Below are 142,719 nucleotides of genomic sequence, written 5' to 3' on the forward strand. Positions count from 1 at the left end.
TCGTCCTCATCTGGATTTTCATCTTTCATACTTGCTGCCACAGAAGGAACAGTATTATCAATCATGACAAACACACCACTGAAAGGGGGATAATGGAGTGAGCACTAGTCGCAAGAGGATCAAGCAGACAGAACAGGGTAGGTCTAAATATCAGAGCATCGCTAATCACAGCATCCCCGTTTTCTTGTTTTAAGCTCCTTTTAATGACACGAAAATGTCTGTTTCTTAACACACTTCATATAACAATGTATCAATAATTCTCAGCCAGCAATAAGGCTCAGTGTCTCCTGAGAGTTTTTTCCTTTTTTCTATTATTTGCATTTGCTTAACATTTGAGTTTGCTGCTGCTCTGCAGGTGACCCGGACTTTGCAGGGTCAGGCAATTATGAACTGAAATGCCATTTTGTTGCAGTGACTTTGCCGCCTGACGGAGATGGAGTGAAGACCAGTTGCTTTTTGGCACGTTATTATTAATGTTCATTGATGAAACGACCTGTGCCGCTGGGTAACATTACAAGCTCGATGTTAAATAACTTCCCGTTTAGAATGATTACATCACTACACTGGGCAAAACCGGAGCGGCTGTCTGTGTCTGCAGTGGTGAAAATCAGAAAGGAGTGAATATTCCATAAACACCCATTTCTAGTGATATATAAAGATGAATTAAAAAAGGGAAAAGAGAAGAAAACAAAACAGTCTTACTATATCATCATTTCTGTTGACTAAGGTTATTCATTTGCAGGATCAGCCTGCCAAATTCAGTCAATGTTTAGTGTTGTTTGATTAAATCCAGCAGGCACCAGCAACCTGAATAATGTTCACATCCAGGTAACCCACGCTCACATCGACAGTTAGATCTGCTTAACCAAATTAACTTTATGCGTGAGTCCGCAGCTTGTTTGGTCAATGCAGGCCTCAGTACAAAGAGCAGAAGAAGCAGATAATGTGTAATCCACTTACCCCAGCCAAGCCTACACACCATTTATGGAAGTCCACGTCATGAGGTTATTTAGGAGCCCTAATTCATCTAATACAGCATGTATTAGATGAAGGCGGAATTTAATTTTTCTGAAAGCCCTAGGTACACGTGCTATCACAAAAATCAATCAGATGATTAAATAATGTATGATTTCATGAAATTAAGTGACAGTGAAGTGCAGTGCCAAGACACTGTTCCAAACTGGACGAAGCCCCGAGATTGCAGCAAAATCTGTTATTTTTGATGGATAATTACATTACCCTGATGTATAGAAACTACATAATGTTACACTACAGAACGACCTCTTTAAAGAATTTTCGGTTCAATCATTGCGCCTAAATTTCACATTGTGGCGATCACTTTATTCAGTGAACCGTGTTTATTTGAGCAGGGAAACGCAACGCAGAGCAGAGAAATACATGTCATACTTTTATTAAGAAATTATAATAAAACGTACAACCTAAAAGCCTAAATTACAGTTCTATGCAATACTCACAGGCTTTAATGTAACCAAACCCATTAAATAGAATCCACACTGCCAATCAGAAAACACAGTAAATAATAGAAAACGTGATCCCCAAAATAAATGTTGTGTAAAAACATATAACAAAAATATTGTTCGTGCCATTTTAACTTTATTCAATCCCCCTGTATGTAGCAAATGAAGTTGTTCAGAGTAAAATGAAACGTCTAGACTGTGAGCTTAAATTTCCTGTATGTTTAATTTGAGATGATTTACATTACTAGTGATCATTTTGATTGTTGTGATCCATAGTAAAATATGCCTTAAGGACAATATGTATGTTACACTTCGGTATCAGACAGGATATAAAAGAGCAGCATATATTTGTAGAATATTTGATAAATAAATGTTACCCATGCATAGACTACAGAATGGCATCTCATTCAGGCACCTCACCATAGCCCGGGTACAGTAAGTAGAGAACACAACTCATCCAGAAAGTGTAGCAAACACAATACAAGACACGATAACCACGGAGGATTATCATGTCCTGGATTATCAATGGTGAAATTTGTTCACAACCATGCATATGATGAATATTTGGGCATATTTGTATTTAGTGTGTAAAATAAAAACAAAAAAACCAAACCCTCCACATTACATCTGGACTAAAGAAAGAACAGCAACCAGGATTTACTATTGCTATAAGTCTCTGAAAAAAGTCACCACATTTGGTGCCATACTATGAGATTCCTATAATACCACCAGTGAGAAAGGCAGAAATGTGTTTTGATAGCTTGCATGTTGGGATCACAAACTTAAAGTGTGTGTGTGTGTGTGTGTGTGTGTGTGTGTGTGTGTGTGTGTGTGTGTGTGTGTGAGAGAGAGAGAGAGAGAGGGGGAGGGAAAACAAGTGACCGTAACCACAATACTAAGGGCACACTGCCTCTTTTACAAAGTGTGAAAGGAGAAGGGAGGTAAGATTAGGTTACAGTTGTTTTCCTGTTAATGAGAGTCTGAAGTCACAGGAGACATCCCAGAATCCTTAGCAGTGTTCAAGGTGTCGGAGGCTGCTGGGGAAGAGACTGTCTCATAGATGAATCTGTAGAGGCTGACGTCAGGTCGTGTCGTGTGACAATTCTTGCACACCTCGTTGAAGTACTGGTTTAAAAGGTCGTACAGCTGCCCTGTGAGGGTAAAAAAAGGGTGGTGGAGAGAGGGGAAGAGAGGTGGAGGAGAGACAAAAGGGACGCGGTCAAGAAACATGTAAGGAAGACGGGATTTAAGAGAATAGGACCAAAAGCACAAACGAATCGTGAACGAGAGAAACAGACACTCAAGCAGGTAAGAAAAAAAAAATGAAGGTGTACTCGGGCTCATTTATAAAGCAAGCGCACATACGCACTCGCATACTGCAACCCCCCCCCCTGTAGCTCCACTTTAGGAAATGGATGGCTAGAGGGGAATTTCTCTGAAAGGCTTCAATAAATGTCAACAGAAGAAAAATGAAGAGAGGGAGAGGGAAGAGGCCGGGGCCAGTTTAGGCAGTAATCCACTCTGCGGCTCAGGCTGAATGGATGGGCTGAGGAGCGGGGATATGGCCCATATGGTAGAGTACCTTAACATACCCATGGAGTGTGTGCTGTTATTTATACACACAGTACTGTAATGACACCAAGAAGGAAAACCTCCCTTGAGGTACAAAAGCAAAAAGTTCCTGTTTCTAATAATTCTACTGAGTGACCACAGCTTAGCCACAAACGTCTTTTGTGTGAATCTTACCAACGGTGACCCGACTCTCGGTGAGGAAAGCGTGCATTTCATGAACATCTTTCATCAGCTGAGCATCTCCAAATGTGAAATACGCCACATCTCGCCCAGCCTCTGCTGCTGCCATGAATTGAATCAGCGCTGAAAAAGAGAGAAGGCGAATTTCAAGACGAAAATTCAGGCGACAACATTCCAGAATAAAACTATAAAGGTGTAATTGAGCGCTGAAAAGCATGACAGACTAAATAATTGGTCAATAAGCCAGATAACGTACAGCCTGTGGCATAAAAGAACATGAGTGGCAATTTGTATTAGTGGAGTAAATAATCCAGTGTTGGTAGAATAGCCTCGTAAACAGCATTCAGTCTCTGAGCTCCTGCAAATTAGGTTTCATGATTTTTAAATATTTAACAGAATGGTTATACAGTTCAGATTAATGACATCATTTGCAAAAGCTCTGTAATCTTTACTTCAAAATACCCGACTAGTGTTATGTAAATACCACATCTCAAGTCAGCTCCTGGACTTTCATGTAAAATACAGTTATTAGCTTCCAAAAATACCAACTATGCTAACACTGGAGCTAATGGGCGGGGCCCCCCGGAAGCTAATATCATCCTCGGGGACTATGTGAAGTCCAGGGGATCTATTCATAGCATGCTGCAGAGGAAATTAGCAGCTTCAGTTTTAAATCCAACAGTCCAGAAGCACAGCCTTAAAGCACTGATGTGCACAGCAAAAACAGGGTACATGCGCCATGAATTTAGGCATACAGAAAACTCTGCACATCCAACACACAATTGGCCAAAAAACAACAGTAAGGGTCTCCCTGCTTATGAAGACTGATGTTGTGTAAGCAAACTGAGACCAGCATCAGCTGGATTTATGGTCGTCTTTCTCTGTAATCAATCGCCCATTTAATGGAAAACATAAATGTGTCAGATGATCTATAAAAGACTGAAAAGGGACAGGAGAGTGACACCCTGGGAGAGCTTCTAATTGACTAGAGAGGCTTGAGAGAAACAGCATCTTGGAAATTGTCGTACACCATTAGCTACATAAATGCTGAAAGTCCTTCAGCAGGGGCTCTACTGACTGGGAGATGCCGTGATCAAGTTTGAGCTACTGATATTCACTGCAGTCTTGGGAATCCAGCCTTAAATTTTTAACGTAAGAAATGTGACACAGATGCTAGCCTAGTTTATAGATTTTGTTGCCATAAATCATCCAATTATACCTTTGAGCCGTGTGTCTCCGCCAAAAGCTCCGCAGCCCCAGTTGCCTGTGGCCACTGCAGAGAGGTGCTTCCTGTTGGCATTATTTCGATGGAATCCGCAGTATGCCTGGAACGAAAACAAAAGAGGGAGAAGGATGTAAGAGTGGGGAAGACAAACAAACAGTACAGTCTTTTCTATGATCTCTCAGAGTCTATTAAAATTAATTAAAATCACATTAATGTATAATGTGGGGGCAAGTGTTAACCCTCAGGCTGAACCATAAGCAAATATAAAAATATGCAATAAAGCATTTACTCGACTGAGAAGAGAAAAAAGTCCGTTAAAAAAGTGCATAATATATATTTTTCTTAGTCATGTGAAGAAAAAAAACTGCAGTAAATTGGGAGTAATACTATTGAGAGATATGTAGTATTTAGCAGTTAAGCGGTTTTACATATCACTTAGATTTTAGCAGCTGTACCAGACAAAATGTCAAAGCTCATGGTAGTGAACATTTTATCAAAAACAATATAACATCGGCCGTGTTCGGCACCATCGCACTGACACCTTTAAAAAGGTACTACAAATTAGAGCAGCACTTTATAGGTTTCTTGCCACCTTTCACAAACATGTTTGGAAAAAGAACCGCTGAACTAAATCTTCCCTCACCTTGTTGAGTTCTCTGGTCATCTTCTCGGGCAGAAACTGTTCCAGGAAGTGCCTGTATTTAAGAGCATCAATGGCCACAATCTCTGTACATCTTCTCTGCCAGTCATCCCTGGGAATGAAAGAAAGATTTTACATTTAAAATATCAGCACAAGTACCAACAAACACAAAAATAATCCTATGGAGGGGAGAGAAAAAATTACCTGGGTGTCTCGTCTTTGTGGATACCCACCCATTTGTAACTCTCAGCATAGCCAGAGTATTTACTGTATTGTTCAGCTCCTGCAGTATAAGACAAGGGAAATACAATATTACTCATTGCTCAGCAGTCAAAGCACACAGCAGGTTCTAAAATCAAATTTAGCGCTTTCTATGCTCCACATGAGCATACAGAGTATCAGCTTATATTGAATTGTCACGAATAAAGCCCACTGATTTAATAAGTAATCTGCTATGGGGTTTTAAATGAAAAGCTTTGAGCTACAACTGGGAGAAAATGTAAGAACAGAACAAGCAAAAATTAATTACTGACACACCCGTGTTTTTAAGAGATTGAGTCCTTTGTAACACCTAGGGTTATGTCCTAAGGGTTAGAATAATACACCTATGCTTCTTTCTGAAAAGGCTGCCCCTTAAAGGCTCCATACATTAGGAATGATGTGGTTATATTACACTTTGTTGAAGAGTAGAAGTTAAACATGTGAACTAAAGTTGTATGAGCAGAGTATGAGAAAGTGTTTCTTAAGTTAATGGGCAGAAGCCACTAGAACAAAAACCAGCAATTATGGATAATTTTGCAAATATTTAATAAAAAATTTTTAATGTACATTTTTTTCTGCATTACATATAAAACTTTTTTGGTTTCCACAGAAATTGCGTTTTCTAGTAAGGCACTGGCTGTGCAAACAAAAGGAGCAGTTGCTTTAAAGGATACTGTGCCACTGCAGGTCCAGCACTGCAATTAAAGTGCTTTCCACAACACCAGCGACTCCTAACGTCAAAGAACAGGCTGCCCATATCACTGTGTCCACCAAAATTCTTCCTCCTCTCTATTCACCTTGAGCCACTTCAGTCTGGCAACCGCCCATAATGGCATCCCGCTATGCTGACGTCCATCAGGAGATTGCATCGCAGACCTTGTCTTCCGGTGTAAAACGCCAGTGGGCATTCAAACTTAGACTTGAGTTTTGTTTTACAAGTACTCTGACATTAAAGTTCCAGATGCACTTGAAGACTTGTGCTAGGGCATCGCTAAAGATGAAGAAATATGATCAACTCGACAAAAGAGAAAAGAGTCTAGCAAGAGAAATGGGACTTTAAGAGGAAACACAGCATTCGTGCAAGGAATACTGAAGATTTTAATGAATCTATGGCATAACTGGCCCATTCCATTAGTGCAGCAATGACCTTAGTTGGGCTATAAATTCTTTTCTGTCCAAATGTAATAAAGTTAAGTGGAGAGGAGGAGGATGGAAGAGGGAGGGAAGCACTATGAGGGGAGGGAAAGAGGGGGACAGCGACTAACCACCTGAAGGTCACTGGGGAGAGATAGGAATTTCAAGGAAGACAACATGGCGCCACATAAAAACAGACAACGATTGGCTTGCTGACAGAGTTCGTTTTTTTTTTTTCCATTGTGTGTGTTTCTTTGGTAAAGTGGTCCAGCAGCATGAACGTCATCCTATTTGTTTTTTCTACTTTTCAACCGACCAAAATAACAAGCATATAAAGTATGCCGAGGGACATCCGACAATGCAAATGTATTTTAATTTTTTTCAGATTTGTGTCACCTTACAAAAAAACAGAATCAATCAATAGCAGGCATTTTTGAGCGATTTAAGTCAAAAAGATATATTCTCATGCCAAAAAGATGAATTTATCAAACAGCATAATGTCTCAAAATGATCATTTTATGAAATAAAAGCATCAAAACAGTAAAACAAAGTAAGTGTTTATATTTTTTCCACACGTCTGCATATCTTAATCTGCACATACTTCTTTCTGTTGACACTGTCGAGATGTGAGGCATGGAAAAGAAAAAAAGAAAAGGTAGGATGACCAGAATTGCAAGAGGGAGGCAAATGAGAGGAAAGAATAACCGAAACACTGAGTTGGAGGTTGAAAAATAGAGCAATTCTGCTTGGGAGAAATGAAGGATAACCAAGCAGTCCCATCTGAATCAATGCAATGGATTTACCTTCGGACTGGAAGGAAGTATGAGGGCAAAAATAAATGGAGCCCAATAAACACAAAGAGCTCAATGAACAGGAGAAAATAACTCAGTGATGGACGAAACACCGGTTTGAACCAAAATGTAATACTAGAAAGGCATGGGAGATACATAGATGTGTCTAGTTTCTATTGGAGAAAGAGGAAAGCCAACACAATACCAAGGAATAATTGCCAAATAATAGCCTATATACCCCATGGCATGAAGATAAATTAAATGTAGAGTATTTATAGTCTGGTTACACCATATATCAGTGTCTAGTGGTTCTATATGTTTTGTAATAGTGTTTACTTTCTACTTGAAATAATCCAGTACATGTACATTACATAAGGGGACAGCTTGCATTGATACTCAAGTATTATTACACAATCAATAAATCTATCTATCCATCTATCCATCCATTTTATGACAATATTTCTATGTTGCAGGATCAGTACTCTAGATTTTCCTCTCCCTAACCACCTCCTCAAGCTCTGAAAGGCGGTATAGAAGGGGGACACCAACAGCCAACCAACAGATGTAAGTTCTCAAGCACGTCCTGACTCCGCCACATCCTCTCCTGGTAGGCGATACCTGTAGAAGGTGCCTGTAAGTATCTTAGTCAGATGTCTAAACCACCTCGACCATGTCCTTTGATATGTAAAGGTACTATAGCAGCTCAATACTGAGCCCCTCCTAAATGACTCCTCATCCTATCTTTATAGGAGAGCCCTTTCGGAAGAAGCTCACTTCCCCCACTTATGTCCACAAAATTACTCTTTCAGTCACTAGCTAAAGCTACTGACTTATTAGAGTAGGGATGTAGATCAACCAGTAAATTGATAGCTTTGCCGTCTCTTCACCACCACCACAGATCACACTGTACCGAACGCTGCACAGCTCCTCTACTCGAGACAGCAAGTGGAGTGAGCACTGAGTGAGCCCTCCACCCATTTCCAGCCAACAACTACTATCTCAAAATTGACTTGCCAATTTCATTCCCACCATATCACATTCAGTTGCAAACCAGTCCAGTATGACCAGGAGGCCATTAGTCATTGAATTTAAAAAAAAAACACCTCATTCACAAAAAGCAAAGAGGTGATTCTGAGGCCCTCAAGCTAGAGACAAGCCGCTATTTGGCTATGCCTCAAAATTCTACCCATGAAAGTTATGAAGACAACCAGTGACAAAGGGCAGACCTGGCAGAGCCCAAACCCCACCACAAACAAGCCCAACTAAGTGGCAGCAATGCATAGCATGCTTTCACTTAGCTATAGCCCAAAACAAGAGGCCAAATACACAATACTCCTGAAAAACATCCCACAGGACATCCCAGGGAAAACCGTTAGTCAAACTCCCTTGAGATGATCAAGACCTTTTCCAGTGTTTGACAACCAGGTTGAAACCACACTGTTCCTTCTGAATCAGAGGTTCTAACTAATAAATGGACTCTCCGGAGGATCATGCTCATCAGGCTCTCATTGTTGTTGCCCAGGTGAGCATGGAGATCCCCTGGAGGACAACAAAGTCCCCACATGGTGACTCTTACAGCGTCCTGCTCAGTGACTCCAAGAAAACTTTTCAGCACATACTGTAAGCACAAACAAAAGTCAGGACCCATTCCCCAGGCAGAAAGAGCAGGGAGACAACCTTCTTATCCATCTGAAAACAACCCCAAAACATGAAATCACTTTTTCTTTAACTAAAAAAAAAAAAAAAAATAGATTGCAGTGATCAAGTTCCCAGTAAAAATGTCATACAAATCAAAGCCTCAAGACTTAAAAATACATATGTTTGTGTGAGAAAAAGAAAGAAACTACACACCTGTGATGATGAGGCATTCATTGTATTCAAGAGCTTCAGTAAAGAGGCGAGAGATAATGAGTTCAGGGTTGATAAGGAACCTGATTTCTTCTTGGACCAGTCCATGTCCTGTGACTCCACCACCTACAAACCTGTTGGCAAAGTCCACCTAGTGAAATAAAAAAAAAAAAAAAAAAAGAAAAAGAAAAGAAAAAAAGAAGGACATTTGTTTGGCCTCAAACTTGAAATTAACATTTATTTAAAAAAAATACAGATTTCTATTTGGTTTGTTGCATGACATGACATGTACGGTATGACATACTGCCCTTTGACCTATCAGTATAAATGAGAGAATTTGTGAAATTCTGTCACTGTCACTCCTGTTATTTAAACAAATACTTCAATTAGTGTCTCATTATCTATCCTTTTGTCCACTGTGGCCATTTATATCAGATAAATCTATAAAGATCATTGCAATGATCCTTCCTGCATGGAAATAATCCAATCAGGAAATTGTAACAGAACACAACCCATGAAGTCTAAAGATGTACTTCAAATCTACAGTGCATGAATGTGTGCAGATTTCCCACATGTCTGAGTTTTGCATTTTCTAAGAGGCCTCACTATTCATTGTCTATTCAGTGTTTATTCAACAAAGAGAAAAAGGAACCGGCCAATAAAAGGTCATTGCTGTTCAGCAGTCTGCCAACTTTATCTGCGTTTTATCCAGTTGCATCTTTTATAACTTACTAAAAGTAAAGGACTTGTCCATCTGAAATTTTTAAGACTGAACAACATATTTGAGTTATGTCAAAAACTACAACCAAACCAATTTGACACCAACTCCTAGTGTCACAATCTAAAGTCACAAACCCTGAGAATCAATATACAGTCAGGTAAAGAAAAGAAAAGTGCTACAGCTCTGATTCTACAGGCCTCAGCTACCATGTTAAAAATGAAAGTTCATGACAATACAATTAGAAAAAGACAATAGTATGGAAGGGTTGCCAAGGGAAACCCTCTTCTCTCTCTCTGCAAAGAACATGGCAGCACAGTGTAGGTTTGCCAAGTTGGATCTGAACAAACACCAAGACTTCTTGAACAATGTCCTTTGGAGATGTTTGATGAAACCAACACAGCTTCTCAGCAGAAACACCTCAAACCATGTCAAGCACGGTGGTGGAGTGGTGATGAGTCAGGCTTCTTTTGCAGTCACATGACCATGTTTTTCAGTCTTAAAAAACTTCAACCCAATCCAGCTAAAAAAAATACATATATAATGATATGAAATGACCAAAATAACAGTCTGGACTAGGGATGGGTTCTGACATAAACGGTAGTAACCAGACCGAAAAGCAGCGCACATTTCGGTGCTTTATTTCGGTGCTTTTTTTTTCCTGAGCTGTGATACACTTTAGATTCTAGCCAATCATTTTACGTTTCCGAGGATAGTAGGCGGGCCCAGGTACGTACGTTCTGTTAGAGCAGAGCTACAGATTAAAAATGTCCAAGGCGAAGCAGTCAAAAGTCTGGCTGTACTTCACAGCAAAATATGCAAACTCAGCAGCAACAAGTGCTTTAAGCTGATACTGTGATACTGTCAAAGGAGGTAACACCTGAAATCCGATGAAACACCTGGTGACGCATAGCGTTTTTTTTTAAAGCCCAGAAATGCGCCGTATTTGATAGCTTGCTGCGAGACCTCACACCGAGCACATCTACTGCGGGTGGGTTACCTGTTATGCAACATCCCCCAAAAACACGAAGAGGAGAGTCCTGGCCCCTAGCCCTGCCAGTGTAGCAGAAATGATGACGGATGACGGTGGCAGCAGCAGCCGTTCTTCTCTGCGTGAGTAGCTAATTTACATTGAGTAGGCTAACCACGTTATTACATTAATGCATGTAAGGTGAACTAGCAAACATCATCATAGCTACATGCGGCTGTCCTCTTGTTTGATGGCAGATACTCCCTTCACCCTGGCTAAAAAGGCTAAAATGCCCAAAGAAAAAGTGGAAAACAGTTAAACATGAGAGGTTTAGGACAAAGTTTGTGTTCTCCATTCTTTAAGCACCGGTTTGAGCACCGTTTGAGCACCGGCACCGTTTCAAAAGTACCGATTTGGCACCGGTATCGGATAAAACCTAAACGATACCCATCCCTAGTCTGGACTGATATTAATGACATTTTCCACATTTCAAAATCCTCTCTGTTACCCACAAAGTTCAAGATCTACACTGAATAGAGTCCAAGAAATAAAATTTTAAAAAACAGCCCAGGGATTTGTTGAAATAAGATAAATCCATACCAATAACTGATATGTTTGTGCTTATTTCTAGGACTCATGCTTCTTTGGGGAAGTATTTTCAGTGTGGTGCTTGAGCTTCATGCCTTGAAAGACCAGATCTTGTTTTTGTGGCACGCATAAGAGAACATCCCATTCAAATCACAATGCGGATATTTAAACAGCTTGTCAGGGGTGAAGGTTCTGCTCAGTGGCCCACAGCTACGTCAATCTGTGTGACAGTGGGTTTGTGTATGTTTTCTAACCAGCCACTCAACTCCTCACCTTCACTGGTTTACCCCTAACCTCACCCCCCACCCTTCAATCTCACCTCCCGACAGGATGACAGCTCGCTCTGCCCTATCAAAACTCAACACACAACCAATATCCAGCCTGCTGAGGTAGCCATCAATCCGCCTACAGGACTCCAAGCTCACTGGGTCACCCCAGTGAGATGGATCCCCGACGTCATCTTTGTCTCTGTGTGCCTCCTTCTCCCTCATCCCCCACTCCAGGGTCCTCTCCTCCACCCTTGCCACTCGGAGCTACTCATGTGTATACATCAGCTGTCAACTAGAGTAAAATAAATGCGGCAGCTACACAGAAACAACAAGGGGGGTAAGAAGATGGGGTGAGTCACTGCAGACAGAGATTCAATAACTTGCATTGATATGCACAAAAATCATACAACTGGTTTAAAGCTGAAGGTCATATTTTTACTTTTTAAGCAAGAAAAATAGACTGATTGACAGAATCATACTCATTAGGTGTAACCACAGTAAAAAACTGCAGAATACTATTTGTATTTAAAATTAAAATTCTCACATTAAAAGAGAAAAGATGCTGTTAAGAAGTGCTTTGGATATTTTTAACAAGACATGGATGACATGAAAGTATTTAATTACTGAAGTCAGAGGTAAAACTGTGTGCTTAGTGTGTGGTAAAACATTCCTACCTGGAGCATTCCATATCCATGTTCCTCAATTGTCCCTTCACAAGTGATATGCAGGCGTGTCAGCTGAGTCTGAGAGCTGGACAAAAAAAAGGGGAGAAAAAAAAACCAACGATTACAAACACTTCAACATTCATGTGGACTTCTCATCCACATTGGGGCCCTTTACTCTTTCAAATCCACCCTTTAAAAACACTGTCCTACTACTACTTTCATTGTAGGAATTTATATAATGGCAATTATCTGTGCACATGAGCACCAAAGAAGCTATGAGGAGTTGATGGTCACTATCCCACTCAGACAAAATCAACACACTTCAAAGTTATTCAGGAAAGATTTAGTGAAACTTTGATAGAATTTCAGGGTTTTACTTCCTGTTAAAATAACAATTACTCCCCTACAACAATTATATGCCTTCACAGAATGCAGAATATACTATTTGTTTTGGACAGAGTATGCCATGAATCGCAAGATAATTTATTTTAAATGCACTTCATTAGTTTATTATGTTCATAAGGAACCAGAGAAGTAATTATTACCTTTCCCAGTCTGGTGGATTGTTTAGTGTTTGTCTTGTAAATGTAACAAGACCCTTGGGTGCTTAAAAATAAAGCAGACAAAAGGTTATTCAACTGAAAGACACAGGGAAGCGCAACAACTTCTACAACATTATGTTAGTTATTTTCATTGCTTACTAGTCTGTGTAACTCTCCTGAAGTAACACAGCAGAGTTTTCAATTTCTCAATTTTTCTTGGTGAAGGACCTTCAAACAACCTGAAACCAAAAGAAAATGCATGTCTGAGTTAAAAAACACTTAATTTAAAACACTACATGAAAAGGTTTATACAACTTCTGAAAAAAAGAGTAAAATGTACAGTATCTCCCCTTCAAAGTAGTGTCTGTATGCCGTTCAGGCATATAAACAGTCAAACAAATTGAATGGTGACACTTGGCATTGTGCTATCCAGCCAACTATCCAGTAGACCAACGGGAGGGGATGTAGAAGTGCAAGTCATCACAGCAACACTTCCACAGCAATGCTGAAAGCATAACCTTTCCAGAATATCTACGATGGAACATGAAGCCAAATCTAATTCAGGTCTAATTTTAGATTTTTATGGGGCAAGTTCCAAAACTTTATAATAGCACCTGTATTTTTGACATTAAATAATGTGTTACATTTTAGAAGATGAGAGGCATTAATGTTTCACTCATTTATTATCTAAAGCTCACTGCACAACAGGAACATGAGTGAAGTCACGCTTTCAAACTGGCATGATGTCTCTCCCATCTACCCTCATCCTTCATACAACGGCACTGCCTGAGGCCCCGTTTCAGTTTTTCAGTTACTATTAAACTAGGGTGGAGGGATGGAGAGAGCATTGGATGGAAAGCTTAAATCACCCCCATTCTAGTACACTCCCTCCATTAAAAGCGACCTAAGCTGATGACTAACCATAGTTCAGCATCTCTCCCTCCCACCACTTTCTGCTCAGACCGGTAAAGAAATAAAAACAGAGGGAACAAATTAAATGAAAAGGTAATTTGCTAAAAGCCTTACTGTGAGTAAAGAAAAAAAGCAATTTATTTAAGATAATTTTTTCATGTCAGTTTTGGTTTTCTCTACACAGCACTTTACTCATCCTCTGTGAACCCCTTCAACCCATCAGTTCCTTTAGTCAGTGTTAATTTGGCATAATGTATCCTGGAGGACAACATGACTATGAGAAAGTGTAAGTGAAACAAGTAAATTACAGTGGGATTTACAGTATAGCCACAAATTATACCGCACTTGAGAAAGAAGGACTACTAATTATGAAGGATTTTGTTACAAAATATACTGCAGCAATTTTCATTTAAGGACAGTAATTAGTTGGTTCTTGTCGTCTATAACCGTACCTACTGCATAAAGTGCATATGGAGACAATATTTCTGACAGTTTTGCCATAACCTGTTCAGCTATTTCCTTGCAAACAAGGTAGACCATCTCACAATGACTTAAAAACAAAAACGGGTATTTATTTCTTACTAATGAGCCTTCATTGTTGACCAAACTGTTATTGGAATTCCCTATGTCATTTTCTTCTCAAACCCAGGAAAAGAAAAGCCATAAAATGACAAGTCTTCTGCTTTCTATCCTCTTCCTTGAATCTATCCATCACTTAACAGAGGACAAATCTCGACAGTTCTGCCAAAACAGCAATCAGCAGATTGCTTGCTGCTCTGTTTGCCCAAGACAGAGCGTTAGTGTAACCGATAAGCAAAGTGACGGACACTCCCTCAATTACTGCGAGAAGGGGAGGGCGTGTAACGATCCAGGACCCATTTTAGACTGCAGCGGTTGTCTCGTCTCGTTTCCTCAGAAACACAAAGACTTTTTTCCCCCTCTCTTGGCCTTTCCTGTATTTTGCTCTAGGCAGAAATACTGACAGTGAAGGCAGACCCAAGTGGTCTGAAACAGCCAACGCTGCAACTAAAATCAATACTTACATCATTACAGACACAGATATCGTGCCCTCAAACAGATGACACACAGATGACACTGAAAGTGCAATTATGGTTTAGATAAAATAAGGCAGCTGAAGGTTATATGGACCAAATCAAAGATAATTAGTAGGATGACAGGATTTGTAAAATAATTCTATCGAACCTTAAAGACAGAGCAGATGCATAATACTCTGAACTAGAGGAGGGAGTTATTTGCTGTATAATACTATAACAACAAGAAATATTTAGGAATTCATGCAGATAGCAGGAGACTATGTAAAGCTACAGAGTGGGATCACCAAGTGCTGGGGCGCAAAGTGGTTCCCAACACTCTGCTGACTCAGTAACTACAGTGCAAACCTCCGCTGGCACTGACATTAGTACAAAAACTGTGCGGCAGAAGCTTCATGGCATAAGTTTCCACTGTCAAGCAGCTGCTGTAGATGTGATGTGTAGGTGACCAGTACTTTGTCTATATAGTCTAAGATGCATAAATCAAGTTATATTGATATGAATGAGATGTTATTGCCTGAATTCAAATCATATTGTGCTTTTATAAGATGATAAAGGGAATAAATATATAGACAGTATAAAAGGTGGATTCAGCCCATGGTTGCTGAAGTCCTGTTTTGAAGATCTCTGGCTCTCTTCCACATTTTCTCTTCATTCACCCTCAACTGGTCGAACCAGATGGCTGTTTTTCTCCCCCCACTGTCGCCAAGTGCTTGCTCATAGGGAATGGTCTGACTGTTTGCAGTTTTCCCTGTATTATTATGGGGGTTTACCTGGCAATATAAAGCACCTTCAGGTGACTGTTGTGGTAATTTAGCCTTATATAAAAAAAACCAAATGGAATTCGACTGAAAGATGAAATTGAGTGTTTCTGCTATTGCCTTGCGTCTGACTGTGAAAACGCACACTCATTGGATAATGACTTGTGATTAACAGTCTATTAGCCAGTAAACATGTGTTTTCATAGCACAGATAAGCCTCCAGTTTTAAAACATAATATAATGAAGATTTACAAATTCAAATGAATTTTTATTCAATATGATCAAAAAATGAGTGACTGAGGCCATAAACTCAGATCAACAGTGTTTACAAAGGTCAGATCAGAAAGCCGCTCTTTCGTAGACTTCTACAGGACCAGAAGTCTTTTTTTTTTCAACTACAGCTATCGCCATCTGGTGGCTTTCAGATAGAATGGAGGCTTTAAGGCACTTCTACATTGTTTCACAGTCTACACATAAATGTTACCAATGGGTCATTTTAACCTGTTAGCAGCTAGTTGCTAGGCAATGTCATGGCATCATGGTATCAGATACAGATAAGAACCATCAGGGGTCAAAGATGTACCTGTGTGCCCATTTTGATTGTTCAACTCCTGAACATGAAAGAGTTGTTTGTGGGCAGATTTTGTGTGTTATGCTAAGATTATTCCATTTTAATAATATCCATTTTCCACCTTTGAATTTCTTTTTCTCCACAGCAAGTTCATTTATTTTCCAATTTATTTTGACAAACACCACCATGACGAGCGATGAACTAGTCACTCTGGTGAGTCAAACTGGAGCGGGAATCCATTAAACGCCTAAAATGAATACAAATGTTGATATTTGGCAGCAGTATATCAATAAAGCAAGAGGCAGCGTATACAATAAACTGAAAAATTTATTTGTTCCATCTGAAAATGACCAGCAATTAGAGCCCATGTAGATAGCAGAGAATGTCAAAATTCATAGCACTAAATGTTCATGTTCTGCAAAGAATATGGGAACTCATTATAAGGTATTACCGAACCAACGCCTTCAGTGTGTCAGGCAACAACCCTAAGGTATTGCAAATGTCACTAATGAGGAGAAGGGCCTCATGGAAATAGGGGAAAATTGAGTTGAGGTATTGTCTGGACAGTGTTCAGGATATACAGAGGCACTTACTGTCCAAACATGAAGTTGCAAAGCATGTAATAAAATCTAATTATAACTCTGTTACCAGCCATTCTCACCTATAAACAATATGTCAACTTTCTAGCCACTATCAAATGGGGGAAAAATACTTGGAAAAAATGCCTATCCGATTCAATTAGCTACCTGTTCATAGTCATCATGTCATAACTTTTCACACTCAGACAAGTTTTGCTTTTTGTAATAGTTTCTTATGTTCTGTTATACACAAAACTTTGCTTTGTGTCATAATTCATATGTCATCCACAGTTCTTGTCCTGTTTCACATAAATTCTTCTTTCTTGTTACCAATACTCAAAACAAAACATTGGGCAGGAAAACACAACAGTAAAAATCATTTTCAATTCAGATAAACTTCTAAATACACTTCCGGAAAAACAACAGCCACTATAAACAGAAGACGTGACTTAGATAAATGTAACCACATCTGTAATAGGATAAACCAGATCAATGGCGTAGTAGCTCATCCAGGTAGAGATCCATCACAATTCACAGGTTACTGCTCATAAAATGAGAAACAAAATTTGGTTGAAAGCCTATTAGGCGATCATTGAGTGCAATAGGAAGGAATAGAGAATCATGTGAATTATGGATGAGGGATGCTTCACTGTGACATAAAATCATCGGTCATTAAGCCGAATTCGTTTTAAAAAATAGTTTTTATTCTTTTAAGGTGGAAAATTACGTTCTCTCCATTTAGGTAGATCTTAAAAAGAAAGTAAGTAAGAAAGTAAGATATTTAGACTGGCAGTTTACTTTAACCTGCTATATCTTTACAATGTCAGCTGTCACCTACACTTCACACCTGTTATGTTCGGAGCAAAAGCACAACAGCACATCATTGTTATACGTTTAGGCTATAAAGTTGCATGACTTCCTTTTTTTTTTAGAACAAATAAAGTGACACTTCAAGTTATGAGAAGCCAGTGACACACAGACAAGCAGACAAGTGTTCACTTTAAAACAGTCTATTATAACAATTTGTTTCCATTAGCTAACCCATGCTTTCTTAACACACCACTGGTTTTGAGTAGGTTGTAAGAAAGAACTCCAATTTAACACTCCTACTGGGATCTCCCTCCCACGCATGGGGTATAACATGGAGAAAGATCCTCAGCCCACAGCCCCATCCTCAAATCGATAACATGATATTTGCAGTTACACCACAAACTGCAATATAACAACTAAAAACAAATGACAAACCGTGGCTCCATTCATACAGAAATCAGTTCATTGTTTTTCCAACCACTGCAGCCAAGGTAAATTTCGACACTGAATGTGCAAGAAACAATATGAACAGAAAGTAAGTAAAAACAAAACAATTCATCTATTAAGGGTTTTCAAGGCAGTAGTGCCCCCTGATGGATGTTAGTTTAATTTGAATGGTAGGATCATTAAAAACAGAGTCGCTCAAAACAATCACACTGAGGCAGATAGCTGAAATTTATAAGAAAAAACCTATTACTGATATGTATTATAGATACTGAGGGACGGATTTGATCCTCAGTTATAGGGTAGAACAGCAACAGGGTTCAATCACCTTAGACGTCCTCTGTCCTGCTCTAAATAAAGGCTTACAAAGCAACATTGTGGGCACTAAAGGGGAAAACCTTTTTTTGTATAAAATACTAATAACAGCAGGCTGCTGGTGATTTCTTTTGTTTTGTGTGCTTTCACCTGTAGAAGTTGATCTCAGGATAATTGCCATACTCGGACTTGCGGGAGTTGCGTCGAGGGAATGTGCAGAAGAAGGCGTTGGCCAAAAGACAGGCTATTTGCTCCTGAGAAAGGGTCAGAGACTGATTCATCCTTGACTTAAGTAAAGGAATTGGCTGTAAATAGAGAAAAAAACAGAAAAATCAAAAAATCCAATCAGTGATTTGATGATACAATGCCAATGCTACAGTGACAAAGCAAAAAGTAAGAGAAGGGATTACAGTAACAAAGACAGATGCAGAAAAAAACAGACAAAGTAATATGGGTTTAGTGGTGTAGGCTAAAGAGCTAATGAGGATAGATAATTAGTTTAGCAATCTAGCAAACACTGAGAGTTCCATTAGCTAAATGGGTGGTAGCAATTAAGGTCCCAGTTCTCTTGCTCTCCCCCAGGTTTGTTCAGTCAGGCACACAGGGCCCATCCATCTTCACTGATTAAGGCTAAAGAGCCTCCCAAGGCTGCCCAGTTAGCAGATCAATACCAGCTCTAATAACGCACATATAAATATTAGGCTTGACGCTTAATACTGCCAAACACAGCTGAGAGAGTCAGAAAGCTTCATTATTCAATATCTGCAAATAATGCCCTTTAAAATGGAATTTGTAACAGAAACTCCATCCTCTAGTTAAAGTGGATAATACTTAAACCTCTGCCCCTGGCTCTCAACGTAAACAGGAACTAGAGGGATTCCCCTATCCCGCAGTGGGAGCTGAATTCTCTTTATTAAATTATACTGAAGACTGAAATAGATAACGTGATTACAAAAATACCAATCCTGTAATTCTCAGATAGCTAAAATTGATGACAGAAGAGGGAAACAAGGACAAATGGACATGACATTTAAAAGAACTCTGACATGGATCTCCATGTAATGTGAACTGCAAAAAGGCCTTCTGGGGTTCAAAGCGGCTGATTTCAAACCCACACTACCAATGTGTCTTGCTTGGAACAGGAATACTTGTGGAAATCTAAAGCGATAGACTGCATTTTAAAATTCAGAAGTCCCAACTTAGTGCACCGAATTCACAAAAAGTAAGTGGAGTTTCCTAAGTGCAAAAGCATAGCACATGAAATGGATGGCAGAACATGGACCTCTCCTCTCCCAGTCCTCTTTTCTAATGAAGCAGTTCCTGATATGGACCAAAGAGTTGGATTCATTAGCTGCGAGTTGTAACTCATAAGTTGATGCACCATCTAACCCATCCTGCTAACTTACCACACTTTTATTCGTCTTCCTGCATACCTTAAACACTGCTACTTTCATTAGTAATGCCTGACCTTTACACATTTCCAAAGCCCTTAAAATAAATAATTTGGTATAAATACAGACAACAATCAAAACCTACCATTGTGCACAGCCGAGGAGCTTTAAGTGCAAGATCAACCATAGCAGGTAGTACGGTATCAAACAGTTGCTGTACCTCACAATGTTCAAGACACTGAAAAGACAAAAAAAAATACATGTAAGCTTAAGTATTGTTAAATGAGATATGTGTCGAGCTGACTGCCTACTTAGGCAGTCGGTTACTCGGAGCCAGCAGTCAGAGTGACTGATTATATGTAAGTTGACATATTGTTTTGTCACACCACAGATTTCTCTTAACAAATGGAGAAAAAAAACCTAACTTTTTGTTATTTATTTAAGAATCAAACCAGTGCTTGTTTTTGTGCTTTACATTTTCTGCTCATTGACTTGAGCATGATTTTGACTTGTTTTTGTCCAAACAAAAAACAAAATCTGTCTTTTTTATGTATAAGTACAAGCTAAGAAGCTACGTCTTCATTTGTTGCACTTTCAACAAATATACTGGAACAACTCATTCATGTAATAAATATGAGTTTTAACATCAATCCATCCATTTTCTTCCCCTTATCTAGTTCAGTGTCCAAGGGGCTGGAGCTTATCACACCTGCCCAAGTGTGAGACACAGGATACATCGTAGCCCGGTCGCCAGTCTGTCACAGAGCTAACAAGGACAGACAACCATACACATGCGAATTCATGCATAGGGCTAATTAAGGCTCAAATTAACCTAAACCCACATATGTCACACATTGTTGATGTGTGTTAAATTTTATAAATAAAATAAAATAAATTTTCCACGCATTGCTTTCCTCATTGAATATTAACAAAAGAAATGATGCACGGGTTTCATGCAATTAAAAAAGAGCCATAAATTATTCCTTGTTTTGTGCATTTGTTGTTCATTTTCCCTCAATTTTAAACGTGCCATTTTTTAAGGTTTAGTATTGTTTTCTTAAGCCCAGGACCCAGGATGTAACTGAAAATTTGAGGATGAGCCAACTGTTTGATTAACTTGACATGGTCTAAAAACAGCTTTACAGCAAGTCAAAGGTCATAAACGTACAACAGTAAGCAATATCTACGCAATTTTCTCTCATATCCAACAATAAAAACTCAAGTTTCAGTTTATTGTTGTTATAGGATGAACTCCCACTACTCAGATATCAATAATACTTAAACTTCAACAGTGAAAAAAAACCACAGAAACAGAAATGCTGCAGAGGCGTTCACTACACAGAACCCTTTTCCAAAGAAACTACCATCAATCTAGGAATGAGCTCGCCACAGCTGAGGCATCCATACTTCAGCTTGAAGCTTACCTCAGCATCCATCTGCAATTCCCCCTAAAATAAACACCCAGTTATTCCATCATACGCCCCAGATTTACAACGCAATCATTTATGAGTGTTTTGGCTTCGAATGTCACTGTCATCAATCACATGCCTTATTCTATCAAGGTAAGCAGGGGAGCTTGTGCTGATTAAATGGATCTTCTGGGAGCAAATGCAAATGACCAATTGTGGAGAGAGTGGCAGGGTGGCTTGATTTTCCACAGGAAGTCTTTGGTGGTTGATTTGGCCAGGGGCATTTATATGGCTGCAGAGCAGGTCTGACTAAATGCTGTCAGGAGTAATGAGCTGGCAGACATCATAAAGCGCTCCTGTGGGACTAATAGATGGTAGCTGGTGATGCGGCAGGATGAGGGCAGAAAGACAACCCCCCCCCCCCCCCCCCCCTTTTCCACAGCTAGAGCAGCTCACCACAAGGTTAGGGTGGACACACAAACTATACATTTCACATCCATAAATATGACAGACCAAGTTTCATCAGGGCAGTCAGGATTTAGTGCTTCATAGCATAGTGATCGATTAGACATTGATCTTCCATACATTCTAGTCTTTACAAGTCATTTTAATTTTCTGGCAGCTCAACCTTCACAACTCTTGATTTGACTATTTAATTTACAGTTCTTCTAAGGGTGTTTCCCCAATACATTTAGTGTCAAACCCTACATTTCAAGACATTGTTAACAGTGAGAGAGACGGAAGCAAACAAGCAAGCAACAGCGCACAAAAATGAGAGGAACAGCCTTGTTGTCTTGCTGCTATATATATGTTTGTGTACTGAAACATCAGCTGTACTGTACTCCCGGACTGGGTTTGTGCTTAGCCCTCAGACATTCGTCAGAAAATGACACAGTGACAGTTTCATTCGGCAGAGGAGAAACACTAAGACAATTTACAGACAAGCCCTAATTTGGAAACCTCTTCTTTTTTTTTCTTTTTTTTTACCTAATGGCTATTACATGCTGAGCGGACTGTCAGTCACAGGCCCAGGGGCCACGTATCCCTTCACTATTTTACCTCAGTGATACAAGATGTTGCACCACATTTAATTAGGTTGTATTGGCTTAGAAGTTCAGTGGTTAGCATTCGTAATGACCACAAAAAACAAATATGACACTGAAAACTGTTATATCAATCAGCTGGTTTGGCCACTGTTATAGAATGGCTGACCGTTTGTTTCTTCACGACATTAGAGTGTGCATAACAAATAAATCGCTTTGCATGAAACAGGTCTGCCGTAGAAAGACAGCTGTTAATCATTTCTGCTTAAGTGTTGTCATGAAGGTCTGAATGCTTGATACCAGTCACAGCCAGCAGGTGTGCTGTGCCTACGTCTTTCTATTCAAGAATATTTAGTGGGTGGATTCATCACTTGGCTAACTGTTGCTTATGTCAGCGGTCCCCAACAACCAGGCCACGTACCCGAGTCGTTTGGTATCGGGCTGGAACCAGTCCGTGAGTCATTTGGTACGAGAGTTGAGGCTCGGGTGTGAAATTTATGGTTTTCAAGGTTTTTATTATTCTTTAAACGTTTTTATCGTTAACTCTGTTTCCCTGGGTCTTTTCCCGTGTCTTATGAATAAATCCTCCTTGTTTTGGGTACCAGCACTGGTTTTATTTTGTTGTATTTATCCACGACACCTTAAAGGCCGGTCTGTGAAAATATTGTCAGAGATAAACCGGTCCGTGGCGCAAAAAGGGTTGGGGACCTCTGGCTTATGTAATCAAATTCTGGTTTCTACTGTGTCATTTAAACACTGGTTTGTCCTTCTCTAGTGAGCGCCGCTTGCCTTTATAAAATGTCTTTGGAACATAAAAATGACAAAAGTGGGGGAATTGCTGTGGTCACGACAGCGAGCAGGCAGTTGGAGTTGCTGATGAAATTGCTTCCGGGAAGACCAACTTACTGCCTGGCCTTACTTAGCATCCTTACAGACTTAATGGGGGCTTTTAATTAAATTGGATTAAGCTATAAAAAGGCTTAGACAGCTATTGATCTGCCAAGCTTTCTGACTTACTAAGAAAATATCTCAGAGAGAAGGAAAAAAACAATTCTGAATGGGCTAAATTTAGCTGAGTAATCCATGATGAGAGGGAACAAGCATTAGGTTTAAATAACAATTTGGCTGGACTGTGCCGGATATCACAAGCACTCACTTAATTCTGAACACTGCATTGTTATAACGATTCTGTTCCTAATTGATATACCCAGGAAGAATTTAGGAATAAAACAAATGCTTCTAAATGCTAAAAGTAGCTATAAAATTAGGCTTCAAATTGAATTTGCTTTGCCATCTATCTTTAGGCTCTTTTGGGTGCTGGTGTAGTTAAAATATAAAGTTTCAGCCTGTGCAGTAGACATAATAAGTAATAAAGATCATACTTTATCTACAATCTCTAAGGAGAGAAACTCTGTAAAAGGGCTGACACTTTAAAAAGTTATCTTGTAAAATTGAATGACAAGAAATCATTGTCCCATATCTAAAAATGTTATCCTCATAACACGAGTGCAATTATAGCCCCTAACTGTCTGGAAAGAGGATAAGAAGTGTTTAAAAGGATAAAGAGGAAGACAATAAAAAAGAAGACATTCCCCTGGTTCACCTGAAACAGCTGGTGCTGCTATGCTCTGTGCTCATCTGTCCTAAATGTGCTCCCGGGAGACTCACAGGTACCGTGAGGGGATGACACACACTAATGGGCTTACAGTCAAACAAAGACAAGCAGATTCCCTTTGCGATAACAACTTTACTTTACTATCAGCTTTAGATTCATTCTTCATTAGACTAACATTTAACCAGATAATCATGGTGACTTAAATTTTGCTGGGACTTACAAGTCAACAAGGCTCAATCAGATTCAAATAAATCTTTATGAGTTTTTTTTCATGGTAAAGATCTTATAAAAGGATTCTTATTTCTGCTATATTCAGCAAACATGTCTGTACAGGACAAGTTGTTGGAATTAAAACATTTTCAGTAGTCCATTAGGAAGTTGTGCTAATATTATGCCTTTTCTTTTGTACAAGACAGGCCCATAAACATCAGGTAACAGTCGTATACTGAACATCGTACCTCTGTACAAAGAAGGTTCAGGGCAGTGAAGTCCCATTTCTTTGCATGGGCTGTGTTATACCTAAGGATTGCATCCTGAAGAGAAGAATGAGAAGTTAGAAGTCAGACTGAAAATGTAACATTTGCGCAAAAAAGTACAAATCTGGTTTTATAAATGGTGTAAAATACAACTGATGCAAACTCTGCCACCATGTGGTTGCTTATGGAATACGATTTGTATCTTTGCCATTGCTTTCACAATATAATTGGAAACAAATATGCTCAGAAATTCTTCAATATTATGTAAAACACTTAAAAGCCTACTGTGGTCATTTGTTTGGCAACTCTGGCAACACAAATTTTTTCTGCTTTTTGAAACAGTTTACAGGAGTGTAAGTGTTTCAGGGTTTCAACTGCTTGGTTTCCATATTTTAGGTTTGACTAACCAGTGTCTCTGATCTCTTACCCTCACATCCAGACAACTTTTGAACCCCCTCTGCAAAGCAGTGCGGATCAGGTCCCATCGACTTTGGACGCCATTTCCATCCTACACAACATAAAAAATAAATAAATAAATACAAACTTTTCTTACATCAATGTTCTTGCAGTAACTAACTTTATTGTACTGAAATGGCATGTCTGGATGGAGGGATGCTATACAACTATTATACCTCGGTCTCCATAGGAAACAGATTCTTCTCAGAGCAGGGCATCTTCACTGACAAATCATCCCATGCATCCTTGAACTTGGTAGGGTATGGGACAGGGACTTCTCCCTCCCTGAGGAGATCTGTCTGTAACAGGGAAATAAAAATGCAAGAGGAAAACATGTTCTTTACAGGTTACTGTTGTTTTTAGAGAAATTATGATGAAATTAACCGTTTTCCCTTTGCTCATTAAAAGAATGCCTTTTGGTTTATTTTAAAAGCCCCTGAAAGTTAGAGCACGGCTTGGTAGATAGTGTAAAAAATTAAAGAATAAACTAAAATTTCTATAAAAGCTTATCTTGTATAAGGCATTTTAATTGCCTCACACTAAAGGTAAACGCATAGAAAATAATAATACAAGCATTACATATTTTCAAGTCATACATTTCTTTGATGCGTAATGAACTAAAAGACAACCAGTTTTCAGTGTACACATTAGATCTAATTAAAAAATTAATTACAAATACATTTTCATTCTTGGAATTTAGTGATTGGCAGCATCTAGTTTTTGTGGCAGTGTTTGGTGATGGTAAGAGCAAGTTGTAGCAGTAAAGCAGCACTGACTATGTCCCTGTGGGACGAGCAGTGGAGGATAGTCTGATAGGACTGCTACTGACAAGTGCCCCTCAGGGGATCATGGAGGACGGCTTCACTCGGCCCAGCACTGTCTCTCTCATTCTCATTCACCCTGTCTGCATCTCAAGAGCCATTCTTTACATCATCTTTGCCAATCCTCCCAGTCTTCTTTTCTCTTATATAAACACATTTCATCAAGCGATGATACACACTCACCAGACACTTTATTAGGTACACCTTGCTAGTACTGAGTTGGACCTCCTTTTGCCTTCTGAGTTGCTTTAATTACTGTAGCATTGATTCAACAAGGTGCTGGAAATATTCCTCAAACATTGTGGTCCATGTTGATATAATAGCATCACACAGTTGCTGCGGATTTGTCGGCTGTACAGCCACGATCCAAATCTCCTGTTCCACCACGTCCCAAAGGTGCTCTGTTGAACTGAGATCTGGTGACTGTGGAGGTCATTTGAGTACAATGAACTCATTGTGATGTTCAAGAAATCAGTTTGAGATTATCTGAGCTTTATGACACATTGATGCATGATGCATTATCCTGCTGGAAACAGAAAGATGATAGCCTGTGCACTGGGATCATTCAGAGATAGATAAACTCAGTCAGCAACAACACTCAGGTAGGCTGTCATGTTGAAACAATCCTCAGTTGGTACCAAAGTGTGCCTAGAAAATATCCCATAGACTATTACAACCACCACCAGCCTGGACAGTTAATGCAAGGAAGGATGGAGCCAGGTTTTTATGCAGTTTAATTCAACTTCTGAATCTACCATCAGAATGTCACAGTACAAATCAACACTCGTCAGACCAGGCAAAGTCTTTCCAATCTTCTATTGGATCATTTTAGTGAGCCCATGTTAACTGTAGCCTCAGTTTCTTGTTCTTAGCTGACAGGAGTTGCACTTAGTGTGGTCTGTTGCTGCCGTAACCCGTCTGCTTCATGGTTCAACATGTTGTGCATTCAGAGCTGCTCTTCTGCATACTTTGCCTGTAACAACCGGTTATGTGAGTTACTGTTGGCTTCCTATGAGACTGAAGATCTCTGGGCATTTAACTCTGACATGCCCTTATTAGCCAGAGAACCGCCATTCACTGAATATTTTCTCTTTTTCACATTATTCTCTGTAAAACCCAGAGATGCCTGTGTAGGAAAATCCCAATAGATAAGCATAAGTATTAAAAGACTGAAAGAGTGAGACAGTAACAAAGGAAGACATTCCCCTGGTTCACCTGAAACAGCTGGTGCTGCTATGCTCTGTGCACATCTGTCCTAAACCTGCTCTCGAGAGACTCCCAGGTATCGGTGAGGGGATGACACACACTAATAGGCTTACAGCCAAACAAAGAAATGCAGATTCCTTTTGCAATAACAACCTTAGTTTACTATCAGCTTCTGCATCATCCTTTATTAGAATAACATTTGAACAGATAATTATGGTGAGTTAAACAAAATCTGCCTCATAGGTTAACAAGGCTCGGTAGTCAGCAATGTGATTTAAATAAATTGCTTTATTTCTTTAGGAGTCTTTTTTTTCCAAAGTAATACTTTTGAATTACAAATATTCAAGCATGTTGGATGGAAAACATTTTTTTTAATTCCCCATAGCCTGAAATACACAGAGCAGCCATCAACATTCATGACACGTTCAAATTCACTTAAATAACCTTTCTTCCCATTCTGATGCTTAGTTTGAACTTCAGCAGGTCATCATGAACATATCTGTATTAGCAAATACAAAGATCCACAAAAGAAGAAGTGGCTGTTGACTCACCCTGACTGTGACAGTGTGATGAGGTGCTGATTTCAGGTGGGACAGAGGAGGGGCACACTGGGGTAGTCTGTTCAGCTCATCTATGGGCGTCCCCTGCCATTTTGTCTCAATGTTATGTGATGGCCATGAAACACTATACAGAAAAAAGGCAGAACAGGTAAGCAGACAGCAGATTAACTAAAGGACATTATGAATATAATGGCATTAGGGCACAAAAAAAAAAAAAAAAAAAAAAGTTGTAGTGAAAATCTTTCCAAGGACCTTTGCAAAATTGCATCTGGCTGGCTTTCAATTAAGTCCTGGCTCATATTAGATGACCCACTGTGGTCTGCTATTTCAGCATCCTCGGATCCGATTGCAGGAAGATGTTCTCTTTCTTTGGTTGAACTTCCTGGATCAGAGTCTTTGATAGTCTGCTGAGATTCCATTACCTGAGCCTTTGCAAAGGCAGAGCGCTCTGCACAAAAACCTCCATCACAATCCTGGTCTGCAGAGTTGTTGAACATGGTTTTACAGACTGGACTATCAGGACTGAGCATCTCCACATCAATGGGGGTACACACTGGGTTTTTGGAACTAAAACTAAGACAGGGATGGAGTTTTGTATTGGTAGTGTGTGCAGCAACACAGGTTGTCTTAGAGGGGTGAGGACCTGGTGAACTGGGCCTCTTAGATTTCTGCCCATTAGAACACTGTGTTGGAGCTGTGTTACTTTTGCTGCACGTGAGCACAGCTTCATCCGTGTCACCTGCAGACCTACAGTCCATCAAATTCTGGGAAGACACATCATCATGCGTGTTCTCTGTTTGTGCACTGTATCCTGTAGCGTCAGACGTTTGTGGTTCAAAACAGAGTTCATCACTTTCATCTGTGAGGTTAGTTTTTGGAGCATCATTCTTTACATCTTCTTGATTAACCTCAGCATTTAAACTGCTGCAAAAAAGAAAGAAAATAAAACATAAAATATACTTTTATCATAATCACACATTTTCCATCAATATCTTCTTTAATTAGCAGTACATTGGAAATTAATCATGCAAGACCAAGCAAACTGTTAACTTGGATACTTTACCTCATTTGAGAATCCATAACTTCATCCACGTTTAACACGTCATACAAGACTAATCAGAACCAGCTGTATTAGAGAGAAAGAAAGTAAATATGCTGGCACAGTAAGAAAAGGCAGTTTATATACACTCATCATTGGCATGTCAGGGTAATTTGAGGCTTTTAATGGTTTCTTTGAAGTTTTCCAGGGTGGCATGATTGTGCAGCAAGATAATTACTTCAAACAACTGTACATAAGTACAAGTTATGCGGCTGTGTGTTTTCCAGCGTCTGGAAATATACCCAAAGTTTTAGAGAGGAATTGGTAAGGATGTTGTTCAGTGATAACCCTGGAACTACAAAGGCTAAGCCTCCCGTGAAGTGTCGACTACTCGAACGCCAGCATCAACGTCCACATTGACAACGTCCACATTGACAACGTCCACATTGACAACGTCCACATTGACAACGTCCACATTGACAACGTCCACATTGACAACGTCCACATTGACAACGTCATGGACAGGAGGAGTATCTCCATATACTTCAACTTCATCTCAAATCAATAGCTAACCAAAAAATAATAAGGGTGTTTATATATTTGAGTTTGTATATATACTTTTGATCAGGTGTGGATTAGAAAAAAACCAAATTCACTTCATTTTTTGCACCCAATTCTTGTATTTTAAAGCGATTACAGATTTATGTTGTACAGTAGTTAAAAGAACTGTTCAAAGAAATCCTTACAAACCAGAAATAAACATGACATTCAGCCTTCGTAAGCAACAACATAGAAACAATAGAAATACACGGGTCTTGGTATGTATAACTGGACTTCTAATACAGTGAAATACAAACTTTGTTTATTCCTAGTGCCGTTTGGAAGCTACAGTAAGACCTAAATAGGTGTTTTGGTCCACTTATTACATTCTGAGACTTCAGCGAAGATGGTCGTAGGTAGATGTTCACAGTAAGTTACAGATTCAGTTCATTTTACCTGTATATATGTGCATTAATTACAGACAAAGACGGCACACCGCGAAAAAAACGCACAGCTGACAGCTCCAACAAAGCTACGACGAGCTGGCCAAGCATATTTTCTTCATTTGACACGTCACTTTCACGCTAAAACGACAGATTTTTCTTTATCTTACTACCCTGAGCGCACTGCAAAAACACAGCATCTTTAGCTAACTTAGCTTTGATTGGCTATAAATGCTGAAGGTTAGCCTCGATTACTGTAGCTCGGATTAACCTATATATATAACCTATATAAGCTAACAGTGCGGTCGTCATTCAAATAAAGAAGCGTAACTTACAAGCTTGTTCCTTGTTCGAGGCTTTTAAATATAAACTATTTTTCTCCACATTATTCACTTTCACTTCGAGATGCTTCTTCTTCTTCTTGTGGCTTTTAAGGGCGGATAGCACACCAACTTACAAGTGCATTGCCGCCACCTGCTGGACCGGTGTAAATACACGTAATGCTAAGATGGTAAATGAAAGAAATATGTCAATGTGACAATGTGAGGATTTAACTATAAGAAATAAATGTGTAAAATTACATTGCACAGGCCTTCCTGTATTATAAAACAATTAAACGTACAATTAAACAATATAAAATAATATTTGTTAATTTGCAGATTTTTTTCATCTTTATTTCTATAGTAGATATAGCAGGAAAAAAAATGTTGCATGAATGGCCACAGACGAAGTCTTTATCAGTTGGAAAAGCTGAAACATATACAAAAAATATAATAAAATATGTGCCAACTATGCTCAAATTTATGCCCTGCTTCACATTTTCCAAAGTCTAATGGGTCCAAATGGAGTCTTTACTGGGGTGATTCTTGACCCTGGATCCTAAGGGTTTTAAACCCTTACTTCAGATTAGTATTGAAGTAGTAGTAACTCTGTTTTGACCAAGAATAAAAAGTTGGCTGTTTATCCATTTGTCAGTTTGTGATTTCAAAGAACATGATTTGTGCTGTCATTGTGATATTTGAACCCAAACATGAGTAAAAAGTCAGAGAGCAATGCAGAAGCTGCAGACCTTTTCCTAACTGAAAAGAAGCATGCACAATGCTGTTTCTTCAAGCTAAAACTTAAAGTTTTGGAGCTGGAAGTTTGATGAAGTACATTTTTTCATCATTTTACCAGAGCAAATGTTATTAAGGCTGTCAAATGGTTCTCTGTCACACAAATTTTGTGTGCACAAGCTGGTTATAACTGCCACAGTGATGAGGAAATAAAAATTTGTGCAAAGGCTGAAGACCAGGAAAACTGAGACTCTATCAGCAGGGAGGCCTAGCACGAACATCCAGTCTACAACTCCACCTGAGAGGAGAGACAGAAAAAAAGGAAAATTCCCCATTGCTTGGACCATTACACTCAGAGCCAGCCTCTCTGATCAGATTATTCGGACGGCTGGTGCCAACAGCTCTCTTGCTCAACCAACAGACCACAGCAAAGTACTCTCAGGGTGATTCCAGCTTTTTGTTTGTTTGTTTTTTATAGCTCCAACAACCAGCCTGTGGGGGCTCATGGGAAATTATAAAATCAAAAATATAAAAAACCTTGAAAACCTACATACTGTATTTATGAATTTTACTGCTGCAAACAAAATATTATTTTATTAATAGAAAAAAATTATATATTTATTTAGGCATCTCACTTAAAATTTAAACACTCAGGTGTTGTGTGAAAATTATGAACCAAAATTGAATTCATAATGACATTTTACTGACTGACGTTCAAACATGTTTACACAGAATACTTGATGTTATCATGATTTTCATACAAACTATGTATGAAGATATGGATATCTGGCTATGTATCTATCTATCTATCGATCTATCTATCTATAGATCGATAGATAGATAGATAGATAGATAGATAGATAGATAGATAGATAGATAGATAGATAGATAGATAGATAGATAGATAGATACCTATGATTTATTGAAATGTCATTTCTGTTGCTTTTTTTCATTTAACAGTCAGTGAAACAAATTTGATTTAATATACATGAGGTACAAAATAATACTGAGAGTGAAAAAATACAAAATTAATAGCAGTCACTGTGACAGGGAAATGCTTAGTGTCAGATTTCTAAGGCATCAGCAGAGACAGTTATTGCTTATTTCCATGGGATGGTAACAGCAAGCAGGTCTGTAGGTTGTGCTGCAGGTAGGTACAGAGCTTCTCTACAGTGCTTCTTAAGAGAAAGGCTTGACAATCTTCATGGAGATATAATTCTGCAGAGAGAAAAAATGGTCTTTTTAAATGCTGAATTAAATTCAGTATCCAAATATCCAAAGTGTTTTAGACAAAATACTTTAAGGGTTCTGATGGACACAACAAACTTGACTTCATTATCAACAAAATGAGTGAACTTACGGGGAGGGAGTAGAAAAGGATCCCAAGGAACAAGAGTACAAGCAGGAGAAGAACTCCTAAAATGAAAATCCACTTGAATCTGCGCCACACTATGAACTTCATGGTCTTGCAAGGATTTGTAAACCAGAAGAACGAAGTGTCAGGGCGGCTGTTAGAGAATAGAGATACACAATTATTTTTAAATGAAGTATATTAATGTAAAACAGTTATTAATTTTTCTTTGGAGAGACATATTTTTACTTGGGTGGTTCCAGTCTGGGATTTATGTTGGGCTCTTCTCTGCCTTTCCCGGCTGGCATTTCCTCCATCTCCTTCTCGTCCACTATTTCCAGTGTCATCTCAACTTTTCCCTGCAAATTTTTTAAAAACAAGGCCTTAAACAGGATCCCACAAAAAAACACACATTTAAAAAATATGACAAATAAGTGTGCTGGAGACATGAACATACACCAAGTACAGGTTTTCCACCCTGCTCAATTGCACATGGCCACCAGCCTCGCACAGACTTCTGGGAGAAGAGTGAGGTGGGCTGTGATGCCATCATTCCTTGCAGCATCTTCAGGCTGCACTTTTCTGGGGTCTTTGCAGGAGGGATGAGATTCAGTAAGTCCAGCTCAATTGACCCTGCAACATAAAATATGTACAAGTCTTTCTGTGACAAAGCTGCAGAGCATATGTTATAGCATTTGGCTCTTTTTAAGGCATTTCCTTCAAAATTTGGAATACTGTTTCACCTAAGTAGTCATCCAGGGAGAATTTGTCATTATCCCATATCTGGATGATCAATTTAGGAGGAATCCTAAATTCAGTTTTGTCCAAATTCCAAAAATGCTCCTGTATAAAGATAAAAAATTATTTCATTTATTCAAATTATAACTGGTTACATTATTAGCAAGAAATAAATTGGGGTTTTGTTGCTCATCCATGACTTTGCACACCTTTCTAGAGACAACACACAGCTGCTCTGCAGGTAGGTAGTCAAAGCCAAAGATGAACCTCCAGTTGAAATTTCCATCTCCATCCAGAGATCTGTAGTGGACATCAGTCTTCTGCTTGTTGTCCTCCATTCCTGGCATCCATCTAAAGAACAAACAAAAGCAATATGTCGCCTTCTTGTTGATCACAGTACAAGTGCAGAGTACAAATAAAGGATTAAAGTGAGAGACGGGACATTTAATATACCCTTTAACGTAGATGTCGCTCATGTTTTCTCCAGTGATGCTTCGTTCATCCAGAGTGACATCACTTGTGTTCCAAATGACAGCTCGCAAGAAGTACCTGTTTCAAGTATGCAATTATATTTCACCCCTTGGTGCATTACGTTAAGATATATGATTATTTTGTAAAGAGTTTCTTACTTCTTAGCTTTGCGTGGAGTGATTTCACACGGAGGCCCGGGCAAACCGAGCCTCTTGGGGAAAATGTCTACCCACATCTGAATTCGTCCCTAGATTTTTGAGAAAAGGGTTAAACAAAGCACAGCACATAACTAAGTTGCTCAAATCACAATGCATTGAGTGCATGAGTGTTAACCTGTGATAGATTTGGTTGGTGGGAGCTGAATAGGGTCCTGGTCTCTACATGCTCTTGTACCAATCCCTGGTCTCTGAGGACATGCAGCGCCAGCCTTTCTCTGGCCGGGCCCAAGTGCTGGTGTTGTTGTACAGTGTTGCCCTCTGCAAAGAATGCAGTCAGTGTTAATATCACTGAGAAAGCCTCCAAAGTAGCAAGGCAAAAAACAAACAGGACACAATTAAAACAACAATAGAGACAGCACACTCAATATGTGCTATGATAACAGGACTTTCAAGAATGGCTATACCAAATTCCTGCAGGTGGTATTCTCTTCCTGCGAAAGACAATGAGCTTCCATCACCCTCAAAGCGTGGATTAGGGACGCCCCGCACTTTAGCCAGATTTTGGAGTATCTGAGAAGGCTTCAGCTGATCTCTCCACTGATTGATCCCAGATCTGCAAGACATTCGAATCGATGTTGATGTGTAACATCTCTTTTGATCAAAATGACTAGATACAAACAAAGCAGAGCTACAAAATTGTAGACTTAAGAAAATAAACAACTGAAGTGCACTTAAAGTACATACTTACACACAGTAAGTCTGTGGCAGGCCACAGCTAGGCCTGAAACGAGAGAGAAGCCTGTTTTCCAAATCGATGACTGTCTCACCCACTTTTTCATCTCTGCTCAGGAGGTCATAGTCATACACAGAAATCTTCAGATCCTTGTCTTGAGGCAGGAAGCAGGATAGCTCAAACATCCTGGAGAAAAGTATTTGAAATGCTTGAGTTTTCACTGTAAAATAATTAAATATCAAAAAAAAATTTTTTTAAAAACAACACATCTCAACAGCATCTCACCTTCCAAACACAGGATTGAGGGTGTTAGGTTTGTAGTTATCTCTATCATCCACTGTTTTCCTCCCCAGCATAATCTTAATGTACGGGTCGCACTGAACGGAGAATGGATAAATAAATAATGTTGAAAGTATTCATCTTTTTCACAATTGTGATAAGCTGTGCACAGGATTAAAGCAACATGACTTATCAGCTGCAGCTTCATGTATGAGACGCACCATGCCGTTTGTATCCTTAGGCTGCAGATCAGTACAGGACACCACATATATTCTGATCAGGCACTCCTGTGGTCCACTCTCAGGAAGCTCTCTGAACTGGCGAGGTGGCGCTGGCACGCCTGGGTCATCAGGCAGTGGGTAAATCTTGAATGAGCCCTGTACACCACCAAAGAGAAAAGCATTGTTAGTTAAATTAAAATTGCAGGTTTCTCCAATGGCATCACAAAGATATCAGGGTTGTTGAAGAAATGATTTAGGGAAGCTCAATTCACACATTTTTAGCAGATCAAAAGCATTTAAAAAAAAAAAAAATTCTGTTTAATTTTTACTTTTCTACAGCTTTAAAGGATAAACCCTTCCAATTCTATCTTAGCTACCGAGGCACCACTGAAGAAGAATCAGGCTGGGACTTATGGACTTACTTATTTCCTCACTAGTATAGTTATAGCCTCTTTAGGCTTCTTTGGCCAGGGATCACTTATTGTTTCAGGCAAACCTGTTAATCTTAGTGGAGCCACCATCGGTTCCACCTTAAATTATTGTTTTAGTTTAACTGCAATTCCTAAATTGTCCACTAGATGTTACAAAAGGAGTATTGAAAATGGCTGTGTACTAGGGCTGGGTATCGTCACTGATTTGTAGAATCAGTTTGATTCTGATTCACAAGGTCCCATACTGATTCGATCCACGATTTGATTAGTTTTGAATCGGGGAAATTTTGCCTCAGACAGTCAGAAATATTATAATTCTGACCACTTATCAGTACATATCTATATTTTTATACCTATAAAAAGAAAGCTGACACTTGTGAGTCTTTTTAAAGGTGTAAGCATCACAGCAGATGCCTTTGTGTCAAAGTAACTCAGGATAAAACACAGAAAAACATGAAGATTTTCCTAGCCTGGGATTTTATAGCAGATGACCTTAAAAATATTGTGCAGTCAAAAACGAAGTGAAGCAGAGCAAAGTTACAGAGGTTTGATTAGAGACACAGCTAAGCATTTTGCAATTTTGAATAATTTTAAAAAGTTTCAATTTGTTCAGTATTGAACAGCAGAAATGAGAGAGAGAGAGAGAGAGAGAGAGAGCTGTACATGAAGTGTGATTTTATCGTGGTGGAAGCAAAACAGCAAAAGTCAGAGGAAATTCCTGACGATGTTTATGTGAAGCGAAATGTGAAGCGTAGTTTGGATCGTCTTTGGCTGCTGGTTCAGTCAATATTGTTTGGAGAGAGATAAAACCTGCAGCTTCAGAATCTAGCACAAAGAGGACGTAAACACAAAGCGCCCGCCGACGCTTCAAAATCAGCGAGCTGTCGGCTTTAAGCCCCGACGGCGTGTCCACGAACGTGCAGTCGGGTGAGAAAGGCGACATTTCACTGATTCGGATGCGTTGGGTCCGCGTTTTGTGTTTACATCTTTGTGCAGAATCCGTGTACCTGCTCTCATTTACTGTTTTAGCTGTTTGGTGGTTGTAGAAATTCTGGCGTTTCGGGCAAAATAAATTTCTATTTAAAAATCAATTCAGGATTTTAATGAATCGATATCACGTTATCCAAGCCAGAATCGATTTTAATCGATAAAGCGATAATCAAAACCCACCCCTACTGTGTACTAATTTTACAAAATTTCACACTTCTTTACCTTGAACTCTCCCACCACTGAGGGATCATCTTCTTCATCTTCACTCTTTCCTCTCTGAAGTTTGAAAGTGCTGCAGAAATCAGTCAGCCTGTGGAACTCTTTAACCTCTTCTAATTCACAATTGTATACCTACAAAAACACAAAAAGCATTACAATTCACTGTTTGTTACAGCGAGTGGATTAAAAACTGGTCTATCACTTAGCTGTGGGGCTTCACAGAACACTCATGCTGGTTTTATTTAACAGAAAATGACTGCAAAATCTTAAGTGCTTTCAGATCACAAGCCTGTCTGTCACAGTAATTTAGATGCAGGTTGTAAACCCATCACAAATTAGATCAGATTAGATCTTTTCTTTTTTCCACCGAGTGTAAAACACATCACCTGCAATTTGTCATATCCCTTTTTCAGGTAAGGTCCACACTTTTCCTGCTCCCCAGTGGAGGCATAAAACTTACTCCACCAGTCTACTGCCTCCTCCTCCTACACAACGCAAAAACAAATATCAATACATTTGGCATTTTTAAAATAGATGATGATATCCATTGGTCGACAACGTGTGACAAGAGAATTCTGACCTTTTCTTCTTGAAGCTATAAAGATGGGAGCAAAGAATACTTTTCATTAAAAAAATATTATTTTTTAGATTTTTCTGTTGTTTTGTTTATGTGACATTTTATTTACCTCTGTTTTTATGATGGGTCTCCCCTCCACGTCTATGACAACATCTCCTTGGGCAGCAGCTATCATTGCCACTGCAAAGGTAATGCAAAATATATATATATATATATATATATATATATATACACTGAACAAAAATATAAACGCAACACTTTTGTTTTTGCTCCCATTCCCCATGGGATGGACGTAGAGACCTAAAATTCATTCCAGATACACAATATAACCATCCCTCCCAAACAGTGGTCACAAATCAGTCCAAATGTGTGGTAGTGGGCACATCTGCTATATTGAGATAATCCATCCCACCTCACAGGTGTGCCACATCAGGATGCTGATCTGACATCATGAGTAGTGCACAGGTGTACCTCAGACTGCCCACAACAAAAGGCCACCCTGGAATGTGCAGTTTTTTGCGCTATTGGGGGTCTGGGGACCCAGAACCGGTCAGTATCTGGTGTGACCACCATTTGCCTCATGCAGTGCAACACATCGTCGCATGGAGTCTATCAGATTGTCAATTGTGGCCTGTGGAATGTTGGTCCACTCCACTTCAATGGCTGTGCGAGGTTGTTGGATATTCGTGGGAACTGGTACACGCTGTCGTATACGCCGGTCAAGCACATCCCGAACATGCTCAATGGGTGACATGTCCGGTGAGTATGCTGGCCATGCAAGAACTGGGACATTCTCAGCTGCCATCTGCCCTGAACAATGTGAACCATGATTCATCCGTGAAGCGCACACCTCTCCAACGTGCCAGACGCCATCGAATGTGAGCATTTGCCCACACAAGTCTGTTACGGCGACGAGCTGGAGTCAGGTCAAGACCCCGATGAGGACGACGGGCATGCAGTTGAGCGTCCCTGAGACGGTTTCTGACAGTCTGTGCAGAAATTGTTTGGTTGTGCAAACCAATTGTTCCAGCAGCTGTCTGGGTGGCTGGTCTCAGACGATCTTGGAGGTGAACCTGCTGGATGTGGAGGTCCTGGGCTGGTGTGGTTACACGAGGTCTGCGGTTGTGAGGCCGGTTGGATGTGCTGCCATGTTCTCTGAAACGCCTGTGGAGACGGCTTATGGTTGAGAAATGAACATTCAATGCACGGGCGACAGATCTGGTTGACATTCCTGCTGTCAGCATGCCAATTGCACGCTCCCTCATTGCTTGTGGCATCTGTGGCATTTTGCTGTGAGTCAAAACTGCACATTCCAGGGTGGCCTTTTGTTGTGGGCAGTCTGAGGTACACCTGTGCACTACTCATGATGTCAGATCAGCATCCTGATGTGGCACACCTGTGAGGTGGGATGGATTATCTCAATATAGCAGATGTGCCCACTACCACACATTTGGACTGATTTGTGACCACTGTTTGGGAGGGATGGTTATATTGTGTATCTGGAATGAATTTTAGGTCTCTACGTCCATCCCATGGGGAATGGGAGCAAAAACAAAAGTGTTGCGTTTATATTTTTGTTCAGTGTATATATATATATATATATATAACAGACACTTATCTTATGAAGCTAAATATGCATGTGAGACTTCTGTGTCTGTGGATACCTCTAGCAGACATGCAGGTTTCATTGTTAAGACGATACGGGTCACAGCGGAACTCCTCCAGACAGTCAATTGTGCACTGTCCCACGACAGGCTTCCTACCAAAAGGTCTGTGGTCGATCACCTTGAGCACGATGGGAGGGGCGTACATCTCATCTTTGGGAAGAAGCTAAGTGAACAGTGAGAAGACAGGCCAAATAAGGAAATATCTAAAGTTTATATATCTGAAGGTGTGTTATTCCTTCAAGGAAGACTTGGGGTTATTACCACTTTGAGTAGCAGCACTGATCCAGGAAAGTTGGGGTTCTTTTTGAAGTTCTTAATCACAGCAGTTTGAACGGTCTCACCACCACATTCAACTATCAAACTTGGGGACGATACTGTGGCCAACTGATATGTCTTCATGTTCCTCAACCCCCAAGTCAAGACCTACAAGCAAAAACAAATATTCATATTGCAAAACCTAGCAGGGCAGATAAGGAGAGCATCACACAAGAGGGCTTGAACAATTTAAAGATATACCTCAATCGCAGTGAGCTGCACAACTGGCCTGATTCCCTGAGGAACCATGTAGAGATTCTCCCCCCGCCGAGGAGGCACCAATGGAAAATCTCCATCATTAACCTGGAAGACAAGAACAGAGGGACCTCATTTATAAAACTTCCTAATGTTAAATTACAATTGAATCACTTAATTTTGGTGCTTTCTGTACCTTGTCCTTCAATATGAGCTCAGCAGCTAGCAATGCCTCTCCAGCACTGCGACCTTTTTTGGTGACTGGGAACCACAGCAGTTTAGGACTGACAGCCCCACTGGGGTTCAGTTTAACCACAGGGGGGCATGTGCAGCGGCCCATGGCCTCATCTTTACCCTAATGAATATAGTACAGACTTAATAAACCCATATTATGTCGATTAGAGCCCAAAATGTGCTTTTCTAGGACACAGTTGTGTGTGTACGATTATGTAGTTTGATCAGAAGTTAAGCAGATTAAACACTGAACCTACCACTTGATCTTTGTCATACAGCTCCAAGACTACATCGGGAGGGTTGCAGGCGATGGTCTGTGGGTCTCCGTAGATTTCAATGTCATCAAAAATGAGAGTCTGATCCCATGTGGGATTCAGCGTGGTCTTTATGACTTCTGTGGTCTTGCTCACATGCAGAAATGACACATGAGCATAGGGATCTAGAGAATCCAGAATACTCTTATTACCATACTTTCCAAAATTGTACCTCAGGAGTTGATTTTATTTATTGCTCCTTAATGGATTTACACTTTGTGTGCCTATCACAAGATTTTGCTCTTACCCGAGAAGCTGTCTTTGTCCATGGCACAGAGATTTCTTGCCTGATAGACATAGACTCTCAGGTGGTAGATGTAAGATCCTGGGGGGGGGGGGAATTATTTTTAGTAAAACTGGATAACTCCAGTTTATCCAGGCAGTTATATGTATTTGGATTTGGGATATCAGTGTAGTGTCACACTAAGAGCAGTCAGTCGGGATGTAGTTCAAAGAAAACCTCTGCCTTTAATCAGCAACAAACAGGAATTTATTTTATCTGATTCAGCTACTTACGGTTAAAGTGGCAGGAAACAGTGGGTGTGTTGGCACCAAAAACTTTGGCTGCACCCGTTTTACCGGCCTTCTCATCAACATCGACCCCCTGTTAACAAAACAAAGGAGCTTAACAGGAGACTTTTCTAAATATTGGAGCAAACTTTAAGAAAATTTAAAGCAACACAGCACAACAACCCAAATAAAATCAATTTTACATCTGACAGAAATGGGTATAGAATAGAGATTTATATTAAGCAGTTTTACTCAGGGTGCTTAAACTAGACCTACTAAAGCTCCTTCCAGTCTGAAGATGGCAGAGGCCCCAATGCAGTCTGATGGGACCATCTTTCTCCTCCAACGTCGGCGGCGGAACGTGTCAGAGGAGCGCTCTTTCCTGTGGAACTTCCAGCCAATCAGGGAAGAGTATTCCCAACCTTCCCCCGATCCTCGTCTCTAAAGAAGGAACAAAAGCCAAAAAATCCCGCAATGAGATTATACCTGTGTGCTGAATCTAGTCTTTTCCTAATCTGTGTCTTCCTCACCTCAGCAATAGCAGTTTTCTCAGATATCTTCCTTCTTTTTCTCATGAGTCTCTTCCTGCGGTGGACATGGTACATCTTCTCTGCTGGAGCCCAGGACTTTGGTTTATCATCAGGGGGAATGGTGACCCCATATTCCCAACCTAGTGTCAAAAAATACATATATAGTTAGACTCTTCCTTATTTGCAAGATGACAGTAGTAGGAAGAGAGGATGTACATTGTTAGGCCCATAACTTGTTAAACAAAGACAAATTATGACATTTTGCCCATATATACCACAGAAGAGTTTAGAAAAACAGTCAATATGTAATTAAAGTGCAGGCTTTAAGAGATTAAATAAAGTAGTATTAACGTTTTAGGAATTATAGACATTTTCAAACAGTCCCCCGTATTTACAGGCTGAAAGTGATTGCACAAACTAACATCATTTTAAATATAAGGATTGCTTCTGATTGATTGTCTGAAATCTAGAATCCATAAACATCACCAAATGACGTTTCCTCTTTGAGATGCTTTGTCAGGCCTTTACTGCAGCTACCAGCAGCTGCTGCTTGTTTGTGGGTCTCTCTCTGCCTTCAGTTTTGTGTTTAATACCTGAAAGGAGTGCTCTGCTGGGATGAGATCAGGTGATTGACTTGGTCATTGAAGAATATCACATTTCTTTGCCTTGCGAAACTCTTGGTACATCATCAATAAACACCAGGGACCCAGTTCCACCAGGCGGCCATACATACCCATGTCATAACATGGCTCCACCATGGTTAAAAGAAAAGGTGAAACGCTTAGGACTTAGAGATTATTGCTTTTCTTAACCATGGAAAGAGTTCCAACACTTCATTTGTCTTCGGTGGTCTGTGCTGGCCGGTGCGTTTCTGTCCACTCCTATTGTTTTTGATGTCTCTTCTATAGGTTTATTTTATTTATATACTTATTTATTTATTTTCTGTTTACTGATGGGTTGTGTTTCAGTTTTAATGTTCATGTTACCTCTCTCATCGACAGCTCTGTTGCTATCGAAGCTCCAGTCATCCTCCCAGGTCCATCCAGGTGGACACTCAAAGTCCCCTGGGCTCTGAACCTTTTCACCATTCTACACAAAATAAAAAGTTTTTATTAAATGATACAGAAACTTAAAAAGCCCAATTGATTTTATTAATGCTTCATATTCTATACCAGTCGGTCTCTAATTCTGTAAAGTTTTTAACAGCTATGTGTTCGGATACTCATGGGAACTACTCAAAAACTCAGACTTGGGTGATAGACATCTGCAGCAGCTTTGAGGTTTTTGGGCTCTTATGCAGCCCAAATACTCAAAGTGGTGTCATTATCATTACTAGCAGGCCTACTAAAAACTACAAATGGTGCCAGAAAGACAGCAAAAATCACGCCAATGCAACCACAAAGAAATCAACCTGTCACAAGTACACAGTAGTAAAGTAGAAACTGATAACATTGGAAACAAGTATGCATAAACAGGCTTTGTCGTGCTATCTTCACCCACATATTTCAGATAGGGCTTTAAAAGCTAAACGTGTGTTTTATATGTCTGTGGGTAAGACCAGTATAGCATACCACGTCTGTGTAGGGCTCTGCAGCAGGTTTCCACTCACCACCAGGAAACCGTGTTTCATTCTCAAAAACCTCATCTGTGAACTCTGTGTGGCCTGCATCTGCTTCTGTCAACAGACTTTAGAAAACACCACCATAGCACTAAGGTTAATAAGAGGCTGTCTGACTCAGGCAAAAGTTATGTAGGTCCACAATAAACAGATCAGAAGAGATCAGGAAAGCAGGCTTCAGATAGCTAAGGCTATTTACTCAAACTTCAGTATGAGGCTGTAAGCACTTTAGAGTCAGAAGGCACAAAGGGAGGGAAGGAGAAGAAACCAAAATGTTGGCTGATGCCAAATTCCTGTTCATTTCCTGTAATTGTGATGATAATTTGGTTCCTAGCGTTGGCTGGTACCCTCAGTCATTTGAGCGCACACAAGGGATTGTACCTGACAATTTGACCCACCGACAACAACAATCAAAAGCAGGAATAAACAGCTTCTCAGAGGAAACTGTGCAAAAATAACATTAGCCATGCAAAAAACCTGGTAATCGGATTCTGAGGAAAAGCAGGAGAGAAGGCCAGATGGAAAACAAAGAATTATATATAAAAAAAATAGTTAATAAAGAAACAGAGAGAAAGAGAGAGTTTGTATATGTAAGTGAAAATGTGGTATTTAACCTATTAAAAAAAACACTGGGCAGAGATGTTTCTAATAATTTGTCTCATATCACTATTTTCTGCTGTGCAAAGACTGAGAGCAATTCTTGGAAATTCTTTCTCTGTTAATTAAGTAAGTAAGTAAAATTTTATTTATATAGCACCTCTTAAGATCGATATCACAAAGAGCTTCACAACAAAAAGTGCAAGAACATTAAAGTTTAATAGATGATGTTTTTTTTCTTCGTTTTAAAGAGACCACTGAGTCCACAGAGCTCAGGTACAAAAGCTCTGTAGCTTGTATGACAGACAGTCATCAGGCCCTGATCACATGACCTCAGGAACCTGCTGGGGACATTTGAATGCAGAGGTCTAAAAGCGGACCGAAACTACCAGCGGTATGACACGTGAGTACTTAGAAGACTTTGTTAGAAAGTGGTTTTGGGTTTTGGTTAAGACAACTGAACAGCAAGTTAAAAGTAGACAGACATATCTGTAGACAGAAAAACATAAATCTGAAGTTCACATCTGGGCGTGACTGCAAGTGTTGATTTATAACATCAAGTGGAGCGTGACATTTTGAGCACCATGCGACCCACTTTTAGCCACAACTGCCAAAATGAGTCCAGTCCAGGCCCCAAACTTATCTGCTTTCTGATTGAAACAGGAAATTAAGATCAAACAAACAAGTGATGTTTTCACTTTGATTACATGCAGTTTTAGCTCCATAGTGTACTGGCTCAACCATTCAACTATCAAGTGAAAGCTCCCTAGTTTTGATCCTAGGAGGTGAAACTAATCCCTTTTGGGGTTGCTTCAGAAACGGCAACTAGTGTAAAAAATAAGGGAGTAGCTGGAAATTCCTTTTTTTTTTTACTTATATGCATTTTGTTTTTGTTATAGACAGGATAATAGTGTGTGGTTCTTAGCCTCGATGACATTCTTACATCCCTTACAGAACACACACAAGAACACACAGCTTGCTGAGTTTTAACCTTTCCATAAAAGATACTGAAGTATAAACAGGATAGTAGGATAGTATGTCCAAGTGCACTGCAACAGGATGTACGCAGTTGATTGAAAGGGCTGCGAGTGTGCGTGTACTTGTATGATTACTCACCATCGCTCAGGATCAACAAACCAGTCTCCCTCCCATTCCCATCCACGTGGCGGCAGAAAGCGTTCCTGCTTGAGCTTCACCTTTCCAGTTACATCGGAGAACTTATGACGTCCAACCAAGCCAGTGGTACCCCATTTGCCAAACACCTGAGCCTGGTTCTCATACTACAGAGGGGGAAAAAAGCAACAGTGTATTCAAGCCATAGTTTATACAATGCCCTCTAAAGTAAGCAGTCACAAATGTTTGTATTTATTTCTTCAGAAACAAATGTTTTGCATAGATACTGTACCATTTCAGCGTACACACTGAAGTTTCCCTCTGAGAAAGTATTGAATTTTTTCTCTTGTGCAGAGAGACCGAGCCACATGTTGATCCTCAGCTGAACTGGGATCTTCAGACCTTTTTCTTTGTCCATGGGATACTGGATACAAGAATTAAATGGCATACAAAATATACTGTAAAACCTGAATTATTGCAAGTTGTTAAAGAAACATTTATGACTTTTGCATTACCTGCATGAAGACGGTCCGAGTCTTTCCACAATGTTTGCCACAGGCCTCGTCACTGAAGTTAGAGTACAGGATCTGGTTGGCTGGGACTCGGGCATAAGCCACACGCTTCTCTCCTCTCAACATCCATATGATCACATCTGGCATGCTGTTCTGAGGCTGAAGGAGACATGAAACATTTCAATTACACAAAGTTTCGATCCTGTTTTAGAGCTGCACTACATTGTACTTTTGATAACAATGACGCCCTGGACATTCTTTAGCAGAGGAAACATTTTCTCACCTCCTCTGCCAGCTGCTTGAGTCTGTCCAACCAGTTTTCAATTTCACCAACAGTCGCCTTGACGTCTGTGGCTTCTTCTCTCACCCGAGTGGCCATCTGCCTGATACTTTCCACAGCGGCATCACGCAGGCTTTTTATTTGGAGATCCAGTTCTGTAATGTTTTGCTGTTCCTCCAGAACTGGAAGCTGCAAACTGTCACACGCACATCAGATTATTTAGCTTTAACAGCCACCTACAAATGTATCTGTCCTAACAGAAAAAAACACAGCTGTCTAACAATAATCTACATCAAACCACTACTTCATGCAACTGAAAGGACTAGTGTAGGATCTGCCTGGTCTCGTCTTACTTGCTAAGGTCCTCAATCAGGCAGTTGATGAGTTTAAGCCAAATTTCAGCAAGGTGTGTCTCAGGAATTTTGGTTAAGATGGCTGTTTTAAAAGAAATAAGGTGAGACTCCTAAAACAAATCACAAAGCGTAAAGGGGAGAGATTAATGAGCAGCAGAAATATTATGAAATATTATGTCTGTGTGCTATTCTCACCAGCCTCTCAGCAATGAAGAGGAGAATATTAACAGAGTACAGGCGGTAGCTGATGTCCTCCCAGTACGAAGTGAGAATCACAACAGGCTTAGTGTCAGCCCAGGGTAGGTAATAGTAGTGATTACCTGCACCATACACAGTAAATGTGCTGTTTTATTATTTATTTTACACACACATTAGGAGTTTATGACTCAGTATTCCAAACACTTACAGTGAGGTTGACAGTTTAAGTAATTTAGTCATATATATTTGACTTAAATAACAATTAAAAAAAAAAACACATGCCTACCTAAATTCCCTTAATGTCACGAAAATATCAAAACTACGTCATAGTCCATAAACAAGCTTAAAAAACAACTAAGTACCATCAAAAACAGCAAAGCTGTACTGGGTGGTGGACGCCAGCGGCTTGCAGGTGGAATCCAGCTTGTTCCCATAATTACCGATGCTGACCTCAAACTGGATTGGTTCACCAGGCTCTTGGAGCATGCATGCACTGTGGAAAACTGCGCACAGGGAATACTTCCTCCTCCGCTGGTATTTCTGCAACCAATTAAAAAGATGTGGGAGTGTTATAATTTAATTCCACACTGTTGGTTAGAGGTATTCTATCCCTGTTCAGGACCACATTTAGATTACGTAAATGAAAACAAACTGCTGGTTTTTGTTTCTGCTTAGGGATGTTCACACCATCAGTTTAAAGGCACCTTGCAGTTTACTGGAGTAAATACAGCATGACAGGGTTACGGTGAGCGGCGTGAGTACCTGTGCGACCAAGATGTCATCACTTGAGATGTCATCCACATTTTTATCAGTCTTTCCATCCAGCTGAGTGGACAGTTGAACAAGGACCCTCCCCCTGTATGCGACCCCTTCTCCCTGAAAGAGTTGAAAATGCAAAAACATGAATATGAAATAAAATGAATACCAATGAGAGTGAAATATCATGCAGAAGTTCTGGTTGGTGCTACCTTTCCATGGTTGAGTTCATCGTATGGGTCAGGCAGACCTGAGTACTCTCTCGGGCTGCCATACAGGTTGACGTAGCAAGGCCCAAAGGCTGGGAGAAAACCAACTTCTGATGCAGCTGTGCTCACGGTAACACACAGAAAAAACAAAAATCCACCAGGATTTACAGGTAAGGTTAGATACATAAAGAGAAGGAGTGAGTTAAGCTCTTAGAAACTTAGAGTCTTTTTTTACATAAAAGAAGATAAATCATTTAGTACATACATTCGGTGACTGTGTTGGAATTTTCAGCCTGTGTTTCTGTTTTGAATGAATAAAAAAAAAAGCGGTATTACATTTCATATCACAACATGGACATAAACCAGTGAGTGACAAAATATAAACAATACTGTATGATTACCTTCAATCTCTCCGCCAGAGGAAGATATCTTGCTTAGATTCAAAAATGCTGTTCCTATGGCATCATCCTTGGTTAGACGATCCCTGCAAAGAATATATATACATGTCAGATAGTGGTCGTGTTATTGTTACCCATGTCTGTGAATGAATGTCAGTGCTTACCAGTCATACATAGTCAACTTGATGCATTCGCACATGGAGGGAAACTACAGAGGCAGAGGTTATTTATGATGGAGATTAAAGTCTCATTCAATTTTGAATCAAAGCTTCTTTTTAATATGCATCTTTATTACCTTTACTTGAAGACTGATGAATTGGTTAAACTCTGGATTCGCATTTTTCTCAATTATTTTGGTAGAAGCCTAAAAAGACAAAATAATAATGTTAAATGAACTATAATTACATTGAGGGAAATTTTTAAAAACTTTAATCTAACATGAAATACCTTCTTCCCAGCAAAGCTGACTTCCAAATATGGATCCACCAAGTTTTTCCTGTCTCCATCCCCTCCAAATACCTGTTTTACTGTCTGAACAAAGGCATCATCCACTGCAACATAAAACAGAAGCTTCTTAAACGGATTTCAATGCATCAGCCCATGAGAGCTGCAGAAATTTAATACCCGGTACACCACTTACTCTGTGGCATATCCTCAGCACGATAGACTTTAAGGTTCAGCGTGGCTGATCGCATCGTGACTCCAGCTGGCACCAAAAGATTGTTCTCTATGTCATCTTGCTCCTCATTTGACTCTCTCTTCTCAGTCTGTACGCAAGAAGCAAGAGCAGAGCAGAAGAGATCTTTATGTTATTAACACTGCATTAAGAGAAAGGTGTTTTGATTTTGAGGAAGAAGCTACTCTTACCGATGGTTCATCTCCAGTAGCCACAACAATTATGCTGACTTTCAGGTAGCCTCTAGGCCCCAAGCTCGAATCATCAAGATCACTGAGGAGGAGCCATTTCCTCATTATGGCGTGACCTGGATATGGTGTCATATTCAACATGTTCAAACATCTACCTGCAGTGTATAGAAAGGGAACTTTCCCAAGACGTGCATACAATACCAAAATACTCACTAGGTTCGTCGTAGATGTAGCCAACATCAAGCTGGATAGGAAAGAAAAATGTCAGACTACTAATTCATCCTTGAACTGTGAAACGACGAATGCAAAGTTTAGTATTTAAAAGCATTTTTGACACACCTTGAACTCTCCAATTAGACTGTCAGATCTGAGGGAGAAGGAGTCATAGACCTATGGAGAAAAGATATGAGATGGAGAAATGATTTGATTGTAAAATCGCATAACAGATGGTACAATATACTAATTTTCTGTAAAAACAAAACAACAAACAAAAAACAGTATTACATTTTAATATAACTTATCTGCATACCCGAATGTTGATGCTCTCATCAAACAGTTCTGACGGTAGCATGTTAAGATTGTAGAAAAACATCTGGAGAAGAGAGAGAGACAACTGTGTGTGCACAGTATATTTCTATGCCAGAAGCACGCTAATATAACTTTTTGTGGCAAATCACACAACTTACATTTGCTTTTAGCTGAGATTCTAACTGTACATTCTGGCAAAAGCTGAGATGAGGTAAATGCAAATGCAAATGAGAGGGATTAGTTATACTGCAAGAGAAAGCTGAAAGGACTCCTTCAGTATCTACAGAAGGCGACTCTAAAGCTGCTGATAAAGAGAGAAATATCACAGGAGGTTATTAAAGCTCACAGAAGTGGCAAGGAAAGTAGACAAAGGGAGGTTAAAAATAGACAAGCAAGGTCAAAAGCAAAAGTATGCAATCAGTAACAAACTTCTCAAGAGTCATTTCTGGACGAGTTGAGTATCTTTGCGTGGCCATAGATTCATTACCTCATCAAAGAACGGGCTGTTCCCTCTCCTAATTCTCGTCCTGTGGGTCTGTCCACATACACTCACTTTAACCACAGGCTTGATGTTGTTGCCAGGCAGCTGTCTACCCTCGACAACCCGAACACGGATCTGTTTGAAAAGGTAACATTTTTTTATTTATTTGGGCTACTTTACTTTTTCTGCCAACTTTTAAAGTACAATCCAGCTCAATTAAATATTGGAAAACTGTGGATCAACAATATTGTCCCAGAGAAACTGAAGCAGAACCAGAAAAGTTGTTGGCATGTCTGTTTCCTGTTTGTCTATTCCCTGGCACTGGCTTACGTGTTAAGCAGTACTGGTGAAACTTTCTGTCATTTATGTGATTAACAATAACATTTCCTTCTTAGAGTGATATTTGTCATTATCTAGGCGTAGATTAAAAATAATTGCAAGTCAAACAATACCTGGAAGTCCTGAGGCTTATTGGCCAGGGCTCTGTGCCTCTTACGCCTCAGACGGATAGATTGTCTGGATTTCCCAGGGTGGCCTGGTAAAGTGGGAGCTCCTGAGCCTCCACCCTGACCTCCCCCATCTGTGTCTGCTTCTCCCTCATCACCCTCATCACTCCCTTTTTGGTGCAAAATCAGAAAGAAAAACATGAAATTCATAGTCATTCATATTCATTATTATTCTACTCATGCTAAGCTTCAGTCCTGTGGTGACTAATATGTCTCGGCGTGCAACTGGTTATTTAACCCGATGCAGTGAACAGCTCCTTTTTTTCTTAAACAACCATGTTTTAAGACATATCCCATAACTGTGGAAAAGATGTTGCTCATTTTCAGATAGGTCATTTGACCTAATGGCATCAAGTAGATAAAAGAACTAAGGAGATTGCTGAAACAACTAAAACTGTGTTACACACTGTCCAACATGTCATTAAAACCTACAAGGATCATGGTGAATTATCATTTTTGAGGAAGAAATGTGGTCAGAAATAAATCTTGAATGATTGTGACCATAGATCACTTAAATGTTTAGTGATATCAGAGTGTGAAAAATCATCAGTAGAACGCACGGTTGTTTTTAACAGTGATTTCTGGAGCATTTTCACGCATTCAATGCAACGAGAACACAAGGGATTGGGACTAAACTTCTGTGCAGCTTTAAGAAAACCATGCATCAGTGAGGTCTAAGGAGCCTGAAAAGAAGGCGACTGGATTTTTAAAAAGTTTTTAAAGACGTTTCACCTCTTATCTGAGAAGTTTCTTCAGTTCTAAAACCACACGGTGGAGAGTTCAGGTTATTTAAACCCTAGTGGGAGTTGTCCCTTAAGAGGGTTGCTGACCCACTATTAATCATCTCATGAGCCAAGGTATGAAGAAAAATGTTGCGTCATTATCACCAGCGGTTTTGGGTGACGCCATTGCGTACCCTTGCCTCACCGTATTATGTGACCTACTGATGTCATCGAATGCAAGATGTCAGTGGGAGTTGAGGCACCAGGAAAGGGATCTCAAGACTACATTGTTGGGGGGTAATCTTCGGTGTCATAAGCCACCCTCTCTGTGTGTTAGTTGACCTGGTCAACCATGGCCTAAAACTTTTCAAGCTCCTTTGACTACCATAACCTTGATGACTGAGAACCTACACAGACATGCATCATCAAGGCTAGTCGGAGTGGGATGTTCTTCAGTTTCCTAGTGAACATGAACTTTGTTGCAATGATAAACAGTCATGTGGTATGATGAATCCAGATTTAGCATTTTCCAAAGTGATGGGTAGTGAAGGTGAAGCCATTCACGCACCATACCTAGGAAGCACGAGACATTATTTTCACACTTGGTTTTAGCTACCACAGAGTCCAGACCTTAGCCCTATTTAGAATCTCTGGGATTGTCTGGAGAAGACTCAAGGATCCAGCTTTCCCATCCTCAGTATAACATCTTGGTGTACAATGAATGCAACTATTCATGGAATGTAACTTTGCATGGATAGATAGATAGATAGATAGATAGATAGATAGATAGATAGATAGATAGATAGATAGATAGATAGATAGATAGATAGATAGATAGATAGATAGATAGATAGATAGATAGATAGATAGATAGATAGATAGATAGATAGATAGATAGATAGATAGATAGATAGATAGATTTTAGTCTTCTTACCAGCATCCAAATGAGATATGTCTCCATCAGTTTGATCATTTAGGTTTGAAGTGGCATTGATAGGTGACTCATACCCAATGAGCAAATTAATGACTGCCTAAAAAAAGAATACATTCTTAATTACCACCCATCACGATGTAAATCTGTCCAGCTGTATTGCATTTCACAAAAACAACTGCACAATAAGTAGGATCACGCTATTAATTAAAGGTATTCACCCCAAAAGACTGCTGCTTCTCATTGACAAGTGGTATGTTCTTGGATGGGAGGGATTTCGCATGACCACTGGCCAAGTCTTTCAGTGAGATTCTTGCAGAACCAATAAATCTGAAAAGCAATCACATTCATTTCCATTCACATTCACTCAAGTCATACGCCAATCAAGGAAACCATCAACCTCTTTCCAATCGATAAAACTAAGGATGCTAGGGATGCTTTGCTTCCACAATTTGTGCTGAAGAATTACCACAGGCAGGAACTGGACTCACTGTTTGTGACTGTAATTGCTCGTTGCTGTGGATACCTAAAAGTTTCCACTTCTCAGTTTCACTTCTTCATATAAATATAACAAATCAAGCAACAACACCGACATTGTTACTTTATTAAAAGGAAATTATGTAATATATGTAATAATGACAATAGCTTGCAACACACCGGGCATTTTTATAAATCATAGCATGGGCGCATGGGCGCAGCTGTGGCTCAGAAGGTTGAGCGGTTTGTCTACCAGTGGAAAGGTTTGTAGTTCAATCCCTGTAGTTTGCATGTCAAAGCAATCTTGGGCAAGACTGAGATGCCCTCAGCTGGTCCATTGGAGAGTGAGCATATCTGCGCTTGTGACATCAGGGTGTTGTGTTTATCTTGTCAACCCCATTAACCTGTTCTCTCACTTATCTGATCTATTCCTAATGCTGATTGGTTGTTGACGGCTTCCTGCACAAATATAAACCCAGAGAAGGTGGGATTAGGATTGAACTTTGTTATCATTACACGTGTATAAATACAGGGTAACAAAATACAGTACCATAAGTACAGCATGATGGTTGGCAACTGGTGTCTTTGACCTTTTCACTAGCTTTATCTTTCTATTGTTTTCTTAGCTTTGATTATTAAGTATAGTTAAAGTTGGGAGTTCTCAGTGTTTTTAGCTTTGGTTTATGTTAGTCTAGTTTTCCAGACCTAGTTTAGGGGAGAAGCCTGAATCCAATGCCCCGCTGTGTGGCTGATGTGGTTGGCTCATGGTCTTCTTCCTCTTTTGTTTGTTTCTAGTTGGGAATTCTGTGTCTTTTTGTTTCTGTTTGTCCTTTGGGAGTAACTATATTTCCGTTATTAGTAGCTTGTTGAATGGCAGCAGTGTTGTTGCATCTGATATGCTGGGTTCCTTTGAGCCATAAATTTAAGGACTATAACAGGGCGAATGTGGCTTTATAGTACAAAGAGCTGAATGCTAAGTTAGAGTAGAAACCACTATTTAGGTTCATTTACCAAATGACTGTAACTCAAGTTGAACTCAAAGATTAATTCCAGAGCAAGTTTTCCTCTGATGTCACTTTACTCATTTTGTTAAAAGGGAGATTTGCATACAGCAGTGGAACTAGTTTATGAGGAAAACCCATAAAGATGGAAAGCATTAACATGTACCACAGGCATGTGCTCTATGCCCAGTTTAACAATGAACAAATGCAGAGCCAAAGAGGTGGGAGAACAGTCTTATAGTAAGTAAAGAACATGAGAATGGTCGCTTTCATGAGTTGCTTTCACAATTTTCTCTGTGGTTCTCAACAGATGTGGGATTAGTTGAGACTCCACAGAGCTTAGAAAACTTGTTCTTGGCAGAAAGTGTCATCTGTGGAAAGAATCTGGGATGGTAAATTACTGCCCCTGGCACACTGTGCAAGGAAAACACAGTATAAGGATAATGAGTATACATAACTTCTACTGCGAAAGAAAACTTTAAATTCTAGTGTCAAATATTTGTAGCTGCTCTACTAAAGAGAGGATTTTTACTTTAAAATGTCTAACCATTTTTTGGTATACACAGGTATTTTCCACTACTAATGTATGGCTTTTAAAGACAGCTGAGGAAATACCAAAATAAAATGTCCCAAAGGAAACTAGGTCTCAAAACTGCAAGTTGAGCAGCTGGATTTGCCTTCTTTTAACTGCAGTACAGATTAGACATCCCTCTTCGGTTCCCTGAATCACACTCCTTCTCTTTCCTATTATGGATTTTAGATGGGGGTAACGGTTGGTTAAAAAAAAAAACAAAAAAAACAAGTTTCCTGATTTTTGGCTTTACTGTCTGTTAATAATGACAAACGTGCCGATGACAAGCCAGCACAAGCTTCCCCTCTCATGCAGCTTTGGAAAAGCATAAAGTGCTTGTGTAGCTAAGGCAGACAGTCTTCACCCACTACCCCCACCCACCCCCACACCCCTTTTGCCTGCCTCAGGGGAATTTATACTGTGTACAATCAGTCACTGCAGTGACTCAATGGAAATGTTATTACTTGGTCTCCTTTCTTGTCTCCACTTTTTAAAAACAAAAGAACCCAGACTCTCTGTGTTTTGTGCATATCTGTCAAACACATTAATGAGGATTATTAAAGTGACTAATAAGCAACAGTTTGAGTTTCAAGAAAGAATAGTGAAAAGGAACAATTTTTTTCCCTTTTAAGGTAATATTTTTTTAAATGCTGGATCACCATTGTTCACCATAGCAAGTCTTAACATGGACGAGTCAGTCCTGGAGTTAAACATACCAGTGAAGTTTCAACATGCTGCTTTGCTCCTCGGGAAAAGATCATAATAACTGTTTTCAGCCACACGCTGGGAGTTATAATGTTGGTCATCGGTGCACAGCTACCATGAAACTCTGCTACACTGATTATAATTACATGTCAAAAGGAAAAACCACTGAGTTGGGATGAGGTTTTCCCTTTAAGTTATTACCAGAGCCATAAAACACATGTATATCTGTAATGACTAGCTGCACTCAAATGAACTTGCTGACTCAGAGACTTTGTTATGATGGGTTAAGTACTGATTCAGTGCCACACACCAGTCTGGTTTAAGACAACTAAGGCTGCCATCACTTTAAAACAGACACACATTCATGACTAAATCAACATGCAAATGTGATCATTTTTCCACCCATTGCCCTCCGTGCACATACTTGTCTTTTCCGATTGTTTCGTAGTCTTTTACAACCACGTTGATGAATGAAGATGCATCCAGAGGGCTGCCTTTCAAATTAAATTCAAACACCTGTAATTACAAATAAGGGGCATTTGGAATCAACCACCAGCAGGGAGTCATGTTGACAACATACACATCAACATCACACCCAAACATTAAAGTTAACTTTCAGTTTACACTTACTTCATTCCAAACTGGATTGAGCTCATTATCAACTGCTTTGGTTTTCTTCTTTTCACCTGTAAGAAAAAATGACAAAGCAATGATTTATATTCCTTTTTTAAAATATCTTCCTCCCAAGCATTTTGAAGTTTAACAGTGAATAGGAGCGACACATAAAAGTCTCAAACCAACGCCAAACTTATTTTTCAACTAAAAATAATTGCTGCACAAACAATTTTACAATCCTGAGGGAGTTTTTATTACAATAACAATGCAAGCCTTCTCCTTTGGGAGCCGTGGGTTATTCTGACCTTATAAGGATGCATCTTTGTTTTTTTGAGTCACAGCCAAAATATTCAGCTGCAATAAACGTTTAAGTGATTGCAACCAAAAGATGTTAACCTGACAGAAAGTGAAACACTGTATGGATGCTCAGTTTCTCCTAGAAAAGAAGTGGCACAGCATACAGCAGGAAGAGTTAAGGTAATAGTTATCCTGAAGAATTTTCTCACCTCTAAAGATCACCGAAGCTATTGGATCTGGGTTGCCAAGTTTCTTTTTGGGTATCCCGCTGGCGGATTCAACTATGACCCGCAGCATGTTGATAGAAGTCCAAAAAAAAAAAACACTCAAAGAAAAGCTTTATATTCCTCTGAGAGAGAAGGTGCCATCATAGGAGGAACTGAGACAAAGTTTAAAGCAGAGGAGGAGAGGGGCGGATACCAATCACCTTATGAGTCACAGCAGCCACCAGCAGCCTGAAGCGGCTTTACTGTACGGAGCACCAAAAAGAGACCCTCATCCTGTGCTGCAGCGCCACTCTGTGGTGATGCCTAAGTACTGCCATCTTCCCCTGCAGTCAATTTTTTTTTAAAATACTTGCTTAAAGTAACGTTTCTTCTATTAAGTAAAGCCACACACTTTTATGTTAAATCTAAAAGTTAATAAGCTGCAAAAACATTCATATAGAAAGGCAATATTGTTATTATTTAACACCAGTTTTATCCGCTGAGCTCCTCCTCTTCTCCGTTTTCACGCTAGTGGGCGATGAAGAAAGGTTGCCATAATCATCCAACTTCACAATTTGACAGTCAACACCATCTTTAGGTAACAAAATATAAACCCAGTAGGTGTTGCAGCAGATTTGGTAAAACAATACCTTAAGAAAGTAAGATTTATTTTAAAATGAGCAGTCATATTTCAATACTGTTATAATAACGTTAGCTAAATGGTAACACTAGCTATTTAACGTTGGCTAGCTAGCTAAAGTAGCTTTAATTCTGTCTAGCAAAAACCTTATAGATTATGGCGGTTATAAGCGGTTTTTTACATCATTAATGTTATTTTATAGATATGAGAGACCAATATTCGGTATCCAGTTTAACTCTTAAGTATGAGCGATTTTGTTAGCATGTTAACTGTTAGCTTGTTAACTAGCGATAGACACAAAAATATATTTTAACGTGTGTGTGTGTGTGTGGGGGGGGTAGCACTTTGCTGATGCCAGATTTATTTAATTCAATTTGTCTTACATGTAGTGGGATGTAGGTGCGTTGCTAATAAATTTAGAGACACCTTTAAATAAAATAAAGAATAAGAAAAAAAATATATGTATATATATTTAAAAATACACTAGGTTTCAAAGTCAAAAGCAACTAGCTGCAATGCAATACATTACAAACTAATTATAAAATTACTGCTCAGAAATCAAACTTTGGTGAAGTTGTCTTTGCTCGTGAATATTAGGTAATGTAATCCTGCTCGTATTGTTGATGTTTCATATGTTATGTTCTAAGATGCATTGCTCCTGTGATACTTGTGAGCAGGTAACAGGGATGGCAGCATCTAAATACAAGCGCTCTCTCAAGAAAAAGCTCAACTCAGAGCTTGCCATGGTTGTCAGCAGCCTCAGGAAAGAGAATGCCTACCTGAAAAGGACCCTGGCTGAACTGACCCATCAGCAGTCGCAGCATAATAAGCTTGTAGAGGTAATCATGCTCACACTGCTAAGTCTAATTATTTTTACAATTTTTTTGTATCAATACATCCTGCCAATATTTAAAAGATGTTTTGTTGTGTCTCCATGCAGAGATTCCTCTCTCTTGAAGCCATCAGGCTCGAGTGTACCCGGGAATTTAGGACGAAACATGAGAAAACTGCTTCACCCTCTGAGCAGCTGTGTGAAAAAGAAAAGAGACCAGTGGATGCAGTGAGTAGCATATCCCGTTACTCCAGAGAGATTGAGGAAATCGAGGAGAAGCTTGAGGTCATCTCAACAAGGTGTCAGTATGTCGAGAAAAAAGTTACAGGGAAGCAGGTATAGCAGATTTTCAAATTAGAGATTATAATGTCGGAAGCAGTAAAAACAAACAGTTCTGTTTAACCCAGTACATCTTTCTCTTCAAATCTATAGACCATATAGCATTGTCTGGTTAAAGCACAGAAAAAGGTCTGGAGCATGTTAGGCATGCTTAATTGCTTGCCAGGTTTTTTGCCCTGCTACTACAGGGGACAGCCAGTGATGTCAATGCAAATAATTCCTTTCCCACAAGGGGTCACTGCTGAGTTTTCCAACACAGCTCCCCTTAAATGTCAGTCATGACTTTTGTATTCATTTGGAAAGGCAGGCATCAGTGTCTGTCTCTTTCTCTGAAGCTTTGTATTTGGGAAGTTGTATTAGCTGAGTAAGTTTTATCTCAGACCTTTAGTTTAGCAGTCTGGATGCTCAACAGCTTCTCCTACCTCTATGAATGCTTTACTACCATTAATAAATAAATCTTCAAATGTCCTCCTCCTTTATCCTGACAAAACTGAGTATCTTGTGTTTGGATGTCTGTCACTAAATTGTCCCTCTCGCCAACAACATCAAATCATCTTCTAAGCACCTTGGTATCATCCAGGGGGCCTAAAACAGTTTTGCCCAATTTTTGCCCAACTGGTCAACAGGATGAAGCTTAGTGGGTCATACTGGCCAGCTTCCTATAGAGAGTCCTTCGAGTAGGAATTCTGGCTCAGTGGAGTGTTGTTTATAGACCAGTGTGTCATTGAGATAGTTCCACTGCATGCCACTAGCTGGTGACTGTTGTGGACAGACGTGTCCACTGTAGGTGCAATGGGAGCAACATTTTTCTGCACTGGTTTACTGGTGGAAGAAAGCTGTCTGAAAATAGTGGAAGCAGAATGGTTAGTACCATCACCTTAGACTAAGAAGGTCCTGGATTTGAATCCAGTAGCTGGGCCTTGATTGGCGATTCTAGCATGAATGTTTGTCAGTCTCTCTGTTATAATCTAGCAAACAAGAAAAGGTCTCGATGTTGTGTGGAGCATTTTTAATTGCTTGTTAAATTTGCAGCTGTCCTGCTTCAGATGCAGTCATGTGAATGTGATTATTTCCTTCACACTGCTCACATTACTCTTAGACTTTCCAGCATCTGTTTAGCTAATTAAGCCCCTCTTGCCCCAGTTATACCACTAGATAGCAGCAGGTATTTTTCAGTCTCACTACCATTAGGATACTGAGAGCCATGATAGTCATCATAGAGATGTTATGGATCTTTTTTGAACTGTTCTGCCTGCCAGCTAGCTTTTGTTTTTTATCGTAGCAACTAAGAGACTGTTAATATGAATTGCTCATTTTCAAATGTGCAGTATTGTTTTGTGTCTTTCTGGTCTCTCTGGTAGGACTCCACAGCTGATGAACAGGTTTCCACGAGTAATGAAGCTGTGGCAGAGGTCCAAATTCATCTCAGAGATGTAAGTGTTTTCTTGGCACAGCTGGGAAATGCCCCCTGTGTTTTTCTATCCACTCCTATCCTTCCCCTTAATCTTCTTTTAGTCCGTTTTTACTTACAAGTCAGGCTACAGTATACATGTCGTACTAAGTGTTTGTGGTTTGGAGACATCTTTCTGGCAAAGATCTGTTTCTGTCTTTTCTTTTATGTGCTTCTCATTATTTCATTCAATGCCCTGAGGCCTTGGAAAAAAACAAGCAGTGGCTGGAGTATGACCAGCAGAGAGAGGCCTATGTGAGGGCGATTCTGGCCAGAATGTTATGGCTGGAGAAGCAGCTGAATGAAGCCAATCAGGCCCGTTCACAGCAGCACAATGAGGACCATTCAGACGGTGAGCCAAGAGGATAGTGGGCAGTGGACACTCACCACTGGGGCGACAAGGGGCAGCAGTCTGTCACAACAAGTTTTTAAAATATCAAGATTGTCCAATAGTAGCCCACTGTAACAGAATGTGTCCTCATGTGCTTCATTTATCTTTTTTTAATGCAACATGGCACACATCTGAGTAGACATGCTTTTGTTTCCCACTTCTGCTTTTAATTTTTGATTTCTTTTTCTTATTGTAGAGAAAGAGAAAATAAGCCAGATGCAGGAGCATTATGAAAGACTCCTCCAGAAAGCCAAGGATGAACTGGAGGTACTGAGGGAACGAGTTGAAGTGACCCACCAAAATCTGATGATCACCCAAAATTGGTATGTTTGAAAAATCAAGGCATAAAAAATAGATCAGTAATAGACAAAGTGTGGACTGCAGCCCTCTGGTGGACTGTACCTGTATTGCAGGTGGGCTACCAGGAGTTACTTTTTACATTGAAATATATTTGAAAATATATTTTATAATTGCCAGTAGTTTTGCTTATTTTATAATTCCAATTAAATAATCCATTAAAAATGGATTAACTTTAAGAACTACGTGATTTAAAACGGAATTCTTAATTTTCTTTTCTGCCTTTTTTTGATACCAAAAACAAAAGCAGACAGGTTATCTTTATACTTTAAAATGGTTAGCAGTCTGAAGTTTGAGAATGGCTGTAATGATTATATGTTTCCATTTAAGTTGGTGGTTAGCTATTTGACAGGCAAAAATGATCTGTAGGTGCAAGGAAAGAGAAAGGGAAGTGGAGGAGCTCAAACAGCAGCTGCAAGCTGAAAGGTTGAGCAGAAGCACACAGGAAGTGCAGAATTGCCCTGAGGATGAAGAGCAACAACAGAGAGATGTGAGAGAAGTCCTCCAGGGCGTGCTGGATGATGAGAGAAGAAGGTCGGGAAACTCTGAGCTGCAGGTAAAAAGTAAAAATCTTAATGTGCTCACATGAGGGAAGAAAGAGCCAATGAAATCACAGAAAAATTACTCTCCAATCAGGCGAATCTCTTTCAGAGGTTTATGTTAAATCGTCACCATGCAGACCAGGAAAAGATTGCAGACCTAGAGCGACAGGTATGACAGGCACATTTACTTTCTGTTAGTTTTCGCAGTTTCGTGTTGCTGATTTACCCATTGTTAATGATGGCGCAGATTAATGACAATGCACAGAGGATGGCCAGTTTGTGTTTTTTAATAAGTCTTTTGGAGATAAAAAGGTTGCAGTATGCAAACACAGTGTGCTCTGTTTTGTCTGTGCCTGCCTTCTACAGCCACACATTATCTCTTTTATTATAGTGTTATTCATTCAGTTCATCGCAGTGACAATTTTTTACATTTTAGATCCAGATTTCTTCACAAGACCTTGAGGATGAGAGGCAGAATTGCTCTTATTTAAAGAAGCAAATGGTCAAAGTTCTGAAGGCATTGCAAAAAGGAAAAGGCCATGTGGCAAAGCAGTTAAAGGTTGGCGTCAGTATCTAATCAGAGGATGATAAGACTGATCTGTGATCAAACTTAAAGCTGCATTAATAGAGTTTTTACCCCTCAGCCTTTAAAGGATAAAGAGTGCCCACCCCATCATGGTGTGGACGTCAACGTTTCTGAACATGATAACTCATGAACAAGGCAACACAGGATTTTGTAATCTCGACCTCAAGATCAGAGGTCAAGTTTTCTTAAAATCTTGTAATAACTTAAGAAGGAAATGACCTAGGAGTTTCAAATTGATACCATAGGTTTGTCTACTAGGAGGCTGAGGGGTAGCTCTAGCAGCTGCCAGTATTTTGTTTTCCTTTTTTAACAAATTCAGTGTTGCAGGCAACATTAATTTTCATTTGGAGCTGTGTTTTTATTTGCCTGGTCACTGAATATTCAGTACTTACTGCCTTTTGTTCACCTGAGCACACCAGATGTTTCCTCACTTTGCGTGTCTGCTGCTGTAATTTCTTCCATTGATAATTTTCTGCACGAACCACAGTTAAAGCAAACATTCAAAACGAATTCAAGTTGTAAAATCAAGTAAAAAGCAGCACCTTTCATACTCAGCCTACTCTGTTATTGTAAAAAATAGTGTAGCTTTAAGATTTACTTTGGAATAAATTTAGCAGTTTTCTTTTTTTTTTGTTAGTTTTTTTAATCCCAGGACTAAAGTGTAACTGATGGATGTTGTTGTTTATGTTAGAGAGAGAAGCCGGATCAGAGCTCAGGGGAAACGAACCCTCCCCTGTCCCAGTTCTCCAGACCCAGCCTGACGTCCTCGCCTCACAGCAACTTGATGAATGAAAGCTTCCTGGAGTGTCCCGTCTGCCAGGCCGAGTATCCAGTCAGTCACCACCGAGAACTGATGAACCATCTAGAAATCTGTCTAAACTGAGCTGAGCCTGGAAGCTCTTTAATGATGGATCTTCTTTAAGATGGATTGGTTGTTAAATTAAAGTTATTTTGATAAATTAATGTGACAAGTTGCTTAAGCTGTGTTTGAAACGAATCCTCAAAGCTTTGATTAAACATAACAGCAAAGATTTCCCCAGAAATGTAACTGAGTTTGGAGCAATCTCTGCTTCATCCAGCACAGCCAGGCAGCTGCAGCTGCTTACAGCTCTTGGCAGCATACTGTTGCAGCTGCTTGAAATCTGTAATTAGCAATAAATGCACTATGTAAAGGGCTACATCTTGTCTTCATTCTATAGTATTTACAGATTGTTTCTCTAAACTGGCCTTGTATTATCTGGACTGGACTAGCACACCAGCTGTGCTGGATGCGGAGGGATTGCAGAGGAATAACACCTTGCATGTTTGTGTACAAAATAAACACTATTAGTTGGAAAATTGTTTGAAGTTTGGTTTAAATACTCTGTCGAGACTGTGCTCCATGTAATAAATCTACTGATATTGATCTTTTTTTGATGCACTCAAATTATTTTTGGTTTCAACTGATATATACAAATATACAAGCAACTATTTGATGTTTTGAGTGTTGTTGCTTTTTAGCAGGAAGTGTTTTAGCAAACGGCAGTGGTAGGTTTATTTCTATAGCACATTTTATTACATGTAAACTATGTGCTTAAAACAGAAGGCAGTGAAAAGAGCAAAATAAAATCAATTTAGAAATATTTCCAAAGTGCAGCACTTAACAAATTTCTCAGACTACTTGTCATTAAAAACAAGAAAACACATATTTTAGAAATTTATCAAAAAATAGTTTAAAGCTAAAAACGATATGTTATTTATTAGGTAAACAACAAACCAAATTCATGTTTTTATGTCCAAATGTGAGTAAGCACATCATCACGTCATCACTTAAAGTGAAAATGCAAAGACTTCCTTTTAAGCATTGCAGAGCAAACAGCATCAGAAAGTCTAGTCTCCACCCTTTCTCCTCCCTTTTACTTCTTATCAGCATCTGTCAACATTCATTTTTCTGTTTGTCTGCAGGAGTGAGCAGTGTGTGCATTTCACATTTAGTACCTTTTCAGCCTGCATGGATACAGACCTTCACATTCATTCCCTTCACTTGAGAAACTTGACTTTTTTTTCTTTCTTCTCTGAGCTGCACCACTCAAATCAGGTTGCTACCACTATAATGGAAACCGCAGCTATCAGTGCAGTCTTTCTGGTCTCTGTAGCTGCAAATGCAGGAGCTGCAGTCCTGGTAACCTGTGGACGCAGGCTGCTTGCCAATAAGACCATCCTGACGCTCAACTTGTTCGTGGCTGATCTGCTGTTCGTCAGCATGATCCCGCTGATTGTGACAGTGCGTTGGACCGTGTCCTGGGAGCTGGGGTATGCAGCCTGCCACACATTGCTCTATGTCATCTGTATGAGTGGCTGTGTCACCATCACAACCTTGGCCACGATCAGTGTGGAGAGAGTCCAGGCTATTCTCTGGCTGCAGACTGTGCCAAGTCTGGCTCCCAGGATGGTGACTGTGACCCTCGTCTTCATCTGGGCTTTCTCTGCACTCACCTCCCTCCCCCTCAGTCTGTTCTTCACTGTGATGGAAGTGGATTTCCCAAAGCTGGTATGGATGAATTTAAAAAAGAGGAAATATTTCTACAATAGAGCTATGCCTATGTTTGTTATTATCTCCGCAGGAACACGGTCACATCTGTACTCTCAAGTGGCCTGACCCAGCAGGGGAGATTGTGTGGAACGTAGTCTTCACTGCCCTGAGCTTCCTTCTCCCAGGACTCATCATTCTGGTTAGTTACAGCAAAATATTGCAGGTGGGTTAATGCTGTCTTTGCTAAAGATGGCAGGCAGCGAGGAGAAGGACAGATCAGCTGTTGTCTGTTTTTATGCTTCTAACACAAATTATAAAAATCCAGCTCTGAATTTACCGTTTTCTCAATTTACAAGTTTCTTACATGAAGACAGAAATATACATGAGTTAACTTAATTTTTAAACGAAAAATGTTTTTGGCCACTTCAGTTTCTTTTTCCAGCTGTCATTATACTTATATTATTAATTAAATAAGCATTCTTCCTTGAATTAATGCATGGATATCCTGATTTCTTAGACATTTCTCTGTCCCCGTGGGGGGGGAAATGTGCGCTTACTAATTATTACCTTTGTGTGTACGTTCAGTGCTCTCCGCTATCAACTGTTAACACTAAACTGGGCAACCAGTTATGCCAATGTATCCATGAGTGTGACACAGAGAACAGAAGAACATGGTGACCAGCTGCAAATTGATTTTAGCGCTCAGTAGACTTTATGGATGAGACAAATAAAACTGTTTCCATGCTTCATGTGTAAATCCATATACAGCTCAATCAGGGTGTGTAAATGGTTTCATCATGTCTCTGTAACCACAGGTGTTTGCATTGTATCAAATATTGTATTTCTGTTCCAGATTGCTAAAAATTGCAGGTTAAGGCTCCGACCCAGAGACCGTCAGCAACCCAGTGGAGACTCTCCTCACTACTACATCTCCTGCCAGGATATGAAGCTGTTCCGTACTATGCTGGTCTTGATGCTTTCCTTCTTAGTCATGTGGAGCCCTATTTTCATTATCTTCTTCGTCATACTGGCCCACAACATACAGGGTCACATATATGTCTCTTCCACCATGTTCTTCCGGGTGGTGACGTTCACTCTGGCAAATTCAGCGCTCAATCCCATCCTCTACTCGGTCTGCCAGTTCAAGAACAGCTGGCGCAAACGCTGCTGTGGCTCAGTTGTGTTTCCAGTGAGAAAAAGACCCACCAGTGGGTGAACACTGGGAATACATCCATAATCATGTCAAATAGAGCAGGGATGTCAAACTCATGTTACATTGCGGGGCCACATACAGCCCACTTTCACCTTTAGTGGGCCACACCAGTGAAACTCTTCTTTCTCTCTGTGTAAAGAAGTCTAAATACACATTTGAGATATCTTAATATAAGAAAAAGAAGTGCAATTTCAACCATATGTCTTATTTTCCTACATGACTAAGAAATGCTGCTGTATTAAATGAATCTGTCAGCATGACATGGTAAGAAATTAGAAGAAATAAATGTACAAAATTACAGAAAACGTTCTAGTAGCTTGTTGTTCAGATTGTCTAGTAAATATAAAACAGAACATGTTTTTTTTCTATAGTAGTGAAAAAACAGGGATTTTATCAGTTCCTTAATTGTTCATATATTTGTTCATTACTTTACTGTAGTATGAATGGCTGTGGTGGTCTTTTTCATTAGGCTATAAAGCTTGATTATTTTTACAAAATTTTACAACATTTTTAAAGCCTTCCAGTGGGCCAGATTAGAGTCTTTGCCAGGCCAAATTTGGACACCGGACATTAAGTTTGACATTCCTGAAATAGTGCAAAGCATGTATGTCTGGTGGCTTTTGATGTACAACATACCGTATATAAGACAAAGAGTGTGAATGCAACACCTACAGGATTCTGCATTAGTTTCAAAAGCAGTGTTTCCAAAAGGTTATTGAGGGCTATCTATCTATCTATCTATCTATCTATCTATCTATCTATCTATCTATCTATCTATCTATCTATCTATCTATCTATCTATCTATCTGTCTGTCTGTCTGTCTGTCTGTCTGTCTGTCTGTCTGTCTGTCTGTCTGTCTGTCTGTCTGTCTGTTGTGCTTTTGGCTCAAATACTGCCAAAAGGTTTTGCATATTGTTTGACCAACTTATTTCTTATCCTCCTGAGTTGTCCACCTGGTGTTTCACTGCATTTCTGACTTTTTTATGCTGTTGTCTCAAAGGTTGTAACAGCATCATAACCCTTTAGCTGTTTCCCAAATGACTGATTCACTTGTTCTATATGAAAGACTGGAACCTTTCTTTGAACTGCACAGTATGAAATCAATTCTTGTAAACTCTAATGACCATCTTTTACACCACATGCCCATCCTGATGCAACCACAAAAGAATTTGTGCCTCCTTCCCAGGATTAAACTGAGGAATCTTTCTTTTAAACCATTACACACATATTTCAAATAGTGGAATTTTTATTAACTGCACAAATTTATAATTCAAAAAATACATAATTAATATACTGTATTTGTCATTTTACACAATATCTTATGGAGAAACTTAATGGATGGAAGAGATTGTTTTTGTCTTTCTCTCTTACAACAGGCTCTGACACCATTCTTTATCTATTCACTCTAAATAGTAAAAAAACCCAAACTGAATAGTATAGGGTGGAGGAAAGATGTTTGTTAAGGAAATGCTCATGTGCCAGACAGAGTCCAAATCAAATGACATGCAAACTGTTCTGGTAAGCTGATGCACCACATAGATGATGTTGTTAAAGCCAGACTGAAACAGATCAGGATGTCAAGCTTCATGTCAGCTGTGATTTGTCCACAAAACATTTGTTTGGTTTCTGCATCCAAGGCTGAGCAAACTGCTGCAGACAGCTATGGTCTGACTGTTCTGTCTAAAAGAAATAAACAGTTATATTTATCTAGCTTTTTTCTAGGGAATCAAATGTTATTTATTCCTCTGCTTTTGTTTACTGAATATAAATATTTTTGCAGATCTCGTAAATCGTGATTTTAATTGTCTTTTCGCGCTCTTATGGTGGCAGCGTAAGTTTAACAGCAGGGAGGCCTTGGATGGGCAGTTCTTGAGCAGCAGCTGCTTGTAAAAGCTTTACGGGGTGTTTTTGGCACAGTGTACACTTTCATTGCTAGGACCAATTCTGTTTACATTATACATGCTTCCCTTAGGCAGTATCATTAGAAGACATAGCATACATTTTCACTGCTATGCAGATGACACCCAGCTCTATCTGTCCATGAAGCCAGATAACACACACCAATTAGTTAAACTGCAGGAATGTCTTAAAGACATAAAGACCTGGATGGCCGCTAACTTTCTGCTTCTTAATTCAGATAAAACTGAGGTTATTGTACTCGGCCCTGAAAATCTTAGAAATATGGTATCTAATCAGATTCTTACTCTGGATGGCATTACCTTGGCCTCCAGTAACGCGGTGAGGAACCTTGGAGTCATTTTTGACCAGGACATGTCCTTCAACGCACATATTAAACAAATATGTAAGACTGCTTTCTTCCATTTGCGCAACATCTCTAAAATTAGAAATATCCTGTCTCAGAGTGACGCTGAAAAACTAGTTCATGCATTTATTACTTCCAGGCTGGACTACTGTAATTCATTATTATCAGGATGTCCAAAAAACTCACTGAAAAGCCTTCAGCTAATCCAAAATGCTGCAGCAAGAGTCCTGACAGGGACTAGAAAGAGAGAGCATATTTCTCCTGTTTTGGCTTCCCTTCATTGGCTTCCTGTTAAATCCAGAATTGAATTCAAAATCCTACTCCTCACATACAAGGTCTTAAATAATCAGGCCCCATCTTATCTTAATGACCTTGTAGTACCATATCACCCTATTAGAGCGCTCCGCTCTCGCTCTGCAGGCCTACTTGTTGTTCCTAGAGTATTTAAAAGTAGAATGGGAGGGAGAGCCTTCAGTTTTCAGGCCCCTCTTCTGTGGAACCAGCTTCCAGTTTGGATTCGGGAGACAGACACTATCTCTACTTTCAAGATTAGGCTTAAAACTTTCCTTTTTGCTAAAGCATATAGTTAGGGCTGGACCAGGTGACCCTGAATCCTCCCTTTGTTATGCTGCAATAGATGTAGGCTGCCGGGGGATTCCCATGATGCATTGAGTTTTTCCTTTCCAGTCACCTTTCTCACTCACTATGTATTAATAGACCTCTCTGCATTGAATCATATCTGTTATTAACCTCTGTCTCTCTTCCACAGCATGTCTTTATCCTGTCTTCCTTCTCTCACCCCAACCGGTCGCAGCAGATGGCCGCCCCTCCCTGAGCCTGGTTCTGCCGGAGGTTTCTTCCTGTTAAAAGGGAGTTTTTCCTTCCCACTGTCGCCAAAGTGCTTGCTCATAGGGGGTCATATGATTGTTGGGTTTTTCTCTGTATCTATGAAGCGCCTTGAGGCGACTTTTGTTGTGATTTGGCGCTATATAAATAAAATTGAATTGAATTGAATAATCATATCATCATAACAATAATTAGCATCTTCTACTTCTTCATCATTTAATCACTGATGGACAGGAAAGGATCCTAAGATGTAATTTCATCGTTCATCAAAACATAATTTTGAGCTTTATTTGTTTACATTTTTCATATAATTGAGGTTTTATGCTATATTTTCATATAGTAGGTATGCCTACTCTGTGGGCTGACAAGATGGCAGACCTGCAAAACAAGTGCATTCACTCAGTTTGCTCAAGATCAGAGCGGGAGAGCCTCTAGCAATTTTAAATCTTGATAGTCATGTAGAAAAGCTCCCTGTGGATGATGCTCTCTTCCCCTTAAGGTGTAAATCTTAGAGAAAGAATTTTATGAAGCTAGTGAGTCCACCTGACAACTAAACCTTGCTCAGCATTTCCCTCTGGTGGGGAGTTCAGCTCATTTGTGTAGACTGCCAGACAGAATGGCTCTATTTTACCCACAGCCATTGGGTGAAGATTGAACATATCCACAAATAATATAATTTTATTCATGCATCTTTAGGTAAAGGGGCAGATAAGTCAGGTCACAAGCTAATACAGGCCCAAACAATGATCAATAACAATATTTTAAAAAGCACTGAAAGGTGAAGTTAGTAACACTGAATAATTTGTTACACGGGCATTATTCTGCTTGAGTCCTTGGATTCATCATGCTACAGTGACACTTACCACCCATGTAAACATTGTTCCAGCCCTTCATACCAGTGGACAAAAAAACAGCATCTCCCATCAGGATGATGTCACACTGCTATAACTGTTATGGCATGGCTCAAATAACACAACAAAAGCCACCCCAGCTTCCAAACTCCTCAGATCTCAATGCAAGAGCATCTGGGGGATGTGCCAGAACAGGGCTGATCCACTGAGACTCCACCCCTAAACCACACAACACCCACAGAGGTCCTGTGTCAACGCCCTGACTTAGGAGAGGGGCTATTTGGGTGAAAAAGGGGAAATCTACAAAATATTACACAGTAGTCTAATGTAGTCAGTGATCAGTGTTTATTACAGGAAACTCCAAATACATATTAAAAAGTGAGAAACACTTGACTGACTGTGGTCATATTGTTACTGGAAAGTCTGTGTCCTACTCTGGTGATGAATGGTGACATTTATGAAGCACAGACACTACACAACATCTTGCAGCACACACAATAATATCCACTGTTCTCTCCCTGGTCCAGCAGCTGCTGATACTTCTTAGAAGCAGCCTAATAGCTTCATTCTTCCCAGCTTCATTTTTCAAACCTCCCAGAGGAGGATCACGCTCCTCTAATTCTCTTGCATTAGTAATATCACTGTAAACATGCGCAGGATATCAAGTATTGTAATCATGTGAGTATTTGTGCACTTTTCAAAAGGCCTGTGCATATTTGTACCAAGATGGGTCAGAAGCATGCAGGCCTGACAGCCACAGTGAGTAAACATATTAATCAGAAGTAAGAAATGAGATGATGACAGCCTTATAGGGCTCCAAGAGCACCCTCCTGAACAAGCAAGTGTCTGGCATAGAAGATTAAGAAAAAACTGCAATAAAACTGTGAAGGTGGTGGCTTGCAGCAGTATTAAAGCATGAAAAGAGACGAGTGTATTTTAGAGACCGTTTAACCTGCCCTTTGTTTAAGAGGATGAGGGGGATGGTACTGAGGCAGAACAGATGTCAGAGTGACAGGAGGGTTTCCCCACACCCCTCCACCACAGGTCAGAAATACTTTGCATCCTCCAGTCGTCATGGAAACCGAGTGCAAACCAGGAAATATACCCACAACATTTTACAAATATGGGAATATTTAAGAAAGCACAAAGTTTCGGTGACTTTATCGGCACCAAAGAACCCGTGATTTGTAACGGCAGCGTTTTGACAGTCAACATCTGGTTTTGAGCCAAATGTTGCAGCTACATTTCCATAATCACAATTAATTGTCAGCGGGTTTCCCATCCGCTTCCCGCATAGAACGCTCGTGTGCGTCTGCGCCACAGACGACAGTCCGCTGGCTCATGTCAGAGCTTCTTCTTCTCCCGCTGATTCACGAAAAAAATTGCACAATTCCGTTGCCCATTGGGCGGAATCCTCCAAGACCCTGACACGAAGAGAGTGGCGTTTGCTGAAATCATAGGCGTGGTTTTGGATGAAGATGCTCCGTCTGCTCCCGTTGGGATCCCCACCTGCCCTCACACCGCGTTTGTCACCGAGCCAGCTGGAATATTCCTGAGCTTCAAGACTCCACAGCAAGCGTCACATTATATATTTATTATTATTGCTTTTGTCTCGGAGGGTTTAGATTTCTTTTCGTCTGGAGGTTCGGTGTAATTACGGCGCTGTGGGCGCACGGGTCGCCCGGTTTTATCACCTCCAGAGCGGCGGTGGCGCACGGAGATAAACAAGAGCGGACATTCGCGTGGCCTCCAGGCAGAAGCGGCTGCAGCAGCGGTGGGAGAGGAACCACAGCGGAGACCCTGGTTCATGTGTAGGGCTGTTCGACGCGCAAGTTGTGCCCGCTGCGGATCTCAAGGATGGAACATACACACAAGATACCCAGCAGATCGCTCTGGCTCGGCTTACTTGTGGTGGCGTCAGTTATACTTCTAGTGGACAGCAGGAGACCCAAGCCGCCTCGCTGTCCCTTAGTGTGTACATGTTCCAAAGATAACGCGCTGTGCGAAAGCGCAGGACTCATCCCTCGCAGCTTTCCCCGAGAAATCACATCTTTGTAAGTTCTATTTAATATCGTTTTGAAATAAAAACCCACTGCAGCGATGAACGCAACATGCTTAGCTCTACCTGCTGGTTAAGACGTGGATTTTTCCGCCAATGCTGCATAATAATTGCATATCCAAGGAACAGACTGCAATAAGTGATCGTCAGTCTGTGCTGTAAGCCTAAACAGTATGCGTGTGTGTGTCGTGTTTTCCCCCCACAGATCATTTGTCAAGTCTGAATTCACTGAAATTCCGAAAGAGAGCTTCATCCTCACGCCCGCTCTGCATCTCCTGTGAGAAATCTCTTAGGAGTTTTTACTTTTTTCTTGCTTTTCTTGCACTCTGTGAGCTGATCAACGCCATGTTTAATGTTCAAGACATTTCCCCCTTCAATGATGCTACACATTATGATAGAACGGGTGTTGCTGTGGCTATTGATTAGGTTGGAGAAGCCTTAAACCCAAAAAATCATTTGCTGAAAACGTGGTTTTCCTGCATCCCTTTTCATGGCATGGTGATTTTAAATCTCTCTGCTAGGCTTTCTTCCAAGCCTTGCATTAAAATGTCTCTGTGTATAATAATGTGAATCCAGTAATTTACGGGTAATTCCTTCTTTTGATGAGGGAATTCATTTCCTCATTGGGTGGAGTACTGACAGAGACACTGTGTGTCTAAAAACAGACATGCAGGCCTGCAGGAATCCTCAGAGAGCACAGATCCGTGTCTTAAAAGTATGTGGTTTACAGTTAGCAACAATGGTTTTCTATTAGGCAAGATGTATTTTTATTATCCACTCGCTGACCCTGAATAGTAAAAATATTAACTTGAGATTTCTCCATGCAGCCTCTTCACAGCCAACAACCTGGAATCTATAAATGAGGATGCATTCATTGGTCTTCCTCACCTAGAATATCTGTGAGTAGTTGGTACAAAATTATCCTTCAAGTTGGTTTTTTGTTTTTTTGTTTTTGATTTTGTGATTGTTTTGTTGCATTTGCCTGACATTATCTCCCGTCTCCTGCATTTTATCCAACAACTTTTCAGATTCATTGAAAACAACCAAATCAATTCGATATCAGCGCATGCTTTTCGTGGACTGAAAACCTTAGTACACCTGTAAGTACTTTTTCTTTTTTTTTACTAGAGGTATTAAAGAAGCAAACACTACAGTTGCACGGGGATTTAATTTTGTGACCTATTTAATTTAAAAATCTAATCACTGGTGACCTGCTTTAAGAGGGAGAACAAGAGAAGCTTTCTCTCATTTGCATCAGACATTGTAATCTATGTGCAGGTGCAGACAAGCACTGTTCCAGTAAAACGCTGACAGTTTTTATTGCGCAACTTGTATTGCCACATAGACACTTCTCCCAACATTGTGCAGCTGTTATGAATATGATTACGAAGCAAATCCCGCCACCGTCAATGTCCACTGTAAATGAAAGTATAATATTCTTTCATTGCAGATTTGTGAAAGTACATTATAAGTTAAAAACGCTCTGAGATTTTCTTTTATTGATGCAATAATATTTAAGATAAGGCTCTAAAGAAACTTATAAAATACTACCCAAGTCTTCTCAACAGGAAAAAGCCTTTTTTCCACCGTCTTCATTGTAGCAGAGAAAGCCATAAAATGGCTGAGGAGGCAGTGCTAAAAATAGCTTAATGTTTCCTCAAACCCACAATAAGCAATGTTCCTGCTGTACTCTCCAGGGTGGCAATATGTGCCCCAAGCTTCTTAACAGATATCTGTGTACATACAGAAATACTGCATAAACAGATTATTATTTAATAGTTTGAGATGGTGTGGCTATGGGGAGGGTGGGGGGGGGAATGCATGCACATATAATCAATGTGGAAACCAGAAACTAAGCACAATTTTTTTAATCTATTTTCAGGAGTCTGGCCTACAATAATCTTGAGACGCTGCCCAAAGATTTGTTCAAGGGTCTCGAGGCCTTGACAAAAGTGTAAGTATGAATTTTACCTTTGCCTAACAAAGAGATTCATTGCGTTTCAATTTACATGCGTGCCACTGAGATAAATGAGTTTTCTGTGCAGCCTTCTATATATAGAACACTGTATCATTATTCCACTTCAGCCGAGGCTCGAAAAATGTGTGGGCAGCTGGTGCTTTTAACACTATTAAAATTGCATGCAGCAGTGAGGAAAGAGATAAGTTTGCAATCTATCACCCACTGAAGATGTCCGGTTCTCCTTTATAGTCCCCCTTGATGATAATGAGGGCAAAGATTGAAGCTGTGAGGGCCACAGAGCAAAGCTAACAGTAGTCACACTTCAGTAACTCCAGCTTTTGGGAATTAAATGCATTCATAAAGCAGAGGCCTTTCTGAATGCATTTAATAGAGCATGCGGAGTTTAGTTTGGTGGTGTTTTCCCTTTAGAGACTTGAGGGGGAACCAGTTCACCTGTGACTGCAAGCTCAAATGGCTGGTGGAGTGGATATACAGCACCAATGCCACCGTGGATCAGATTTACTGTAAAGGCCCGGCCTCGCAGCTCGACAAAAAGATCAACGACCTCCTGCCACAGTCATTCGACTGCATCACCACAGGTGGAGTACAATAAATACAGTTGTTTTCTCTCAAAGTTTCACTGGATTAAAAAAAAAGTTATTTCAAGTGGGTGTTTTTTGTTTCACTTGCAGAGTTTGAATCCTACCAGTCCATGGATTTTAACTCCATATCAGTGGAAGCATTTTCTTTTGGGAATGACCAGTACGTTGTGTTCGCTCAGCCCTTCAGTGGGAAGTGCAGCTTTCTAGAGTGGGATCACGTGGAGATGGTCTTCAGAAACTTTGATTTTATTGAGAGTAAGTGAAAGACGCATTTTTTTGGGAAAGGGCTGTGCAAGTTTGAAAGGAGGGGTGATTCAAACCTCTCAATGGCGATAATTATTGGAGGTGAAGATATTTACTTTTTATCCTGTCTTCTGCTTCACCAGGTACATCCACGGTGGTCTGCAAACCCCTGGTCATTGACAACCAGCTTTTTATCATTGTGGCTCAGCTGTTTGGTGGCTCGCACATCTACAAGCGTGACACGTCCGCTAACAAATTCATCAAGCTCCAAGGCATCGACATCCTGCGAATCCGCAAACCAAACGACGTTGAGACGTTCCGCATCGATGGCGAATTCTTCTTCGTCATAGCGGACAGCTCCAAGGCCGGGTCCACCACCATTTACAAGTGGAACGGCAATGGCTTCTACTGGCATCAGTCCCTCCACCAGTGGTATCGGGACACCGATGTGGAGTACATGGAGATCTCCTCCAAGCCTCACCTGATCCTGTCCAGCAGCTCCCAGAGGCCCGTCATCTACCAGTGGAACAAAGGCACCAAGATGTTTGACAGGCGCACCGACATCCCAGAGATGGAGGATGTTTACGCTGTGAAACATTTCCAGGTCAAAAACGACCTGTATATCTGCCTGACGCGCTTCATTGGTGACTCCAAAGTGATGCGCTGGGACGGGGCCCTCTTTAGGGAATTGCAGACCATGCCTTCTCGTGGCTCCATGGTATTCCAGCCCTTCGCTGTGGGAAACTGGCAATACGCCATCCTTGGCAGCGATTACTCTTTCACCCAGGTTTACCGCTGGGATGCCAAGAAGGGCGAATTTGTTCGATTTCAGGAGCTGAACATACAGGCACCGAGGGCCTTCTCTCCAGTTTCCATAGACAACCGTCAATTCCTGCTGGCCTCCAGTTTCAAAGGGAAAACTCAGATCTATGAGCACCGGATCATCGATCTGAGCAACTGAGCTAATTTTTCTTCTGTTGCAGATTGGTTGGTGGGTGAATTTTGTGATTTTTTTTTGTCTAGACAGCAGGCTGTTGCAGCAGATGCAGTGCTGAACAACTCAGAAAGCGTTGATCCTAACTTGAGAACAGCAGCCATTACTCCTACTGATTTTCAAACTCTTCTAGTTAAATTAGTGCACAGTAGATTAAAGGATAAATGTATGCATCTCAACCAAGCATATGACCGAGATGCATTTTGAGTCCAGTGCATGCACCTCAAGTTAGGATTAGATCGCATATGTTGTCAAGTCATTAATGCATGACCAGGGCCTTACACGGGCCGTCCCATCCCAATAAATGCAGATCTATGTTCACTAATACATCTAACACTGGCCAGTAACTTTTTAATTTTTAATGTGTGTTCAGCCTTTTGTGTCACTCAATGTTTATACATTTCTAATGTCATATATTTATCTACAGAAACAAATGAAATTGTACTTTTTAACCTATTAACATGTTTAACTGAAGAAATCTGCCAAAATGAAATGTTTACATTTTTCCTGTCTTTCCATTTGTAAATGAAGCTTTTAAGAGTTTTTAAGAGTTTACCAACGACCGCGACAGATTATTATTAGATAATTGTTGGAGAATGATTTGAAATGATGCCTTTGATTTGGAAAATATCAAAGGTTAGAGTCTACTTGTATATCCTTGCAGCTTATGCTTTTATTGTAATAGTTTGCATAATGTTTAAAGCATTGAAAATACAGCTGTTCACAACTGGGAACTATTGAAGGTATTTTCAACCATTTTTGGGCACTGAAATGAAGGAGGACATTTGTCATAATGCTTTACCTTTGACTAATGTGACTGACTGTGTCATAATTAGGATTGATATCATGCAATTTAGAGTCAATAAAGCTTAACATTTCATCGGAGTTCCCTGCTAGTGCTGTGTAGCATGATATGTCTTCAGTGTGACATACTTAAAGCCAAAAACACAACAGCATATCTAAAGTACTGTGCAAAAGTCTTGAGCCAATCCTCATTTCTTTATATTTTGATAGGAAAGGGCAATTTATTCAAACATACATGGAACTGATTATACATCAAAAGTGGTTCAGATTTTCAGTCCAGTTCTTCTGTAATTTGGCACACTTCACCCTTCCCTAAGAATGGCTTTCTCACAGCCATCCTTCCACTGAGACCTCTGATCAAGCTTCAGTTAAGAGCAAATGGATCAACTGAAGGGCCATTTGAATCTCTTTGGTCCTGTGTCGGGTCTTTGCTGGATTTCTTTTTCTGTTGCTTAATGACATCACACTCAGATACTGTTAATTGGTTAAAAAAATGTATGCCTTCCATTTCTTTTGTCCTCCACATGTCTTAGAATTTTTCAAGGCCTTTTGAAAGTCATTTTTCAAGCAATAACTGTTTGGGAAACATCTTATTTGTACACAAATACTATTTTATGCCTGTCAAACTGTGATCTTTGACATCATTCATAGGCTCTGTGGTTTCAGTGTCCAAATAAGGATGGCGAGGGACCTTCAGAAAGCCAGGAGAACTACTGCTCAAGACTACTTAAAAAAAATTTGAAGAACATCTGGCTCCTTGGATGTAAAGAAATCAGTGGTGACTCGAGACTGTTGCACAGCACTGTACTTCCTTAAGCTAAATGAGGCAAACTGTCCTGAACCCTGGGTGTGTAATTATGTCAGATATGAAAAAAATAGGAGTAAAATAAATACAAACAAATAAAATCCTTTTTATTTTCTCCAACAAAGTGCACGCCTCAAATCTACAAAGCAGCACATTACAATGTAATGGAATAAATACAATAAAATCCGCTGAAATTAAAAAAAAAAAAAAAAAAAAAATGAAAGAAAGAAAATTAACACACAAGCAAGGAGATACACAAGTACCTGCACAATCACACTGGTGGCAGGACTAAATCAGGCTCTTTAGAAAGGCTCCATCAAAGAAAAAATAAAATGCCTCGTCGTGGCGATCAACACGTCATGTATCATCCTGTCAGGCGCTTTCTAAAGTAAACCAATTTAAACCCTGCTGTTTTTTTTTCTTCGCAATTGAGGACTACCAAACTAACATCAAAGAAATACAGGTGCATACTCTCATGTTCATACACATCACCCTGGAAAAGTTGTGCAATTGCAGCAGGACCCCCAAATCACCAACCTACTGCCGAGAGAAAATAAAGTGAACACAATTTCAGTTTTAACTGAACTTACTACTCAAGTCTATGTGGTGCAACTTAGTGTTTTTTTCCATAGGCAAAAAAATATAACATAAAAGGCAAGGGAACAAATCCCTCAATTTTCCACAAAATAATTTAGTGCTTTTTAAATAAAATTGAAAACACTATTTCCATATGGTGGCTCTTAAAAAAAAAGAAAAAAAAGAGAAGAGAAAAAAAAACAGAGTGAAAGATTAATGCTCCAAGAGACATCAATTATATTAGGAAAGAACTCAAATCCCATGAAAAAAAAAAGACAGTATTAACAATAAAAGTCTGTACAGAACGCTAAATTAATATACAGTACAATACAGTACCTGCAGATGTTATGCATACAGTACAATTCTCTTTTTACATATGGGCTCCAGCCTGATCTATATACTGACTTAACACAGGTGGAAAAGCGGCTAGTTTAGCATACGGTAGGTTTAATGGTTATTCAGCGAGGAGAGTAGATCTTGTAGTAGGCGTTTAGAAAAAGAAGACTGAAAACATTATTGCAGGATGGTCATCTTCAGTTGCATACTGCATGTGTTACATAAATGCGTCTTCTGACGTGGAGCAGCGGGCCGATGAGAGCGAGAAAGAGAGAGACAGAGGGCCGGACGGAAGGAGAAAAAAAAAAAGCTGGGTTAGCTGTTTTTTTTTTTTAATGTTTTTTTTTTTGCTATCTCTCCGTCACAGACGTTAAACTTTGCAATATCTCTCTGATCCACTACCCTGTACAGTACATTCGTGGCCAGTATTGCACGTTTACCAGCCGAGTCCACCCTGATACTGCATGGCGAGGACCGTCAGTGCTGAATTTTGTCCTGCGAGTCGACACTAATCCAGTGATGAGATGAGACTGCGACCAGAGAAAAGACTGACTGGGGCTCCATCTGCTGTCACAGTTTGAGCTCGTTGGCAATTTTGCAGGCGATGTTCTTAAAGGCGATGGACGTGCCCGATATCCTCTTGAAGCGCACGCCGTTGAGTGAAAGGCGGGGCAGCTTGCACACCTCCATCTCCCACTGGACCAGATTGTCCTGGCGAGCGTCGCCGTGGACACAGAAAAGCAGGAAGCGCTCGCGCTGCTCGTAGTCGCAGCTGTTGGCGTCCAGGACTTTTCTGATCTCCCTCATCATCTCCGAGGGCTCCATGGAGGAGGTGGTCTTCATGCTCCAGGTGAAACGCAGGGAGCGAGGCTTTGAATCCCGACTGCCGTCCTCCTTAGTGTCACCAGACGCACTCCTGAGCAAGAAACCATCAGGGAGAGAGTGAGAGCGGGGACAGGGGAAGTAGGCAGAGGTGGGTTTCACGTTCTCTGTGAACTTGACATCTCACAAATTCTTACCTTGGTGTTTCTGTCCTGGCACTGGCCTCTCCCTCACTAGGTACCCTGAAATAAACCAGGAACAGACTCGTTATTCCCTTGGGATCATATCAACACATGCAGCCCCGCCCCGACTCACTACTAAACACCACCCCCATCATGACTGGACACAGAGGGGGTGTCAGGCATCATGCCAGGAAAGAATCCACACTCCTGGGTATCAGGGTTCAGCACACAATGAGGTGACTGTGACGGTCTTTGTTTTGAGGGTCATTCTATTATAGCTCACATTAACCAAATGCATCATCCCATCTACAATACGCTACCTTTCCTTAATCCCCACTGATCTGCAAAGAGCGGAAAAGCGTTTCTAGACAGTCCATTCGGCCTCTGGATTTTTGCCTGGTCTTTTCTGTTAAGCTCAGCCAAAGGATGGGGGAGAATAAGGAGAGGAAAGCTAGCAACTTGAGAAGCAGATATCTGGTGGCTTAGTACAGAAGAAGCTGGTGAGCCGTGAGGTTTGTTTAAGAGGCAGTGGACACAAGGGAGGGAAATACTGCATAACAAAGGGTGTCAGTAGGCAAGGACGTGGTGTAGTGGGCAAGTACGCAAGGGGTTAAGGAAACACGGGCCAAGGTCATAGTGGGCACAAAGAGGTTTGGTTTATTTCGGACGGGGGTGACAAGTGCAGCAAGCGTTATGTTCTCCTACCTCTGGGTCGACCTGAAAGACAGAGCTCTAGGCGGGGAGAAAAGGAGAGAAAGCTGTGAGCCTCCACCAGATGGACCAGCATGAAGGTGCTAACTGCTGTATGGATGACGAGGGGTGGCAGTGTGGATGTGTGATATTCACAGAGGACTGGGGAAACTATGCAGCATTTATAGTAAACAGGCAGAGAGCGTGACGCTTCCTTCATTTTTATACCTGGAAAGTTCGCATAAAGGAATCCGAACAAACGTCGCAACTCCTTTAATCACTTCAGTAACTTTTACACAGAGACACACAGTATGTCCAGGGATGATTTTTGTTGTGTATCGAGATTTGAATGCATCTAATAATTTGTCCAATGACTGATACCTGCAACATAATTCACCTCACCTCAGCTGTACTTTTTATTTTGTTAAACTTACACAGTGACCATGATAAAGCTAACACCTGGTATTGTTAATGTGAGCCTGTTAGCATGTTTTTACCAAGTATAGCCTTACAGAGCTGCTAGCATGGAAGGAAACTCAAGTCCTTTTCTGAACTGCCTTGTAATCTATTTAAAAAATAACTGTATATTAATTTGGTGTCAGACTAGAAAGAAAAGTGACTTTCTGATTTAGATAATTAATGTACAGTACTGTGCAAAAATCTTGAGTTACTGTTCATTTCTTTAGAATTTGTTTTCAAGGAGCGTTTTGGTATAAATTGCCATCAATAAGTATAAAGGATGGCAGGAGAGAGTGTCTACAGTCTTCTGTAAAACATGCTGGAGTCTCCTGTTGTGGTTTAGGGCTGCATTTCAGCCAGTGGGGTTTGGGATCCTGTCAAAAATAGAATAATTTGCATGCAACAGCATCTGAAAAATGTCTGGTTGGCAGGGACTTCATTTTTCAGTGGTACAATGATCCCAAACACACAGCTAAAGAATACTACTTGAATAGAAAACAAAACACAGATTCAGTCGTGGATTTGCCACCTCAGAGCATCAAACCAAACATTATTTCTACATGGCAGGAAAAAAAAAAGCAGCTAACACCCAAAGAAGAGCTCTGAATGTCCTTTAGGAAGCCTGGAGAAATATTCCTCAAGACTACTTAAAGAAATTACAAGACAGAGGTTGTGTTGAAAAAAATAAAAGTGGTCAAACCAGATGTTATTTCCATGTATGTTTGCACATTTAAGTAAATCACTGCACTTGTCTTCCATTATCCAAGCAAAATAAGAAGAAACGAGCGGTGGCTCATGACTTTTGCACAGTACTGTAAGTTTGAACAAAACAAAGCAGGAAGAACGACTTCCTGATCTGGAAATGGGACTACACCAGGAGCACATGAATGTTTCTCCCTGTAGAACCTGCATTTCCCTTCAATAATAAAAGCACCTTAGCACAAAGGAAGTATAAATTAGTAAAGTATGGCTTTACATCCTGCAGTTTTGAAAACGTTGAGCTGTTCTCAGTCAAATATTTGTTTAACATGTAGCTCTGAGTTTGAGACCACGGTGGTACAATAACTGCTGGGTGCAACGACTCTAAGGTACAAAGCACTGACCTGCGGACAAACTTGGAGGTGATCTTGCTAATGATCCCTGTAGAGGTGCCCCTGCGTTGTTGAGCGAGAGCCCCCGTATCATGAGACAATGTGGGTGAAGCTGGAGGTCCGTTGTAGGTGGCGCTGCGGCGGTCTCTGAGCTGGGCTCCGTGAAAAGTGCTGCGACTGGTGGTACCACGGGGGAAACGGTTCTTCTCTGGGGTGCTAATACTGTGTGCAGACGGAGAGGTGGAGGGGCCGCGTGGAGACGAGCTGCAGAATAAGAAAAACGCGTTGGAGGAGATGAACATCTGGCACATTTCTGTTTGTATTTTAGAATGAAGTTATGGTATTTCTCGATGAAAAGTACATTTTTAACGCCACTGCTGAATCTGAATGACTGTGTGAGCGTGCAGGGTAAAACAGCAGTTTGTGACCATCAGACTGCTTTTAAAGACACAGACCGTACATTTAATTGTTCCATTTGCTGAGTGAAATCAAAGCAATGAATATAAAAAAAAAATTAACTAAGGTGCAATCACATGATCTGTTCCAACAGATGTTTGTAATTTGTTTCTGAAGTGATGACCCAAGGACATTTGCTCAACATTGTGATTCTCATTGTTAAATGTTGAGGAGCACCTGCATGATGATCTGTGAAAATAAACATAATGATTATTTTTGTTTCATGATTATTTTTGAGCCACAGCTATCAAGGCATATACCACTTCTTACCATTGTTTGGACATACGTACAGCTATTGATTATTATTTCAGTAATCAAGTACTCTATCAGTTATTCCATTGATTAGAAATTGCAACGTTTTGCATGTGTTTAAGAAAAAATAATCATTTATGTGCCATATTAAATACAATTTTTAAAAGAACATTATGTCAAATGCGAGTCAAAAAAAAAAAAAAAAGGGGGGGGGGGGTGATATTACCAAATCTCCTGAATGAGGTAGATCTGGTGTGTGTTCACGATGTCCATGTGTATCTGTGAGTGTTATATTCTATATTAAGTAACCCAGAAAATTATGTTCCTAAAGCCTTAAACTAAATATGGTCTTTGCCCCCTTCAGAGTCACAGGTATCACTCCAATGAAAAGTAGGACAACTGCCGTCATCCTACAGCAAGCTGGCTAAGTTAAACATCGCGCCAGACTTTAAAAGTTCATCTGTTCATCTCACTTTCTACACACGTGCTTTTATTTTAACCTCTGTAGAATTCATGCTGTGTAAAAGAAACGGTGGTGGATGGGAGCAAAGTTCTCTTTTCTTCACAATGGCGCTTGATGAACACATAGTTTGGTTAACGAGTGCTATCAGCTTCTTCCCAGTAAAGGTTTTAAAGTTGATTATAAGAACGAGCGGGTTTTGGATGCTAGAAAAACGTTTTATTTCACTCCACCTGAGCTCACCATAACACGATAACAGCTGTGTGTGCAGACTGATTCCGGCCCCACGTTAAACTGGTTAGATGGTGACGACTGAGCGCCATACAGTCATGGATTAAACAAAGCACTGAAAGTTTCTTTTAAAATTGAGTTATTTAAGTTACTTGAATCTTTGCAGCCCTACTATGGAGATTTATTTTCTTCCTTTTTAATTGTAAAGTTTGAAAATAAATCTGAGATTTTAAATCATCATGTTGACATTTAACTTAAAAAAAAATACACCATTGTAATCTCCATCACCTACTCGGCTGCTCACCTGGCTTTAAGCTCTGTGTTGTCATCGATGGGGGGCAGTGTGCTCTTTGAAGGATGCCCTGATGATGACATAGACTTGGTGTGACGAGGTCGTGTGGAGCTCATTGCAGTCGACGGGGTACTCCCTGACACCTCGGTTAAACTGGAGACCGAAGCAGAGTACAGATAAAGATAAAATGTTCAATTCATATTATTTAAACAGCATATTCACAAATGTGAAACCACAAGTTTCTCATTTGTGGCTTTCATAAAAAAAATAAAATAAAATAAAATAAAAACAGGAATAGTGATGCTCATAAGCATGGAAAAACATGCATGCACGGTGTTTTCACACCTGCCCCGCTTGAAATCAAACTCTGGTTTGTTTTGCTCCTTGTCGAGGGAGGGCGGCTGGTGGCCGAGCCTTAGCCCTAGCCCATGGAGCCCAGTCAGGTGACACCCAAAGAGAAGACATTGGCGTGCCTTCTTGTAGACCAGGGGTGGGCAATTCCATGCCTCGAGGGCTGGTGTCCTGCAGGTTTTAGATCTCACCTTGGGTCAACACACCTGATAACTAGTTGGTTACCAGGCCTCTGGAGAACTTCAGGACATGTTCAGAAGCTAATTTAGCCATTTAAATCAGCTGTGTTGGTTCAAGGACACATCTAAAACCTGCAGGGACACCGGCCCTCGAGGCCTGGAGTTGCCCACCCCTGTTGTAGACCCACAGGAGGTGCTGTTCAGTGTGTGTCAGATGGATGGATAAAGAGAGAAAGAAAACCTTTAAGCTGAGCTAGCTACCAGGTGTGCACTGCAACTTTGGGCTACATGCCTTCCTGTAGCCAGGTAAGCCTTGCATTCTGGGAAGCAGCAGAGTGCACAAAATGTAGCAACTAAGCATAAAATGAACCCACTGCTTGCCAGCCCAGATCACAACTCTTCCATCCTGTTATTAGTTTTGTTGCTGTGCCCCAGGCACTTCCAACCAATAAGCAAACTCAGCGTTCTCATGTGGTTTCTAGTGATGCATTTTAGTTCACTTGTATCTTTAAGTGTATGTGAAGAAACCAACACAAAACAGAGCAAAGTACTACAGGTGTGAAAACTGATCTGTAGATTGATCTAAATATTAGCACGTACCTGCTGTCTTTGCCATTGGGAATAGCTGAATAGCGGTCAGTGGAGGATCGCTCACACACGTATGTGTTCCTGCGAGTCATAGACCCGTTGGTCTGCTTGTGCAGAGAGACAACAAAAATTTACTTAAAATTACTGTGAATCATATAAAAAGGACAAAACGTTTTCTTGAGTATTAAACACGGCTCTGTCAAAAGTTGTTTATTCAGGAGTACGCAGTGTACAGTGCCCACTTCCTCACCCCCACAGCACTTGTGGTTTTCTTCCTCTCCTGCACCCCCAGGGGTGAGGCAGGAACGTCTCCTTTTGAAGTGCTGAGCTCTAGCCGGCGCGCTCCGTCCCACTCCTCCCTGTGGTCACTTTCCACGCTCAAAGCCTGGCCACGCTTTGTATACGATACCGCCGGCGGCACAGACGGACCCACTAGGAGAGACGCACACACAAACAAACGGGATTGGACTTACTTATGTTTAACCAAGCGCGTCGTTATTTCTACACCTCCAACATTTAAGCTTTCAGGAGAAAAAGAACAGACGAGGACAGTATCAAGCAAAGCCAATCCAAGCCAGGATTTATACATCATCGAATCTTTCAGAGGCAGCATCGAGTTATACAGATACAGAAGCCAAGGTGAGCACATATCAAGCAGAGCTGTTCCCTCCACATGCTTTGAGGTGCTGCTCCTGAGGGAGCTGCAGGAAAGCAGCAAGCCAGAAGATGGCGCCAAACACAATGGCCCCACAAGACTTAGGAGGAAGCTGCTACACAACCAGTGCAGTGTGCAGGCTGAGTCACTGATTTTGAAATTTAAGCGTTGGTTCACTGTTTAGGAAAATTAGACCACATTAAGCAAACAAGTTAGTCTGTCGAGGTTTTAAAGACTTTTTTCCCCCACCATAAATAAATCTGAGAGCACAAGGAATGGAAAGTTCCTAAATTAGTGTCAACGGTGGGAAAATGTTTCTGTTGTAAAGCTTATTGAGGTCTATTCAGCAGTGTACACTCATTCGGCCAATCATCAGTGACTGAGAGTAACTTCCCTCTACACAACACGCAGCACTCTCAGAGCCGGGAAGGATGAGGTTACTTTACTTGGCTTCTCTACGACACCACCACCACCACCACCATCATCATCATCCCCACCATGATCACTGTAGCGGCGCTGCTTCTGATTGGTCGAGATGCTGCGCGTGACCTTGGGATGGGCGGGAGAAATGCTGGAGCTGTTGTTGATGTCACTGGTCGGCCGCTGTCGCTGACCCAGGATGCTGTTAGCCAGAGGCTCGCTCCCTTCGAACTGCAACGTGAAGGCGGATGTGGTCACATGACTCACTGCAGAGGTGATGTAGGCGATCAATGAGTCGCAAGTCAAACAAACTCACCTCCGGGGCTTTTCTTCCCAGGAGCAGGTAAGTGGCCATGACTTCGTCATATTTTTGATTCTGCAGGGAATCGGTGATCTCATCTTTAGGGAAGCCCATCGTCACCATGAGCTCTGAGTGATGGAGTCAGTTAACATTAGCGGCGAGAATCCCAGAATTTTAAATGACAAAGAATGAGATCAACACAAACACAAACACACACCTATTCTAGATGAATCACTGAAGTCCGCCTCAGGCTCGATGTAAGGTTTAAGCTCCTCCTCCTCGTGACCTACATTCATCCAGTGGTCTTTCATGATTTGCTGACAAAGAAAGAAGGCAATTAAAAATCATGCATATCTTCTTTAACGGCTCGTAATTAATCAGTTATGCAACACGCAACAGGAATTTGACGAAAGTCTGACAACATGGCGATCAATTGTTATTATTACTGGAGAAATCTTTACTATTGAGCCTGGGTCTGAATGCAGGGATGATATTGACCTGTAAACAATGAGTGTCCAAACACTATTTGCAAAGGAGAAAAACTCATAATCAGTGATGGGAATAACGCCGTTACAAGTAATGGCATTACTTTTTTCAGTAAGGAGTAATCTAACTAATTACTTTCCTATCGTTACAACGCCGTTACAGTTACTAACAAGGAAATGTGGTCCGTTACTATTTTCCAACAAACAGAAGGTTGAAGCTGTGTTCAGCTTACCGCATCTTATAACAGTTGCACGGAAGTAGCTGTTTACGTAAGTAATCTGGGCGCTACAGCTTTAAGCAGCTGCGCGCGCTCCCGCGGATGATAATCACAATCACTGTCTAGGACAACACCTGGAGCTCAGGGGGCAAAACAATTGCATGAGAGCTGCTGTTTGACTGAGGAAGAATAAAGTAGTCGTGGTAAGCCAATCACATGACCACTTAAAGACAAAGCAACAAGGTGAAATATACCAGTTTATAAATTGTGTTGATAGGCTACGTAAAACCAGAGTCATGATAAAAATGACTCTGGTTTTTTCCTCAATAGCTTAGTCGCGTTTACTGCCTAAGGACAGCGCAGCAAGCCCAAAAAAACAGGGGGAAGTTAGGAGTGACGGCGAGAGAGAGAGAGAGAGAGAGAGAGAGAGAGAGAGAGAGAGAGAGAGAGAGAGAGAGAGAGAGAGAGAGAGAGAGAAGAAAAAGAGAGAGCGAGTTTTGATATGTGAGAGATTTGTGACGTTTGGAGTGTTTGGAGTGTGTAGTTAATGTGTTGTCTTGTGTAGTTAGTGTGTAGTGTTGTGGATAGTTTTGTGTTGTGTGTCAGAACAATGAGGCGACTGCTGTCTCCAGGTAGAAACAGGAGTGATACACCTGCTGCTATCAGGCCTGCAGGTATCAGGCTGTGATGTTTTCCTTTATAGTGGACAGAAATTATTGTTTTGGAGTGGCACAAATAATTTGTGGCATCTTATTGAATGCAGAACAGCTGATTGTTATGTAAATAGTTTGAAATGGTTATTTAAAAAAATCAAGGTAAAAGGTAAATGGATGCAAATAACTTTGTTTGCAAAACTTGTGCATAGGATTTTAAAATTGACAATTTATATTTGCATTTAAAGTTATGAAATATGATTCATTAAACATGTTTGTGGTTGTTACAGTAAAAATAACTTTTTCTACTCAGATTTTATGTTTTTTGTCTGATTTTAAATCAATTGTGTTAATACAGTATGTCAAAATGAAATTCAGACAGGTGAGGTTGTGCTGAAAAGAATGATACCAAACAAGACAAAGTAAATAGTTTTTAAAGGTAAAATGTGGAGGGAAAATCAAAAGTAGTTAAAAATGGCCAATTATACCCTGGACCCCAGAGGGTTAAACGCTTTTTTAAAGTAACGCAATAGTTACTTTTCAATTAATTAATTACTTTTAGAATATTGTAACTCAGTTACTTTTTTGAAGTAGTAATTAGTAACTATAATTAATTACTTTTTCAAAGTAACTTGCCCAACACACGCTCATAATAATGAATGCACATCGTATAAGGATTTTGCACACAAAATTAAGGATTATTTCCATTCCATTTAGTTTTTCTGTTGATGAAGGCTGTAGTGAAATCAAATTTTAAGTCCACTCTTTGAAGAATATCATTCCTCTGACAGGCTATAAAATTAAAACCATTCTTTTGTTTTCCACCAACCAACAGTGGCAATTACCTGCTTCCATGACATTAAAACAATATCACTCCACATGGTTACGACTGTCTTTTTGACTACTTGCTGGAGAGGAAATAACTGTTAAGCTGCATCAATGCAAACACAGGTATTACCTCCAAACTGCCTCGTTTCACGGGATTGAGCACGAGCAGTTTCTTTAGCAGGTTTTCACAGTCTGTGGACATGTAGAAGGGAATACGGTACTTTCCTCGCAGGACTCTCTCTCTCAGCTCCTGCACACCAAAGTTGCAGACAGACAGGAGGAGAATTTAGCAACAAAGTTTAACAATAAAAGGAACAGCATCATTTTTCCCATGTAAGCCATTTGAAAGGAGCAGACCCCAGCGTAAACAACACAATCGCTCTATAATGTTGCTTATTTACTCATCAAGTGTGCACTCAGTAGCTATTTAGAGTCAAGTGGTGAATGCCAGTCAAATATTTATTCTCCTATGGCTCCGTTTTGGCTGGCTGTGTTCACATGCTGTACTTGTGGCTGTAAAGATATTGATCAATGCGCCTATAACACTGCAGGTCATTCAGCCCTGCTGTGAACATTAGTGAATCTGACTAAATTTAGTCCAAACTGTTGCTTTATTAAAGGAACATGAATTCATGCGCATGTCTCATTACACACAATACACAGTAAATTCCACCTTTAATTTTTTATGGTTGAAGTAACCACCTCGTGTGAACATCATAAGTCTGTCAGAATGGCTCAGATTTTTTTTTTGGCCCAACTTCATTTACGGTAATCAGGCTTTTGGAGTTCAAGCTATTTCATACTCAAACAGAAGTATTCAAACTGATGAATAAAAGATCTAATTACTAACACTGTTACGGTTCAGCTATAATGTGTTCAGCTATAATGCTGCTGTGACAAAACAAATTTCCCACGTGTGGGACTAATAAAGGTTATCTTATCTCTTTTATCTTAATTATTTGGACAATAAATATTTTTTAATAAAATGCGCTGAAGTTCAGAGGAAAAGATTTGCATTTGTAGTTTTACTGTTGGTTTCTGTTTTTTCTTCTTTCTATACGACTTGTCTCTCAAAAAGCTTTTCCTCACTCTCAACTGTGATGTGGACAATTAATAAAGGAATTTGTAACTCAACTCAAGAGCAACACCACAGTTGTACTAACCATGATGAAACCTGGTAGAAAAATAACTCCTCCCTTTATGTACACTGTATCAGTGTTTTCTGTTGTCTGAATGCACACAACTGAGAATATCTGCAAGACCCAAGTGCAATATGATCTTAAGATCAGATGATTACATAAGCATTTTATCTGAAACACACAGAGCACTTTATCGACATGTGGACAGCCAGAGGTGGAAAGTGCTCACAGAGAAAAAACTTTTCCAAGCTTATCACCAGTTGCAACATTAAAATTTCCAAGTAGTTCCTGAGTCAATATGAACTACTTAGAACAAACAAACAAACAAACAAAACAGCTGCCCACCTTTAGGTTCTGTCCATCAAAGGGCAGTGAGCCGCTGACCAGTGTGTAGAGGATAACCCCTAGACTCCAGACATCCACCTCTGGACCATCGTACTTCTTCCCCTGGAAGAGTTCGGGAGCAGCGTATGGCGGAGAGCCACAGAAAGTATCCAGTTTGCTGCCCACAGTGAACTCATTGCTGAAGCCGAAATCAGCTATCTTGATGTTCATATCTGCATCTAACAACAGGTTCTCTGCCTGCAGTGAAGAGAAAAAGAGGCAAAGCACACCGTGGACTGTCAACACCGACAGGAAGTGACTGATGTGGATAATCGTGAGGAGAAATTGTCTCACAAACTTTCACCTTTAGATCTCTGTGTACTATCCTCCTCTGGTGACAATACTGCACTGCAGACACAATCTGAAATATTAAAAAAAACAAAAAACAAAACAGGCATCATGACAGTTAAATACATGTACAATATCATGTACATTACATAGAAATGCACACAAACTGCAGCCTTTTCTTTATTGATTAATCAAACCGGTGTTTGTTCACAAACTGTTTTCGTAGGACTAGCTGGTGATTCTAAGGGCGCTTTCACACCGATAGCTTGTTTACTCTGAATCAGTTGATGAGTTTGTAAACTAGCAGCTTCATCCCAGGGTTTGGTTTGGTTTCACACAGACAAAAATCCAAGTGAAATCCAAGTGAACCAAAACGCATCACAACAAACCACGTGAGAACATTCAGCGCACTCATTGGCTGGTGCGGGAGCAACAAAGGTATATACAGGAAGAAGGTGTTGGGTGAGAAAACTGAATTTACATTCATTTCAGTTAGTTGCTAGCCCATGCAGACCTTTGCACATCTATAGTATCTTCCTGCAGTTAGAATAAAAAACAAAACAAAAATACGTTTCTACGGGATTTTTGTTTTTTAACTTAAACTTGTAACATACACCAGGGTAGTTGGTTCAGATCGGGGTTGGATTACGTTCACACCATAAATGAACCATTCCAGACCACCTCCCCCCAGTTGTCACGGTGCGGTTGTTTTGTCTGATCACACCTGCACAAACTAACTGCACGAAAGGGGAAAATTAACCAGAATCAGAGTTCGATTTCCACAGGTGTGGAAACCCCTTAAATTAGCCACAGATGTGAATATAACTGCAAAAGACTAGCTACCTGATCAGGTGCACCTCGCCTCTCATGCTATGCCAGCTGGAAAAGGCTTCAGACCCTCCAGTGAAATTAATATTTGAATTAGCAGTTAAGAAAAATAGAAGGCTGGATATTGTATAAGATTCTTGCAGTGACATTGTTTATCTCAAAACGTGAGACAAACAAACAAAGAGAGCTTTCATGCAAGCAAAACATTTTATTAGTATTTGCACATGATCTTTAATCAAGCTATTATTTAAAAGAGGCCACAAACCTGCATGCACTCAGACATAAATGAACACATCTGGATTTTGACCCTGTCGACGTTACACCGAAGGAAAAAGAATAAAAATAAAATTGAATTCTGTTCACTTTCAGGCCAAGCATGAAAGGAAACTAGTAAATTCCCAAACTACTGTAGATGCCTTATTGCTCCTGCAGCACCACTAGATGTCAGAGCAGCATCTAAAAGGAAGTTGTTCCCTCTTTCCTCTGCAGTCAGTGATAAAGCTTGATCTTGGTGCATGCAGTCTTCTCTCAAAAAACAGTAAGGGAATGACGACAGAGGCGTGAGCGCTGCGATACTGATGACTCACCTGTCTGAACTTGGCTCTGGCCTCCTTCTCCTTCATTCTGCCGTGAGCCACTAGATAGTCAAACACTTCACCTGTAGAAAGAAGAAATATATAATTATCAATAAGTATATTGATAAAAATCACATCAATAACCATGTACTAATGCTTGCTTTGAGGTAACCCAACAAATAACATGTTTAATATTTAATTTGAAATGGTGACTAGCTGGAGTGACAGATTTGTAAATAAGCATTTTTGCAATGAATTTTAGAGTTAAACTAACACAACAGAGTGACACTCAGAAAAATTAACAAAATGTCACCTGTTTGGTGGACATGAATTAATGCTTCACTTACCACCACTGGCATACTCCATCACCAAATAAAGAGTCTTCTCTGTTTCAATCACCTCAAACAATTTCACTGCAGGAGAAAGTGGGGAAAGGAGGCAGAGATGAAGTAAATCAAAAGCTAATTGAAGGTTGTGATTTGGTGTAAGCTGAGCTTGCTGGTCTGGTCTATCCTAATGCAATAAAACTCTTAACAGAGTCTGAATGGTGCCAGCATGGTACAAAGTGGCATTAAACCATTTGCTAACTATGCTTGTACTTTTGTACAGTCAGATCAAGATGTGATCATTTCTTTATATTTTTCTAGGAAAATGGGAAGCAGGTTCTGCAATTTATTTAAACAAGTTCAAACACACAGTAGATAAGACAAAACAGAGTTTCTGCAACTCTAAGGAGCCTAAAAGTCAATATTTGGTATGACTACCTTCATTCTTTAACACAGCCTGAACTGTAGTTTAAGTAGTTGTCAGGAATAGTTCTCAAGACATCTTGATGGACATTTAAAGCTCTTCTTTGGATGTTGGCGGCCTCTTATTCTGTTTACTCTCAAGTTGATCCCACTCTGCTTTTTCACCCAGACTCTGGGGAGGCCAACATGACTGATAGTGTTCCTCTGTGTGTTTTTCTATTCCAGGTATGCTTTTACTGTATTTGGCAGTGTTTTGGGGATCACTGTCACGCTGACGAATGAAAACCTTTGCTTCAATCAGACACTTTCCAGGTGATATTGCATGGCATGGAGGAGATTTCCCTGCAGCCAATGTTCCAAGAAAAACTTTAAAAGACCTTAAGAAAGCCTAGAGAACTATTGCTCAAGACGAGCTAAGAAGAAAAGAAAAAAATGAGGTGTGGATCATGAGTTTTGGACAGTATTCTAAGTAAAAGAATAATTTGCAGAAGGAAAGTACAATCTTATCAAAGTGTGAGATGTTTTCATGGATAAGGCAGTAACTTAATGGGGATCGCTTGTTACACAGTGTGCTTTCACAGGGAAATACTAATCCAAACTCACTGAGGGTCTTGTAGGTTGCTGTTTGGGCTTACCTATATTTGGATGATTCAAAATCTTCATTATTCTGACTTCCCTGAAGAGCTGTAGAGACAGACAGGAACATTTAATGCACCCACAAACATGTCAAATGAAATTACAATCAATGAGCACTTAGTGTCAGCTCGGGCTCTGCTGGGAAAGCACTTATTAAGCACTGATTAGAGGAGTTAAGTGAAGGGAACTCAGCCACAATAAATTACACGGATCTTCGAAACCATAAGAGAACCTGAGGATGACAGGACAACTGGACTGTGTGAAGCAACATGGCGCAGCGACAACATTGTGCTAAACCCTGCCCTACACAGACAGGGTAGAGAATTACATCTCCACCGACACGCTGCAGTCCAGCAAGCCGGCCAATCGGTTGTCCAAACAGCCAGTCAGCAGCATCGCACGCACAGCCAGCCACTGCAGAGAGGCAGTACACAGGCTCAGAGCCAGTCAGACATCTGCTGCCTAATGTAATCATCTTAGCATGCAAAAAAGATGCAGAAATGATGCTGATGCCTTAGTCACATAACTGTAGAAAACAAAATGTAGAAGAAGGTTCCTCTACTGCAGAGGGAGAAAGTTTCTACCCAGCCACAGGAGGCTAAAGGAAAATCTAATTTCTCTGAGCCTCCCTGTGCAACATCTGAGTGATGAGTCAGAAAGCAGAATCATTTAAAACTCAGTCTTGGCACGGCTGTTTATGTCAGACGAGCTTCTGCAGCCACTTAGAGGTGCTGTTGAATCGTCTACATTCTGCTGATTCTCAGCAGAGCTCTGCTGAGGTTGTGTTTGAGTGTTAAATTTCAACGCCAACACGACTGGGATTTCACACCTGAGGCAGAACACAGATTTTTGCCATTTGCTGGCTTCGACTCAGTGAAAACTGAGCGACGCTTTGATCCACGGTCTTTTCTAAAAACGAGGAAAAATATGTCGTTATCGAATGTGTCAAATTAAACGAAGAGAATGGATACTGTATTGTGGTGTGTGTGTCTATATGAGCGTGTTTGTTCGACTTCTTTCAGTGGCCTTTTAGGTCTTACATAAGTGCAGGGATAGTCTATGTTTCTAGGTCATCAAACACAGCTATTACACCAGTGTGAGCAGGCCTGACTCTGTGGGACCTCTGAGCCACAGTCTGGTTCAACAACATGCAGGTACTCACTCTCACTCTAATTCTTTCTTTGGGTCCCTGTCTCTACTTGCTCACCTGCCTCACTTTTTCTTTTCTTCCTCTCATAACATCCAAAAAACACACCCACGCCCACACACGAATAATGCAAGAAAAAGTCTCAAGTTTTCTTAAACCTAAACAACACTTTTTCCCCCAAACAAGTGTGGTTTGAAGACTAGCATAGATTGTTTCCCAGTGCCACAGAGCTCCGTTGTTGTCCGGAAAATATTAAAACCACATCAGTAAGGCACACTCGGTGGCATTTTCCCTCTTTACAATGTAGATGGGCACTGTAGTTTATTCAGAGGCAAGCCCACACTCCTCCCACTGCTCTAAATGTTCTCAACAGTACAAAATAAGCAGTCCAAGACATTTTTTTTGTAAATAAATCTTCATCATAAAGTTTCAAAAATGTCCTTTTCATCGTCATGTTAATGACATTTATTGACAATAGCAAAAAAATGTAATTATATTTCATCCCTATTAAGTAAGCGAGCTTCTTTGGCGTTTCATGACAGATCACAGTAATACAGACATATCTGAATTTCATTTTATAGCTTTTCACCGTTTTAATTATCAGGCCCAAAAGAGATGCACTGGCCAGCTGAGCAGCACCAAAAGGCCCGAAAGACCACAGAAGACAACTAAACCGGATGCTAAAAGAATGATTTCCATTATTAAGAAGAACAACTTCTCAGCAATTAACCAAATCAAGAACACTCCTGAGAAGGCAGATGTATAACTGTCAAAGTCTACAATGAAGAGACGCCTTCATGAATGCAAATGTAGAGGATCTACAAGGTGTAAACCACTGGCTACACTCAAGAACAAGAAGGTCAGGTTAGACTTAGGCAGGTCATACCACATGACCTGTCTAACATGGTGGAGGCTAGGGGTGGGGGGAAAAAATTGATACTGTGTAGTATCGTGATATTTTGTTTGCTAATAATGTATCGATACAGGGACAGCAGAAATCGATATTTTGTTACAAAAAAGGTTTTTGTGCTCTGACTTCAGAGCATGTTGATCCTTTTTCTGAGCAAGAATCCTGACATTCCTTCACTGTCCAAATGTGTTTAACTTTTTCTTTGGCAGCAATAAACATGACAGTTTACTTATTTTAATTTAAGACATGTTTTATTTTAATTAAGTTTAAAACTTTTTTCCATCCATCCATTCGCTTCCGCTTATCCTTTTTTTTTTTCAGGGTCGCGGGGGGCGCTGGAGCCTATCCCAGCTGTCATAGGGCGAGAGGCGGGGTACACCCTGGACAGGTCGCCAGTCTGTCGCAGGGCCAACATACAGGGACAAACAACCATTCGCACTCACTTTCATTCGTACATTCACACCTAGTGACAATTTGGGTTATCCAATTAACCTATCCCCACTAGTGGGGATAGGTTTAAAACTTTTTTATTTAATGTAAAATGATATTTTGTTTTAATTTACTTTCAAATTCTTCAGTTGCTGAATGGGCTGCATAGTTTTCATAAATTTCATAGTTCAAAATAGCTATAATTGTACCAGATGGTTGCATTCAGTTAAGCTGGGCTAGACTGTAATACAAACCGTTCAGTTTGTCAACAATAAAACTGACTGAAATGAGAGAAAGACTGAGTGCGAGACTTTGATATTAGATAAAATGAATATTGATAAAGTTTACCTGTATGTACAGAATCTGAATATCGCAAAATATTTAAAAAAAACTTGCAATAATATCGTATCGTGCGTTAAGTATTGTGATAATATCGTATCGTGGGATGTATGGTTCCCACCTCTAGTGGAGGCGGTGTTATGCCGTGAACATGTATTGCTGCTAGTGGAAGGAGGTCACTGTTGGGTTGCCGGTGTTTACTGATGATGTGACAGCTGATAGAAGTAGCAGGATGAATTCTGAACAAGTGCACAAGGCGATACTCTGTGTGCTCATTTCTGCTCATTTCGCCAAATGCTGCAAAACTGAATTAACAGCACACAACCTAAGAGTTTCTCAAGGCAAAGAAATTGGATATTCTTCAATGCCCAAGTCAGTCGCGTGATCTCAACTCAACAGAGCATGGTTTTCAGGTACTGAAGGCGAAACTGAATGCAGATCAACCCACAAACAAGCAGCATCTGAATGTGGCTGCAGTGACGGGCCCTCACAGAGGATCTCATGGGAGGAAACAGCGTTTGGTGATCTTTAGTGACTGACTGCAAAGGATTTTCATCAAACTATCAAAAACAGTCCTTATATTTAAAATTATGTTAGTTTGTCCAAATACTTGTGAGCAACTATGTATGAAAATTAAATGGTTAATAGGAAATTTTTGTTAAACATCTTTGCATTAAAGCTGAAAGTCTGCACTTCCATCACATGTTGACTGATTTCAAATTCACTGTGCAAAAACTTTTAGCATCCCTCTCATGGCTTTGTACCTAATCTGTGTGATCTATTTCTGTACTAATATGAAAACAGTTTACAGCATATTAACAGGCACAAATATAGAGTTCCTACAGACTGAGTGTATGGTGTTCACTTGTACGATGTACATGTACGATATATACACTCACGTTTATACATTAATGCAACTATTTTGAGATTGACATTTTAAAGGAATGTGTGCATGCAGATTTTATAGCCTGAATTTGTTATGGGACAAAAATCTTCCTGATCCAAGTGCCTCAGAATAGCAGGCTTCTGCATGGCAAACCTTGCTCCATACTCATCAACTGCCATGTTGGCCTGAGAGGTTCCCCCGTGGTAACAAAGTCAATTAGAGTGGAAACACACTGACACAATAACCAGAAGATCTACCGCACTACACAAGAATAAAAAACAACCCCCCCCCCCCAAAAAAAAAGTTAGAACCTCCGATACACATCCATCCATGCACGTGCTTTAATATCTGATGCATTGGTCAAGACAGAAAATCTGTAATATTCTGGATGAGTGATGAATTATAGAGGCAGTGCTTTATCTCAGTCTCTTATCTCTTCCCGTCTCTGCCTTGTTCCGCCTCTCTTTCTCTCTCTCTCGTTTGCGTCATTGCCCTAAAGCCCCTCACATGGGAAGCACGCGTGCAGCCACTTGGAAACAAAAATTAGAACAAATCTGAGAAGGGCAGTGGAAAACGACAACAACAAACACTGTGTCTGTCGATATAAGCTCAATAAGGATGTAGCCACCATGCAGGCTGACAGGAGATAATGAGTTAGCGGTCTTTGATCCAATCTACTATTAATATCAATAATATCTACAGATGCAGGAAGGGGGGGGGGGGGGGGGTCACAGCCTGGCATAAAGCAGAGTTTCAGGTAGACAAGGATTACAGAAAGAGCTACAAAAACAACAAATTTGCATCGCACACATCATTTGCAATGCGGTTGAATCTCAGTAGTCTGTGCCAGTGACCTACTTCCAGCCACCCAGAGGCACCCAGTCTCCCAAACTAGCCTTAATTACAGCAGTCCCCATACAGAAGGAGCAGATATCAGACTGGGAACACTTACAAGAACTGGCTGGACTATTTCAGTCACAGCAGCACAGCTGCTCATTCAACATGGAGATTATTGATAGGATGAGTAGTCTGGAAGCCCTCATCCCTCTAATGGGTACGTGCGTGCATGTTTAAAGTGCTCAAATATTACATAAAAAACCACATATCAGTAAATAACCATAGCTTTCTGTTTTTCCAAGAAAGACAGTGAGAGACAAAGACAAACAGACAGGCATCACTGATATTCAGGAAACAATCCCATCCTCGACTCCCAAGGTGCTAAAACCCAACAAGAAAAGGCACACATCTTTTTCAATCACTCTGCAACTATGAGCCACTCGTTATTCATAATCCACAAAACCAAAACACACTTTACTTACACCAAAACTCATTTTAACGCTTGTATAATATGTCTTATGGAACAGAAAATATTCACAAACATGTAAATCTGTGCATATCTTAGCCAGCGTTTCAGTTGTGTTATGATTCACCTCAAACACAAGTGCTGCCCGTCCAATCACCTTCCGCTCATCTGAACAAGACCAAAGCTTCGCTAGCCCATAGGCTCAACAGCGTTTCATTGGCTAATGCAGAATGGCAGGCACAAGACAGACATCAACAACACCCATTTACAAGAGCTTGACCCCATAGTGAGCTTTTTGTAGAATACACAAACAGAGTCGCCGTGTATTGTTCGGAGCAGTTTCTCACACAGTCACACTCGGATATAAGAGTGAGGGTAAAGGTTGGTACTGCAGCTTTGAGCCATGTTAAAAATAATAACTAGAGAAGCTGCCAGTGTTTCTGGGGTTTAATTTACCCTCTTCATGCTCTTCAGTCTTTTACATGTCATGTGTAACAGAAGAGAACCACATGCCAATCATGCAACCTTCCATATTTCACTGGCGTCTTTTAAGCGATGAAAAAGAAAACAACTCTTATTTACAGATTACAAAGAGAAAGCGCTGGGATGATGGGATGAGCGCAGCGTTTGCTCGGAGGGGATTAGCGGAGAGGCCTATTTTAGGGCTAAAATGCCTAAAACCATGACAACGTCAACAACCCTGACCACAGATGACATGTGATGCATTTCCTGTGGCGAATCTCAGGAGGTGCTTTGGATGCTAAGCTGACCTCATTTCCTGTTGGGGCTGAAACCACCTCAAAGTCACATCAGGGCCAATGGGCCATAAAGAAAAAGAGGGGAGGTTCGCTGTAACCTCATGACTCATTTTGGCCTCTGCTAACCCCTCTTTAAAATCAAGTGATCGGGACACTGTGGGCTCACACAGATATGCTTAAGAAAATAAGTGTTAAAGTGCTGTTTGATGTGAAATAAAGCTAATTCTAATCAGAGAGGATGCTAGCTACACTAATGCATAAATGTGTGCATAATGTTGCCAAAAATGACAAAAAAAATCCCCAGAGATTCTGCCAGCTAGAGCCTTCTGCATAAACCAAATATCTTCTGCTTATGTCTCTGTGTGTCATACAGGTTTGTGTGTATGTGCATGCGTGTGGTAGTAAAAGATCTGACAGGGCGATGGTTGTGCCTACAGTGCCAGATGGTGAGCCCACAGCCTGGCTCCTCTGAGACCATAAAAAGAAATATTAGTGGCATTTTGACAGGCTAACATGAAAGAGTGGCAGGGAGTGTAGGAATAATGTGGCCCAATCAGGCATCTCAAACCCACACTGAAACAGAGTCAGCATGAATGGCTCAAATGTTCTCCATGTTTGCCCTGCGTACAAAAGGTCTAATCAAGTCCAGATTAGTTTTTTTTTTTTTTAAATGCACTGGACAATCCTTCTCGATCCACGTATTTAGTGTTGCCTCCAGATATAGTTTACTTAGCTATGCAGACCAGCATTTTAACCATGAAAATCTACATCACACGATAATCAATTTGCTGTCCAGACAGCTGTGTAGTAAAAATACAAAAACTACTATGATACCGATGTCGAAAGGGGGGAATTTGTGTATAGCTGCTTAAATTTTGCATCTACTCATTGGTGAAGGGTCATAGAGCAGCCCAAACAGCCTCAAGCATTACAGTGAAATTAGGTCTAGACTTGTAATTTGAAGAGTGCCTTCAACAAAATCGCTTATTTTAATATACTCACTTTATTAGGTAGACACAAATTCCATTGCTCGCTAATGCAAATATGACATCATTAAATCAACTGGCAGCAACTCTGAGCATTTAGGACATTCAAACCCAGTATAAGAATGAAGAAGAAAGGTGATTTAAATGACTTTAAATGGCCAGAAGACAGGCGAAAAGCGACATTCTGTCTTGAGCTGAATGTAACAGTAATTCAAATAATCACTCGTTACAACCAAGTTGTGCAGAAGAGCATCTCTGAACGCACATGTCAGACCTTGAAGGAACTGGCTACAGCAGAAGACCACAGCAGGTTCCACTCCTGTCAGCTAAGAGCAGGAACCTGAGGGTACAATTTATACAGGCTCACCAATTAGAAGATTGGAAAAATGTTTCCTGGTCTGATGAATCTCGATATCTGCTGCAGTGTTCAGAACCTAGAGTTCAAATTTAGCATGAACAAATGCCACATATCAGTGGTGGTGTAATGGTGTGGGGGATATTTCGTTGGCACACTTTGGGGTCTTTAATACCAAATGAGCATCATTTAAACACCACAGCATAGCTGAGTATTGTTGCTGACAATGTCAATCCCTTTATGACCACAGTGTAGCCATGGTCTGATGGTCGTTTCCAGTGGGATAACGCACCATGTCACAAAGCTCAGATTTCTTGAACATGACCGTGAGTTCACTGTACTCAAAAGGTCTCCACAGTCACCAGATCTCAATCCAATAGAGCACCTTTGGGATGTGGTGGAACAGGAGATTTATGGATCCTGGATGTGTGCTATCATGTCAATACAGACTAAAATCTCTGAGGAATGTTTCCAGCAGCAGAATTAATGGTTCTGAAGACAAAAGAGGGTCCAGCCAAGCGCTAGTAACATGTACCCAACAAAGTGACCAGGATGAATATTTTGTACACCCAGGAAACATTTAAGAGTGAATGAAAAATCTAAATATCATGACTGACTTTGGTAAGATCATGGTTTGTTTTGTTTTATTTTAATCTTAAATATTGTAAAGGTTTTCTTTTTTGGTTCTTTTTTTTTTTTTTAAAAAAACCTTAACTGTGTTTTCTTGAATTTTAATTATAACTGGACTGAAAAATAAATAAACAAACAAATGTGAACCTAACTGAAAATGCGTCAGCCTGCCAGGGTGTGACTTGGGGGATTTTAATGGAGAATAGAACAGAAACATAAAGGGAAATGCTAGATTTATTAGACGACACAATACAAACGCATCATAGAAAAAAAGAATCTCCATAATCTTGTTTTCATCATTGTTAAAAGCAAAAACCATGGCTGAAAATAAAATTAGATCTATGAAAAGCTCTGATAAAATGCGAGATTAAATTATCCACACTACATATTATAGCACAGTGGTGATTTCTCATTTTTGCACTCTCGATGCCCACTTGTTATTATTTTTCCAGCCTTTCAATTGATAATCAGCAGCAATACAAACCTCCAAAAAAAACAGGAAACAGAGCAAATGACTGCAATGTTGCTTCTCTTTGGTTTTTCCAAGGCATTATTTGATCAGTCCAAGGTCGAAAGAGTGCCCAAGCAGAAAACTGTATATAAAAAGCACATGTTCCCTTTAATGTATTCGTGATGGAGCTTTTACAAGGGTAGCATAGGACACTCTGGGTCAATGAGACGATCGATTCAGTCCAGGAGACGGCTGCTGCATTACAAGACGAGCTTCTGCATTGCAGATGGCATATCTGTATACTATTACGGGAATCTACAGTATGGAGCAGAGGGCGTGAAAATATATAACTGTGTATATGCTCCAAATAAGGATACATAACAAGACTCTACAGTTGATACAAATACAGAACATTTGACATCATCTGCTAATGTGAATGCAAACGCCAATGTACTGTATGATGTAATATTAAAAACACTTTATCCCCTATATATTAAAAAAAGCTGTATAAGTGCTGCAGCTCACATATGAAAGCCCACTGAATAATTGATCAACTGGGCTGCACGGTCACGTGATACATCTGTCCTGCTACATTCAACACTACACAGCGGACAACCCAACCCATCCGGTATGAAACTCCTCATGACCCAATCTGGCAGTGTCCCAGTCAGTTTCTATGCAGAATATTAATCCACCACATACGCACAAAACAAAATGTTCATTACCCTCACTTTGTGCACAGATTAGAAACCACACAATAGGCTGCGACACAAAAGAGCTCAAACAACGAGAATTATCTCGGTCAGATTAGATGAGCGTGGAACTGAGAGCTTGAAACTCTCACAGCAACTACACACTGATTGGCTAAAGAATTGCCGTCGGATCCCATTAAGATCCAAGACAATTGCAGGAATATAATCGTGTTAGAAATGCCCTGATAGGCGAAAAACCACCGTGTTTTACAGATGCCAAAGAAGGACTTCGGCAGTGAACCAGATTTGGTCTCACAATAGCCCTTTATGATTACACTCTGCTTGATTAGGCCAGCCTTCACTCACTCACCGAGTTCACTCATCTCATCTCCATTCAGACCAACATAAGGTGGAAGCACTATTTAGAAGCTAATCGCAATTATTTTGTCATTAAGAAGCTTGTAGGGGGCAACATTTTCCCACCCTGGTGGCCTACAAAGACACCATCAAGTGTCATTTATGTAGGTGTGGTTGTTATAATTGTCCATTATCAAAATGAGTCAGTCAGTTGCTAGGTAATTTTTTCATCTTTTACAAAAACCGGAAAGTAAAAGAGCAGCAGCGCTGGTGAGCCGCGCTACGATAATGTCATGATCATGAAAAGAATTCCAGTCAGTCAGCTGCACACCTGATTTATTTTTAGACTCGCAGTAGGTGATGTTGGCAGCTCTTGCTTTCCTTCCACATGTTCTAATCTGCGATGATGACTGTATGTGTACCGGTCTGTGCATTTACTTGGATAGCTTTCTTTGTGAGGACTGGCTTAAGTTTAAAACCACTGGAGTGACGAAATTTAGGGAAAGTGAGGAGCTTTTGAGCACTCCTTCCCTTTTCACATATATTCAAAGACCTATTTGAAGATGAACCTGGATTAGCCTGGTTTGAGAGCTAATAATGCAATATATGGACAAAGAGCACAAAGATAACCACGTGTGTTTAATGGGAGTCAGTAATCAGGAAACAGTCCCACAGCCTTTTTTCTAATTGGTTATGACTGCTAGACAAGGGAAGTGACAAACCGGACAGCAAGTGTATTTTTAGCTGCCCGTAACCACAAACAACAGAGTCAGGAGTGAAGGAGGTTGTGGCTGGAGATTAAACAAGCCCTGTGGTCTCTCCTGAGTACATCTGATTACATTATGTAAAATAGCACATCCTGAGTTCAAAGACCAAAGAACAGAGTGGGGAGAACTCGGGAAAGACTATCGGAAAAGCCCACGAACACTGTAACCAAGACATCAATGTTACCATGTGGTCATAAAACATAAACTCACCTTCTGTAGGCTGGTTGGATTCAGCTGGGTTTTGTCTATTATCTTCACCGCCACCTAGAGAGAGAAAAGACAGGAAGACAGGGGAAGTAAAAGAAAGGGAGGGAAGGGGGGAGAGAGAGCGGGATGCAGACAGGAAAAAAATAAAAGATAACCAAGATGTCAAAGCTAATTCCAGTTTTGTATTTGTGCAGTTAAAACTTTCATTGAAATGAATTCTTATTATTTCACTATTGTGCGGTGAGGTGACTTTGTCAAAACATGTCACAGCTGAATCATCCATTCAGCCTGAACACACCTAAAAGCTTCTCTATTCAGTAATTCATTAAGACGTGAAGCATTGATTTGCAGAGATCAAAGCAGAAATACAAATTCCCTCTTGACTATGACTATACTGTGAATCAAGAGCCTTTACACACTGAGAAAGGCAACTTAAAGCAGGGAGCAAGAAAAGTTTGGGTAAATATTCTCAATTGGCAACCATGTCAGCAGTCATTTGCATCCATCTCAATAATCACCCCAAAGTGCTTGAGGAAACTGACATAGTCTCCTCACTTTGAGAGCTCAGCAGCTTTCACTGACTATCTGTGCCATACTGCAGAGTCAAAAGCGAGCCACTATATTATCTTGAGAAGTTTTAGTTTTTCATACACTGATATGTTGCCCCCCACCCCTTAGCTCCCTTGTAGCACACATAAAGTCATCCTGTACTACTAAATTCTCAGGTTAAACACCATTTAATGTCTGAGCTGATTGCTCACACACAAGTCTAGAAAAGTTCACAGCTGCATGTGTGAAAAAAGTGCTATGCTAAGCTTTTTTTATATGCGTAAATAAATTAGAATGACAGTTTTTATAGCCTAACCACAGGTAATTACCATAAAATCTTTTCTTAGCCTGACTACAGAGAGCAAAGGGGTCTAAGGATCAAACTAGTAGCTGTTTGCTGACTTGATATTTGAAATCCTTCACGCGTTTTACAGCCTCCATATGTCTCTTGAGACTCTTCAACCAACTGACAGTATCAAAGCTCTTAAACATGCGTTTGTTCCTTCTTTTTGCACTGTACTTTGTACTGAATGGATGCTGTTGTCTCAATTCAGAACTGGAAAGGAGAAGCTGCTGTTGGCTTTGGTGCTAAGATAATATATTCATAAAATGCATTAATAAAGCAAACAGAAAAATATCGAATTAACATCTGTGCAGTTAAAAATTAACTTAGTCTGTCAAAGTTCCACTTTCCTGATCGAATAAACCAGTAGGTTACAGAACGCTGTGTTGTTTGCCCAACTTTATTGCACCAAATGGCGCATGTAAATGTACGTACTTTTTATTACATTGCACAAAGTTAGCATATCACACGTATGGGGACAGAGCATGAGTCCAGCTATAACTGTGAATGCTGTCCATGGCTGCAGTTTGGACTTAACCAAAAGAATCTGTATCTTGGATTTACACTAAGTAACAATACAGGAGAATTTAAAGATGCATAAACGTATTTGCTCGTCTGCCATTCTTATAGGGTTTAATGTGATTTCAGCCCACCCTTAGCAGCAATAAAAACTTCAACTCTTCTGGGAAGATTTTCCACAAGGTTTAGGAGTGTTTCTGGGAATATTTGATCATTCTTCCAGAAGTGCATTTGTGAGATCAAACACTGATGTTGGACGAGAAACAACCCCACATCATAATTCCATCTCCACCAAAACTTAACACTTGGCACAACGCAGTCAGAACAGTACCATTCTCCTGGGAACCCCCAAACACAAACTCATCCATTTGATTGTCATATGAACAAGCATGATTTGTCACTCTAGAGAAAAGGTTTCCAATACTCTAGAGTCCAGTGATGGCATGCTTTACACCACACCAAAACTTTGCATTCTGATGGAAAGCTTGGCTGCAGCTGCTGGGCCATTGAAACTCTTCATACAAAAATCTCCATGTGCAGTTCTTAAACTACTTTATCTTTAATAGCAAGGTCATCTCATGGCTGGACTTCTTCCACAGGTGGCATCGTATCACGGTACCATGCTGGAATTTACTGAGCTCCTGAGAGCAATTCATTCTTTCACAAATGTTTGCAGAAGCAGCCTGCAAACATGAGACAGGCGATTTTATTCACCTGTGGCTATGGAAGTGAATAACTTCTGGAAATATAGTGAATGTATCACACAGTGACAAAGCCCTAGGTTTTAACATTTTGTTGGGTATAGGAGTTGCACGACTCATCTCAAATCAAGTGATTTATACAACATTATTGTAGGATGTGTCCCCCCCCCACACTCTACCCCCAGGGAGCTGTGCCTTAACCATGATCTCCAATCATAACCATGTCTAACATTAGAAGTATCATAGGAGCGGATCTTGAAGAGATTTTGTCATCATCTATGTTCATCTGCTGAATTACATTCTAGCACAAAGATTGTAACCTCTGTAGAAGACACACTGATAACATTAAAGATGAATAATATCACAAAAACATACATTTTTTCTAAAGCATTACTGTGCCTCTGGCCTTATAAGAGCTTAATAAGCATGCTTCAGTGGATGCAGGCTGTTGGTAAGCCTGGTAAGGGGGGAAACCAGCAAGCAGATGCTGAGTCATGGTGATGAGAATACAGGTTATTCATCTAAAACCACTTTCCCTAAGAACTATGGCACAAATTGTTTTGTAATTTAATTTGATACAACCCCAGAAGCCAAACTTGATAATAACACCAAGAAACAGTCTAACAGGGAGAGGATGGAGCAAAGTGAAAGACTGCAGAAAGGCCTACTATGTGTAGAAAAACACAGTATGCAGGTGGTGTCTATTTGTAGCCCTTCTTAGGTGGGCAGGTGCACAGACAGACTCCCTTCCTCTCTGCTTCCTCCTGTCACGGACGAAGCTCAGGTTTAGGCACGTATTTGCGTGTCTGTTGATGTACAGTACGCCTACAGGTGTTGGAACGGTCCTCATGTGTCACTCTGCTGCATCAACTTCCACTATTCCCTTTGCATGAGTCAGTGAGATTCATTTAATTTCCTCGACACGATGCCGGGCAAATATTTTCATTTTTGTTAGCAGACAGAGATTTGATGAATGAGTGGACGGCACAAAAATCATACACAAGGCCTCTGTGTGCATGTGGGTGTGTGTGTGTTCACGCTAATGGATTTGAGGGTAAATAATTCAGTTTCACAGTGACAGAAGGGCACTGTGCATCAGTGTTAATTATTCAGCCCAGTCGTAACACAGGGGCCATATGCTCTTCACAGTATGCAGGACTTGTGATCGTGTGTGAATATTTAGACAGCGAGGACACAAAGGGGAAACTTTGCATCGCTCGTGTGCTCGAGTGCTTTGCGCGTTTCCTCTACACTCTGATTTCCCTTTAGGCTCTGTTATCAAAACCACAGAATCATGATATCTGTGTGCTAAAGGGAAGTATTTTAGCATTGTATAAGGTCATATGCGATGAAAAGAAAGGCATGACTGTAATACAGGGAGCAGGGCTGATGTATGAAATGTACGACAACAAAAGTTATTTTCACGTCACATCTATGCAAATAAGTGCTCTGAATGTTGTATGCATATTTGCTTCTACACACTTCTATGCACTCTAAAACAAGAAGCACAGTTTATACCATACTTGCCATATAAGTGCTAATGAGTATGTCCATATTTTCAGTGCTTTGTTTTCCTCGTTTCTATATTTAGCTCTCCAAGTAAATTTGCTCTCTGCGGAGACTAAGAGGATATTGAGAGCTTCTAAGAACAAGGGTCAAATTCCTTCCATGTGTCAGCAAGAAAGCTGCAACATAGACTGAAAAAGATAAACAGATCAACAGATAATTTGATTGATTTGTTATTTACGTTAAAACTATTTGTAAACATAATTCAGAATTAATGGAAAGTGACCATTTACTCTAAACCTAATGCCTTAAAAGCATTAAATTACCATGACATTCATGCTCATATGTAAACTTGATGGATGTAGCCTCCAGGTCTGTGAAGCAGTCCTAATGGCCAGATGGTGACTCTTCGTGGTAGAAAAAGTCATCTATGGTATACAAGAGTCTGAGAAAACAATTCTGCTTCTCACTTAAGTTTTTGCCTCAGGCAAGCAGTTTATAGCCTCAACAGATAGTTTCAAATCTTCTTCATTGCAGAAAAATTTGGTCATTTTGTAACTTACTGTCCTGTTTACTGTGAAATAGGCATGTCTACCTTGTGAGTGTGCAATACAATTATCAGAATGAGTTAACCAAGCTAGCTAATGCTAACATTCGCTAACGAGTTCTGCTCTCTCATCCAGTTTTCAAAGACTGCAACAGAGAAAGCGACAAACCCAAGGCTTCAAACTTGGACAATAAAAGACAGGGTTCAACACTGGCTGCAAGTATATTTTATGTACAATCTATATCTGATTGGTTTCCCCCAATATTGCCACTATATGTATGATAAAACCACACTAATAATAAATTATATCAATCCCAGGTCACCAATAGGTGGACTGTGGATTTTGATGGACAGTTTCTATTTTACTCTCTCGTATTTACAGTAAAGGTATTTTTCATCTGTGCTGCCTTTTCCTTTGTGATGGTCAATTTATGCACACAGGAAACACACAGAAAGAAACGGAGGGTTAAAGCTGAGATGGGTTTACACGTAAAATGTGGTTAAAGAAAACGAAGCAAAGAAGAAAGTCAAACTACACTTTTTAACATTTTAAATTGAGCACTTTATTTAAAGACATTTGAATTCAAAAGTTATTTTACTTGAAACGAGAAAATGACATTCTGTCATTATTATATTATTAGACTGCACGCCAGTTCATTAAAAAAAAAAAAAGAATAATAAACATTGTTGAAATAATGTTGAACGTTTTTAAGCTACTTAAAAATAAAACGTACTGGACTGTAATGTTTGTTTGAGGGAGTTTTAACTGGACCTCCTTAAATTTTAATTAAATACCCCTGATATAGAAAAGTCATGACATTATAGGACTACGTCTTAATTTCAGTTAAGTTTACAAATAATGTTGTCCGCTGAGTAAGTTCATAGGGGCGTATGGTAGAGGCAAATGTTACCATTAGTATAGCTCAGCATGCGTGTGAATTGACGTGCGTGTTCGTTTGGGCAGACAGAGGACACTCTGTCACGTGGAAGTGAGTCTGTGCAACCTCCTTTTTGGTTCACAGGACCTTTTGTTGTTTTTCTACACAGTTAAACCTCTGTTTATCACATCTGGAAAATCTATGTCAGTAAGTGTCTTTCTAGGTTCCTGCTACGATAACATTCGTTTTAGTGGGTCATGTTCTTTCCACCTGTTTTCTCCCTTACTCTGATCCATGTCTTTGCATTCTGATGAGCCAGCAAAGGCTCTCAGGCACACAAAGTGGCGCCTGACCTTCTCGGCAAACAGTGGGTAGCACACTCAATGTGTCTGTTTTACACTTGCATTAAAGGACACAGAACAGATCAAACTGTTACCGGTTAGACCTGAGAGAATATTTATTCCCTGGGCACTCAATACCGATATGACCTGATGCTTTTTAAAACTCAGAGGATTAAAAGATGCAAGTGGCTAAGACAGACATGAGAAGGACCTCCGAGGTGGATCGGGGCTGTCAGTGAGCCCTGCGGGTCCTACTGAGTGAAAGACAGTGAGCAGATCGCAGGTCATCGTTTTCTCCTTAGAGAAACAGGAGCTTTAACTACAACACATCAAAGCAGGGCATCTATCACTCTGACAAGGCAGCAGTGTATGACTGTGAGTGGGTGAAAGGGAGCGAGAGGTTGTCCTCACTGGGAAAGCTAACATGGTCAAGTACAACATTGTCATGACAGGAGATAATTCGTTCATCTGACAGCCAGAACACGGCCGAAAACTGGGTCTGACTGCAAGTAGATCAATGCCTTATCAACTAATTCATGTATAATCATTTTGAGTTGATAAATAAATAGCGATACCATCATTCTGTCACGTTGTGGTTTCTATGCGGCGAGGCATAACTTGAAAAAGATGCAAATAATTCAGCCGTGAAGCTGAAATATTTTTCTTTTAAGTGAGCCTTCTTGCATTGTTACCAGAACTGAAACTATAAATGAAAAAGTCACTCAGAGTATTTAGTACAGTATGGCTTTGTTGGTTTCCTGTGAGGGTGAATTAAATACATTCATGTTTTAAATAGGTCGAATAAAACAAGAACACTCCTAAATAGGGATCTGAACTTAAATCAACCAACAATGAAAGAAAACTGCAGTCTTAATTGTTAACATGGAGCAATGAAAGAGTCGGCCACAGAGGGCCACAGAGTTTCTTAATCTTTGAATTCAGGTGTTTTCCCATCGCCGCAGGTGCCTTTACAAGCATTTATGAAAGAATGGGTTGTTCCAAAGAGCTCACTGAATTTGATCGTAATATTGTAATAGGATACCACTGTTGGAACAAGTCAGTTCATGAACCTTCTTACCTCCAAGATATTCAACATTTAACTCAGAGTGGTACTATTGCAAGGGGTTGAGGAACCGCTCATTTAAAGTTACAGAGCGTGGTTGCCGAGTGCTGATGCACATGGTGTGTAAAAGTTACCAAAGATTTGCTGACTCGGTGACTGCAGAGCTTCAAACCCCCTGTGACATTAATATCAGCACAAACAGTTTGTGCCAGGAGCTAACGCTGACTCCTTAATCCTAACTTTTGATTTTGTTCAACATTTTTTATGCACAAACTTTAAAAGTGTTAGAGGGGGTCGAGTTTGGTGGCTTCTAGATCATGTTTCTGCATTTTGCAGATAGGTTGGGTTCGTCATACAACGACCTCCAGCTTGCCCTGGGTTCCAAGTTATAGTTCAAGTGTAAGACCATGAGTCACAGTCAGAAAAGGGTGCCCACTCTAGATTGGGAATGAGTTGCTGGCCAAAAGTGGAGGATTTTAAGTATCTTGGGGGGGTCTTGTTCAATAATAAGGGTGAGCAGAGCGGGAGATTAACAGGTGTTGGTACTGTGCCCACTTGGATGTGCACGCTATACTGGTGTGTCATGTTGAAGAGAGAGCTGAATGTGAAAGTGGAGCCGTTGATCTACGTTCCTGCCTTCACCTGTGGGAACAAGCTCTGGGTGGTGATGGAACAAATGAGACTGTGAATAGAAGTGAAATGGGCCTCCTCCATGAAGGGTGGCTGGGCTCACCTTAGAGACAGGGTGAGGAGCTCGGTCATTTGGAAGGAACTCAAAGTACAGTTGCTCTGAGAAAAAAGCAGCGGGTTGAAGCTTCAGGCTTCTGACCAGGATGGGCATATCCTACTGGGAGGATTCCCTGGTGCAGTTTCAGGACGTGCTGGAGAGATTACACATTTTGGCTGACTTGGGAACACCTTGGTGTCCCCCCAGAACAGCTGGAGGAGGTGGCCTGAGAGAGGGAAGTCTGAGTGTCCCTGATTAGACTGCAGCTCAAATGACCCAGCAGTAGCAATTTGTGTTAAATAACTAATAATATTATTACTCATTTTATTCCAGCTTAGCATCTGTTTATTGTTGTGGTAGTTTGTCCTTTTTCCCGTTCTCACCTTTACCGTTCATGCACCGCAACAAAACAGAAAAAAGGCAGGTGGAGGTCATGATAACAAAAATCTGAGTCGATGACAACTCATGAACTACAAACCTACTGCACAGAGTCTTGCAGAGAAAGAATCACCGACTGAGCTTTTCAGTCAACTTAGTGAGCACAGCTTAGTCACAAACTACTTAAAACAGAGAAGTTGTTGGTGTAGCAGATTTAAAATACCTTAAACTGCTGATCCTTTGCTGTTAGCTGTCCTTTTAGCAAATAATGCACTGCTGCTGATCAATATCCCATATAAATATTGGATCAGTGCATCACTATATTATATAACACAAATAAAACGCACAGTATAAACGTTATAAAGCAAAGATTAAAAATTTGTCGCACCTCTCGTCCAGTCAGGACATGTCGTGCCAGCTTCACTTTGGCAAAATTCCCCTTCCCAATGGTTTTGAGGAGGCGGTAATTGCCAATGTGAGGGTGCTCCTCTGTGGAGGTGAAAGAGTTGCGGCATCGTGGCAGGCTGTGACGACTCGCGGACTTTGTTGGGGGGGCTTGGGGTTCAACAAAGCCGTCCACCGAAGAGTGCTGCAGGGAAAAAAAGTGGAGATCAGCAACATCCTTTGATTTACACAGACACCAATATTATTTAAGTAGTTTTGTGGCACATTTCCAAACTGATCATTTTGCTATACAGGCAAAACATACAGAAGCAATGCAGTACTGTTAAAGCTGAACTTTGAAAGAGTAGCTTTGCCCCAATTCCAGAGTTGGTTTCACAATGAGGATCTATACAGAAGTATTTGGGGGAGAATCAAAATCTCGGTGCTTTAACGCCTTAAACCTAATGACCCTATCATTCACAGTGTAAGAGTCAATATCAGAAGAAACTGAACTTCAGACTGTGTGTCTTTGACAAAACCAGCAAAAAAAGTGTAACACACAGGCACATTTTGTGATAACAATGTTGCTGGTTCCACAGTCAAAACCAATAACAAGCGTCTCTGTGATACAGCATGTGAAGGTGAATTAGGAACAGCTTGCTATAAGTACTATGCTGGCACAGGCTATATGCAGTCTCCTCTGGTCCTCTCCTCTACAACAGCTGCTAATGTCAGTCCAGGTCAGAGATCCCATGATCCTCTGCTCCTGAGCACCACACCCAGCCAGAGAATAAAGCCTTGGTCTGGTTACCCGGGCTCCCCTGCTCCCATTTCACTGGGGAAACGCTACACCCTGCTGTGTGCGCAACACCTCAGCTAGCCTCACTGAGGGAGTGCTATGATGCATGTGTACATTTCACAGCATAAATTTATATTAAATCCCGACAAAGTCAGATGGTTTTGTTTGTAATGCCTCTTTTAGATCAGAGAAATGTGCATGTGTTGTTTTTGCAGCGGGTAAATGCCACACTAGTGCCTTTCAAGTCAATTTTAGATCGCACCTGTAATGAGGCCAGTTTGACCTTCAGCCACACAACTGTGTACACACACACACACACACACACTTGGCTTAGGTTCTCTAAATCAGCAGTGGAATATTTGGACAGGCAAATGACTCTGGGCTCTTGTGATTGATTAATGCACAAAATTTGTTTCACTTGTCCATCCATTGATCCCAGACACTGAGATGATGTCTTCAGGGGGGCAAACATGAGGCATAACACACCTGTGCACATACACACACACATTAATAAAAAAAGATGAAGAAGAAAGCCAGAAGAGAGCTACTTCTGTTTTGCTGCACTTAAAGCCACTTGTCTTTCTGAGTAATAAGCTGTTATGCAATGCAGTTCAGCTGCAAGTGGGCCCTGGGGCTGCGTGCTGGAGTCGAACAGAGGGAGCCTGGGCTGGCTGGCTACTGCCAGTGATGCTGAGGCAGTGCTTTAATAGCCACCCAGAAGTCTGTGTCTGTGTCTGAGAGTGCAGCATTAGACAGACAGTTACATTAGCACTCCTATGAGCTGATGCATTACTGAACACTGGCAGATCATTGTTCAGTAATGTATCGGACAATGAGAGCGAGAGAGGACCGATGTCTTCATGTAAAAGTTAACAATAGGGTTTGTTAAGTTATGCAACTTTGCTGAAGAGGAAATGCCTTTTTTCACTTGAATTTTAACCACCTCAACATGACAACCCGGGCAAACACGTGCTCAGAAATATAGAGGCAAAATAAAAGCCCTCTCTGTAAGTCTATGAATAGGTCAACCATTAAAAAAAACAAAAAAGACTGCCTGCAGCCTTAAAGGAGGCTTCTGTTTCCAGGAAAGAAAGAAAAAAATCAGACGAACCCAGATATGTCACAGCCTGTCAGCACACTCACACACAGACACACACACAGAGGAGCAGCCCTCATCTGTTCTGATCTCTGAAGAGCTACATTATTGTGGATGTGCGCGCCATAATTGGGAGTGGGTGGTCGTTCATAAACATTCCTCCACACGGCGCATGAGAAATCTCCTGTGATTAATTCAAGTCGTTCTTCGCCCTGTTGTCTGCGTGTTGGTTCGCTGAACAACAACACGCTGCCTCCTCCTCAGCAGCACCGAGCGTGCTCCTACAGCAGGGCCCGATAGGTTATGGATGTTACATTGCGATGCTACCGAGCCTTGCAATTGAAAAGTAGGGCAACATCCCCCCCTCTCACACACACCCTATATATTGACGTCGTGGACTAGAAAATACCCCCCCCAGCTGCACGAGTGGAGCAACACCATTTTCTCACAGGCCACACAGACACCTCATTCTCAGTGTTAACATTCAAGCCTCGCTTGTGCCATTAAAAGCGGCATAATACTGACGCAGTGCGTTGTTCAGGGTAGCCTTGTTGTGTAGAGAGAGCGAGGCAGTCACAGCCGGGCCGCACTTTTATTCTAAGCTATTTCTACGCTCCATGCTTTCATTCCCATCAGAAGGGAGGGGGGGTGAAAAAAAGCTGCTGTGCTCATTGGTCGAGTCACTCTGCAACACTGTAGCCTCACGAAGAGCTGCCATTAACCTGCACCGGCCAGTGCGCAAAATAACCACATCCCCGGGTCGTTACCACTCCGTCCCCACGCCCGGTATCGCTCAGGTGTCTCCGGACAGCTGCACTTACGTTCTCGGTGTCACGCTCGTTCACTGTGGGCAATGGCGTTCTGGTCGACATCTTGTGTGCTTCATAGGCCGCTCAGCGATGCGGCGGGCTGGGTAGAGCAAAAGCAGACACGGCGCGGTCCGTGAGGGAGAGCGGCGCCTCTGTTCTTCTCTACATCCCCTGTGAACACCGCAAATAGCGGCCCTTTTACCGCAGCATAGCGCACACAGGGCCCCGCCGGCACGCCAGATTTTCTTATCGGCTTTGTACACTTCCCTTCAGGTAGGCTAGTGGCAGACAGAAAAGGAGGAAAGAGAGAGACTGGGAGAGGGAGCGAGCGGGAGGGAGAGAGAGAGCGAGAGAGAGAGAGGGGGGCAGGCCAGGAAGATGCGTCGGTAGCGGACGGGTCTGCGCAGCTCATCTCAAACCTCCCACCAGGAAGGATGATGGGATCTCTCGCCCTCTCTCTCTCTCTCGTGCACATACACTCTCTTTGTCTGCTCCAGAGCTCATCATTCAAGTCACCAGAAAGCAGTTAAGGGCACAGTTGGAACAGTCACCGGCAGATTTAGACCAAATCCAGCTACAGGGAGTGTGCTGCCTGCCAAACAGGTCTACACTGCTACTGAACAATGCCCTAAAACCTGACAGTGGCTGTACAGACGTATTTTATCACGCAGTATCGTAGAGATGTTGAGGTAGACTCACTAAATAAGTGGCTCAAATGTGGCTGGAACAATATAAATTAAATGGCTTATTTCTGTTATTTTATGCTATGGGTTTTAATTTAGTGCTTACTCCATGATGGGTTTGAAGAAGACAATGAGTTGGAGAGGCCTAGTTTAGGGATAACGCCCGTGTCACGGTATGAACTGGGCAGACTTTGCCATCTGTCGGAGAGTTACAGCACTGCACCCGTCATTGTTCTACTTAATCCTAAAATTGCAACAGCTATTTTTTATTTTAATTTTTTTTTTGAGTGATCAGAGAGCAAATATATGAACAACCTTTAGATTCCTAGAGACATATTTTGAATTTTTCATGCTTTTACCTTTTTTTTGTTTGTTTTTTAGGGGTGTGGTTGTGACAGTGCGCACGCAGATGTGCGTGCGGAGTTCTTCCACTAGGGGTCATTATACGCCTGCAGTATCCTTCATATTTCCTTCGTGCAACCCCAAACAAACGCCATGCCGTTGCTCGTTGATTTGCTTTCATCCTCCGAGTACATTAACATGTCATAATGTGATTGGGGAATAAGCAGGGCGGCAGGCGTTAAAGTCCATTAATGAGTCTCTTGTATGAGATGTCGTGGCTTCTTTGTCTCTGCAGTAATATTGTGGAATTCAGGCAGACAATCGCATCTCACTGGATGTTACACGATTGATGATTTGTCTCACACAGTGTGTCACAATAACTGATAGATACAGAACATGAAAGCCGTCGAGAACATTAAGCCTGTTTTGGAGGTTTTGAGGAATCTGTAGGTTGTTAGTTTTAGTGTTTGCCACTTCCATAACAGTTCAAAACGCCTTCCTCTGTAGTCACATTAGAATGTTCAGATAAATGTCACTGAAACATGCTTTGCCTTTAATATATTTATGTATGTGTTTTGTTAGCAGTATCCAAATAATATGCAAAGAGATAAGGCGGTTCAGTGTAACCAAATGGGTCTAACACAGAATCTTGGCATGTAGATGGGCATTTTTGGAATTCTGCATCTTATCCCAGCATGGATCCAATCCCAGCATAGCAGATCTTATCCCCTCTGAGCCTTAACAACTTGGACCAGCTCAATTATTTCAGCCGAACACATCCTCTTACTACTGATAGTGAGATTTTTGGCAGGGTTATTCTGGGATCTATTTTAGATACAATTATTGAATTTTATTTGTGTTGAATTCAATTTGTATTTATGTTCATCAGAATGACTGAACAGTTCCCCTGGAGAGTTTAAACAGGAAAACACCCAAACCGATAATAATTCATGGTTTTCTTTTTGATCTGAGCTCCAAAGTGTTTTTCTTCTCTGCGCTGAAACATCCTAGGAGCACGCTCCGTTCCTGCCTGGGATTTGCATTCTACCTGAGTTGCACTCCTGAGGAATGTAATGGGCACTGACACCGGTTTAATGAGTGCATGTACACCCAAGGCCAAATGCAATTACATGCTCTCACAGGCAACTATCAAAAAAGAGGCAGCTGTTAACAGCCATTCATCGCGGATGGTCATGCAGCTAACTGTATTTGCAGGACAGGGGGTGAGAGGAAAGAGTAGGAAGACAGAGAAAGAGGGGGAGAGAGGCTAAACTCATTATAAGAGCGATAGTGGAATAGCATCTGTCATCACTGGCAGTTTACCATATCTCCTTTTCCCTGACTCAGTCTCACCAGTGAGAGTCAAGCCATGCAGCCTCTCCAGTCAGTAAAAATGTTTGCCACACATCCTGCAGAAGTGTGGGAAATAACAGGAACTGCTTCTCAAAAAAGAAGATGTTTTATAAAGTTTTGCATGCGCCCCAGTATGTGCCTCTCATGCACTGCTATTATGTGATGTAAAAAAAAATCAACAGCATTTTTCTTTAAATCCTTAAAGGCCTTCCAAATATCTAGGTTATTGAAACTGGTAGACTTGACACGGTTCAACCTGTGTCAGGTCTTGTCCTGTGTCAACAACAAGAGGTTTTAAACTTTTTTTCCTTCAGTATATGCAGTTCTATTCCCCAAGATTTTCATGTGTAACACAGTTATATATTACTGCTTCTATAGGAATTAAGAGAATAAGTAGGAGTCATATCCTGCTCACCAAATGCACTTGATTAATTGATCATCAGCAAGTGTGACTGTGTCCACAAAAGCAAAAGTTTTGGCAGTTTGCTGGTCCAGAGCATTCAAGTGTGTGTAAACACAATGCCACATTCTTACCAGGAATGGACATCCCAGGAAATTCTCCTCAAGGTCAGAGTGTGCAACAATTCAAGCAACTGCAAAAAACCCAAGAGCTACATTTTTGACTCTACAGACCTCGGCTAGCATGTTAAATGTTAACAAGTCGACAAATACTGAACAAGTATGGGTTGTTTGGAAAAGCTGTCAAGAGAAAGCCTCTTCTTTCTAAAAGGAAAATAGCAGCATAGCTTATATTTGCAAATTTGCATCTGAACAAACTATAAGATGTCTTTGGACAGACGAGACCAAAGTGGAGATGTTTGACCATAATGCACAACGCCACTGCTGGTGAAAACCGAAAATGGCATATGAGTTATAAAGCACCTGCCCACCTTGCAGTCACTGAGTCGACTGTGAACTTCTCTGTATTGTAAGTGTGAGGCCATCTGTCTAACAGCTTGGCCAAAACTGGCTGAGGCAACAGGACAATGATCTCAAGCATAAGAACAAATCTACAAGATAATGTTTAGAATCAATGTGCTGCGGTGACCCGAAGTCCTCAGCTCAACTGAAATGCTTAAAAAAGCCGTGCATAACAAATGCCTGCAAACCTCAATGAACTGAAGCAATGTTGTAAAGAAGAGTGAGCCAAAATTCCTCCACAATGTGGAGGAATTTTGGCTCACTCTTTATCTATTTGAAAGCCATACAGAAAACAGTTTACTTCAAGTTACTCTTGCTAAAGGTGGTTCTACAAGCTACTGAATCATGCGGTGTAAGTTTTTCACAGGAATGCATAGAGTCCTGTAAAAACTTTACATAATAACTTTATCTTCTAAATTGCTTTTCTCCCAGTGTGTGCTCTACAGTAGCTCTAATCACTGCGTTTACCTAAAACACGCAAACGTATTACAAATGAAAAAAAGTGATCTGCAGACATTCCTGCTTTAAAACCTGTTAACTGCACACCTTACAAGGCAGAGCTTGCACTCCTGCTGTCTGCTCTGACAAGTCAATAAAACCCACTGGTATGCTGAACATTTTTGGAAGGCAACAAAGATATGGGGCTGCAGTGGAATTTGATCAGGCAGGGATCCATCCTTCTGTTCATTACAGAGATTTCCAGCAGTAACACACCCTCCAGGTGAGTACACCTCGACCTGAGGAAAAGTATTACTGACTGGCACACCAAGAGCTCATGCCCACCCTTGGCCTACCCTCACCTGCCTGTCTTTGTGGCTGTCACACAAGCATGTGTTCACGCCCTGGGAAGGCTGGCAGGGAAGTAGAAATTATGAAAACAGTTGAAAATCCAGGGCAGATGTCAAGCAACACAGTAGGATGGATGAAATTGGGTGTAAGTGAGTGCAAGCTCAAGACAAATATGCAAAGTTGTGAATTTTCACAATCATGGTGAGCAGTTTTCTATAAATTTTCCTGCAGGTCTGTTTTACAGGCTCATTCGTACAGTTATACTTTAGATAATTACACTGCTCAGGTTAGTGTAAATAATAATATGTGGTCACCAGTCTACATCACTAGCCACTTTATTAAGTATACCTGTTCAACTGCTCCACGTTGAACAGGTGTACCTAATATTCAGCCAATCACATGGCAGCAGCTCCATGCATTTCACCACGTAGACATGGACAGATAACCTGGTTAAGTTCAAACTGAGCATCAAAAGGGGGGAGAAAGGTGATTTAAGTCACTTTGGTTGTTGCTGGTCTGACTGTTTCAGAAAAAGAGAATTTTTCTGGGTGCCTTGTTGATTCCAGTGGTCAGAGGAAAATGGCCAGACTGTTTTGAGCTGATAGGAAAGCTGAAAGTGATGCAGAAAAGCAACATGTTGAACCGTAAGCAGATGAGCCACAGCAGCAGAAGACCAAACTGGGTGCCACTCCTGGTTGCTAAGAACAAGAAATCGAGGCATAAACAACATGAAAGCATGGATCCATCGTGCTTTTTGTCTAAAGTTCAGACTGTTGGTGTTGTTGTAATTGTGTGATATATATTTTCTAGGAACACTTTGGGCTCCTTAGTACCAATAGAGTATCATTTAAACACCACAGCCTTCCTGAGTATTTTTGCTGATCATGCCCATCCATTTATGATCACATCTTCTGATGGTTGCTTCGAGAATGATAATGTGCTATGTCACAAAGCTCAAATCATCTCAAACTGGTTTCTTGAGCATGGCAGTGTGTTTGCTGTACTTAAATGACTTCGGTAGTCATCAGATGTTAGTGCAGTAGAGCACCTTTGGGATGTGGTGGAACAGGGTATTTAAATGTGGATGTGCAGCCTACAAATCTGCAGCAACTGTGTGATGCTATCATGTCAGTATGGACCAAAATCTCTGAGGAATGTTTCCAGCATTTTGTTGAATCAGCACCACAAAGAATTAAGGCAGTTCTGAAGACAAAAAGTGGGACCAACCCAGTACTAGCAAGGCATACCTAATGAAGTGGGTGTTAATGTGCTGTTTATTGTGATAGAGATAGGTGTAAAATGATGTGCTGTCCTAAAGATTGCAACAGCACTTACTGGAAAATGAAAGACGTGCCAATCAAGGATAGTCTGCACATGCCCACACAGTCTGCAGAAGTCTGTTAAGGCAGTGGAAGTGAAAACACCAGTGTAGATGGAGAACAGGGAGTTTATTTGAGCATTTATACTATACAGAACAAACATCAGGGGAGCTACTCCTTCTCCACAGTGTGGTAAGGGCTGCGGAATGACAAAGTGTACATCTTCCTCCAGAAAACGTCTTCAGTTTCTCCGCACATTCTCAGAAAACATAACAAGTCATATATTTTATTGCAGCATGTCATTTTTCAAATGTTTGTCTCTTTCTATTTCCGTGCATGACCTGGTAGCTTTTTTAGCTTTTTCTCTCCTGCCAGCAATTTAAATATGTGTGCTTGGCCAGTGTGCGTGTATACTCAGAGCATTAGCAACATATCAAAACTCCTCCGGATAAAGAAACATTTTCATGAAATTATCTGTGGCCACAAATGATGCATTCCAGGTCCAAGATATTTCCTCTTTTGGCCCAGCAGCTAATGTTAAACACTGTGCCGAGGAGAAATCTAAACTTTTCCCCTGTTATGAACTCGTATTCTAAAAGGTAGTGCCATTTACTGTTACTGTACTTGGGGATAATTATCATCCTTGCATATCATGTTTTCCCTTGTAATTATGTCATAATTCAAAGGCTTCCCTGGTGAGCTAAAAACGGTCAGGTGCGTCATCATATAACAAACTCTTCTCTGAGGACTGGGCCTATTAATTGTCAGGATATAATTACATTCACAACACCCCGAGGGCCCGTTTCATTCAGTCATCTCGGAGTTACTGCTCCAAACTATAATTAGAGAATGTAATCACACAGGTATGGACCTCCAGGATTTATTTTTCAGCCCGACTGAAGGCTTATTGAAACGACATCTGTGGTTGGGTACCAGGCAAGGAGTGTTTATGGCCTGGCACGTTTTCAACAGCCACATGCAGTGGCACTAAGCAGCATACCACACCAGCACAATTTACATAAACAGATATGCACACATTGGATGGGCGGTTCTGCTAATTAGTTTGAGTGTGTACATTCTTGTTGGATGAGTGGTTTCTTGAGTGGCATGCGTCTATATTATATGAATGCCCTTGTGTGGTTGTGCCACTCTCCCGTGGCACCTTTTGCCAGTGTTAACAACTGACCTCATCCTATTATGCGTTTCCAATCTCAAAGCCATCCAATAAACTACTCATTTCTCACCTCTTCATGCACTCGCTTTCACCATCAAAACACCTCTTACCTCTCTCCCTGGCACCCAAAACAGGCCGGGGAGAACATAAAGTGACAGCACCATATGGAGTGACTTTGCGTGATTTCCCAGTAATATGCGATAAATTATTGAGGTTCAACTGCATTTTTTCCCGTTGTGAAGCTAGGGAATACCAAAATTTGTGTAGTGCTGCTTCACACACACCATTTGTGCAGTTAGGGGTTTAGTTGTATTTGGTTCTTTATGGCCTCACTAGTGCCATGGCTTCAGTGACTTGGACTGAAATATTTGTTAACGACAGAATACCTGCAAAACAAGAGACGATACAGTCAGCCTAAGCTGTACTTTCTTTTCTTTTTCTTTTAAGGGACATAGAAAAAGTGGCATTCACACAAAGTAAAGTCCTTTTCTAAAGCACTGATTTTAGCAGTTTGTCCATTGATGTCTTTGCTTTTTGGAATTATATTTTAATGAGAAAGTGGATGTATGAATGCAACACTGAGAAATAGATGCATAATTATTAGTGCCTACTAACATGAACATCAGTTCATTAAAATGTTAAAAAAAAAAAAAATGCGCACAGCGCTGTAATTATTTTTTGGATGAAATTTGGTATTGTAACCATAGAGTATGTATAAAAGAAATCTTCATATTTTGAAGCCCCAGTTTTGGCATTTTAAAAAATATTTGTTTATTTATTCCTTTTGGAGCCAAAAGTGAGTTTATTTAGGTACTAAATTACCAAAGCAAGCATGGTCAGAAACATAAACTGTACCGATGCAACACATGTCTGCTAATTTATGCTCAGTAACACCAGTAGGTGGCTAGAATCAGTAAAGGTGAATTCTAGCAGACCGACAGAAACTGACTTCAGCAGCCAGTGTCAGCCCACCTGTCATTCAAAACAGCCACATCCCTAGCTTTATGCCACACATATCTATATTAGTTACTATACAACATCACCCACAAAACACTGCTGAGGGGTCCAGTTTAGTCTGATTTAAAAACATCAAGATGGCAGTGACCATGTGGCTGTATCCATCTTTTATATAAAGTCTATATGACTTTTTATATAAAGTCTATAGTCTTCCAGACCATCTCCGAGGCAAGCTTTCCCAGATGAATGTGCCTGATCCCATCTGCCGGTGGATCACTGACTTCCTGACGGACAGGAAGCAGCATGTGAGGCTGGGAAAGAATGTCTCGGACTCCCGGACCATCAGCACCGGCTCCCCTCAGGGCTGTGTTCTTTCTCCCCTGCTCTTCTCCCTGTATACTAACTGCTGCACCTCCACCCACCAGTCTGTCAAGCTAATCAAGTTTGCAGATGACACCACCATTATTGGACTCATCTCGGACGGGGATGAGTCTGCCTACAGGAGGGAGGTTGAACGTTTGGTGTCCTGGTGCAGCCACAACAACCTGGTGCTGAATGCCCAGAAGACAGTGGAGATTATTGTGGACTTCAGGAAGCACACAGCTCCACTCCCCCCCATCATCCTGACTGACACCCCCATCACCTCTGTGGACTCATTCCGCTTCCTGGGTACCACCATCACCCAGGACCTGAAGTGGGAGCCCACCATCACCTCCGTCATTAAGAAAGCCCAGCAGAGGATGTACTTCCTGAGGCAGCTGAAGAAATTCAACCTGCCAACACGGACGATGATGCAGTTCTACACTGCAATCATCGAGTCCATCCTCACCTCCTCCATCACCGTGTGGTACGCTGGAGCCACTATCAGGGACAAACAGAGACTGCAGCGTGTTGTGCGCTCTGCTGAGAAGGTGATTGGCTGCAGACTCCCATCTCTGCAGGACCTGTACACCTCCAGGACACTGGGGCGCGCAGCTCGGATCTCAGCTGACCCTTCTTACCCTGGACACAGTCTGTTTGACCTTCTCCCCTCAGGCAGGAGGCTCCGGTCCATTCGCACCAGAACCTCTCGCCATAAGAACAGTTCCTTCCCCTCTGCTGTTGAACACATGAACAATAACCGTATGACTGTTCCCACCACCCCACATGACCCTACGCTGTGTTCACTGCATCATTCCATGTTTGGCACTGATCACCACCTGCACTCATGTATATATCATGTATATATCTATCTATCTACTTAGCACTTTTAATTCTTATTCTAATTTTTATTTTCATGTCTATTTAAGCTTAATTTATAACAGTATTTATAACAGTATGTTTGCACTGAAGCACTGCAGCAATTTCCTAATGTTGTAAACCCGCTCAACATTTGGCAATAAAACCCTTTCTGATTCTGATTCTGATAACATTGGGTTTTTATTTTTGTTCATGAGTGGCTTTTAAAGGCTGGAAGTTTCTGCTTGTTGTGCCATCGATGAAAAAACAAACAAACAAAAAAACATGTATTATGAACATAGCGGACTTACTGCTGCTAACACATTATTGTTGCTACATGTTTGGAAGCCAATGTAAACTCTCTTGCTGTTAAAACACCTTCAGTTCATTGTGTTACAGATGTCACAAAATCACATGATATGGAACTAACCGTATAAATTTATTATATATTCTAAAATAAAATTTCTACATTTTTGTCAGCTGTCCATTTGTGCTCAGAGGCTTTCTGGTGGATTTAGAGGCTGGGAAGACAACTGAACTCACTGAGTGCTTCTGCTTTACATTATCATGCTGGACGTAAGACATTAAGGGATAGTAAATCAAGGCCATGGAGTGATGCATAAGGTTAGCAACAGTTCTCAAATAAAACTATTCAAACCCTGACTTATTGGTATTAAGGAGACCAAAGTGTGGCAAACAAGTTATGAAAAAAACAGCAAGAAAGAGGGGGCAGCTATTGCATCACTGGAATATTGTATGGAGGAGATGACAGAGGATAACAAACTTGGTGAACTTTCATGACTTTTTCCTTTTGTGTGATCTTCAGCCAGTGGCTTTGGCTTTGATCAGTTCAATAAATTTAACAATGATTAATGAAATGTCTAGCTATATGCAAGGAGATTAAGTTAATTAGCCTGTTACCCTGAGTGGAATATTAATCAAGAACAAGAACCTGAATATGTTGCTCTTCTGATGAGGTTCGGCTCCGGTTTAGTCACAGAAAAAGTGGGTGAGCAATGTTTTCTCATGGGGGTTGAATCATGCATGTACAGCAAAAACACAACTCCAATGAGTGGGGAGCTAAAGATGGGGTTTGGGGAACAATGACACATCATGTATCATCTTACATGTCCCATTGCTGCTCTGACTAAAGCTCTAGACAGCAGCGTGATTGAGTAACAACTTACCATAAAACCCCTCCCAACCAATTTTACATCTAAATATGATGTGTGTGTGTTTGTGTGTGCAGGCTTCGTAGTCGTCCCTGAGCACACGTTTACTCAACACAGCATATTACCGTATCCCCTCTGGATCTCCTTAAATAAGATAGATATGATGGCTACGGCATCATGTTCACTGCATTTATCATTGTTAAATTCAGATGAAATCATCCTCACGTTTTCCCTAAATCACGAGGGGAGCAGCAGAGCATTTCATCCAGCCGCTGCTTTTTCCATTACAATATATGTGAAGTCAGAAAATGTTTACTTTGGTGCGTGACTCTTGCGATTAGTTTTCACACATCTTAAAGCTGTTCCTCTGTGCTGTTGGGCAAAAAAAGAGAGAACAACCTGGCCCAATTTATACATCATATTTTATTCAACAATATAACTTTTAAACTCCAGAGTACAATCAATATAAGGTACATATGACAAAATATATATTTAAATAGAAAAGAAAAAAAACATTAAGGCATCTCATGGAAGAAAGTTAACATTTTTCTTGTTTTTTCTTTTGACAGCATAAATGATAAGATTACTGTTACATTTTCATGTTTATACCTCTAAGGCACTACGGTATGATCACTGCTGAAACCACATTAAAGGGTTTTAGGAAAAGCTGGATAACTTTCTATACCTACAGAGTGGTGACAACATGGTGATTGTCCATGCGGTTTTCAGTGCTGTATATCTACAGTTTATAGTGTTTCAGCAATAAGCCAGAGTGGACACGTGGAATCATAAAAGGCAAAGCAGGTAGTGAAAGATTTCTCATTCTGCCAAAAGTCTGGTGGCATTGTATTAACACTTTAATAATCCCCCTGTGTCGCACATGAACCAGCTACAGGGCAAAACACTGTAATTATCTTTATCACGCAAGCCAGCCTGGTGCCAGCCTGGCTTCTTTGACTGGGACTGACATTAGAAAGTCCAGCTGTTCCTCTGGAGGATCACTGTGGCACCAACGAGTGGTCAATTCGCCAAGTTGTATTATGAAAACTGTCATTTCCTGTACGTGTTCTCGAGTTCAAAAACCTCTGTTATTGCCTCTGTGACCGAAAGCTGTTAGGATGGTATCACAGAAACGCATAAACAGCTCGACCACATCCACCAAACCCGGGGGCAGAGAACAAGCTCTTTCTCACTCTTTCCCTTTCTATCCCCTCTGCGTTTCACACTTACATTTGCTTGCATGCATAAACAAAGGCAATCGCACACACAAACATACACACACACACTCACACCTTCTCACACGTCAGCACACTGATTTGTTACCTAGGTATGTACATGACTTAACTCCTGGGAGTAAATTGTACGAGTAGGCCTGCTGTAACATAAAGTTAAGTATTCTCTCAACTTACAGGCTAATTCCCTCCCTTTACACTTTTGAACTGTTCCTGGACTCCTCTGGAAATTATTACTCATGAGGCAAACTATACAGAAACTTGCACAAATAGCGGGGCGCAGCAGTACTAACCCCTAACAATTAACAGAACAGAGGATGTGATTTACAAGGTCAAAAGCTGCTCATACTGGATACGTGTACATGTACATTTCTATAGATTTTTCTTTCTTACTTACAAATGAGGCACACACTAGTTATTGTATGCAATTCTAGTTTGAACAAAGGGATATATGAAGGTGCAGCTCCATCAAAAACCCATCAGGTTTAGGTTGTGTGTCCTATAGGCCTCGTTTCCTTAGTGCCACTGCTCTGTTCCTGATTTTTCAGGAAGGTGAGACAATCACGATATGGGGAAGACACTGCATTTATTCTTCAAGCACTCCAAAACTATGTCAAAATGATTAATCTTTCAAAATACTAAAGAAAAAGTACTACGTTTTAAGATTGGTGCTTTCTTAATCAACACCTTGATAGAAAAAGATGCCCAGTGGTCATGTTATAGCAGAAGGTGGTCTGACTTGAGCAACTGGAACTGCTGTGCTGCTGTTTGAGACTGAGACAGCCTATATTATATACTGAATGTATATGAAAATGTAAAGTATGTTATGCTGATACAGGCATCTGCTGTGTTACATTGCCATGTTTACAGACTTGTGTGCGCTGTTGGGAACTGAGCCGCTCAGAAAGCGTAGGGCCCTACGATGATGGTGAGCCGCAGCAGTGAGCTGGAGCGGTAGTTCATGGTCAAATGGTGAGTGATCATCTCCAGGTCCACGACGTACTCTCTGGGGCCCGTCAATGGCTTGGTAAGCACCAGCATGGCACTCACATTGGTGGAACGCTGCAGAAAGTACAATCAATCCGTGTGTTAGCATGTGAGTGCAAATTGTATCTTTTTTGACACAGTTTTACATTAGTAATATAGACTCACCAGTCACTTTATTATGTACACCTGTTTAACTGGTTGTTTAATCTAATCAGCCAATCACATGGCAGAAACACAATGCATGTAGGCACATAGCCTAGCCGGACCATTTCTGGCTGAGAGGAAGGCAACAGTGACTCAAATAACCACTTATAGCAGAAGAGTATCTCTGAGTGCACAACATGTCGAACCTCGAAGAAAGTTGGCTTTTTAACTTTTTTAAGATCACACTGAGTCCCTCTCCTATCAGCTGAGAACAGGAAATGGAAGCTACAGTTTTCACAGACTCACTAAAAGTAGAAAAAAGAAGACAGTCATATTGCCTTGTATAACGGGTCCTGATTTCTACTGCAATTGAAAAATGTAGTTAATTTCTACCAGCTTTAGTTACTATGATAACTGATGGTGAGAATCAATGTGGATACTGCTAAGCATCAGGGAGGCTGTGGGTTCTCCAGTTTGTCCCCTTTGCCAACAGGCATCGTAACAATTATTTTACCCAGTTTTTGTTTTGTTTTTTTCCCCATCAACATACCCGAAGGAAAAACTCCCCTCCATCATTCCCAGATTTAATCCTGAAAGTGTTGTGTGTGTTGGCATATATGCTTGTGGCTTGAATTTGGAATATTTCCGCTGGCACAGTCCGCTCTGCCTGGATGCTCATGTATTTGTAGACAATTGATGGTGGGAGACCCTGGCAATCAGTCTGAGCCCGGCAGATGCAGCGACTGCAAGCAGACACAAAAATTAAGACAGACTTTTTGAAACTTCTTGTGCAAATGAGAGAGAATCAAAAGAGCCTGTGATGTTTACTGACTTTTCAGATGTTTGGGTGTAAGGTGGCTCGCAGGGGTTTCTGGGGTAGCAGCGGAAGCCTCCATAATAGTTCCAGCACATTTCATCATCTTGGCAGTTATGGGTTCCCGTCTCGCACTCATTTATGTCTGGTGATGATTGGAAGAGAGACAGAGAGAAAAGTAAGTGAAAAGTCAAATAGTTGGATAACAATTCAAAGCATTTTCAAAGAGAACTGTGTAAGCACAGTCAAAGTTCAGGTTATGTACAAGAGGTTTGGTTTTTTGTTTTTTGCTGCAGCAGCATTTGTTTTGGCAGTGGAGACACAGAAGAAGGAACCCGCAGATCCATAAGGGAGGGAAGCCCCTTGTGCAACCCCACAGAGCTCTAACTAAAGCTCTTTCCGTTCAGTACCATGAAAATAGAGCCATCAAGTGTGCCCCAAACCGCAGGGCTATTTCTGGCACAGCAACCTGGATTCATCACCAAAACGTCCCTCTGACACAACAGGCTAGATTCATGGCTCCATCTATAAAGCTTGCACCTGACTGAGGGGGAAAGGAAAAAATAACAGCTCTCCCTTTGAGAACATGCCGGACCTTCAAATAAATCCACTTCAAGAAACCAACATCATGCATATAAATTCACAGAGGTGGCTTAGCAAGGCAACACGAAGTTTGTGCGTTTGCCTTGCCTAACCTCGGCATTCTTTCCATGACAGTACTGGTGGCTTTAAGGTCTGCTTTAGAGGTTAAACAGATGATGACAGGAAGAATAACCACCAGTTATCCTCAAAGAGTTTATGTAGAGGAAGTTTGTTGTGTTGGAAAACAGAGACCGGGGTATGAGATAGATAATAAACGAATGAACACAAAAAGTAAATAAAAAACTGATTTATGGGAGGAAGGAAAGGGGTGGACTGCCATACCTTGACACAACCGGTTTGCCTGGAGCTGATATCCTTGTGGACACTCACAAGAGTAACTTCCTGGATTGTTAACACACTGGTACTGACACATGTAGCTGGACAAACCGCACTCATCGATATCTGCGCAGAAAACATGCACACACAAAAGTAGACAATGAGTAGAACAAGTCAGGCTCTGAAGTCAGTGTGCGTTAACAACCGGGAACGTGTTTGCATGTGGATGGTTACATTTATGCACGTAGTGTGCATGTGTGTGCACCTTGGCAGGAGACCGTGTCTTGAGCCAGCTCGTAGCCTTGGTCACACTGGCAAAGGAAGGAGCCAATCAGGTTGTAGCAGTGGTGATGACAGGGGCTTTCTGCATCACATTCATTCACATCTAAAACAAAAGAAGGGGTTTTACAAAGAGTACAGTGTATGGACACAATCTTATCTTCACCTTCTAGTTGTTACCCTCCAGCGTCCAGGCTCCTGGTTTTCCTTTGTTTGTAAATAGTGCTTTCTTCCCACCCGACCTTGTCTTGGTCTGTTAACTATCCTTCTGTGTTGACTGCATTTGGGTCCACAATCCTACACTTCATGACACTTTTTACCAAATCAAGTAATTTTCATAACCTGTCAAATAATCTGACCATTTTTTTCTTTGCAGAGTTGGAAATTTCCCAGAAGATAGCAGATCTGAACTGTCATAAACTTGTAATCGCTAAATCAGTTCAGTTCAAAAGAGGCAGAAAGACTGATACAGTCTGCAACAGAAACAGACTTACACATGTTTCAGCTTGCGTATGTGTGTTTGTTAAATCACATACACATGTTTCTGCATAGATAGGAGCTGGCAGCCAGTCACAGGTTTTCTAAATATGCTTCAGAGATAAACATCTCTGTGACACACTCAACAGCTTCCTTTGACTTCAGGAGATTTACAGTGTGGATTCAGGTTGCTTGCACCTTTTGTTTGGTTGAGGTGACTTCCTCCAAGGGTCTGCATGTCAAAAAACTGAGGAGTGAGACAAACCCAGTCAGTGTGAACACTGGACTTTGGTAGCTAACTCATTCTTCTACTCACATCTACTTAGTTACCTAACTTTATTTAGGTCATTATTAGCCGTATATTTATATTAAACATCTATTAAATTGATCAGTCTAGAAGAACCACTCATCCAGTTCAAGGTCAAGGGGGCAGCAATGCAATCTAAGCAGAGATGGCTAGATTTCCCTCTCCCTAGCCACCTCCTGTAGCTCTTCTGGGACACACACACACACACACACACACACACCAAGGTGTTCCCAAGCCAGCTGTGAGATGTAAAGATGTCTTTTCAGTCGTCTTTCTAGGACGACATCCCCAAAAACCATCACCCAGGAGACAGCCAGGAGATGGTCAGATGCCTGAGCCACCTCTACTGATTATTGATTGTCTGGAGGAGTAGCTATAGTTTTAAGTGCTATTAAAGGTCAGCTTGATAGCTTTTATTATATACATTACAAAAGTACAAAGTCTTGATATTGATGCCTCTGCAAATGAGAAAACGATGCACACACACACAGCATGGATTTTCAGTGGCTTACCAACACAGCTGTGGTTGTTGCTGACCAGCTTGTAACCTGTCTTGCACTCACAGTAGTATGAGCCCGGGGTGTTCACACACCTGTGCATGCAGTAGTGGGTCGTGGCACACTCATCTCTGTCTGGGGGTACACAAGAGTCATGCAGAACAAGTTTAAATCGGTTAATAAAAATCACATAAAAAAGCATTTTATATAATAAAGACTTACCGACACAGAGGTCTCCATTCCTTTGGTAACCTTGAGCACACTGGCACATATAGGAGCCTCTGGTGTTGTAGCACACCTGTTCGGGACCACAACTGTGACTGCCTGTCACACATTCATCTATGTCTGCAAAAAACACACACACATGCACACACAAACTGAGACAAAGCTGCATGCAGTCAATTATACAAGAACATATGGAAGACAAAGCAAAGGGACGTGCCTGGACCGCATGAGCTCTGTGATGTGTAAACTGTTTTCCACAGGCAGCAAAATGTGTGACCACTGACACCATCACATTACACACATGGGCATAAACACACATGTTCACACAGAGAGCAGGCGATTACATAAAGACGGCTTTTATCGAGCAGCTCTGGGTGAGGGGAAAAACACAGATCATATCTTTAACTAACAAGACAGTTATTTGAAGAGGGAAGTATGCATGCGTGTGTGTGTGTGTGTGTGAGTGTGTGAGTGTGAGTATGAAAGAGGGAGAAACACCTCTACTGATAAGTCATGTGCTGTCTACCATAACGCTTTTGTCATGGTCCTGGGTCGTTGACCCAGCGTTTTGTGTTTTGTGACTATTTCCCTCTGTTCTAGTTATTCTGTGTCCTCCCCCCTTGTGTCCGGTTCGGGTTCTAGATTTCCTGTTTTACTTTGTAGGTCTGTGTCTCGTTATGCCCATTAAGTTCCAGCTGTGTCCCCTCCTGTGTGCCATTTCCTCATTACCTGGTGTATGTATTTATAGTTGGTGTCTGCCTGTGCTCCTCGTCGGCTCGTCTGCGTTCATCCATGTAGCGCTGCATTCTATGGTGTTTCGTTCCTGTCTCTGCCCCGCACCCCTTTTGTATGGTCTCAGGTTTGTCTTTAGTTTCTCCCAGTTTAGGTTTGTAATTGCTCATGTTGAGTTGCCTGTTTTTGCCACCACCACCACCTTGTAAATAAACATCACTCTGTCATCAGTTCGCTGCATCTTGGGTCCTCCTTTTCCTCCACACCACACGGCTCCCTCCGCCAGCCGTGACAGTACGAGCCGACCAACATGGACCCAGCAGCATTCGCACCTACCCAGGAGTTTCGGGAGGAGGTAACCGACACGGTCGCAAGGTTGGTAAACCTGTGGCTCGAGCAGGAGGAAGAAGAGTTCCACCGCGCTGTAGAAGCCAGGCTACAGCAGCTACTCTCTGCACACTCCTGGCTGCTAGACTCGCTTCACCCGCTGGCACGGGACTTCCTCCTTCATGAGCTGCACCTTCGCCCTCCAGCCGCTACCGCTTCCCAACCCAGCCCGGCGGTGAAGATTTTGCCCGGCCCGCCGGAGGTTTCGCCCGGCCCGCCGGAGGTTTCGCCCGGCCCGCCGGAGGTTTCGCCCGGCCCGCCGGAGGTTTCGCCCGGGAGGAAGCGACGATCGCGCCGTCGGCGCGTCGCCCCACAGCCGGAGAGTAGGACTTCGGAACTGCCGGCTGTGGTGAGTGGAAAAGACACTCCGTCTGTTTCGCCAGCTCGCATGACTGTTTATTCCGGGGCTGTGTTTGTTGAGCCAGCTGCCCAGCAGGTAGCTCAGTTAGCCGCCCAGCAGCCACTAGCTCTGTTAGCCACTCAATCGCCACCTCCATTACAGTCACAGCCAGACCTATTAGACACTTGGTTACAATCCATAGCTCAGTTGGCAAGAGACTCATCCGCCTTATTATCACCTATTCAGCCATCATCTTCACCAGCTCCGCCTGTATTACAAGTCGAGTCCATCCAACCGGAAAAGCACTGTTTTTCACTTGTTCATGTCAAGCAGAGAGACACACCACATAACGCAGTTGTCAGTCCGCAACAGCTGGCCAGCCCAGCGACTGTGACGCACTCCAGGGCCTCCCCAGAGGCTGGGTCCCAGCCCCCGGCCGACTCTGGACCCCTGGAGATTAAGAAGCCAGCTGAGGACTGTATCCGGCTGTCGCTGCCTGAGCTGGGTCAATGCTCTGTGCAGCTGCAGTCTGCCTTGTTCCTGCCAGAGGCCCGTGCGCCTGCTGGTTCTGACCCGTGCCTGCCAGAGGCCCGTGCGCCTGCTGGTTCTGACCTGTGTGTTCCAGGGGCCCCGGTGCCCACTGGTCCAGAGACTGTTTTCGCTGGGGGGCCCGAGGAGCCCGTCCAGCCTCCTGCTTCGCCTGCTGGGGGGCCCGAGGAGCCCGTCCAGCCTCCTGCTTCGCCTGCTGGGGGTTCAGGAGAACCTAGCCAGCCTCCTGTCTCGTCAGCTGGGGGGCCCGAGGAGCCCGTCCAGCCCCAAGACCCATCATCGCCACCAGCTGCAGCCTCTGTGTCTCCATCCTCGCCAGCTGCGGCCTCTGTGTCTTCACCCACGCCGTCGCCTGGTCCGGCCTCTGCTCCGGCCTCGCCTGGTCCGGCCTCGCCTGGTCCGGCCTCGCCTGGTCCGGCCTCTGCTCCAGCCTCGCCTGGTCCGGCTCCAGCCTTCGTGTCTTCAGCATCGCCTGGCCCGGCTCCAGCATCCTCGTCAGCATCGCCTGGTCCGGCTTCTGCTTCAGCTTCGCCTCGTCCGGCCTCTGCTTCAGCATCCTCATCAGCTGCCTCGTCTGGTCCAGCCTCTGCTTCGGTCTCGTCTGGTGCTGCGACGGCCACGCCACCTTCGGGTCCCAAACTGCCGCCTCGACATCGGCGGTCATCTGCCAGGCCGCTGGTGGAGCGTCATCGTCACTATGGATGACCTCCTAGACGCCGCCGTTGCTGTCCGCACGGTCGGCCGCCTGAACGGTTTCCTCGTTGCCGCCGCTGCCGTGTGCACGGTCGGCCCCCTGAACTGCCTCCGCTCCGCCACCGCTGCCTTCCACTCGGTCGGCTTTCGGAGCTGTGTCGCCGACGTGGCCGGCCTCAGAAGATAAACTGTCCTGGACTTCTGAGCTGTGAGCCTCTGGGCCGGCCTCCTGAACTGTGTTTTGTCCTGGTACTCCAGCATGTGTGTTTTTTGTTTTGGACAATTCCCTCGGTCTGCTGGAGCTTGTTTTGTTCGGTGTTGGTCCCTCCGTCCTGGGCCCCCGCCGCCCGCCCTGGGTTGGTCGTCTGTTTTTGTTTTGGGCTGTCTGGAGCCAGCCCTTGGAGGGGGGGTACTGTCATGGTCCTGGGTCGTTGACCCAGCGTTTTGTGTTTTGTGACTATTTCCCTCTGTTCTAGTTATTCTGTGTCCTCCCCCCTTGTGTCCGGTTCGGGTTCTAGATTTCCTGTTTTACTTTGTAGGTCTGTGTCTCGTTATGCCCATTAAGTTCCAGCTGTGTCCCCTCCTGTGTGCCATTTCCTCATTACCTGGTGTGTGTATTTATAGTTGGTGTCTGCCTGTGCTCCTCGTCGGCTCGTCTGCGTTCATCCATGTATCACTGCGTTCCTCCGTGTAGCTCTGCATTCTATGGTGTTTCGTTCCTGTCTCTGCGTCTCTCTGCCCCGCACCCCTTTTGTATGGTCTCAGGTTTGTCTTTAGTTTCTCCCAGTTTAGGTTTGTAATTGCTCATGTTGAGTTGCCTGTTTTTGCCACCACCACCACCTTGTAAATAAACATCACTCTGTCATCAGTTCGCTGCATCTTGGGTCCTCCTTTTCCTCCACACCACACGGCTCCCTCCGCCAGCCGTGACAGCTTTGCTCTCAACAGACATCCATCAACTTAAAACAGACCCAAACACATTCACTTTCTGTTTCTCAACCCATAATTCACATGTAGTGAGATGATAAAAGTACGGCGAGCTTTAAAGGGGGTGAGAATGAATTCCAGGAGCGCAAACCCAAAAATGACAAACCCACATTTACCTCCAAGATGTCTTAAATAAATGTTGTCATACGTACAATCTGCATGAGCTGTAATCTGAGCTTCTCTGTTTAATGTCTTGGTAGCAGCTCTGGCCGCACGTGCATGTTAATACATGTGAGTGCCTCCCTTGAAACTGTAGGCCTTCCTGGTGTTTATAAGGAGGATGAGAACGTGACCTCCCACACTGTGTGGTAAAAGGAAGATGGCAAAGTGCAGGCTGCGGTGTTCAGCTTCCAGAGGCGACTTTCCAGAGTTTACTCTACGGAAGAAACAAAAGCTAAAAGCGCCTTTCTGGCATAGATAAGGAGCAGAGGTATCACTGTCTAGATTTTGAGGCATAAAGAGCTACAAAAAGAGCTCCAAGTCAGTTTCAGTTTTGGTTCTTTTGTTTTAAGGCTGATGCTCTAGTGTGACATCCACTGGTTCTGAACATCATGTATAACACTTTAAAGAACTGATTACACCTCCAAAATATGAGACGCCAGTGAGACGATTCTACGTTTAATGCTGATTCTACGAACACATTTCCAACTTTGGATAGTTCAGAGCCAGATCTGCTTAAAAAAGGCTTTTCTCATGGTTACCTCCCAACATACACACACACACACACACACACACACACACACACACACCATTGGCATATTAATAGTTTGTGTGCATACTCTCATCTCTGAGGCCCACCAGCAGGCCTCTTGGGTGGTCTGATGCAACCCATCATATGCAGACAGCCACTGGGAATTGGTTTAACAGCATGACAGACAGTTATCCTCAATACCACACACAAGGGAAAAGAAGAGGGTACTATTACTGCATTGCTGTTTGGCACGTGTGTAACTTAACAGTAGTCACAAGAGCCTGGAAGGTGTAAAGCTATACGAAAAACCTATAGTTGCACTGTGTCCTCTAGAAAACATGACATTAATAACCTCCCTGCAGTCTTTAGATAAAAATCAAATACAACTGAAAAACAGAATAAATGATCAGTCGACACATTCAAATCAGTGCAGGACAGTTAAAAGTTCTGTTGAACAAATAATTCAACTCATATTTCCCTGGAAATGTTTCATGCGATAGACCTGAAGAGGATCATGCCCTTCCCTGAGTGCCTCAAATGCCTTATATTCCAGCCCCACAGCTTCCTCAATGAATGGGACTGATGCCGGTGAGAAATTGGCTTGATTTGCTGCGCAAGAGCCCGTGAAAGAAAAGCCAGACAGAAGGTAAGTTGTCTTCACTCCCTAAAGGAAAGAAAGGGAAGAGGGCTGAAAGGTTCTCAGCTCTATGGGGGCGCAGTGATAGGATGAAGTACACTAGGGACAAAAGCAGGGCTTATCTAAAGGTCCACCTTAGAGACAACAGGTGCAAACTGCATAAAGTGTGGAATGCACACATAAGGATTGTTGCTCATTGACCCACTTAGTAGAGGACAAAGATGAAAGCAGTGCTGCTCTGGAAAATCTGTGTTCTGATGTGGCTTGAAAGACATCTAGGAAAAGACATTCGAAAACAGCACCAAATGTCAGCAAGAAACCAAGTGCCGGGATTGCTCAGTATCACACTTTGGGATACTGTCCCAGTATCCCAACTCAAAGGCTCAATGACACTATTGTCATTATATTCCAATGCCTCTGTCACTGCTAGTGCAGCATCCAGGTTTAACCTGTAAAAGAAATCTAACTCAACCGATTATGAACAGAAGATTTCACACATGCAATGTATGTAAACATTTGATCTTTGTGGTAATACCAGTACCAATGGTATTACCACAAAGATCCAAAGGTGATGGGTATAAATACTGGGAACAATATATAGCCTAAACCTGGCAGCCAGCTGGGGTTTGCATGAGTTCTCTCTGGGTACTCCGGCTTCCTCCTGAAGTCTAAAACCATGAAGCTGAATGGTTATCTGGTGACCTGCCTAAGGTGTACACTGCCTTTTGCTCAGTGGCAGTTGGGATAGGCTCCAAGAAAATGGATGGATGGAGTGAAAAACAATCACCTTGCTATACTGTTGAAACCTGTGCTAAGTAGCGGGTTGATGGCAAACTACGAGCCTTGACAGGTAAATATGCAAAGTAGCAACACTGTGCAAGAAAAATTAGGTTGAAGTGGGTGTCAGAGAAATAATGGAAATGTAATCTTGCATATGTACAGCACGAAGAAAACGTCTGAACAAATGTCAACAATTACTTAGACAGAAGACAGCAGTCAGAAGCCAGGATCAAGTCCCTGTGACTCATAACCACACCTACTTACTGGAGGTATTTGGTGATTCATTTAGACTGGAAATGCCTTGCCTTCTGGCTATATAATAGATTCAGACAATACAAGTCTGAAAAAGCAGTCTTGTGTGTTCACGCTACCCTACCGCCAGACATCAACAAATCCATGATATCAGTGAAATGCTCTGCGTGTAAATACGGCAACTTGCTACGTCACCACACAGATTCACTCAAGTTGCAAAAGCATAGCTGTGTTTGCTTAGAACTAAACACAAACTGGCAATGCCATTATTTTTACAATCATTTGAACATTAATAAATAATAATAGCAAATCAGTTCACAGTTTAACCTCCTTCTGATTGGTCCACACTGCATCCCCAGACCCAAAGGTTTAATATTCAGGCCTGAAACATGCAGTTCCTCAATTGACCACTTGAAGCTGGCTCAAAAAGTGAGTTAATCACCTACCTACAGACTGCCGTATTAAAATACTCTACTTTGAGTAGAGGAACCTGCAAACTTGAACTGAAACTTCTCCAAGGGGATGCCTACTGGATATTACAGTATATCATTTGCAAACAGTGAATCCACAATGATTAAATAAGGAAATGTTGTTCTGTATTTTATAACTATTATATGGTGTGCACAAACATGTCTGTAGTTCCTTACTGGGGGCCCTAGGACGTGCATATAATTTCTGTACACACATAGTTCCATGCAATGTTTAACCTGTTTATGGGTTTTCAAATGTATACTTTGGTCATCTTTGAATGTGGATGAAGCACATTATCTCTTTTGTTAATGTTGTTGTATTGATGATTGTTGTATACATATACTGTATGTATCAGAAATGCCACGGACAGAAAACCACAGACTAAAACGCCCCCATTTTTCCTTATTGCCACGGCACATTAAATGTATTGCATATGTATTTTGGAGTGCTTAGATTCTTATTAATAGTTCCTTAAAGATCCTTGTTTGAGAGTGTATTAGAGTTTAACATTATAAGAAATTAAGGGAACAGCCACTGTGACTAACAAAGCAGTCGCTGTTCAGTATTTAATGGGAAATATATTTTATGGAAAGCCTGTTAATATCGGCATTGTATTTAACATCAAAGTGACTTAGGACCATACAAAGCTAACCACTGCAGCTAGCCAGTATTAGAACTACTTTCATGTTCAAATAATGTGACATTAGCGCCAAAATGTTAAACTAGAATCATAACAGCAGTTCACAAACTAACTTCAGGGGATAAGCCAGTGCTCATGGGCAGAATGAGCACCTCTGACTGAACTTAATGTTGACTTTCTTCTGACTTAATTCAGGACAAATCTGAGCCTGAGCTGCTCCACATGTGCCAGCAGCTTCAAGGCGAGATGGCCACTCCTGATAGCAGCATTTGCTCATGTTCTGCTGCCAACCGGAATTACATCAGTGCATTTGGACTCATTTTAGTGCGACTTAGCTGGCATGAGTCCAGCAACATCTATGCCACTGTTGGTCAGAGTGGCTCTGGCTACCTAAATCAATGAACAAGGTGTCAGGGGTGTACAGAACATATGTTTGATCTGTGTCCCAGCATTTTCCTCAGCAAGGTGTAGAGACCATGAACTCTTCTAGTAAATGGATATGACTAAGTAGTTTGAATGTGAACAGTGTAGCTCCTATGAAAATTCTGTGTGCGGAAAAGTCAGAGTCATCTTCCCTCTCCTGGAAGAAAGCTTGGAGAGGTCTAAATAAAAGCATATGTGCTGAACACAATCCAAAGGTTCATTCACAGGAATATCTTGCGGTAACTGCTACTTTGTCACTAAACCTTTAAGGAGCTGCCAATACAAAGTTCCCCAAAACTTTGTGTAAGCATGTGCGTGTGGGTGTGTTTGGAGGGGGGGGTGGGGGTGGAGGGGGAGTTTATCCCACATTGGCTGGCTCCTAGGTCCCATAAAGTCTCCACAGTTTGCCATGCTGCACACTCGACAGGAAAACTGCAACAAGCCATCAAATGTGATGATGTGTTGCGTGTGGGGAGAAGTGACTGTTCCCCGAGGTCAGATTTTTGTCAACGTTTATTCAACATAGCTTGCAAGTTTCTTCCAAGAGCGAGCCTGCTGTAACATCACAGGGAAAGATAAGGCTGTCCAGCAAGAGAGTGGAAGATGTGGAAGGAAAGAATGAAGAAAAAGGGTGGAGGCTTTTTTTTTTTTAAACAAAAACTGGCTTTTTTTAAGATTTGAAGTTAGATTTATGGCCGTGTGTGCATATGTGATGTCAGAGTTAAAACCTCCTTGCTTTTCAAGGAGATTAATTCTAAATGCCTTGTGGGAGCTGGGGGAGTAACGGGAATGGCGGCAGCTCAAAGAATGTGAGTGTGTGTATGTGTGTGTTTATGGATGAGTGGGTGTGCGTGCATCGGAGGTCCTGTTTGAGGTGCTCATTAAATGGCCTTTTTTAGAGCTGCTCATGTTTTATGGAATGGAGTGATGCACTCTAAAAAGGTGTATATATGAGTTTTAGTGGGGGGGAAATTAATATATATCCAAAATGGGGGCCTAAAATTTATTTGGCTTGAATTCAGAACAATGTGTGGCGTGCTCCAGATTTATACTGACATGATAGGGCTTGTTGTAATTATCACTTGAGAGCGTTTAATCTTGTTTTCACTGAACCACTGCAATGGAAAGCAGGAGCTGATCCAAAAAACAAAACAGTTGGAGCCATCCTGCTGTTGGACAGCATCTCTGTTTCCCTCTGATTATTGGATAATTCAATCTTTGGGCAAGCAGGGGGCAAGATGTGTGATGTTAATAGCCCATAAAATTTTACAATGTCAGATTTATCAGCATGTCATACACCATCTATTGTAATATCATCCCTTGCTGCACGGCACATTGTTTCATTTGTGTATAGTTCTCTCTGCAATGCAGTGTGAAATGCAGCTATCGCTGGCTTGAATGCAACCCCAGGACGAATGGGAGTGGTGGTGTTCCCCTTTCAAAGCAAGTCCAAACACAAAGCAGATAAGAAATCAAAGAATTCAAGACACTAAAATCATATATTCCGTGTATTTTCATCCGTATTAGGGCATGAAATATTTCTATGCTCTTGCTGATAGCACCACTCCCAAGATTCCCCTCTCATCGCTCTCATTGTTCAGGAGAAACGGGAGTTTTAATCATGCTGACACTCACTAACTGATTTGTGAGTTTGTTCCACACGTTTGTAAAGGTCGGGCACGCTCTTGACGTTCTTGAAAATCCGTCCAGTGTGCCAGCCGCATTCCCTACTGATAATAATCCTTCCTGTTACTCTGAAAATGTCTAGAAAAACAACCAAAAAAAAGAAGTGCTGAGCAATTCTGCTGCTTTTCAGCGCGAAGAAGATCAGTCGCTCTGCTCGCCTGACATGCCAGGAGCTGGGCTGCAGTCATTTACAGCCCTTAAAGGTAATTTCCGACACCGAAGGAGTAAAGCTGCAAAAACGGAAAAAAAAACATGTTCAAAATAACAGCGGGATCATTCGAAGAAAAGCAGAAAAAGTGCGTTAAACATGGCTCGCGATTGCATGTGTGTGTCAACCAGCTGAGAGCGAAGAAGTGATTTATAGCAGCCCTGTGTCCCTTTCCATCATGAGGTAAACGGAAAGATCAACACATGTAAGCACATCAGAGGAGGAAGCATCTGGCCACTGGACAGGCACCGACCTCAGGGAGAATAATAACAACAACATTAAGCGCCTGCACCGAGGAGGCACGGCAAAGCTGCTTCCCCCTTTTCTCCTCTCTGCCATTGTTGATGTGATGGCAGCAAGGAGCCAGTAGCAAACCATAAGCAATAACAACATACTGTACAGCAACACGGCTGAGGCCAAAAACAGGGCTGCCTGCATGATGGTTTGATTATATTCACAGAGGCTGAAAGACACTCTCTGGCAGCGTAAGGAAGCTGATGAAATACTGTCACCATGGTATACCCATTAAAAGATAGAAAGGCTGGAAATCATTCTGCAAAGTGTATTTTTAGATTCCATGTGTTTATTTTTCATGGAGAAAGTGGGGGGGGGACAAAACTAAGGCTGTAGCTGTTTAAATCGTTTCTATGATCGAGAAATAGAAACAGTGTTAAAGGAGCTTTGTGTCATTTATCCGAGGCTGAGAAGTTGCAACATCAGCAGGCCTCCTGGCACCGTTTTCTAATGGAAAGTGAGCTTTAACTGTCAGAAATCGAGCATCTCTGAATCACTTCTGCTGACTCTGAAACATAACTTGTGAAAGTTTTGTGCAGATCACATAAATTACCTGGCTTACACATATTGTGGCCATGGAAGATCTCTCTGGTGGACACAGTATTTCATGGTTTCAAAACTGCCTTTGCCATTTCAATTCTGACATTACTTCTTACTTAATAGCCAGGTGCTGATTCGCTGAGCTTATATCCAGGATATTGCCCAATGTAGAGCAGTAACATGAGCTGGAGGACTGATCTCATCTCTAGGGAACAAATTGACTTCAGTTGTCACTCAACTTCCAGAAGAAGTCATATTTTCCCTCTATACAGCACTATGCAAGCAGATAAAGAATATACACCTATTTCCTTTTTTTCTAGGAAAATACTAAGAAATGAGGGTTGGCTCAAGACCTTTGCAGAGTAATATACAAATAATCATAAAGCTAATATGAAGTGAATAAAGTATTCAATGGCTCAACACTAAATAATCCATTTAGAGCCTGACTCTGTAATTCTGTAAGGCTGTACATCCAGGAAACACTTGCAACTGTAACAGAAATGCCAAAGTTATTACAGCTCATCCTGACAGGAAGTTGGAGCAAAATGTCTGTACCAAATTTCATGGTAATTCACCCATCTAATCTATCGCAACAACAAACTATTTTTGACCCAGAAAGCATGTGCAGTTCAAGAGCCCGAAGGTGCAGCTGCAGTGTAACAGGTGCAAAAGAGCCGGGCAGTAAAATCACAGGGCGCTAGAATAGCAGCATCGTGCAGACGAGCGCAAATCACGAGTTTGGGAACAGGTGGAAGGTATGAGCTTTGCTGGTAATAGATAGGTTCAACGGGGACAACGGTGTGCTTCAGGTGTCTTACTGCCTGAGTAAACAAAAGCGGGTATGTTTTCATTAAACAAATCTTTTGTGTTTGATCCAGCGTCCTCCTGCTAAGCAACAAAATTGCTGCATAATGTTTTAATCTAACATCTGGCGTATACTGTATCCGTTTAATTTTAGAGTTGAAGGCTTCATTCTCTGTGAAAAAAATACAAAAACAAAACGTTTTCCAAATTTCTGTCGCTTATTTTTGGAGAGGAAACAAACACTAACAAGATAACATCTAAAGGAATTTCCTGAGAAGGAAAAAAAGAAGAAAAGCATTACAGCAATCTGTTTAACTTCACATCTTTTTACATTGTCCATGGCATGGCAAAGGCTCATGGTTGGGGCTTGTATCATCAACTGCACATGCGAGGATGAGCCAACAATAAGTGGAACTGTAGGAATTAACTGTAAAGGTCAAATAGTGAAGCCTGTTGGCAGCGTTACGCTGTGCTTTGCAACCGCTGGGCTCTCTTTCTTCGCTCCGCTCCCTGCATTCCTGCTCCTCGCAGATCGATCCGATGCTTATCTGTCAAGGTGGTGAGTAATTCCTACCATCACAAAAGATGGGAGCAAACGAAAAAAACAACCACGGCTAACATTCCAGAGATATTCCTCCCAAGTGCATTGCATCTGTGTGGAAAAATGTTATTGCATGCGCTTGGCCTTGTTCGGAAAAATACACAAGTTCTCCGTCATGCGGGGCTTAACGGCCTTAATAGAACATATTTAGGAAAAATTTCCGGCCACTGCAGGTGAAGAGCGTACAGGCAAAGCTGAAATTAGTCAGGCATGCAGGTGGTAATGTGGCCTACATGACCTCAAGAAACCAGACAGGTAAACAGGAGTGGCATGTTGCTTCATACTGCAGCTCATGAGTATCTAATTTAGAGATGAAAAATAAATAGGCACCAGCCAAAGTATGTAAACTTAAGACCTGCGAGGAGAATAACACAACCCGCAAAGACATAAGGTATAATTATCTGTCAAAGATTATACTGAAGATGCAGTTAAGCTGGGATTTCTAAACTGTGAGGGTGTATTGTCATACAGTATGCTTTAACGAATCTAGAAACAAGAGCTTCACACTATTCTCCTGATTTATGACCGATTCAGCTGTCATTTGTCCGAGGAAGTGATCTCACTTGGAGGCATCACCTGGCGGGGTACACAAGTGAATGTATGTTGTATGTTTTTGGAGGGTGGGTGGAGGTCGTGGAAACGTGAGGAATCATTAAGCTGTCATACATATAGTCAAGGTTCACAGCTTCTCTGCTTGGCTGGAGAAAGGTGCCAAGTTCCCCTACACTGTGTCACTACAACAACAACAACACACGCTTAAGCCTCTGTTCTCACTCGGGACCAAAGGGCTTTATAGCCCCCTTTTGCAAACAGTTTTCCGCACAGGGATGACTGCTCAAGCTGCAAATCAAACAAAAACACGAGGTTGAAGAGTGTTATATATTCTGTGGTCTGTTTTGCTTTTAATCAGCATAAAGAATAACGCACTTAAGAGAAGCTTTTCCTTTTTTTTCAGTTTCATTTGCGCTGTGGAAAATTGGCTTCATTTTTTTGCAGCGCTGGTAGCTGACCTCTCTGCTATTCGCCACACACTCAGCAGTAAGTCACTGAAACAGCAAGCAGCTGCACAACCCATGACGCTGGTGCAACCTGGCTTGGTCAGTGCTCCGGCACTTCTGTGGTTATTTAGTCAGTGTCCGCCTTTCATCGTCCCCTTTGCCCTACCTGACTCTGCACTCCAGGTTTCCTCCACAGAGTGGTGAGTTTGCAGGGAAGGAGCCTGATGTAAGCGCTATTTGATACACTGAGGTTTTCCCCCATTGAAAGCTAATGGGAATTCCTTTGGTAGCAAGATATGTACGTAGCTGTTCGGAAAGGCTGCTGCGGTGCAAAAACGAAAAGATAATTCTGTGTCCAAGAACAATTGGCTCATTGTAGCTCTGTTAACTGTAATGACAGAGAAACTGGAGACTGATGTAAACATGGATTATATCATTCGAGCAGTGAAAATATACGCCCACATAACAGCATGAGACGCCTTCCAGTTAAAACTGCAGTCATTTCAAAGCAATAACACTGACAGCAACAGCCTATCATTGTTTAGCCCATGCACTGAAACAGCTCACCAGTGAATAGGTATTATACCCATGCCAGCTCGCTTATGTGGTTACTTTAACTGATATGCTGCCATGTTTTACACTCTAATAAACCCTAATTGGGTTCCAATTCAGAGAAACACATAAAGCACCTCACACATATCTTTGTCCCAGGTGTAAAATCAAATTTGTTACTTTCACTGGAGCGCTACGACTGCAAACCTCACCACACAGCCACACACCACATGGTGAGAGGAGTTTTTAATCACTGAACACATGTACTGTACTTCACTGCACTTTGTTTTTGCATTAGATTTATAAAGGGGCGTCTTTTCCACTTAACTCTCACACATTAAGACAGATGGTAACTAGATGTACTGTATAGGGTTACAAATGATTTCAAATATTCTCTCTCTTCTGTGTGGCACAAAGTAACAATTAAGGGCACTAGTGTGTGTGTGTGTGTGTGTGTGTGTGTGTGTGTGTGTGTGTGTGTGTGTGTGTGTGTGTGTTAGTGAGACAAAGAATGAATCTCCCACCACTCCCTATTTGAGAAGATCAAAGAGTTTTTCTCAAACACAAGATCACACCCACGCAGTCTTTGCGCAGCTACCAAAACCACAACCTAGTAAAGGCGCAGGGGATATCTACTGTAGCTGTAAGGGGTACATGTGAGCACATAGCTCACCAGAATTTTACAAAAGCGGCTTGATTTCCCCCCCGAAGCGCAGGACTTCAACACCCAAAACAAGAAGAATTTAAGGAAGAAGCTGAACTCTGGCCAAAAACATCACGCTGCGAGCAACCAAAGGGTTTTGAAAACATGACATCAGAGTGGAAAAAAAACAACAAAAAAATGAGAAGCTTGCAACACATCTGGCAGCTATGCATAGTTAAGCTGTTGATGACTGTCAGACAGATGGATGAACAGTTCACCTTTTGAGCTCTCAGCTTACTGGGGCTCTAAAGTCGTTAGCAAGTAATTATCAAATACCTGCGTAGCCCTGCCAAGTGTAAAAAGAGCATACTGCTCTTTTTAAGGAGATAAAAACACTTTGAAAAACAATTCTGCCACTACACTGCAGAACACAGCAGCTAGAAAAAGGGGGGTGGCTGAAAGTGTATCTATATTTTTAGGATGTAATCTGTCTCACAAAGGACAAAGACCTATAATATTCTGGAAGATTTAAAAACTCTTGAAAATAATGTGGCAACCATCCTTTTTAAACCTCTGGACTTTATTTCATGGTTACACCTCTAGTGCTGCTGACAGAAGCCAATTTCTCTCTTGAGGAGTATGTCAGCACCACTTCCTGAGATAACCGTGTGTTTACACCATGTGTTGCTGTAAAGCACTTTAAAACAAAAAAGGAAGCCAATTTTTCATGGTACCTCCCACAATCATATATCTGTACAGGGAGAGAGGGGGAAAAGTTTCTGGGCTGCTGATATTACCTTTGCAGAAGTTCTGCTCATCTGCAGCATGTCCTGGTGGGCACCGAATGCTTTGAGAAGGACCCCTCGGGGGCTGAGGCTGGTCTGGTGGGACAGCAGGGACAGGATTGTCTGGCAACGGCACCTGCTCACCGTCCTTACTAATATAGATGACGGCGCTCTTTGGAAGGCAGAGGTATCCACCAAAGTGGTTGATACACTGCATCCCTCCTTTGCATGCGTCGTCATACAAGGCACATTCATCAATGTCTGAAAGAAAGAAAGAAAGAAAGAAAGAAAGAAAGAAAGAAAGAAAGAAAGAAAGAAAGAAAGAAAGAAAGATTGCAGATATGCTATTTATGCTATTATTGTATTTGGATAAAGTACAACTTGCATTAAGCTTACATGGAAAAACGTTTTTTTTTTAAACAGGAGTATAAAAAGCTACATAAATGTGTAATTTCTCACCTTTACATTGCTCTCTGACTCTGTCGTACTCATAACCCTCTGTGCACTGTGAAGGACATACAACAACGCATTGTTTAGTATCCTTTCAGGAACTCTCGAGCTGTACATCAGTAAATGAAAAAAACTGAGCAGCATGCATATGTCAGGCTGTATTAAACACAGACTGACAGGTAGAAAAAAAGGTACGCTTACTCACTGTAATAGAGACCGGCTCTTCAGCCTCCTGAGAGAGAACATGTGCAAAAACCGCACAAAGACACACACAGATCCCCAGCATGTCGACCAAACGTCGGAGAAGTACTGTAACGGGATGCGGAGACGTCAAGTGGATTGAGTGTGCAGGACCATTTTTGCCTGACATGCCTACGATTTTTAGTATCAATTATAACATTACTGATGGCATTACTCAACGAGTCCCAACATTTCCCCCTGCTGACGTGTTGTTTATGTTGGCACCGCTCCAGGTAAATCTCCGACTTCAACCGAGTGTTTTTTCTGTCGTTTCTTTCCTAAAGGATTAGTGCGTAACACGCGTAAAGATCGTGCGTAAACATGCCCCCTCTGTGCCAATCGGGGTTATGAAAATGAAGGCACGCAGACCTCGGGTTGATTAATATTTTGTACCTGCCAAATACACGTCTTTCCTCACACAAGCTGCCTAATCACACGGTAACGTGCGTGTCTATTCTTGATTTTGCTTTGTTCATCACAGTTCAAGATCCTGACACTTGTTACTGGACAACTCCCTGAAACAAGCGAACTGCAAGAGAAACAAGTGCCACCGGAGTTTTACTCACTTGTTTCAACAGCTTAACATTTTTCACATTCGATGAATTGATTTCATTGTTGGTAAGAACGATGTGTGCAAGTGCTTCGTCATCCCGTGATGTCTTAGCTACATACCTGCAGTTACCTGCGGATATCCAAACTCTCCCGGCAAGCCGAACTAAACGTCCCCGGCGTCTTTGTTGTTGCAAGTCCGACTGTGCGCGAAGCAGGGTGGCCTTTATCGTGCAAACGGTGCAGTGGATGTCAGATGCTTGGCGGAGTGCAAGCAGCGCTTAAATGATGAACATGCGGTTAGTACAGTATGACACACTGGGGGGCGGTGTACCGGGCAGGTTGACTCCGGGCTTTTCTCTCACCGGGGTGCAGTAAACCATCAGCAAGTTTCAGTGGCTCCCTCTATAGACTGATGTACAGTGAGGGAAGTGGATATTCTCAGAAAAACAGATA

General features: G+C 41.3%; 7 protein-coding genes across 20 annotated transcripts; 3 read left to right on the forward strand and 4 right to left on the reverse strand.

Moving 5' to 3' along the window:
• Positions 1–1,395: 1,395 nt before the first annotated feature.
• Positions 1,396–29,789, reverse strand: parga (poly (ADP-ribose) glycohydrolase a). Of its 2 annotated transcripts, none has more exons than XM_085296774.1 (18): positions 29,659–29,789; positions 28,365–28,427; positions 27,554–28,222; positions 27,293–27,425; positions 24,891–25,013; positions 24,686–24,766; positions 24,241–24,315; positions 19,861–19,953; positions 18,475–18,629; positions 13,041–13,120; positions 12,885–12,945; positions 12,349–12,424; positions 9,133–9,280; positions 5,300–5,378; positions 5,099–5,207; positions 4,450–4,555; positions 3,225–3,353; positions 1,396–2,629 (listed from the first exon to the last, which is right to left on the reverse strand). In XM_085296774.1, the coding sequence occupies exons 2-18, from the start codon at positions 28,379–28,381 to the stop codon at positions 2,448–2,450; spliced, it is 2,316 nt and encodes a 771-aa protein (XP_085152900.1). In that variant the 5' UTR covers positions 28,382–28,427; positions 29,659–29,789; the 3' UTR covers positions 1,396–2,447. The 2 variants fall into 2 exon arrangements, with proteins under 2 accessions (XP_085152900.1, XP_085152899.1); XM_085296773.1 differs by having other exon boundaries at positions 27,554–28,225.
• A 234-nt stretch (positions 29,790–30,023) lies between these two features.
• myofl (myoferlin like) lies at positions 30,024–54,451 on the reverse strand. The gene is made up of 54 exons (XM_085296775.1): positions 54,256–54,451; positions 53,765–53,820; positions 53,559–53,650; positions 50,602–50,710; positions 50,384–50,480; positions 48,674–48,837; positions 48,228–48,356; positions 47,742–47,804; positions 47,552–47,602; positions 47,426–47,456; positions 47,213–47,328; positions 46,986–47,112; positions 46,793–46,896; positions 46,641–46,709; positions 46,510–46,553; positions 46,349–46,431; positions 46,213–46,248; positions 45,951–46,066; positions 45,745–45,858; positions 45,345–45,522; positions 44,980–45,104; positions 44,785–44,894; positions 44,435–44,627; positions 44,155–44,310; positions 43,932–44,063; positions 43,643–43,806; positions 41,883–41,997; positions 41,298–41,400; positions 40,312–40,451; positions 40,058–40,222; positions 39,788–39,875; positions 39,519–39,596; positions 39,215–39,396; positions 38,920–39,078; positions 38,730–38,831; positions 38,475–38,636; positions 38,211–38,376; positions 36,656–36,726; positions 36,550–36,564; positions 36,356–36,454; positions 35,973–36,101; positions 34,330–34,485; positions 34,115–34,206; positions 33,845–34,015; positions 33,561–33,709; positions 33,272–33,414; positions 33,097–33,185; positions 32,921–33,016; positions 32,677–32,818; positions 32,473–32,572; positions 32,187–32,362; positions 31,979–32,088; positions 31,739–31,886; positions 30,024–31,596 (listed from the first exon to the last, which is right to left on the reverse strand). The coding sequence occupies exons 1-54, from the start codon at positions 54,341–54,343 to the stop codon at positions 31,558–31,560; spliced, it is 6,132 nt and encodes a 2,043-aa protein (XP_085152901.1). The 5' UTR covers positions 54,344–54,451; the 3' UTR covers positions 30,024–31,557.
• Positions 54,452–54,514: 63 nt separating this feature from the next.
• On the forward strand, positions 54,515–60,727 carry LOC146561052 (centrosomal protein of 55 kDa-like). Of its 10 annotated transcripts, XM_085296776.1 has the most exons (11): positions 54,515–54,580; positions 54,785–54,850; positions 55,570–55,731; positions 55,833–56,060; positions 57,425–57,496; positions 57,715–57,865; positions 58,101–58,227; positions 58,631–58,817; positions 58,898–58,972; positions 59,240–59,362; positions 60,081–60,727. In XM_085296776.1, the coding sequence occupies exons 3-11, from the start codon at positions 55,579–55,581 to the stop codon at positions 60,270–60,272; spliced, it is 1,308 nt and encodes a 435-aa protein (XP_085152902.1). In that variant the 5' UTR covers positions 54,515–54,580; positions 54,785–54,850; positions 55,570–55,578; the 3' UTR covers positions 60,273–60,727. The 10 variants fall into 10 exon arrangements, with proteins under 10 accessions (XP_085152902.1, XP_085152906.1, XP_085152910.1 ...); XM_085296780.1 differs by lacking the exon at positions 54,785–54,850 and having other exon boundaries at positions 54,557–54,580; XM_085296777.1 differs by lacking the exon at positions 54,515–54,580 and having other exon boundaries at positions 54,648–54,911.
• Positions 60,728–61,379: 652 nt separating this feature from the next.
• On the forward strand, positions 61,380–63,117 carry LOC146561053 (free fatty acid receptor 4-like). Its single transcript, XM_085243222.1, has 3 exons — positions 61,380–61,919; positions 61,993–62,124; positions 62,755–63,117. Exons 1-3 carry the CDS (start codon positions 61,380–61,382, stop codon positions 63,115–63,117), a joined length of 1,035 nt encoding a protein of 344 aa, XP_085099348.1.
• Positions 63,118–68,386: 5,269 nt separating this feature from the next.
• LOC146561054 (leucine-rich glioma-inactivated protein 1-like) lies at positions 68,387–73,818 on the forward strand. Its single transcript, XM_085296790.1, has 8 exons — positions 68,387–69,129; positions 69,340–69,411; positions 69,962–70,033; positions 70,163–70,234; positions 71,017–71,088; positions 71,524–71,693; positions 71,787–71,951; positions 72,083–73,818. The coding sequence occupies exons 1-8, from the start codon at positions 68,933–68,935 to the stop codon at positions 72,898–72,900; spliced, it is 1,638 nt and encodes a 545-aa protein (XP_085152916.1). The 5' UTR covers positions 68,387–68,932; the 3' UTR covers positions 72,901–73,818.
• An 810-nt stretch (positions 73,819–74,628) lies between these two features.
• mark1 (MAP/microtubule affinity-regulating kinase 1) lies at positions 74,629–110,917 on the reverse strand. 4 transcript variants are annotated; one of them, XM_085296786.1, is made up of 19 exons: positions 110,536–110,917; positions 107,824–108,024; positions 99,887–99,940; positions 89,666–89,714; positions 88,629–88,694; positions 88,294–88,364; positions 86,895–86,951; positions 86,552–86,788; positions 85,198–85,317; positions 83,101–83,200; positions 82,899–83,011; positions 82,609–82,813; positions 81,758–81,939; positions 81,520–81,611; positions 80,402–80,542; positions 78,711–78,962; positions 77,164–77,190; positions 76,474–76,518; positions 74,629–76,370 (listed from the first exon to the last, which is right to left on the reverse strand). In XM_085296786.1, the coding sequence occupies exons 1-19, from the start codon at positions 110,584–110,586 to the stop codon at positions 76,025–76,027; spliced, it is 2,409 nt and encodes an 802-aa protein (XP_085152912.1). In that variant the 5' UTR covers positions 110,587–110,917; the 3' UTR covers positions 74,629–76,024. The 4 variants fall into 4 exon arrangements, with proteins under 4 accessions (XP_085152912.1, XP_085152914.1, XP_085152915.1 ...); XM_085296788.1 differs by having other exon boundaries at positions 82,660–82,813; positions 110,536–110,916; XM_085296789.1 differs by lacking the exon at positions 77,164–77,190 and having other exon boundaries at positions 82,660–82,813; positions 110,536–110,916.
• A 9,938-nt stretch (positions 110,918–120,855) lies between these two features.
• efemp1 (EGF-like fibulin extracellular matrix protein 1) lies at positions 120,856–142,635 on the reverse strand. The gene is made up of 11 exons (XM_085296791.1): positions 142,387–142,635; positions 141,680–141,783; positions 141,484–141,529; positions 141,037–141,285; positions 126,329–126,451; positions 126,122–126,241; positions 124,812–124,931; positions 124,553–124,672; positions 123,647–123,773; positions 123,365–123,557; positions 120,856–122,745 (listed from the first exon to the last, which is right to left on the reverse strand). Exons 2-11 carry the CDS (start codon positions 141,758–141,760, stop codon positions 122,584–122,586), a joined length of 1,341 nt encoding a protein of 446 aa, XP_085152917.1. The 5' UTR covers positions 141,761–141,783; positions 142,387–142,635; the 3' UTR covers positions 120,856–122,583.
• Positions 142,636–142,719: the final 84 nt, after the last annotated feature.

The sequence above is a fragment of the Mchenga conophoros genome, linkage group LG13, assembly GCF_057382185.1.
Source record: "Mchenga conophoros isolate Kocher_MC1m ecotype Shallow Benthic linkage group LG13, M_conophoros_male_GT1.1, whole genome shotgun sequence".
NCBI lineage: Eukaryota > Metazoa > Chordata > Actinopteri > Cichliformes > Cichlidae > Mchenga > Mchenga conophoros.

What these genes read in the sequence shown, in the direction of transcription:
- parga (XM_085296773.1), bottom strand. An exon ending in CCAGATGCAATTTTGCAAAG is followed by an intron (nt 27,426 to 27,553) that starts GTCCTTGGAAAG and finishes TTTTCTGTATAG; the next exon opens with TGTTTCATGGCCATCACATA. An exon ending in CAGGAGAGTTACACAGACTA is followed by an intron (nt 12,946 to 13,040) that starts GTAAGCAATGAA and finishes TTTATTTTTAAG; the next exon opens with CACCCAAGGGTCTTGTTACA.
- efemp1 (XM_085296791.1), bottom strand. Translation starts at nt 141,760, where the DNA reads ATGCTGGGGATCTGTGTGTGTCTTTGTGCGGTTTTTGCACATGTTCTC. An exon ending in AGACACGGTCTCCTGCCAAG is followed by an intron (nt 124,673 to 124,811) that starts GTGCACACACAT and finishes TTTTCTGCGCAG; the next exon opens with ATATCGATGAGTGCGGTTTG. An exon ending in GAGGGGAGTTTTTCCTTCGG is followed by an intron (nt 122,746 to 123,364) that starts GTATGTTGATGG and finishes TACTTTCTGCAG; the next exon opens with CGTTCCACCAATGTGAGTGC.
- LOC146561053 (XM_085243222.1), top strand. Translation starts at nt 61,380, where the DNA reads ATGGATACAGACCTTCACATTCATTCCCTTCACTTGAGAAACTTGACT. An exon ending in AAGTGGATTTCCCAAAGCTG is followed by an intron (nt 61,920 to 61,992) that starts GTATGGATGAAT and finishes TTATCTCCGCAG; the next exon opens with GAACACGGTCACATCTGTAC. An exon ending in GTTACAGCAAAATATTGCAG is followed by an intron (nt 62,125 to 62,754) that starts GTGGGTTAATGC and finishes TTTCTGTTCCAG; the next exon opens with ATTGCTAAAAATTGCAGGTT.
- myofl (XM_085296775.1), bottom strand. Translation starts at nt 54,343, where the DNA reads ATGCTGCGGGTCATAGTTGAATCCGCCAGCGGGATACCCAAAAAGAAA. An exon ending in GTCTAATTGGAGAGTTCAAG is followed by an intron (nt 47,457 to 47,551) that starts GTGTGTCAAAAA and finishes TTTCCTATCCAG; the next exon opens with CTTGATGTTGGCTACATCTA. An exon ending in CTCCCTGGATGACTACTTAG is followed by an intron (nt 32,363 to 32,472) that starts GTGAAACAGTAT and finishes TTTATGTTGCAG; the next exon opens with GGTCAATTGAGCTGGACTTA.
- LOC146561052 (XM_085296776.1), top strand. Translation starts at nt 55,579, where the DNA reads ATGGCAGCATCTAAATACAAGCGCTCTCTCAAGAAAAAGCTCAACTCA. An exon ending in TCCAAATTCATCTCAGAGAT is followed by an intron (nt 57,497 to 57,714) that starts GTAAGTGTTTTC and finishes CAATGCCCTGAG; the next exon opens with GCCTTGGAAAAAAACAAGCA. An exon ending in TTGCAGACCTAGAGCGACAG is followed by an intron (nt 58,973 to 59,239) that starts GTATGACAGGCA and finishes TTTACATTTTAG; the next exon opens with ATCCAGATTTCTTCACAAGA.
- LOC146561054 (XM_085296790.1), top strand. Translation starts at nt 68,933, where the DNA reads ATGGAACATACACACAAGATACCCAGCAGATCGCTCTGGCTCGGCTTA. An exon ending in CTGAAAACCTTAGTACACCT is followed by an intron (nt 70,235 to 71,016) that starts GTAAGTACTTTT and finishes ATCTATTTTCAG; the next exon opens with GAGTCTGGCCTACAATAATC. An exon ending in CTCGAGGCCTTGACAAAAGT is followed by an intron (nt 71,089 to 71,523) that starts GTAAGTATGAAT and finishes TTTTCCCTTTAG; the next exon opens with AGACTTGAGGGGGAACCAGT.
- mark1 (XM_085296786.1), bottom strand. Translation starts at nt 110,586, where the DNA reads ATGTCGACCAGAACGCCATTGCCCACAGTGAACGAGCGTGACACCGAG. An exon ending in CAGTGATTCATCTAGAATAG is followed by an intron (nt 83,012 to 83,100) that starts GTGTGTGTTTGT and finishes TCCATCACTCAG; the next exon opens with AGCTCATGGTGACGATGGGC. An exon ending in AACACAGAGCTTAAAGCCAG is followed by an intron (nt 78,963 to 80,401) that starts GTGAGCAGCCGA and finishes CTTATTCTGCAG; the next exon opens with CTCGTCTCCACGCGGCCCCT.